General features: G+C 50.0%; 3 protein-coding genes across 3 annotated transcripts; 1 reads left to right on the top strand and 2 right to left on the bottom strand.

Moving 5' to 3' along the window:
- The first annotated feature begins 25,112 nt into the window (after positions 1-25,112).
- Positions 25,113-26,822, top strand: C28H10orf120 (chromosome 28 C10orf120 homolog). Its single transcript, XM_069460183.1, has 3 exons — positions 25,113-25,315; positions 25,484-25,559; positions 26,070-26,822. Exons 1-3 carry the CDS (start codon positions 25,113-25,115, stop codon positions 26,820-26,822), a joined length of 1,032 nt encoding a protein of 343 aa, XP_069316284.1.
- A 5,822-nt stretch (positions 26,823-32,644) lies between these two features.
- On the bottom strand, positions 32,645-36,779 carry SPADH (spermadhesin family member). Its single transcript, XM_069460182.1, has 3 exons — positions 36,752-36,779; positions 34,759-34,894; positions 32,645-32,849 (listed from the first exon to the last, which is right to left on the bottom strand). Exons 1-3 carry the CDS (start codon positions 36,777-36,779, stop codon positions 32,645-32,647), a joined length of 369 nt encoding a protein of 122 aa, XP_069316283.1.
- A 29,962-nt stretch (positions 36,780-66,741) lies between these two features.
- Positions 66,742-126,028, bottom strand: LOC138375959 (deleted in malignant brain tumors 1 protein-like). The gene is made up of 34 exons (XM_069459813.1): positions 125,968-126,028; positions 122,203-122,268; positions 121,815-121,862; positions 114,902-114,931; positions 112,562-112,873; positions 111,295-111,342; positions 109,611-109,640; positions 108,900-108,929; positions 105,822-105,860; positions 104,941-105,264; positions 103,941-103,973; positions 102,583-102,615; positions 100,757-101,080; positions 99,758-99,790; positions 98,363-98,395; positions 96,544-96,867; positions 95,547-95,579; positions 94,199-94,231; positions 92,384-92,707; positions 90,497-90,526; positions 89,850-89,879; positions 86,718-87,041; positions 85,718-85,750; positions 84,378-84,410; positions 82,558-82,881; positions 82,106-82,132; positions 81,136-81,168; positions 78,295-78,312; positions 77,387-77,416; positions 76,961-77,111; positions 75,494-75,702; positions 74,434-74,618; positions 69,863-70,251; positions 66,742-67,329 (listed from the first exon to the last, which is right to left on the bottom strand). The coding sequence occupies exons 1-34, from the start codon at positions 126,026-126,028 to the stop codon at positions 67,011-67,013; spliced, it is 4,293 nt and encodes a 1,430-aa protein (XP_069315914.1). The 3' UTR covers positions 66,742-67,010.
- Between the last annotated feature and the right edge of the window lie 17,238 nt (positions 126,029-143,266).

The raw sequence follows: 143,266 nt of genomic DNA, 5'->3' as shown, positions 1-143,266 counted from the left end.
CTACTACTGAAACCTATTACTGAAATACTGAAAGGGGAAAATATGTTGGTTTCTTGGGGAATGGATAAATCATGATAAAATGTTGTATTCTGAGTCTGATCATGTATATTTTCATTTCTTCCCAGTTTGAAATATGTACACAGTTTATAATTTACAGCATCTATCGTAGCAGTTAACAATGACTGAACATTTTCTATGCCTGAAGCACTCTTCCAAGTGTTTTACAAACATTCAATCAAATCCCCCCAACAATCCTATGAATTATACCCTTTTTACGTGAGAGAAAACAGCAGCATGGACAGATTTAAAAACTTGTCCAAGCTCACAGGGCCGGAAAGCACCCAGTTAGGGCTTGAATGATCCAGACCTTTCTGGTCCTAAAGCCCATATTCCCAAGCTCAAGCCTTATTGGACATGGAGATGAGAAATGAGGCCCCAAAACTTAAAGGATTTGAGAAATTATTGAAATCCTTCTTAACACCCAAATGTGTTTTAATAGATATGTTTGACTATCAGACATAAACATATCTGTACAATTACTTGCAGAGTAAAAAGTTTGAGTATAGTATAAACTTTATACTCAACTGTTATTCTGTGGTTGGTGAGTCATGGTTTTCCTTTACAGTTAATAAGAATAATATTCAGGGTATTTGTTGGTCAAGAGTATTTCCAAATTTTCATTTGTGAATACAAGTAGGAAAACTAAGTTATAAAAGACATTAATGTCTCCCCCTCCCAAAGCCACAAAACAATGATAAAAATAATTGAAATTATGTGGGTATTTTAAATTAGTTCCAAATTAAATCAAAATTTCCTTAAGAGGACTAGAGGTGGAATACACATTAAAACCAAGAATATCAAACTTATAAATCTGCTTTTCATAGTTAGATATAGATTTTTAAATTAGAAAGCTTTCATGAATCAAGTCCAGATAATTTTATGTAATGCCAAGTATTTCAGGCTAAGATATTATTTTACCGTACATTTTACAGCACTGTTCAGCAACAGGAAAGAAATCATGACTGAAATTCAATAGCTCCAGTGCTAAATATCAATACATCAGCCAAAGAACATTTTTTAAAAATCTTACTGGATTATTCCATAGACAACTATTACTTCTTTATCCATTTCTCTCCAGAGTCCCACAAATCAGAGCCATGATTTTAAAGAACAACAAATTGACTAATGCTTTTTTTTTTATAGAAAACAAATCTTACAGAAGATATTTGACCCAACTTCCTTAAAACCGATCATGATTATGCATTTAGTGATCATCACAGCAACGTCTCCTCAGTGCTTGGATTGCATTAAAAAGAGTAAACGCTCTATTTACGTGGATTGAATTTAAGCTGGCATGCTGGTGGACTATGCGCAAATAACCATACGTTCCCTTTCAAGCTTGTAACAAGGCATGAGCAAAATGGACCTGAGGCACGAGCCGCAGTACCTGCTTCAGGGAGAATACCCGCGTGGAGGAACAGCAGCCACAGGAGGAGGGCTTGGCAGCCCATGTTGGGAGGGCTTCCAGCTGCTGGAAAACCCGGATCCCAGCTTTATATACTCTGCACGTTCCTCTGGTGGGGGCAGGTCAGTGCAACATGATGCTCTTCTCAGCCTTGGCTTGGCAGGCGTTCAAAACAAGGGACAACTCATTTGCTTTGGCATTTTGTATTTGCTATGGGAGAAAGGGTGACTCTACCTATTAGAGGCATTCCACGGAGCAGTGGGAGGTTGAAATCAGAGGGAAGAAAAGGCAAACGACTTGCCGGTACCTGGTTAGGCAGTTGGGACCCTCCCGACCTTTCTGTCCCACGGAGAGAGGTCACCAGGAGCCCTAGATCTCCATGAGGCACCATTTCCTTTAGCATGTGGCCATTCCCAGTGGAAGAAGCTGCTGAAACTCTTCTGAGCTTCAGTGCCCACACCCTGTCTCTCCTCCTTTCTTCACGTTTTCCTCTTATTCCCAACCACACAGGTTCGCTCCATTCTCAAATTCCACAGCATTCACTTGACACCTCACTTATTAACTCTAAGTACATTCTGCCTTGATTGTCAAAACTTGTATCTCGGACCAATTTCCTCCATTAGCTTGTAAACTCTGAGGGCAGGACTCCCCTCTATGTTGTTTGTAGTCTCACGTATCATATTGCTAACTTAGCACATGCCTAGCATGATGCCGTCTACTCAAATGTTTGTTGGATTGAACTTTGCAGTACACAGGGATATCTGACGTTCTTCAAATTATTGCTTCCCTAACGTATATTTTCTCTTGACTTAGATCAATGGCTTATAGTAACAAATTATCCCATAATCCCAAAGAATTATTCTCTGTCCTGAGCCTTGTATTCAATAGTCTTCTGATAGAGAGCACACCTTCTGGTCTATGGCCATACCATCCTGACACACCTGATCTCGTCTGATCTCGGAAGCTAAGCAGGGTCTGGTCTGGTTAGTACTTGGATGGGAGGGAGTGCACACCTTCTGGAGCATGTGTCTAACTCCATATCCCTGTGAATCAAACAATGGAATGGACAAGAAGGTCTTGTAGACTCAGTGGGCCCTGGGTATGAGAAGGAGTTGCAAGAACATAGTTTTCCCATCTGAATACTCCAGTCTTACTTATCAAGACCACTTGGCAAGTTGATCCAATGTGTTGATCACCACTTCCATCAGGAGTGCCTTCTGGGCTCCTCCTGTGTGCAGGATACCAAAGATTGGCCAGGTGCACACCTGGTTCTGATGGCAAAAATTAGGTCATGGGTAGAGTAGAAGGAGGGTGAGGGCGGGCCCTTGGGTGTAAAAGGCCTGGGGCTTGTTCCTTCCATTGTGATTTGGGTTAATCCACTTAGTTTCTCTAAGCCTTAGTTTCCTCATCTAAAAAAGTGAGAGAACACTATCTGCCCTGCTTACCATAGAGGGTTACTGGGAGAATACAATTAGGCATATATGGGAGATTTGCACACTATACAAGCAAGAAGATCACTATTTCTCAGTAGATGTCCTCATAAGGGAGATTTTGAGCTTTTCTGACAGTTCTCAAGGCTATTAAGTCATAGAATAAATGCAATCAAATTTAGCCAAGGCAGGAAAACAATAGGCCTAGAGGGAAAGAAGGTGTTACACAGACAAAAATAACTGTAGCTGATATAATATTTCACAGACCAAAAGTGAACCTCTATTTATTTTTCTATAACTCAACCTTTCTTTGGAAATTCCATTCTGTCAGAGCAGACTACAGAATTAAAAGTTAATATAAGTTTCAGCCATTTCAAGTTTATTCTTAGTAAATCCATGTTTTTTTCCTTTTTCTCCTTCTAAGTGCCTGGAAGCTGAAGCAGGTTGTGGCCACTGGGTTGCTGGGTGTTGGCTTCTGTTCACGCTGCCATCCTGCGAGATAGATGCCCAGTCTTGTCTCGTCCTCAGCCATGATTGTCCCTCCCACGCTGGTCCTTGTTGAGGTGTCGGCAGTCCCATCTGGTCCCAGGTTGTAGGGTCCTCGCTGCTTCCTCAACATCCCTGGTCCTATCACAACACTCCACTTTAGGGCCCCCGGCTCCCTTGCTCTCACACATATTCTATCTCCCTCCTCTAACCTCTGCAACATTTCCAGGGGCCACCCCAAGCCCTTTATCTTTGACAAACCACCCAGCCCTCTCTCCTGTCATCTTCACCCCCATGGGCAATGGGGAACTTCAGCCATGGTGCCACCAGCCCAAGCTTCAGACGGTGAGAGGGACTCAAGCTCTTCTCTCAGATCCCACAATCCTCCAAATTATCTGGGCGTTCTGTTGTCCCGTGGGCATCAGAGACCCACCGGCATCAACCTCCTATGTCACTTCTGTCCACCTGACACTCCAGAGGACTTTGAACCAGATGAAACTTCTTCCAAATAGTTCCTATTTCACATCTGTCAAAAAGTCACTCATGTGATGTTTTTACTTTTTGGTGTCATTGCTCCCACAGGTGATGGAAGACAAAGTGAGGTGTGAGAACAACTATAGGCTAATACTGTACAATATTGTCTCCCCATACAATACAATTGAATCTCGCACTTGGAAACCATCTTGCTGGGGAAATGGAGCAAGGCTTTAACGCCAGAGACAGAGGTCTGGTTGTAGCCTATCTTAGCTGTGCCTTGGCAGCTCCCCGAGCCTCTGTTCTCCCACATAGGACTAGTTAGGTGCTTCTTGCAGGGTCGTTGGAAATAATCAAGAATATGTATGAAGAGCATCCAGTAGAAATCCTGGAACATAAATGACAGTGCTGTTCCTAATTGTTACTGCTAAGAGCAAGTGCCCCTCCCTACCCCGTGCAGCTGATATAAAACCACTTGAGATGCTATGTGTGGAAAGGATTTGAGATATTTTTTATTACTGTAAGTGTTGAGAAGTTGATTTTTACAAATAATAAACTGACCTGAGTCTTGGACATTCCAACTATGAATATTAGAATTTTGGATAAATTGGATTAGAACAAAAAGCTTATTAGCGGTGGTACTCTACCACACTGAATATTCACATACCGTGGTGAGTAGTCGATCATTTCATTAGGACCCAGTTCCAACCAGGCTGCTGTGGAAGGCATGCCGCCTTCCCTTCAGAAGCCCTCAAGGCCCTCGGATGGCATCTGCTTGCAGGTGTGGTATTTAGGTGTGCATACTCTATGGCCACTGCTGGTTTGCATGCTGGGTAGGCCTGGTTCCTCAGAAATCAAGGAATCTGGAAAAGCGCAGATTTAGAGAAGTGCAGGAAGGACGCACCTTTCATGGCCATCTGGGAAGTCTCAGTGGTGTCCTGGAAGTGGCTCTAAGAAGGTAGTGGCCTTCATGTGATCAGTGAAGACACGTTGGGATTTATTGCTGGGGTAACGTGGGCCAGGTGGGGAAATCCTACCCCTGCCTCCTTCCCTCCTTCCTTCCCTTTAATAAATGCCCACGGAGCACCTGCTATATGCTAGACCCCATTCTAGGCACTGGGGCTGTATCAGTGAACAAAACACACAATATCCCCTGGCCTTGGGGAGCGCCACTTTCTAATTGGCCAAGACAGAGAACACAAACCAAGTGAAGCACACAGCATGTCACAGGTGGCAAGTGCTTTGGGGAATAATCAAGCAGGAAAGGGAGAGGGAATGTGGGAGAGGAGGGAGCCTCTAGAAGCAGGGTGGTCAGGGGAGGCCTCACAGAGAAGGTAACGTTTAAGTAGAGACATTGGGATGGGGTGAGCGAGCCCCCTCACTGTGAGGGGACAGCGGTCGGCAGAGTCGACCTGCATCACCTTGGCGCCAGCGTTCAAAACGCACTCCTGGGCCAAGTCAGCCAGGGCCTAGGACGCTGTGGCACCAGCTTGGGTTCACAGGCCCATGGGACAAGGAGAAATGAAGTCACAAGAGGCCACCAAACGCCTGAAAGGGCAGGTTCTAGTGTTCTTTGTAATGTTAATGTTGAATGGCAGATTTTAATGCAATGTCAAAAGACTTTCCATTTCTCATTTTAAATATTGTATTAGCTCAGGGAGAACATAAGTTTTAGCTTTACTTAGTAGTGACGACGACCAATACAACATAACGCCAGTCTCATGTTAAAACCTGAGTTCTAGTCTCCCCTTCCTCCACTTATTGCTTGTATGACCTTGGGCAGGTGCCTTCACCTCACCCCGGTGTCCCCTTTGTAGAAGAGGGATAATAGTGTCGCCCCTGCCTGAGGCAGGAGGAGGACCAAATAAATGACCCTTGGCATCCTCTCCAGGGCTAAATTTGGGCCTTACGTTACAACATTGTGTAATGTGTAAAGGAACACAGGTAAAAAAAAAAATCCTAATTAAATTCTATCAAAAGCTGATGATATATTTTATAAATTTTTTTTGTTAGCATGATGAAAACAATACATGTTCACTAAATAAAACTGTGTAAAGTATGTGCAAATTTGCAGAAGAAAATAAAACCAGCATCCCCAAGCTATAGACTGTTAGTATATGTCCTTTACAACTTTTAAAAAAAGGTACATATGTCTTTTTTTGTTGCTGTTATTAATTCTCTCATCACCGATTTTGGGTTCACAAACTATATATGGTGGTATGGTTCTATATACTGCTTTTTTAAAAAAAAATTTCACAAGAAATTTCCAGTTTTAATGTTCTTTGAAAACACGATTATGATTCTGAACAGCTGGATCATATTCAGAGAATGCATAATTTATTCTACTTTTCTGTTGTTGGCTACTGACAGGCATTGTTTCCAGTATTTGGTTAAATTAGATGTATTTTAAAGCGACAGATTGTCTAGGATCAGCAAGTTGTTTCCAAATAGCTCCTGCTGCATTCTTCGGCCTCCATCAGTCCCTGGACAGCCAACTCCCCGTCCATTTTACTTTGGCTTCTCCCTGGAGCCTCTCGATACTTCTCCTCTGTCTGTACTGGGGCCTGGGCTCGAAGGAGCAGGTTGCTTTAAGTACTGACTGGGGACAAGGGAAGGACCCGTGAAGAAGCTGTCCCTGAAAAGTGATAAGATTAACATGGAACTCCTACCTTCCAGTTGTTTACCATGTACAGAAACAATAGATTCTTTCACTGGAATAAAACAAGGTCAGGTTGCATTATGTTGACATTTAAAGAAATTGAGACATCCTGTTATTCATGAGTGTTCAAAAGAAAACATTCGTTTCATTGGTTCCCATTTCAGACCAAAGCCCCATTTATTCCGCTCGATTTGTGCCCAACTTGCAGAACTTCACCGGTCATTCCAGAGGTTAGATCCGGGTTAAAGGCAGAGGTTACCCATGGAATCCTGCAGTGGCTGGTCAGCCTCGTGGTTCCTGGGTCTCAGGTTGTCTGATGAGGCCTGGGTCTGCTGAGGGGTGTGAAGAAAAGTTCTGAGAAAAAGGAATTTGGAGGAAAGAGACTTTATCCTAGTGAATACTTTGCAAATCGGGGAGATGTAGCCTCCATAAATTGTGTGTTCCAGAGAAGAAAGGGAGGCTTTTGTTCGTTTTATAGCAGAAATGCCCACCTAGGTTCCCGCTCAGGCCCATTTATGCAAATAAAGCCTTAAGAGTTGCGTAGTTCTGATTGGTTGACACAGGGGAATTCTGGATGGTTGATACAGCTAGGCCCCGATTGATCAGGGCAGGTGAGCTCTGATTGGTTGGTTCCGTGAGCTCTGAAAGTCTCAAAGTTAGAAAGGTGTGGGCTTGGGGGGAACTCGGCGTACCTGTGTGACCTCTAGTCAGAAAATGGCCACTTGGGTCTGCTTTAAATTTAGGTCCAGTTAGCCACTCGGGATTCTTCTTGAAGGATTGGTTCTTTCAGGTTCATATTCGTTCACAGGGACTAACCTAGAACAGTGGACATTTACTGAGTGCTCCTTGTGTCCCCAGATTGTGCTCAGTGTTTGACATGCACAGCACTGAACCCTCCCAGCACTCTAGGAGGTAGCTATTGTGCATTGCCCATGTGTCACAGGTGTGGGGATTTGTTTGTCTCCCTGATGCCCAGTTCGGTGGGATTCAATTGAGATTTATTTTAAAATATAAATTTGTAGAAGTTCACACAGCTAGCTAGAGGTGCAGACAAGATTTTAATCCAGGGATCCTGAGCTGCAGCCCAGAGTTGGGAAAAAAAAAACCACACCTCTCCCAAAAAGATGGTGGTTGGGGTAACATGTTTGTATTAATGCATGGAGGATGCATCTTTTACCTGACATAACTGGGACAGAATTTATAATGCCATCATTTATATTTTTGTCACTTCCTTCTAAAAAAAGAATCAAAAGCTGTTATAAAAATGCATACAATCTAAAAATATAAAGTCTTTTTAAAAAAACAAACTAAGTGAGAAGGCTGAAGTTAAACAAAAATAAAAGCAGGAAAAATAAACTGAAGCCAAGAGTAAAAATTTGAAGCAGGAAAGTTGATTAGAAGAGTAAAATAAATTTGAAAAGCGCATTTGTTACACAAATAAAGCAAAATAATTGTCATGTAACTCCTTCTAATTTCCCAGTATTTATTTACTGCTCTGAGTGTTCCACATTCATTATTTCATTTTAACTTCCTTAATAGTTCTGTGAGTAAGCAGAAGAGATAGTCCTATGTCCATTTTACAGATGTGGAATCTGAGACAAGGAGAAGTTGGCTCTCATGTCCAAGGTCAGCTACTGAGAGAGATAGGAACTCAGGTCACTGGTTCCCCATGTTCTCTGCCTCTATATCCTCCTTCTAAATAGCCACATGAGACACTGTATCTTTGACGATGAAAAGCAGGTAAGTATTCTTTCTCTCTAAGGTGGATTTATTATAGTTTCTGGTATTAGCTTTAACTTCAGGTCTGTAACACTAGGTTAGAGATTATTGTATATATGGTGGTCATTGTCACATGGCTCCACCAACCCAGTCACTTATCACACCCCTTGCACAAAATTTGGCCTTCCTGGCTCATGAAGTAGATGCTAATCTGTTTCCTAGACCAGCTGTATAAAGGATGGAACTGTATCTTCTAGTTAAAAAAAAAATATATGTTAAAAATTTTAGTATTCTAGTGATTAAAAGATGACCTTGATTTTTAAAGCTTTTGATGTTGTATTAGTTCACTAGGGTTACTTTCACAAAGTACCACAAACTGGGTGGCTTAAGCAATAGAAATTTATCGTCTCCCAGTTCTGCAGGCTGGAAGTCTGAAATTAAGTTGTTGGCAAGGTTGGTTCCTTCTGAGGGCAGTGAGAAAGAATCCACTCCATGACCGTGCCCTAGGTTCTGGTGTTTTTCTGTCATTCTTTAGTGTTTCTTGGTATGTAGAAGCATCACCTCCATCTGCCTTCATCTTTACTTGGTATTCTTCCTGTGTGCGTGTCTGTCTCCAAATTCCCCCCACCACACACACACCTTTTTAAAAACAAGGATACTAGTCATATTGTATTAGGACCCACCCTAATAACCTTATTTTAACTTGATAACCTCCATAAAGACACTATCTCCAACAAGGTGACATTCTGAGGTGCTAGGGGTTAGGACTTATGAATTTTGCAGGAGACTATTCAACCCATGACATATAGCATTAACTGAATGCTCAACCACCATAGGCAAGGCTGAAATCTTTACTTTCTTTGACAAAGTCAGTGTGCGTAATTGCAACCAGAAAATGCTTGATTACAAAGTGAAAGCCATCAAAGGCAAAGCGGAGAGCTCCAAGTCATGCTCTGCTCCCTCATTGCTATGTGCCATCTCTTCATCCCCATGTCCACCATCTCATCCCCACATCCCTCCTCCTGAGGCTTGTTTGACTTCTGCAGGACCCTCAGTGCACTCAACCACTTTGGTAAGGACAGATGACGTCACCATTCTACACTCCCCCTCCATTCTTTTCATCCTCTAGTTGGCTTCCTTGGTCAGATGTTTCCATTTCCTTGTCCTGCACTGGACATGTTGAAAGAACGCCTGATGCCTCAACTGCCCACTGGCAGTGAGTGAGGTTGGGATGCAGTGACAACAAAGACAGCCAAGGCGAGAGAGAGTGACTGCTACTGAGGTGGCTCTGACGATGTGCAGTGGCTGCAGCTGCTGCAGAGGTGACTGCAGCTGACCTGAGCAATGGTGCTGAGGTGATGGTGGTGGGGGTAGAGGCTGCCAGCCCCCATCGTAGGTACCACAGTGGGTGACAGTGGTCCAGGTGACTGCAGATACAAGAACCACAAGCTTTGCCTGTGACTGGGAGGCACCACGGGACAACGGTGAGCCCAGCAGCCACTGTCAGGCTCCATGGATGGTTCTTATTGTTTTGGACACTATAATTCATCAGCTAACACTAATGTTCATCACCAACACTGATATGAATAATAGATGCCCATTTAAGGAATCAATGGATGCTTGAACAATAAGGAGGCAAAGCATTGCCCACCCCAAGCATGAGCTCAGGGGGCCATTCGGAGCTTCCCAGCACTGACCATTAGTGCTCCTCCCAGGACTCTGTTTCAAGGCACACAGCTGAAAGATCATGAAATGTACTCTCCTTGGGGTTAGATCCCACATAAAATGTACTCTTATAGCTCCCTCCGTCTTACCCGCCACGTTCCAGGATCCTTAGGAGATGCTTTGCCAACCAAGACGATAAGATAAGACGGTTTCATGTTTGTGTACCGTAATGCATATGATCTTTTTATACATGCTCAATTAGGTTCAGCCTTCTTGAAAAAACACAACTCCCCACTGTGTGAGCCGGAGAGGGGAGAAGGGTATACAAGGGACAAAGAGAGACTGGCTCTTTGCACCACCCTGTCATGATACAGAGAGAAGCCCGTGTCCTTAATAATGACCCTTAAGCTCCACCTCAATTGATGTAAAAGACCAGAGTCTCACACAGGAATTTGCAAGTCCTGGGAAAGCAAGCAGGGCTGCTTCTAGACAGAGGACACACCATGTTTCCAGGCAGGGAGAGATAATTAGGGGTGGTACGCCCTGCATTTTGTGAAACATATGGGAGGTTCCACCCAAGATGATGATGATACAAAAGATGACGATGGCAGAGTTTCCTGAGAAAATGAAGGTGACTCAGGATTGACACCTGCCAGCAGGGCCGGTATCTAGCCAGCACAGAGGGCTACCGCTATGCCGTTGTAAAAAGACTGCAGATCTTTCTTGCTGGTGGGTAGTGAACTCCTGAGTGTCTCCTGTACCTGCTTGGAGCCCCAGCACTTTCCTTAACTCAGATCTCCCAACATAAAGCGTGAACACAGAATTGGATGGAGTAAGCGCCCTGTGCCGTGCCCGGTACCAGGCCCTGGTATTTCTAATATCACTCTGCCTCTCGCAATAGGTTCCTAGGGCTGTTGATCTGCTTTGTTTGGGAAGCAGATACCTTCCAATAACTTCTACTAATATTGTTTTGAATACACATATATTTAAATGAGTTAAGGCACATACAGCCAGTAGACTGGTAGAATATTTACTACCTGCTTGTAGTAAATATTCAATGAATGTTAGTTATTATTATTATTAAATTTGATGATGTTCCCTATTTCAGACCAAACCTGTTATTTAAGGGTGGTGACAGTGGAACTGCTACACCCTTGTCTCTCAATATTTCCCTGCGTGACTTTCCCCAGCTTCATATTCGATTTCAATCTCCTTATCAGACTTATTCGCATCGTTCAGTCACCACCGCATTTCCTGGGGAATCTGACCTCAGATTACATCGAGATTTGTGGGTTTTTTTGTTTTGTTTTGCTTTTTCTAATTTTAAGTAGTATGACCTTGGGCAAATCATTGAAACTTTCTCCAGTACACTGGCTTCTTTGTCTGCAAAACTCTGTAAACCAGACCTCCTAAGAGAGGATGACTAGGAGGGGCTCCTAGGGACCCCTGCCCTGGCAAGGATGTCCTACTGGGCGGGGCAATCCTGGCTCCAGTGCAGGGTCAGCTGTGACCACGAACTGACCTCCCTTCACACAGGTTACCTGGGTAGTGGCAGCTTCTATGGGTTCTCCTCTCCAGTCTTCTCTGACATCCAACATCTTCTTTTACAAACTTACAAACGGGGCTGCCTGGGGGCACAGACCCCATAAATGCAAAATCACCCTTATAATTCACAGTCCCACTTTTATCTCTTGAGCAGTCCCTTTCCTAGTAGTTCAATTCTAATCTGTTTGTTTTCCCCATCAGTCTTCCCTGCTGTGTCTTGGCCACCTCTCCCTTAGTCTTGTCTTAGCTCCCAGAGGTGGGAAGCAACACAGCTGGGACTTGGACCTAGGACACATCCCTTCACTGGGAGGCCATAGCCGTCTTCCCAAAATGATAAAGCCTGGGCTCTTTCTCTTCCTTCTTCCTCCGTGGTCCCATCTATGTGGGTCACTCTTGGTGTGACCCAGGGCTCTGAGCTGCCGAGTTGGGGGTCTGGGTCACGTGATATCAGCAATAGGGGGTTTCCACCTCTGCTGTGCACAGTGAACAGTGCCTACCATGATTTGTTTTTCTTATTTGTACTTCACATTAATTGCCTTTATATTTCAAAACGACCTTGTATTTTTTAATTTGGTCTGTAAAACAGATAATCTTTCATTCTCACTTTTTTTTTTTTTACTGGAATACAATATCTTAATTAGATAGTAGAGAGAAATAAGTATGGGTCTTAAGAATTAGAAGAATGGTTTATTCTGAAGCGTAGTGTATCAAGTCTTGGCAGAATAGGAAAAAAAATCTATAGCACAAGAGTTTCTGTGGCGATTTTCCTTGATTCAGCCTCTAACTGACTCTATCTTCCTTTTCTCCATTTGAATTTGGTAGACAGGTTCCATATCACTTTGCAATATTGGTGTTTTAAGTTTAATAAAAAATCAAGCATTAAAAAGACTACTTGGAGTGATAGAAACTCTTTCTCATGCATTTACAGAATCAGAGTAACTAGAATTGCAAAATGTACAGCCTTCTTAATCTTTGTCAGTGGCTAAATGTTCATGATTTTGGGTGCAGTGGCTGCACATGAGAACCTGAACAAAAGCTTGTACCTTAAATACTTCAAGTCCAGCTAAAAATTGGCAGAGTCAGGTAAAGTCACTGTTTATTTTTCCATGCACTTAAAAAAATCTTATATTGTTTCGATTTGCCTGAAACCAATGTCCTTAAAACTATAAGTGGGAAAGAATTTACTAAACTTTACAAAATGAAAGCATTTGTATAAATTGCGAAAATTTATAGAACACCACCTATGTATAGTTGTTGGCATAAGAAAAGCATTGTTTTCTGTTTTCTTATCTTTTAAAATAGCTGAATATTTTCCCCCAATAATTGCCACATCAGGTCATAGTACAGATAAGTCTATGTTCTTGGAGACACTTGCAAAAAATAAACCATAACTACAAACTTCCTTATAGAGCGGAATGTCCTGGGAACATTTTTGGTGGCTTTGATATCTACAGTAGATTTCTTTTCTTTTCTTTTCTTTTTTCATGCTTCATCCTCCTACTAGTTGCCTAGGCTTAGATGATCTTAAAGCCATAGTCTGTATTTACAGGTATAGTTATTTTTCAGTTAATTTTCTCTAAATTTTATCACTGCTCCTCCCAAACACACCTCGTTTGTACACAATGAATTACAGCAAGAGGCCACAGACCTAAATGGTTCCTGGGGAGAGGCAAGAAAATCAAGCAGAGGTACATTTAACAAACTCATGGAGACAGCCACCCACAGGGAAATTCTTCACAGGAACTAAGTATATCCAGCCTGAAAGAACCGTGATCCACCCTTAGCACGTCTTGGAATGCGGAAGTGGAAAGAACTGGAGAAAAGACAGACTATGCAGCCACAGAATAAGAAAGATGACAACCCTGACCGTAATCTAATGACAACATTTAATACTGACGTTTGTTGCCAAGTCATAATTATTTAAATGAAGATGGAGAATGGTTTACACTGTTAAAGTGTCAAATTACCCACCTGAAGTCACAGTATTCAATAGTTCATCAGCACTAATTTAGTGACTAGGTGCAAAATAATCAGCCTTGCACAAGAAGGGCACTTGCATCTTTGAGACTTCCACTCTAACCGGAGGAGAAAGAAAATGAATAAGTTTAAGAAAAGACCAGCAAAAGCACTAGAGAGTAGTAAGTGCTATGAAGGAAATATACTAAAGTCAACACATAAAAAAAGATAATACAACATGACCCAATGCAGATTATTGCATTCCAGATTGGCTTGACATTTGAAAGTCAATCAGTATAACTCATCATATTAACACAGTATAGGAGGAAAACAGAAAAACATTTGTCAAAATTCACACCTATCTATCATAAAGGGAGCTTCAACTTAATAAAGGCAAAACACTAAATACATTGCTCCTAAGACTGGGAATAAAACAAGTATTTCTACTCTCACCACATCTAGTCAATATTTTATTGGGGGTTCTTGCCACTACAATAAGGCAAGAAAAAGAAATAAAAAGTATGTAGATTAGAAAGAAAAAATTAAAACTATTTTTAGATGACATGATTATATAATTAGGGGGGCTTATAAAATCTACAAAAAAGCTAATAGAATTAATAAGTAATTTTAGAAAGGTGGCAAGAAATAAGGAAAAGTTCAAAAGTCAAATGTGCATCTATTAATATTTACTACTAATAAATATTGAAAAATAAAAAACCTACCATTTACAATAGCATAAAAGAGCCATAAAATACATAAAGGTAAATTTAACAAAACATATACAAGAACTATACATTGTAAACTATAAAACATTGCTGAGAGAAATTAAAGAAGAATTAAATAAATGAAGAGATAGGCCATGCTCATGGATTGGAAAACAGAATATTATTAAGGTATCAATTCTTTCCAAAAGTGATCTATCCATTCAATGCAACCCTATTAAAACACCCCTGCAGGGTTTTTGTAAAAATCGACGATTTTATTCTAAAATTTATACAGAAAAATAAAGGTTCTATAATAACCAAAGCATTTCTAAAAAAAAAAAAAAAAAAAAAAAAAAGAACAAAGTCAGAGGACTTACAGCATCTAATTTTAAGACTTAACATAAGCTACATAGCTATGACAGTGTAATAAAGACATAAACTAAACCCATAGATCTTAGACTAGAGTCCCCAAATAGATCCATGCATATATGGCCATTTGATTTTTGACAGAGGAAATTCATTGGGAAAAGGACAGTCTATCTTCAAAAACTGGTGCTGAAACAACTGGACATCAAAGTACAAAAACAAAACAAAACAAAAACAAAACCACCTTGATCTTTATTTCCACCGTGTATAAAATTAACTTGAAGTAGATCATGGACCCAAACAGGAGTAACATGGGACGGGGGCCAGGCAGAACCTCTGGCACTACTCAGATACTTTTATCTCTTTTCACTGAGTGTCAAAAGCTGAATTCACATAAGTTGTGTGTCTCATGAGTGTATATATGTGTTTTTTGGCCCATTTCTATTTGTCACTTTTCTCCAGATGCCACATGATTTTTATGCCACCTTGAAAGATGTCATCTGAATCATGTCTACACAAAGGACATCCCATTATCCATCATCTTGGATTTAAAATACCACCATCATCTTGAGCCACAGGGACAAAGACTACAAGTCCTGAAGAAAGAGATGTTCATGATGTTCGCATTGACAGGAGCTCAAGGCTTATTCGACCTTGTCCGACAGCTCAGACCTGCCGTACCCCAGCCTCACCCTAAGCCAAGAACAATTCTCAAATGCCTACTATTGTAGCCAAGAGTCTGTACTTTTCAAATCTGAATGCCAGCACTGTAAACTAACATATTTTTGACATTCAAAATGACATTTTTCAAGGTGACATTGACACATCACCACTCACATAAATTAAATTTTGGAGTGACACAGAATCAGCAAATCCTAAAACAGAGACGGTGCTGAGAGGCAGGGAGCAGCCTTTGAGGTCTCCTTTTGTTTGGTCCCAACCTATTCCAGGCTCCCCTAGACCTACTGAAATTCTGTCTCTTTGGGTTTCTCACACCAGGTGATATCCTGGACACAAAGGAGTGGACTTGTTCCCTCTCCAAGTTGGTCTGGGAACCAGGAAGGCCCTGACCTTGGGGTAGAGCACTGACTCCAGGGACCCCCTACCCCCGCCCCGGAGGGACGGCACAGGGAGAAGCTGAGTGGCCAGAGCTGGTCTCTCCAGCGGGTCCTCTCTGGTGTGGGGTCCACGGCAGGGGAGCTGCTCAAGGGAGGCCACTGAGGAGATGCAAGGCTCAGGGCCTCCAGGAAGAAGGAAACTGCCCTGGAACAATGGCAGAGTTTTCCTTCCTTCCTCCTTATTGGTAAATCTCATTCATGCCTTCATTCCGCCACAGAGGAGAGGGGCACCTGTGAGTGATCGACCCTCCCTGGCATACGCTTCAGCTGCCAAACAGAGATTTCCCCCGACAGAGGTCACCCTACCTGGAAAATTCCTACAGCTGGCTTCTGTTCACCTCATCTACTGCTTCCAGTGCAGGGAAGTGTGTGGAGTCTATTCCATGCCAAAATTTACAGAAAACAGGAAGTGGATAAACTTTTATACTCCTTCCCCAAGTTTTCATGCACCTTATCTCTGAGCACCCAAGTTTTGCTCTATAGGCAGGGTCTCTGAGCCCCTGGCTATCAGGAGTTGCCAGGCTCTCCCTCCCTCCCTTGTACTTGTCACAGCAGGCAGTACCTTGCACGCTGAGCTTCCGTGTGTCTGTCTCACTCCACCCATGAGATCTTCTGCAAGGGAGGGATACTGTCTTGTTCCTCTGTATCTCCAACATCTAGCAGAGTCCAGCTCATGGTACCACTCAGGTAGATGCAGGAATGCACACATGAATGTATGTATGAATGTGTGAATACTAAAGAAATCAAATCCAGAGAAAAACATCCTCCTTTAAAGAGAACTGCATTTAAATAGACTAAAATATCCTACTTTAATCTCCGTATTAGAAGCTGATACACTGGCAGGTTTTGCCAGTAAATACTTGCAAAACATGCAAAACAAATATTTAATGGTTAACGTAGCCCATACGGTGCTTTTGTGAATAAGAAAAAAAAAGTGAAAAGTTTGCCCATATGCCAGTCGAATGCCAGTCTCTTCCCATCACTACCTCCTGATCCTAAATGTGCTGGGTTTTTGCTTCTGTATTTGGTGGTGCCTTGTTGCTCTGGGGACCCTGATCTGCCACCAAACCATATGACCTGAGTGATTCCTCCTAAGCCCTTTCTCTGTAACCATCCACAGGTAGAACAGACCACCTGGTGAGCCATCCATCTGGTGAGCACAGGGGATGGACCTCCCAGCATGGCCCATGCCTTTTCTCCCCCATATAGTCACCCAGATAGGGGACAGAGCTGAACTGGATGGTCACTTGGGCACAATGAGACAAGAGGGGAGCCTGGACCCTGGTAACCGCATCCTTCCCCGTCATGGGAAGAAGAATAACACCACAGCCTCTAATCTTGTCCTGGTGTGGCCTGGGGAGAGTCTTCGCTCCTGTTTTGTGTCCAGAACTGCCCGGCAGGAAGGAGAGCTCCACACACAGGGAGGCTGCCCAGCCCCCTTGTCCCTCCCTTGTCTGGTTGTGGTGGCACCAGCAGAATCACGGCGGGGTTTGCCTGGCGCCATCTTCATGCCAGGCTAATACAGGAAGTTGTTATTTAAAGATAAGGGAAACCACAGTTCACACCCTTCCTCTGTAATCCAAGGGAGTCTCGGAACTGCTAAGTCATTTCTGTGTGGCCTGCGGAAGGGTAAGAGGATCTGCAGCCCGATTCTCCAGGGAAGCCGCTAGGGCCTGTGGGCTCCGGCGCCATCCCAGCTCCGGGCTCAGCCAGGCGCTTCCGGCTTCCCGGGAAGTGGGCAGGTTGCATAAGCACGGACCTGGAGGTGCCTCCCACAGTGACAGAGGACAACGAAACATCCAGCTCCCTTGCAGCCAAAAGCCAAGGAAGAAAGGGTAATTTAAAGCTAGAAAGGTATCATTTTCAAATGAAAAAATTTGAAGCCAACGAGAGAGAGAGAAAGAGAGAGAGAGAGAGAGAGAGACTATTCCCTGGAGATTAACTGTGAAAGGCATGAGGGATCTTTTTGGGGTGATGAAAATGTTCCAAACTGAATTATAAAGACAGTTGCACAACTTGGTAAACTTACTAAAAAAAAAAAAAATCGCTGAATTGCATGCTTACAACAAGTGAATTTTATGGGATGTAAAGTATACCTCAACAAAGCTGTTTTTAAAAAATTAAAATGTTCAGCATGCCGCCTCCTTATTTTAAATAGTCACGCAGGTCTCACTCTCCCACAGAAAAAGGCCCCAACTCTCCCACGTGGCCTAACGGGCTCTTCCAACCTTTGCCGACTCTCTTTCTGGCCCCTCCCCTGCCAAGTCCCCACATCCCTCGCCCCCTGCGAGCTGCTTTCAGTTCCCCAAACACACCAGCCGCTCCAGCTCTGCCCCGTTGCAGCCTCCTCTGTCTGGACGCCCATCCCTCCTGCCACCTGACCCCCCTCAGTGAGTTAGAGCCACTCAGTGAGTTACGGCAGGTGTCATTCCTCCACAGAGAATCGAATCGCACCCAGGTCCACCAAGGTGGGCAGCGGGCGGGATCACCAGCGTGAGACTGCGGGCTCCATGGGCTTCCCCAAGCCCTCTCCCCTGGGGTACACCTTCCCCTTGGGGGGCTTTGCTAACTCCTGCTGATAGAGGGTCCTGGCCTCCTCAGAGGCACTGTCCACCCTGCCCCCTCCCTCCCTCCCTCCCTCAACCCAGATACAACTATGGCCAAGACCAGACTGGAGCAGTCAAGGCTCAGGACGTCACCGCAGTCAGTGAGGAGCTTGGACCACAGATTCAGCTCACGTCTGGCTGTGCCCCTCCCCGCCCCGGGGGCTCCTGGTTCTCTACTTTGCTCCCAGCCTGCTCCTTGAGGAGCATCAGGGCCACCTGCAAGGATGGCTGGACCTTTCGAGATCTGGACACGAGAGAATGAGACCCAGAGAGTGGCAACAGCTCCCTCTCCCGTCAGCGTAAAGCCCTTCTTCCGCATCTCCTTCCCTGCCTGGGGACTGGCCGCACACTCATGCCTTCGCAAAGACCCTTACCTGCTCCCCGCGGAAGTGGCCTCACCTGAGCCATTCAAGCAGGCAGCTGGAGCAGAAGCCAGGCTAGATCTTGAAAGGTTTTTCTTTTTCATTCCCCAGATATTTGCTGAGTACCTTCGATGTGCCAGGGACCATGCTGGGGGCAGGGAAATAAACAAGACAAATGACAGTTCCTGGCCTCTCGGCGCTGCCTGTCTAACGGGAGGGCAAGAGAAACACCAATCATGGGATAACTAGAGATTTCTCAAAGGCAGCGATTCTCCATCGGGCTGTGCCGTAGAACCACCCGGGGAGCCATCCAACGTCCTGACACCCAGGCCACACCCCAGACCCATTGCACCAGAACCTCTGGCTGGGGGCGGCCCAGGCACTGACGTTTTATAACGCTCCCGAGTGCATCCGACACAGCCCACTTTGAGAACCAGGTAGAAGTGCGTGGAGGAAAGAAACAGGCTTGATGAAGAACGACCGAGGCAGTGGCCACGGCACAGAGAGCGGCCAGGGACACCCTCTCCCAGGAGGTGACTTTTGTTCTTTATGGTTTGCTTTTTCTAGCCTTTCAGCCTAAAGTCACATTAGCGTTGCTGGCGGTCAACCGCATTGTCCATCCACATGGACCATTTCAGCTCTCGACTTAGGCCTAAGTTCTCTTATACCAAGGATTGTTACTATGCAGATTTCTTTCTGACTCCATTTTTTAAGTGGAGGTAAAATTTACATACATTTAAACGCACAATACGATGCGTTTTAACAGCTGCATGTGCACATGTAACAGACACCCTGATCAAGATATGAACATTTTCACCACAAGAAGGTTCCCTCGTGGCCCTTCAACCCATCCCAAAGTGTAGGGGCAGGAAACTTCTAACTGTGCTCTGAACAGAGGGACGACCTCCGGTACGAACGTTCAGTATTTCCCCAGATTTCCCCCAAGCGCAGCCCTCGGCACCATAGTTCTATTTCAAAACATGTCTCTTTAAAAGACAGGTTCACCTAGATGGATAATCTGCCCCCAGATGGCAAATAAACACACAGAAAGATGCTCAATAACATTAGTCATTAGGAAAATTCAGGCATCTAGAAACATGTTTTTAGGAGCCTACTGGTTCTTAAAATGTGCATCCATTGGCCTTATGAAGGTTAATGCCCCCGTGTTACGTCCAGACTGGAAACCCCAGCTTTCCTGGACTCCAACAGGGAACGCCCCATGCCCCGTGGTGGACCCCAACAGCGGCACAGGAGACCAGTGGGATCCCCAAGCTGTCCTTTCAGAAGGAGAACGAGGTGTGGGACAACAGCCTCCGTTTAATCCGTCAAGGACGAGCTAGAGAAGCTCCCTTTCCTGAGCTCCGGTGTCCGTTGTGACCCGCTTGCCCTCCTGTGGGACAGACTGCAGACGGGGAGAGTGCCTGGGGACCTGCAGAGGGGCCAGCAGGAATTCTGGTGGGAAAAATGAACACACACAGGCAGGAATATTGTCATCGTGGACTAGATTCTGAAGTTCGATTTCATCACCATTCCAGGACTTTGACTTTTCCAGTTAATAATCTGTTCCCCTAAAAGACAGAGAATCAGAGACGGTGCTTCTGACACTTCATATGGCTGGAACCCCTCCCTGAGGTCTGAATGTGAACTCGCTTCACCTGTTCCTGGGTCCTCCCAAAAGAGGCTCCCCAAAGGGACATGGCTGACCCCATTCCTAGGAAACTATCTGGAACAACCCTGCCCGAACCAGTGTCTCCTTAACCCTTGTGCCCAAAGAGGGAGACTGAGGAAGCAAAGCAAAGCATCAGAGGACCCTTTTGCTGCCAATACGGAGGGAGGCTCAGGCTGGAACCCAGGATGTCAGAGGCAGGCTGGTGTGGAGCAGTGTGGAACCCTGGCCACAGAACCCTGCCAGGCAGACCCCATGGCTATCTATGTGGAGGTTTGTGCATCAACTGATTCCTCGCAGGGAGCAGCCAAGGATGTCACCCAGGCCAGCTTCCTTTCACACTTTACCTGCATGTGATTCACCTGGGGAATTGTTGAAATATAGATTGTGACTCAGTAGTTCTGAGCTGGGACCTGAGAGTCTGCATTTCTTGGGTGGTGCAGGGACATACTTTGAGTGGCACCTCTTACCGAGTGGTCTCACATAGAGTCACAACTTTGGCCTCACCTGGGAACGAGTTAGAAGTGCAGATTCTTAGGTCCTACCCCAGACCTACAAAATCAGACTCTGCATCTCCAGAACATCTCTAGATTTATATGCCCATTAACACTGGAGAAGCGCAGACCTAGAAGACACTTCCTGGAGTGGGGTGTGCCCAGAGCTGATGGTTTTGCAGAGGTGACTATGATTTTAACGTGCACAGATCCTCATATGAGGTCTGGGTGTCATGCAATGTCGGGAAGGTGCACCGTTCCCACAAACCAGGGGGCTGTCTGCATAGAGGCTCTTGGCCTTGGGGAGGAGGAGGGGGAGCTGGCAGGTGGATCTTTGGAGAACCATCATGTAATGGGCTGCAAGATCCACCAGAGGGAGCCAGAGCCCAGGGCTTGGCTGCAGGGACAGGCGTGATGAGCGGGAAGGGAGGCCTCAACTTTTTGTGTATTACTTGTTTGTTTACACACACACTTCTTGATAGCCATGATAAAAATAAGTTGGAAAATATAAAGAATAAGAGATGGAAAAATAAAGTTAGTAAGTGAGGATAGGGAATTAAGAAAGTTCAAAAAGAAAGGTTTTTGAGGTAATATAGGAGAATATCACTATGTATATACACACACATATTTATAAAAAATATGAAATACGGAAGAGTATCATTTCTACTTGGGGCAGGAAATGATTTCTTAAACAAGACATGGAAAGCACTAACCATAATGGGGAGGCTGACAAATTAGAGTGCAGCTAGCAAAAAAGGAGAACTTCCATTCACCCATAGACACCTTTAAGAAAGTAGAAAGATGAGTCACAGAGTAGGAGATGATATTTGCAACATATTTACAAAAACAGGTGAAAGGGCTTGACAAAGAGCCTCTGTCAAGAATACATAGCGAAGCCCTCCATATCAATAAGAAATAAAACCTAGAAAAAATGAACAAAAGACTTGAATAGACATTTCACAAAGGGTAAACTCGATGGCCAATAGAAAAAGTGTTCATAACCAGAAAAATGCAAATTAAAGCCACATGAGATACCGTGACATATTCGCCCATGTTGGCAAGATGAGTACGCACTACTGGAGGGACTGCGAGTTGGTAGAGACACTTTGAAATAGAGGTGAGACTTTTCTAGTAAACTGAAGCTACAAATACTGTATGATCCAGCAGTTCCGCCCCTAGGTGTAGACCCAACAGAAAGTCATGCCCATAACCCCACGGAGACATGGACAAGAATACTCCCAAGTCAGAAACGACTCAAATGTAGGCAACAGAAGAGGCCTTAGTAAGGCATAACATAATCATCCAAACAACAATGAAAACGAGTGCACTAAAGCCAAACATATCAAGAGACTTGTAAAAACATTTTCATTTGTAAAATGGTGGGGGAGCAGACAGAAAAGAATACCTATTGTATGAATCTGTTAAAACAAAGTTTAAAAATGGGTGAAATTATGTATAGACACTAAAAGCCTGATATTAAGAAAACTATAAAAACATTTAAGCTAATTATTAAAAACCTAATAAATATAAGTAGGCTTGATGGTTAATTTTAAATGTCAACTTAGATGGGGTGTGGTGCCCAGGTATTGATCTGATCTATTATTATGGGTGTGAGGGTGTTTTGGGATGGGATTAACATTTAAATTGGTGGACTTTAAGTAAAGCAGATTGCTTTCCATAATGTGGATGGGTCTCATCCAACCAGCTGAAGCCCAGAGTGGCACAAAAGACTGACCCCACCTCTGATCAAAAGAAAATTCCGCTGTCAGATGGCCCTTGGACTTGAACTGCAGCATGCTGTCCTCCTGGCATCCCCAGCCTACTGGGCCAGCCTGCAGATTTTGGACTTGCCAACTTCATAATCACTTGAGCCAGTTCCCTAAAATAAGTGCCTCTCTCTCTCCACCCACACACACACACACACACACACACACACACACCCTATTGTTTTCTTTTCTCTGGAGAACCCTGACTAATGCAATAGATAAAAGTGCTCAAAAATATTAAGAATAGACGAAATATACAGAAGTGATAGAGGCTGCAAGCCAAAGAAATAAACATGAAAATAAAAGATAAGATTGAAAGGAAAGGCAAATAAAGAGAAGAATTTGAAAATGAACCAGGAGATGAGGTTGATGGCTAGGAATAAAAGTAAGGACAAAACCAGGTGAAAGTCAAGAGCAAAACCTAATATAAACATGATTGAAGGGAAAATTCCTTAAAAGAAAACAAAAGCCAAAAGTCTAGGAATGGAAATGGGAGAAGGAAGTGAGCTAAAAGCAGAAGTTTGTGGAACTGAGTGTGGGAAAAATTGATTTTCCCACAGTGTTGAGACACATTGCCGTGGTGACGTCCCTCCCAGGCAGGCCCTGTCTCACCCTCCTCTTCCCTGATGTCTGGAGGAGCCGGCCCCTGACGTGCCTGTGCCTGTCGTGACCGGGCCAGAGCTTCTCCACCCACATGTCTGGAGCTGACCAGCTGCCCTGGAGTAGCCCCGCAAGCCAACAGCCTGAAGTAACCTCGATATCCCTGCTTACGTCCTCCTGGTCTTTTTATCCTCTTGCATGTTTGTATGATTACAGCCTCCAGATCATACTCTACATAAGTTTTATATTCTGCTTTTTTGCATTGTGTTATGTCATATTATTGGAAATTTTTCCAAGGCTTAATTTTTTATGGGTACACAATACTCCATCGTAAATCATTCACTGGTTGTTTCACAAATATTCGTTGAGTGCATACGATGTGCCAGGTGTCGTGTGGCTTGTGCAGGGTCACTGGTAATTGGCAGCTGAGTGGAACAAATGGGAAAGTCAGTGGACGCAGGGCAAGAGGCTCAGAGACCTTCGGCGGATGTCCAGCTCCCAGCTGTGCAGGCGAACGTGCCTCTGTGGACGGAGGAGCGTCTCTGTATGGCAGTTGGCTCCGAGGATCTGAGCGCTGGACCAAGTCTGAGCATCCGCTGTGGATTTCTGGTGAGGCAGACGACAGCTTTAGGACCAGCACTTGTCAGAGACAACATGCTCTCTGCTGCCATGAGCTGCTTACTTTTCTTAAATTTATCTTTTTTGAATACACAATACATACACATGGTTCTAAATTCAAGACAATATAATAATATATACAATGAAAAGGCTCATTTCCACCACTTCCTCATCTGTTAGGTACCTACTGTTTTATTAGGTTTTTTTGTGTGTGTGTGTATATTATCCTAGAGTTTCTTTATGTAAATACAAATATGCATGCTTATTTTTTCCTTCCTAACGCAGAAAGGTAGTCTACAATTTATATACTTTTATAACTGGCTGTTTACATTTAACCGTATTTCTTGGACATACTTCCATATAAACAAAGACCTTCTTTCCTTGATCTTTATTCCTCTGATAGCCCTATACTCCTGTATAGTATTCCATTGTATGGCTAAACATAATTCTCTGACCAATTCCCTACTAATGGACATTTGAGTTTATCGTTAAGGTTGTCACCCCAAACGGGGTTGCATGACTAACCTTCTGCATATTTTAATTTGTACACGTGATTGAGTCAAAGAGTAAGTGCATTTGTAGTTTGTGATATATATTGCCACCGCACCTTCCATGGAGGCTGTGGCAACATCCATTCCCACCAGCACCATTCTTGACCCCATCTTTAACCAGGGACCCAGGATGACTGTTTATTGAGTTAGCAACCTGAGCATCTGCCCCACACTAGGCCACGTGCTAAAGAACTGCTCTGCAAAGAAGAGTAAGATGCTGTTGGCACCTACTTTCAATGGAAGGAGAGACAGGTCTATTGGACGATCGAGGCAGTGTGAGACGCAGTACTACAGCATGATGCAGGAAGTGCTATGAGAACATGGACAAAGGGGTGATTTATTCTGCAACATCTTCAGAGGAAGCAACAATTGAGCTGGGCCCTGGGAGACAAGCAGGTGATCAAGGGGAGAGAGGCATTTGAGACGGGGGAGACTGTGAACAGTAGCCCAGGTGCTTGTTCCGAGAACCGTGGATAGAGTGGCGTTGATCAACTTGAGGGGCTCAGGAAGAGGAGGAATGCAAACCCCTGAGAGAGAGACACTGGCTGCCTGGGGCTTCATCTTGCAAGAACTGAGCAGTCCTGGCGGACTTGTCAGCAGCAGTGACATGGCCAGATTCCCTCCCAGACACACTCTCTGCCCAATCCCTTCCTCTGAGCTCCAGCACCCTGGGAGCATGGCAGTGTGTGTCCATTTCACCCCAGAGAATCATTTGATGCCTTAAACTCAGACCTCACAATAGCCCTAAGTAGGCCAGTTATGATGCAAGGTATGTTTGTGACTGCCCCTTGGGTTCCCATTAAATTGTCTGAGAAACAAACTCTGGGCATTAACACCTCCCCTCCTAGCCTACTGCCGACGTATGATCAGAGAATGGGACAATGGCTATCAGAGGACTGGGAAACAGAAGGCTAGAGACCTAGGGGCTCAGGAAAGAAAGAAGGGAGAGGGGAAGTCAAACAAGAAGAATGAAAAACGAGTCAGAATATTTAACACCAGCTGTTCGTTTCAGCATGAAGACCCCCTGTGTTTCCCAGAGGATCTGCGTTCTGCGTCACCACTGGGGTGAGTGTGACCTGAGCTTCGGTCAGGTCCATTCAAGTCAGAAAGAGGCCAGATGGCGGAGTCTACCTGGGGGCCTGTTCCTGGGGGTCTCAGCCTGGCTAGTGTAGAATCTCCCTTCGTGAGGTTTTGTTTCCAGGGTTCTAATCCTCCTGCCTCTCTGCCTTCCAGGATATGGACCAAATTCTGCAGATCGGACCCACGCATTGCCCTCGGGAAATATTCTCCCTTGGAAAAAGAGATCATAGTAAGTGCCCTGAATTTTACACACAGAGAGGCTCCACTGAGCCAGCCAGTTTAGCTAGGGAGAGCCAAGGTTCAAAGCCACCAGCAACAGAGAAGTCTCCCAGACAATGGACTCAGGTTGGCTGAGTCTGCTAGTGGCTATACATTTGCACAGCAAAACAGCCTTGTTTATAAGTTCCAATTAGGAACATAACTATAAGTGATAGAAAATGATGAAAACTGTCATTCCTTGAGCCCCTGCCTTGCACTTACTTTCATATATATATTGTCTTTTTGAGGCCTCGCAATGACCCTATAACGTCAAAAACATTCTTTTGAATCCATAATAGGTAAGAGGAGACCCAGGATTTGGACCCAGGCTTTGACCCCAAAGGTCCACCCTCTTTCCCACTACACAGGGTGTCAGACATTCTCAGTAATGGAGAAAGAACCAGCCACTAGCTAATTCTTTCCGTGGGTGCTGTCTGCCCCTGCGCCATTGAGATTTTAACAATCCTCCTCCCATTGTCAGCGTCTAGGTGGCATTCATACCATAGCAGCAAGAAGGTTTTTGGCCTGTAAGCAAGAGGAAGAATGGAAAATGCTCAAGAAACTAAAGTTGCTTTCTCCAGACTATAAACAGGCAATAGAATATAAAAAACAACATTCTTCTGCTTGTGCTACTTGTGGGCCCCTAGAAAAAATATGGACAGCAAAGGTGATTGTGCCCCCAGAGGAGTTTAAAATGCCACAACGAGAGAAGATAAACATCCACAAGCACATAGAAAGGATGCAGATTGCTCGAGCCCTGAGAAATGAGCAGCTATTACCCGATGTTGAAAGGTTTAGAGGCGCCTCGTTTCTATCCGGAGTGGGCCTGGGCCCTCTGGCAAAAGACAAGGCCAACCAAGGGGACAACTGTGACCCCAATTACTATAATAAGGTTAATCAAGAAAAGAAAGAGGAGGCAGAAGGCAAAAACAAAGAAAGACAACAAATAAAAATGAACATAGTTTTCAAGTCAGAAGAACCAAAAAAAAAATTAAAATACTGCGCAAATGATTACAAACCATTTCTCTCCACAAAGAAACGGGAGCGGTCTATCACAGGCCTAACAAACCGAAATCTTTTCCGATTAGCTGAATTCCCTGGAGACTTAATGCTAATGAATCAGGATTTTATATCACGGAGAGCCCACCCCAATGATGCAATCAACACCTACAATCTGGAAGAAGAGAGGCTCTGGAAACAGCACATGTACAATGTGGCTCCTTATCGTTATTAAAGTTTTATTCCCCAGGGTAACCAAGTGTCCTGGTCGTTATTACTCCTGCCAGCTATGCCCCAGGCTCCTTCCCACCCCATCTTATTCTGGGACCTTGGCTTTTCCTGCCCGATCTCCAGGGTGTCCTCAAGGTAAGACCTGGCTGCTGAGGCAACCCTTGGCTATCGGCTTCCACCCTCAACACAGCTCAAGCCTTCCTTTTCACGGCCTGTATCAGTTATCTATCTCTGTGAAAGAAATCACCCCAAAATGTAGTGGCTTAAAACAACAATCATTAATTTAACTTAAAATTCTGTGGGTTAGCAATTTAGGCTGGGCTCAGCTGGGTGGCTCTCCTGCTCTCACCTGGGTTCCTCATGTGTCTGCAGCCAACTGCAAATAAGTTAGCTACCTCTCCTTCTGGGGGCTGGCAACCCTCAGCTGGGTCAATGGGGGTGACCAGGCCACATTTTTCCTTCCTCCAGTAAGCTAGCCCAGCCTTGTTCACAGGGCCATTGTGTGGTCCAAGAGAGAGAGTAGAAGTTTGCAAGGCCTCTTAACATAAAGGCTCAGAACTGGTACACCGTCACTCTTGCCACATTCTGTTGGCCAAAGTAAGACGCGAGGCCAGTCCAGATGCAAGGGTGGGTAAATGAACTTCATCTCTTGATGGGAGGCCATATTGCAGAGGGCATGAACACGAGAAGGCAGGTCTAGTTGGAACCATTATTGCAATCAATCTACTACACAGTTCCTGGAGCTGGGCCTGTGGCCCTGATCAGGAAAAAAACAGTATTCAAGGAGGAGGCTGCCAAAGCCTAGAAGTTAGAAGTCTGTTCTATGCTCCCACTTCCTGCCTGAGCACACTGCTTCCGCCTTGGAAGACAGAGCCACCCCATCCCAGCCTTTTCTCTTTGCCACCCTCCTCTTCAATTCAGCCAGGTGATCCACACCCTACCTACCAGGTCAAGGGCGTCCACAGGTCAGACATGGCTGTACCACGCACAATTCCTCTGGGCATGTTAGGAGGAGGTGCTGAAGGTCTTTGAGGAGGGGCAAAGGTCCCGCCTGTGCCCCAAAGTAGCAAATCTAGGAGGCAACAAATAGGGCAGTAAGACCTTACCACAACTTGTGCTCTTGTTTCTTACGGAAGATTAGCCATCAATAAGGAGGATGGCCCAGAGAAGGGCTGGCCCTTCTAGGTATGCTACAAGTTATAAAAATGAATTCTCATGGGAGGGAAGAACTGGAAGCTAGAAGTTGGCTAACCTCTCCCCTGTACACTGCCTCCTCTACACACACACACACACACACACACACACACGTGCACACCCACACAATCCTGCTCATTGTACAGTTCCTACGACTGCTGTCAGCTCCTCACCAACGATCCTCACACCTTCTCTGAGCCACACTTACAATCAGCGATTCTGTCAGAATTTCGGGCCTTGATCCCACTTCATCAAATCAGAAGCACAACACAGCCCACATAGAACCTGGACATTCAGCCAAAGCTCCTTGCCTTTTTCTTTCCTAGTAATCAAGACTGAAGACAGCTGGCCACTGTCCATGACCTCAGTCAACTGTTCCAAATTGTGGGCTTGCCCACAACAGGCAGGCCATGTTATTGATCCTGAGATATTCAATGAAAGACTGAGATGCCCATTAAACATTGGGCTATGAACGTGGGTGGACGGCCAGACCCTGAGCTGAATAGGGAGGTGGGCCCTCCATCTCCCAAGTATCTTTGGGGTCAAACTTGAGTCCCAGGCATGGATATAAGCCACAGCATCTTTGGACATTTAGAAAAAATAAGGATTTTTTCTCCCAAAAGACAGAAATCTTATCCTGAGTCTAAGCCAGCACATTCAGCATTTGAGAAGCACAACACATTCACTTACTGTTCGCATCTGAAGTACACAGGGATCCCTCAGTTAATCGCACTCTGTCCCCAGAGACTCCCACAGAGTTGGGCAGACACCGAACTTGTCCACAGGGACCTGCAGCTGCCTACAGCAGGTCCTGGTTCCTCTCCAGCTCCCTCCTCGGGGTTTTTCAGGATCAGCTCATTCAGAACCCCTGCTCTCCTGCAAGCAGAGCGAAAGTCATTAGCAGTAGGCTCCGCCCTCTCTTGTGGCTCAGAATAACTCCACTGGCCACAGCTGAGAGTTAAGAGAAAAGCACCTGGAGGTTGTATTAGTAGCTGCTATGGCTGAGACAGCGATTCCGGGAAATGTAGTGTTGTTCCAAAATCATCAGTGGATTTTGATTAAAGAATCACTGTAAGCCAAAGAAACGGGCCAACTTTTCAACTGAGGCAGAGTAAAAAATTTGGGGGGAAGGAAAATAATATTTTCAGTGCTGATATAATGTCCTACATATGTACAAAATTGTGAGTATCAAAGCATCATCTGAAAACTCAAGCCAGTTTGAAAAAACTAAAAACTATCCGGACCCTAAAAATTGCTTAGGATAAGCTATACAATGCAGTAGAAAGTTCTCTGAAGAAGAGATGAGTAAATCAGTGCTTTTCTTATAGCTCTGCTCCCAACCATGTGTGTGGCATGGGTAACTCAATTTCCCCATCTGTTAAATGAGTGCATTGAACTAGAGTCATCTAATCTGAAATTTCTAACAATCCCTATTCCCTGAGAACTCTGATTAGCAAAGCAGTCTTGGGGAACAAGTGATAGATTCCATTTTTACCAAAGTCCAGTATCAGGTTATCCAGTAGACAAAGGCAAAAAGAGATGTTAGATCGATAGATGGATTGAAGGAAAAGAATCCGATAGTTGATTTTCAAATACACTTAAAGTAGTCATTACTGAAAAAGTCAGAACTTCTTTGGACTTCCTTACGTGTATAATTTGGCATTGGTTTTATTCTGAGTTGCTTTTGGAAACAGGCCCGTCAGCTTTCCCATTCTTGGAGGTTATGCAGGTTTTAATCTGGTCACCCCAAGGCTCGGAAGAGCCCTGTGGGGTCAGACGGGGCTCATCTAAGATGCTGGTGTCAGAAGTGGGTAACTGAGCTAGGCTTAAACAAGCCGGGGGGTTCTGAGGCAAAACATCTGGCCAGCACCTTGAACATGGCTGGGCTTCTAGCTCCATTTCCTGAAGATCCACTCTGTGCTCCTTCTGTAATCCCCCCTGGACTGGCGGCCTTGCCTTCTTCGGGGATTCCCTGGCAACCTGACCTTGCTCCTCCTGTCTCGACGACTGGCCCCACCCTTCCTCGTGTCGTCTGTCTACATGTACTACCCACTGCCCGAGGAGCCCTTTCTGTAACCAGTACCTAGGCCCAACTTAACTGCTCTATCTCTAGTACCTAACACACTGTACGTACCGCAATAAATGATTATATAATTGTACTGAGGCGAAATTTATATTCCCTAAGAGCTGGCACCAGAATTTATCTTAGGGTGAATTGTCTTTCTTGGAGAAAAAGACTTTATAATTCAGGCTAGAAGGGGCTACTTGAGAAGCCTCCTAACAACAAAGGAATGGTTAGACTCTTTGCAGGAGGAAACGAGAGGAATTCTGTTTTTCTCCTGCAAAGGAGAGGAAGAAGGAGGGGAGGAGAGAGAGAAGATGGCGAGAAGGAATGAGGCTGGGCACTGCGTGGGGGTGGAGGGCTGTGTGGCACCCCCACGTGGCAGGGAAGTGTAGGCTGGTGTTTGTGAGTTGAGGAAAGGGCTGAGTTTGCTACCAGGTAGAGTTCAGAAGAAGACAACACGTGTGGATACAGTGTCTTGGAGAAGGTTGTCTATCAGAGTTGGCAGAAATACTAAGGAAGGTTCTGGACTTCAACCAGGTTAAAATTGGGAAGTTGAGCCTGCCTCATATAGAGCCTAAGAAGACAGTGAACACAAGCTGGATTTTGGGTTACAGACTAAATGAATGAGTGGACTCAGATTGGCTGGCCAATCAGTTGCGTCACTAACCCAGTCATAATTATAATGTAATATAATAATAGCTATTAGCCTGGTTAACTAAAACACTGCAGTTTCATTCTGTTGGAAAATGATGTCTTCCCAGAGGTGCCACAGATATGTTTCAGTAGAAAACAGCTGGGCGGTGGCTGATGCCTGTAATCCTAGTACTCTGGGAGGCCGAGGTGGGAGGATTATTTGAGCTCAGGAGTTCAAGACCAGCCTGAGCAAGAGCAACACCCCATTGCTACTAAAAAAATAGAAAGAAATTAGCTGGACAACTAAAAATATATAGAAAAAATTAGCCAGGCATGGTGGCACATGCCTGTAGTCCCAGCTACTCAGGAGGCTGAGGCAGGAGGATCGCTTGAGCCCAGGAGTTTGAGGCTGCTTTTGAGCTAGGCTGATGTCACGGCACTCTAGCCAAGGTGACAGAGCGAGACTCTGTCTCAAAAAAAAAAAAAAAAAACAGCTCCAGGAGCCCTCAAAGACGTTAATGTGAACAACCTGTAAGTGGCAACTGACAAGGTTAGGTCCTACCTCAAACATCCAAGAACATCTGCAGTCAACTTTGCACTTAAAGCAAAGGGCATTTAACAGCTTCTCCTCTCCATAAATACCGTGGAAGTTTCGTTTTCTACAGAGCAGGACCGTAAGCATTGTTTGTAGGCCGACCGTCACCGCTAGTGAAGCAGAGCCGGTTATGGAGAGTTGACTGTCCATGTGGTCATGGGCATTCATGGCACGGCAAGAGAGACTTCTGTTCCTCACGCTCATCTCACAGACAAACTCCAGCTTGGTGTGTCCAAAGTGCTACCACAGCCTGCTCAAATGTCATGTGGCAGCTGAAAACAGCGTAGATAATAAGTGTGACCATCCCACAAACAGGGGCATTTTGTTTGGAGGGCAGTGGAGGTCCCCCGCTCTGAAGAAGACCTAACACAGTTGGGGTAATTTACATGGAAATAGACCCCTGAGAGGTCCAGCCTCCTGTCTGAGCCCCTCAAATTGTCCACCCAGCCGTCCTGCTCCAAACTGGCCCAGTGCACACATCTCTGCACCAGCCATGCCCAGAGGGACCTCGAGGAAGCATCTTCCTCTCTTTGCCCTTCAGCTCACCCCACTCGGGGGACCCTCTGCCTCTGCTCCCAGCACCTCCTGCTCTGTGCATCCCCTTCCAGCCTCCCCAGCCTCACCCAAGCTGGAAGCCAGCCCTGAGCTCCTCCTCACTGGGAAGCCTATGTGGCCAGCGCTGCTGGGAAGGAGCCCGGACCTCACAGGGTCTGCAGCTGCCCCACCCTCCTGATGGGCGAGTCCTGGGGACAGAGCTGCTTCTGCTGCCGTGGGACATTCTGTGAGCTGGTTCAGTTCTCTATGGAGTGTGAGTCTCCAGGGACAGAGAATGTGCATTCCAGTGTGTGCAGAGAGTTACTAATAGTGCACCAGCTATAATCACATTCCGTGAGTTGTAAGTATCTATTTTATATATAAATATATGTTTGTATATATTTATACATAAAGTTCTGTATATTACATACTACAATGGTATATATTTTACATGACACTAGAAAATGCCAAAGGAATTATAGTAAGGTCAACAAGAGAAAGATGGTAGATTCTAAAAGATATATATTAATACCCCAACATCAAGACGAATAGGAATAATAACAGGAATAATAACAAAAGTAGTTTTCCTCTCTGATCTACTGGCTCAATGATGTGAGTGTACAGAACCCACGTATGTCCTGGAAAGGTCATGGGCTCCCACTCACGCTCCCTCACCCAAAGCTGGTCCAGCAGAACGTTGGCTCCACCGTATGTCAACAGTCACAGGAACAGGCTCTGCCCTCCATGCGGCATGGCCAGGTTTGGACAGGGGAGAGAGATCAGTGGAGACCCCTTCACCACCTGCCTAGTAGCTCTTAGGAGAGTAATACACTTCAAAGAAAGAGGGCGGGTGGCTGGGTATTCTGGAGTATTTGACGGTGATGATGTTGGAAGACGATGCAATGAATGTGCTGTAGGCGTTACACATCCTGCCAAGGGACTTAGACCCCGGAGGGCCATCGAAGACCTCCACATACTCTTTCTCACAGTTTTTAGGAGCACCTTCGAACCTGGGGCAGAGGAAAAGACAGGAATCAGCTTTTGGATTTATTGTCTCTCTGGCCAAAAACATCCCTCCACCAATGACTCAAAACCACATCCCAACAGTTTACTTGTGAGAAGTGCAAGAGTAGATGCAAACAAGGGAAGGAAAGTCTATGAATTCTAGAAAAATACCAGTCCCCCCAGACCCCTTCCCAACTTCCCAGAAACCTTCCCTACCACCTGGACAGCAGGTGGATTACAATTCTCAGGATTTCCAAGTCTTCCAGGAAGCCCAGCCTGTGGCTCTGGGATTCCAACACAGGAATTTTAGTCTCAGCGTCAGGTGGGTTTTAAGCCCCCACAGAAGGAATGCAGATCACACAGAGAGAGGTTCATCCGGCCGCAGCAGGAGGCCCAGACATGAGTGTGAGCGTTCACTGCCGGGTTCCCGCCTCTCTCTCCCTGACAGGCGGGACAGGAGTTGGGGCAGCACAGGCCCCTCCCCCCAACCCAGGCTTGGCCTCCCTGACTCAGGGCCGAGGGGACAGGGGCCTCCGTCTCCACCCTGTGAGAGAGAAACCACACATGGGGTGCTCTCAGTCCTGTGAGGTCTCCCCACTCCCCTCTCCTCCCTGTACTTTAAGAGCTAATCTGCACACTCACCTTTAGTCACCCCCGCATGTCTCACGCTCACAGGAGAGGGGCCAGAACCTCCCTAGGGTATGACAAGACAACCAGGGGATGTCCCACCAGGACACACACACAGCTCCCTTTACTCGTTTTGCTCATGGCCCAGCCTGAGTCCTTCCTTGGTGCCAAGGACAGTCAGATCCCAAATTAATCTTCGAAAAGCACAAAGAGACAATGTGGGCAAATGGCCAGAGCTGCCCATCCCTCTGACCCTAGAAAAATGGTGACCCAGGAAATGCCTGACTCTTCCACCCCAGGTCCTTCCTCCCCCTCCTTCTCTCCTTGTCCCCATCCTGGTCTCCAGGGCCACACACACTTTCTCCTTCAGAATCACTGGGCACAGTTTTAGTTGGCCTAAGCCCTATTTTCGAGGCAGCTGTCTCTCAGGTCCTTCATCCCACAGAACACCTGTATAACTTAGTGGGGTCCGGGATGTCTGGAGGAACAGGGGCCCGAGCCACACAGATTCCGTGGTCTTTCTCATCCTCTCCTGGTCTGCCTGTGGCCTGGTCTGCAATTGGTGGAAATGTGGCTCCCAGGCTCAAATGCACAGACTGTCCTGGCCCAGAGATGCAGGAACTTAGGCTGCATTGGAAGTGCTCTCTGTGGCTTTATCACTTCAGTCATTTTTTTCATTTTTTCCATTTAAGAAATATTCCTTTAAATCCAGAGATAGCTTCTATTTTAGTAGAGAATAACAATGCCTTAGGCAAGAATAATATTACGCTTTAACGCCACGTAGAGCTCTGCAGAGGGTCTTGGATGAGGTACAGGTGAGAGAAAAAGGGAACAATCTTTTCACTGCTGGAGAGAGCCAGGGCGGGGGATTTAAGTGTCATGGAAGAGTCTGTCCTGGGCTCATGCCTGGAACATTCCCAAGAGACCTCAAGCAGAGGGCAGATCAACTGAAGGGATTGATGGATCCTTCCAGGCTGAGGGGGAGAAAAGGCGAGGAGAAAACTCAGTGTGTTATGGCTCAGCCCGGGGGTGCCACGGGAGAGCAGTGGGGAGAAGGCAGCAGAGACGAAGGGGCCAGATGGCGCAGGGTGGGAAGGGTGACACGGAGGGCAGCTTGGTCCAGAGAACAGGGCGCCCCTGGGGGCTGTGAGCAGGGAGCGGGAATGGGAAGTGGGACAGTGGTTTCGATGCCTGGGGTGGAGGGAGGAGGGTGAGCAGGAGGAGGCCAAGATGGGAGCACTTCCAGAAACTACAGCAACACCAGCAAGAATCAACCTCTGCACTCACTTGAAGAAAGGAAATCCCACCATGGCTTTCAAATCGGGGTCCAGCTTGAAAGTCCAGACGCACTCAGTCTCCGGGCCGACGTAGTTGATGATCTTGCCTTTGCTGTCTGTGTAGAGGCCCCCACACTCGCCGGGCTCTAGGAGAGAACGCACGGGGTCCGGGCACTGCAGGGCAGCTCCAGCCCCAGGACCGGCCGTGCTGTTCCTGCGACCCTGCCTCACGGACCCTCCAAGCCTCCCATCCTCGGGGATAAAAACCCAATACGGAAGACAGAGACTGATGGCCCCACAAACACGGTGGCATTTTTGTGTTAGTCCTTTCAGAGCTGATTGCGGGACCCAGGCCCACGTTTCTCACCAGTGGGGAGTAAAAGAAATTACTCTGTCACTAAAACATTCCTTTTCGTCATCCCCATTGCAGGGTGTGTTAACAGAAAGTCAGCACCGCCACCTGCTTTGTGCCTCCCTCAATAACTTCCTAGGCCTGGGAAATGGAAAGTCGGCCGCGCTCCTGCAGCCGGGAAAGCCCAACCCGTCGGCGGGAGGGGGGCCCGGGTCACTGCGAGGCCCGAGGGAGGGGCTCCAGGACCCTGCTCACAGATGCCTCAGGCCCCAAAACTGTGACAGAGGATGACGACAGCACCTCTGTCCCTGGGTCAAACGTGCTCATGTCTGTAAAGTGCTCAGCCTGTACCCAGCACATCCTGCTCACTGGGTAACTCAGCTAATCAGCGAGGGGCCCGCATCATGGGAAGCGCCCCCCCCCCCAGCCTGCATCCTCTGCCGTCATTCCCTCGGCCTTCAGCGCTCTCATCTCTGACACTGAGGACTGAGGACAGATCAGCCCCTCAGTTATGCAGGCTCCCCGGCGTCTGGAGGAGGCTCCCGTCCTCCTGTGACGCAGGCTCTGTGGAGAGGGCTCCGTTGCCTGCCTGGGGAGGCTTTGCAGCGGGGAGGGCAGGGGAGGCTCCCTGGGCTGGGGAGGAGGGGCAGGGGGAGCCCTGGGAGGTTGAGGGGAGGCATTGGGGAAAGCGAAGGCTGAAGCAAAGTGTCAGGTCCAGAAATAACAAGTCTTTGGGGCCAAGAATTGTCCCCAGTACATGCCCTTCCCATTGAGGCCATTTGGACTCCAATCCAAAAGCATGTCATCTGTGTGAGGACAGGGACGGGGTGATAATCGTGTCCGCATTCACCTGTGGCATACGCCGCTGAAGCGGCTGCTGCTGAAAGACATCAAAACAGAAAAACAAAATGAAAACCTGAAGTCGCCAGTGGGTCAAGGTAGGAGAATGGAAAATGACCATCCTGTGAAGAGGAGCTGGACTGCAAGGGACAGAGCTGAGCAGGAAGAGCAGATGGCATCGCTGTCCCCATGCCCAGGAGCAACCCTGGGCCACCCCCACGGAAGGACAGGAGAAGGTCCAGCTCTCAGCATTCAAAGACCAGCTCACTCACTGTTTCCTCCTTCTTTCTCTGATTTCACATATTAAAGTTGAATTTTCCCACTGTGATGCCACCGTCAGAAGAGACAGCTCTGACAGGGTGGCCAACTTTTCCTGGATTACCTGAGACTTTCCCAATTTTAGCACTAAATGCCCCGTATCCCAGGAAGCACGACCTGCTTGGATAAACCAAGCAAGTCACCCCTCAAACTCTGGCCTAAACATTTCTTGTCGTAACTTCTGTAATAATACCAATGATCAATTTGATATTTCATTAAACCAGTGAAATAAAATTTTTCACTGAGTTGAAATGAACCATTTAATGTAAGGAAATTTCACTACTAAATCTGAGTTAACTCCTTGGATCCGAGAGAGACCTGCGCGCCATCACATGGCATCCCATGGTTGACACCGCACTGTGGATTATCATCAGGATAGGACACAGGGAGCAGGAGCACAGGTTCAGATCAGATGACCCTGGTTCCAATCCCAGTTGGCATTAGAGCAGAGCAGCTTTGGACAAGTTATTCACTGCCCCTCAGGCTCACTCACCCATCTGTAAAATGGGCATCCTGGTCATGATCGCCTTGTAGGTGCAGGAGGGGGAGTCCCACAGGCCTGTGGCTCCATGCCCAGCTCAGGGTGGCCTGCCACACACCTGCCTGTCACCCTAACACTCTCACACCTTCCTGTATGTCCTACATTGGATGGTATTTCTTTACTTGGTGAATTAGTAACCACTGGAATGTTCTAGAATCTATTCTAAAAACAAAGTTCAGCCAGGACTCGGAAGCACATCTCAGCTGTCCTCCCTGGGCCTGAGGCTCACTGGTCTCTGTGGCAGAAGGGAGAGTCTCCCCGCACTGGAGCCTCCATGTCGTCTGCTCTGGACGATGTAAATCATGCTTCGCAGAAAGCAGACCTCAAGTGCAAATCCTTCACATGCCTGTCACAGTGAGTGACATCTCTGGGCTGGACTCACATCTGCCATGAGGTCTTCTGCTCTGGATTCTCAGGTCCAGGCCTTGAGGCACAGAGCACGAGCTCCCCCTGACCCAGCACTGAATAAACAGCCTCCAGCCTGTGAGATCAAGGGGCACATCGGTGGGCGCCTCAGGGATATTTAATGACTAACTCCCAGTAAGTTAGGGCCAAAGCAGTTTCCTGTTCACCAAGTCCTCACAGCCCTGTAGGAGGCTTAATCCTTCTATACCTGAAGATCACAGAGGCTGTGTGACTTGGCCAACCTCACACAGCATTTACAAGCATTTAATGCAATTCCCAGGGTGCAGCCCCCTGAGAGAACAGTGGCCCTCCCCTCTTCCAGCACATTCCCAGCCCTGCTGGGAGCCTGCGTCTCTTGCTGCTTGTGCAGTTGCCACAGGTTCCACAGACAATCCACTGGGCAGTGCAGAGCCCCCACCCTGCCGTGGGCTCCCGCAGGAGACCCAGTTACCCTTCAGATGTCCCTCTGATGCATTCCAAGTAAGGACCCTGCCCCAGACCCCGCCGTCGGTCACACCTCTGGGGACGTCTCCAGAGCTCCACCCTGTCTGATTCACTCAGCCACTTCTGGGAGGCCCAGCCTGCCCCCAGCAGCATCTCAGCATACCTTGCTTGAGGCAGGAAGGAGACCCACAGAACACATGCCAAGACAGCGAATCAGGAGCCAAGAGAATGTTTGATAACAGGACGGCATCGCCTTAGACACAGGGACATTCCCGTGTTTGTCCCTTCCTCCCCCAGCACCGAGAGGCAGTGAGACCGTTTGTGTGGAGGAGAGGACCTGGTGGCCCTGGTCTGTGTCTGGCAACAGGCCAACCACAGAAGCTCTGAGGCCAAACAGGAAAGCAGTGAGAGCCCCAGGAGAAAGGGCCCAGCGGCCAGACGTTACCTGTACTGAGCAGCAATGCCCAGGCCAAGGCTCTGGACACGCCCATGCTGGGTAGGGGCCGGCAGCAGCCTCAGCAGTGAGCTCAGCTCTGGAGGCCTGGGGCTATATAGAGACACTCCTGAAATCTGATCGCCTCCCTCCCAGGTGGAGCCAGGGCTGGCCCAGCAGCAGGCTCTGAGGGTGCTGCAGGATCAGGTGGTCTAGAGAGGGAGGCGGAGGTGTGGCTCCATGCCAAGGAACACTGTCTTCTCAGCCACGTTCTGGGTCCCTGTCTCCTGGACTGAGATACGATGCCAGGTGCCCCAGCCCCTTTCCTCGAGATGGTCTTGGAGGAGGAGTCACTGGCTGGCCACAGGTCAAAGTGACCTCCTGTTTGGGCAGCCCTCCTGCCTTGGCTTAACTCATAGCAACTTGACCTCTATTATGTTGCAGAAGCCTCGTAACACCTGGCGAGTAGACGTCTGCACCTGAGCTTGTACCACACTGCCCACAGCAGCAACTAAGGAGTGGAAACAACTCACATGCCCATCAACTGATTAACTCTATAATATTTATAAATATTAGTAAATCCTGATATGGCCATAAAACGAAATTTTATTCAGACAGAAAAAGGAATTTACCTACCAAGGACTATTACCAATTAATACAAGAGGAGACTATGTGTATTCATTTTCTAGATCTCTAACCAACTCTGGATTTGACCAAATCTTTTAGTACGACTTATTGATCACATATGCTAGACACCAGATCATATGTTTAAAAACGTTTGACTCCCCCATCTCCAGCGGGGCTCGTGTCTCTTGTTGCCTCTCATGCAGCTGCAGCTCTTTGGAAAAGCCTGTCCACATCTCGGGCCAACTTTCCATTGCATTGCTCTTCTTCCTAGGGGTCATGGGAGCCGCACTTGTCCTTCCCAATCCAAAACGTTATTTACACAGGGCCCTAACACGCTCACGTCCACAAGAAGCCCTGTCCCAGGGTCTGTCACTGGCCACCGCAGACACCGTTGCTTTAACTTTACCAGGAACAGTTGAAGGGGCTGCAGGGTACTTTGTGACTCATCTCCCCAGCACAGTTGCCCTTCTTGTTAACAGAGAACCCCAATTTCACTTCCACCTAGCAACTCCAATGTTCCCTGAGAGCCCGTGACCCCAGGCCCAGATCCAAGAACCAACCTGACTATACTAAAGAGGTGGTAGGAACGGGGACAAGGAGGCTCACCCTGCAGGTCAGTGACTGGTGCAGACTGGAGTATGTGACCCACTGGGCCAGTGAAGTCATAGGAACGGCCTTACGCAGAGGGAGGTGGGAAACGGCTGCTCCCCCCTTGCTGCCAGGCTGAGGGTGAGGCCGACTCACAGAGCAGGCAGAGTAGGACAGTGGCAGGGAGGTGACTCCAGAGCCACTGGGAAACATCAGCCCTGAAGCCTCTACACTTCCAGACACAGGAACCCATCCCTGTCCTTGTGGTTCAAGTCAGTTCCAGTTGGGCTTTCTGTGCACCCAGGTGAAGACCTCTGAACCCCTGGAGGCCCCAACTATCAGAGAATGAAATCCTTTTCTCAGCACAACACACACACTGAAATGTCTTAAAAGACCGTGTGCGCTGATGTTGCCAACACCTCTCCCATGTGCAGAGTTAGGGGAGAGTCAGTTGTTGTGGGGGCAGCTCCAAAGATGGGACTCATGCTCTAGGCTGAGCACGAATTTCCCAGGAATCTCGCCCTTAGCCCTGGCTGAACCAGGCAGGTCTTGGTGCCGACTCTTCCATCAGTCACCCACCCGGCATCCTCACATAGCCCCCGGCACATCTCCTGCTCCTGGGAAAGAGGCCACAGGCTCTTCATGGTATCCGAAGACAGGAGGGGACAGGAGGGGAACATCCAGACAGACAAACACACAGGGACCTTCTATACTACTGTCGTTACTGGCCAAGCCTCACTCCTCTTGGTGACAAAACCACTCGGACTCAAAAAAATCTCTCAAAAAGGACAAGTGTCAATAGGAAATGTGCCAACCGCCCCAGCCTTCTAACCTCTGGAGAAATGGTGACACTGGAAATGCCTGGTTTAATCATTCCTGTCCTCCCCTGTACCTACTTCTCCCATTGTTCCATCGGACTTTCTTGGTCATGCTACAATTTTCAGGTTAATGGAAGCAAAGTTTGGGTGCGGGTGAAAGTCCTATTTTGGGGGCAGCTGTTTCCCAGGTGTGAAACCCACAGAGCACCTGAGTGACTCAGTTGGTTTCCTGACCTCACAGCAGGTCCATAGTGGACAGGGGCACTATTCACAAAGATTTACCATCTGCCTCGTCTTTCCCTGTGGGCTGTGCATGGCTTTGTCTGGAACTAATGGAAATGTGACTCCCACACTAACATCTGTGACAACTGCCCGGGGAGAGCGGTGCAGTGACTAATTGCTGCATTGACAAGGCCTTCTGGGACCTTATCACATCGCTCTGGAGTTCATTCAGTCAGGAACTGTAACTTCTACCCAAAGTTAGAGCTCCCTCAGGGATAGGCCAAACAAATAAATGAGCAAATGATACCGTATGCTTAAAATCACCTACAGATTTTAGGGGGTGTCTGTTGGGGTAAAAAAGGAGAAAGAAGGTCCATCTACCTAAAGAGTCAAGAAGATGTTCTAGAAGAGTGAGCCCTCGAGCTGAATCAAGAAATACAAATATAGGACCTAAGAAGAGGGCAGGTGGATGAGATGGGGAAGAAAACCGTGTTCCAGGCAGAGAGGATGACATGAGCAAGGACACGGCTCTGCCACACAGGTGGTGTGTCCAGGAGTCACACTGTGTTGTGCTCAGCACACAGGGGAGAAATGAAGAGAAAGAAGGACAGGTCCACAGGTTAGGCCATGAAGGGTTTTGCAAGGTCATGCTGAGAACAGTCAGCTTCACTTAGAGTACAGTGAACCGTTAGATCATTTTCAGCACGGAGTACAAATGGATTCAGATTTTATTTCAGATGACTGTGGTGGTTCGGTGGAAAGTAAACTGAAAAAGTCCAAGGTGGACTCTGCTATGATTTGGGTATATGACCCCTCCAAACCCCATGTTGAAATTTGGTCCGCAGTGTGGGAGGTGGGGACTAGTGGGAGGTGTTTGCATCATGGGGGCAGATCCCCCATGAATGGCCGGTGCCATTCTCCTGGTGGCTCTTGCTCCATTATTTCCTGCAACAGCTGGTCAGTAAAACTAGTCTGGTACCTCCCACCCTTGCCTTGCTTCCTCTCTTGCATGTGATCTCTCCTTCCTAGAAAAGTGTAACTTCAGCAAAGAAAAGTCACACCCTGAACACTAACCCACATTCACCAGGCTCTACAAACAGAAGGAAAGGACATTGAGGCCCTCCAGGGCTGTTCCAGGGCCATGAAGTTCTGTGCCATACATGGGGCTCATATCCTTGTATATCCTCCTAACTTCCTGATCTTCTGGACAAAATGCCACATTGATACTAATGGCTTCAGTGTGTCCTCCTAAAGGCGTGTATTGTAAACTCAATCCCCATTGCACCGTTGTGTCATGTCAGTCCTCCAACTCTATTCTTCTTCAATATTGTGTTGGCTACTCTGTGGCTTTTGCCTCTCCTTATAATCTTTAGAAACTGTTGATATCCACAAAATAACTTACTTTGTAATTCTGATTGCATTGAGTCGACAGATAAAGTTCTGAATAACTGACATCGGGACAATATTGAGTCTTTCTGTTCATGGACGTGGAGTATTTCTTTATTTAGTTAGTTCTTCTTTGATTTCTTTCATCAGAAAGGGGTGAGGGAGATGGGTAGCAGGAAGAGGCACTTAAGCACTGTGCCCAGCAGCACCTCAGGACAGGGGTGAAGGAGAAGGGAGCCCTGCAGAGGCATGGAAGCAGTATGTCTGTGGGCCTCAGGAACAGGGCTGCTGGAGGTGAGGGCCTCTGTGACGGCAGCTGGAAAAGCTAATGTTGTTGGGAAATTGGTACATTATGTGAATAAGTAAATGGACTAAGCAAATGTGTAAATATATTGAGATTCATGAAAACCAAAGGCACTGAAAAACATGGAATGGGGAAAGAAGACAAAGAACTGACACAGCTTTAAATTAAACTTGTGATAGTGATATAAGTATACACATATATGTGTCCATAAGTACAATTGATATAATAGAAATAGTTACACACATGTGTAGGTAAGGTACATATATACACATATATAATTTCTCACTCTGCCAACTGAGAAGGCCTAAAAGCAATGTTGCATAGTAGCAATAAATACAACAGGCAATAGATATTGCCTAAGAAACACCCTGCTCTACATACAGCAACCAAGATTCTTTGGAAAAATGGCTGAATCCAAGAGCTGAGGCAGGGGGTGTATAAGATGAGCCTGAAGGTCATCTTGGACCACAACATAAGAAGTGCACAAGGAATGATAAGAATATGTCAAAAGGACACAGGAGCCACCTTGAAGGAGTCCCCACAGGCCAAATGTGGGACAAACTGAGCACTCGGATGAATGACCACAATGGACTGCAGCCTATTGAATAGAATAGGAATCCATGTGTCCATGTTGATATAAATAAACAAGTTAATCATAGTCAATGAGACAGCAGAGAATGCAGATCTCTTCCCTACAGTAGAGGCCAAGGAAGAAGTGTAAAAGAAACGACAGAATGGAAAATCCCGATTAGGTAACTGTCTTTGGTGTCTGAGATACTCAGACAGGAGTTGTCTGACTCAAGCAGAAGTTGTCCGGAGAAGCTCACGCACATGGGAGGAGATTTAAACTGAAAAGACATTGGCAAAATCCCCAACTGCTACCCAATTACAAAGGGACAGATGGTGCCTTTGCCATGGAGAGAACTGAAGGCACCACCATGAGCAGGGGGTCAAGGCTGAAATCACCACGGCTGGGCTGGGTGGACGTCCTGGGTCCCTGAAAGAGCAGAGCGTCCTTCCTGTGACGTTCCTGCCAAGGATGCCAGACCTGACGCCTCAGGAGGAAATATCAGATGGACACAGACAGCACGGCCTGCACTCCTCACAGCTACCGAGGACAGGGGTTCGGGGACAGACTGAGGATGCCTTCACACTGGCAGACACCGGAGAGACCTGGTAACTAGGTGCAGAGTGTGTTTCTCCCCGGAATCCTGGACTCTCACAGCAAAGAGACATCCTGGGACAGTTTTCACAATCTGCATGGGGTCTGTGGCCTGGACACGAGGGTCTTATCAGAGCTGGTTTCTGGGATTGGTGGTGCAGCAGGAAGGTGTCCTTGTTTGGGGAAATGCCTGCTGGCCCATGCAGGGTGACGGGGCACCTGGTCTGCGGCTTATCCCCAGTGGTTCCCAGGCAGACCCAGGAAGAGGGGAGCTCCTGGAGGTGGGAGCAGGCGATGGAGCAAACGCAGTGAGAGGCCAGCAGAGGACTCTGCCTGGGCGGAGTCTGGGAGAGTTTGTGCCGCTCTTGCAGCCAGTCTGCGAGTCTGCAGTGTGGAAAGTGCGACTGACGTGGTGCCTTCAGGGATACCTTTGGTCATTTCCAACATTCTTACTTAATCTCTGCAGAAAGGTTCTTCAACATTAATCTGGAGCGGACAGATCTCTGCCCTGACCCAGAAGGCGGCCGGTGGATTCCAGGGCCCTGGGTAGAGGGCGCTAGAGTGACTGCTTCGTGGGTGTGGGGTTTTCTTAGGAGTGATGGGAATGTTTTCAATCTGTTATACAGGTGGTGGTCACACAATTGGTGAATGTACGAAATGCTACTGAAATCTTTGCTTTGAAATCGTTGTTTATGCTGTTTGAATTTCATCTCAATGAAAAGAATTACGAAACAAATGAATTCCACGGGAGTTTCAGTTTGTATTGTTGGTTTTGCTGGCTGGCATCAAAGCATTTGATTGATCACCTGGTTTGTAAAGCTGCGTTACTGGCCCATTTGGGAGGGAGGTGCTCAGTCATGTGTCCCTTCGTCCACCTCCCAGCCCACGCCCTCCCCTCCTTCTCAGGAGTTTCCACGGGGCTCTGTCCTGGGGCCACAGCCCAGCACCCACAGGGCCACCCACAGCAACACTGGAGAAAGTGCAGGTCTGCTCAGAGATCATGAGCACCTGGGCTGGTCTGTGTCCTTTGCCCCACACTGCGGTGTCCCTGTAACCAGCAGAAGGGTTTTCTCAGCCTTAGCTGGTAGAGTGGGTCGACGCCTTCCAGGCCCTGATGCTGAGCGCCCAACCCCGATGGGACACGTGTGAACACCAAGTGCCCGCTGACTCGGAGCTGTGCCCACTCACAGCCACAGCATCTCCTAAGCCAACAGTCAGTGGGGAGGTGACTCTGAGGTCGAGCCCTTCATCCCCTGGAGAAAATGACCACGATCTGAGGCTGTCCCTGAGTAGCAGGTTTCCCTCTGGCCGACATCCCTATAACTACTCTCTAACCAAAGTCCCATGACACTAGATAGAGACCATTTGCTCCCCCATTGTTCCTATACGTAGCATCTTCAACATTTGGAACATAGAAGTATTTTGCTTAAAAGTTGCTTAAGATGTTTCTCAGATCTTGAATTCCAGCACCATGGCTGGTACAAGGTAATATGAAGACACTGACCAAAAACCCAAGTCAGCACAAAAATGTAGTTTTTCTCATCTCCCAGTTGTATAGCTTCACCCCTGACTGATGAGCAATCCACCATCCCCAGCCCACCACCCGTCCCAAACCCCTTGCAGTCCAGCTCCATACTCCTCCGAGAGGCGGATTTGAAGTTTCCTCTTGTCCTCTCCCTTGGCTGCCTGATGATGAAACGTTTCCTCTGCTGCAAATCCCAGTGGCTCCGCGTACTGACTCGCCACGCACTGGGCAGTCAGGCCTGGAACTATCACATTCATATCTTTTCCAGGGGCAGGCCTGAGAAATGTCAAACAGGCAGTGCTCCTGCCCCAGGAGAGGCCTCACTCCTCAGCAAATGACAATCTTGTCATCCTAAGACCTAAGGGAGGCATTTCAGGACTCTGCTCGGTGATGCCTCAGGCCCTAAAACTGTGACTGAAGATGAAAATTGCACCTTCCCCGTCCAGGGCTCAAATGTGTTCTGGTTTGTAAAGTGCCCAGTTTCTACCCAGGAACTGGTTAAGCACTAGATACATAAACAAATCAATGTACTTCCTGCATCGTGAGGAAACTGCCATCCCCTCTAGCCCGCATCCTCCACGCTGCCGTCATTCCCTCGGCCTTCAACGCTCTCGTCTCTGCCACTGAGGACGGAGCAGCCCCTCAGCTCTGCAGACTCCCGGCTTTCGGAGGAGGCTCCCAGGCTCCTGTGACACAGGCTCTGTGCAGAGGGGGCTCATTTCCCTCCTGGGGAGGCTTCGCCGTGGGGAGGGCAGGGGAGGGCAGCGGAGGACAGGGGAGGCTGCTTACCCTGGAGAAGAGTTGACAGGACTGGGGGGATGTACATGGAAAGAGACCCCTGAGAGGTCCAGCCTCCTGTCTGAGCCCCTCAAATTGTCCACCCAGCCGTCCTGCTCCAAACTGGCCCAGTGCACACATCTCTGCACCAGCCATGCCCAGAGGGACCTCGAGGAAGCATCTTCCTCTCTTTGCCCTTCAGCTCACCCCACTCGGGGGACCCTCTGCCTCTGCTCCCAGCACTTCCTGCTCAGCACATCCTCTTCCAGCCTCCCCAGGCTCGCCCAGGCTGGAGGCCAGCCCTGAGCTCCTCCTCACTGGGAAGCCTATGTGGCCAGCGCTGCTGGGGAGGAGCCCGGACCTCATAGGGTCTGCAGCTGCCCCGCCCTCCTGATGGGCGAGTCCTGGGGACAGAGCTGCTTCTGCTGCCATGGGACTTTCTGTGAGCTGGTTCTGTTCTCTATGGAGTGTGAGTCTCCAGGGACAGAGAATGTGCATTCCAGTGTGTGCAGAGAGTGACCCACAGGGATGAGACTATAATCACTTTCCATGAGTTCCAAGTTTTTTATTACATATATTTCTTTCTACCTGTACACTTATGTCAAGAACATGTGTACTGTACATTCTGTATATACAAGCTGCATGCAGTATACGTTTTGAATGAATACACTAGGATATGCCAAAAAGATGATAATGAGTTGAACAAAGAGAAAGATGATACATTCTAAGGGGTAGATACACACTCCAACCACAAAATGGCAGGATAGTTAAAGAAACTAGTTTTCCAATCCGATCTACCTGCCTCAAAGATGTGAACATACAGAAATGCTGGTACAGAACCTTGTATGTATGTTTTGGGTGGGGGGTGACAGAGTCCCATTCATAATCCCTCACTGAAAGTTGGTTCAGCAGAACTTTGGCTCAACATTATCTCCAAAGTCACAGGAACAAGCTCTGCCCACCAACGGTCAGGTCGTGGGTTCACATGTTGAAAGGATTCATACCAACGTAATATACTTCAAACCAAGTGGGTGGGACGGAGGGTACCCTGAAGTACCTGATCGTGGCGATGTTGGAAGAAGTTTCAAAAAATTTATCGTGGGCCTCACATAGCTTGCCCAGGGAGGTCGACCCAGGAGGTCCATCCAGTACTTCCACATACTCAACCTCATAACAGTCTCTGCCTGTACGTGAAAGGCTGGGTGAGAGGAAAAGGCATGCATGAGCTTTGAGAATTATGCCCTCTCTAGCATAAAACATTCCCCCAACCAATGATTCAAACTAAATTCCAACAGCTTTGCTTGTGAGAAGCGCAAAAATCCGTCTTTGAAAAGGACAAAGGGACAATGTGGAGAAATGGGCAGAGCTGCCCATCCCTCTGAGCCTGAGGAAATGGTGACACAGGAAATGCCCAACTCCTCCACCCCAGGTCCTTCCTCCACCTGCTTCTCTCCTTGTCCCCATCCTGGTCTCCTGGGCCACACTTCCTTCTCCAAGGCCCTGGGGCACAGGTTGGGTAGATGGTCTGAGCCCACCTTTTAGGCAGCTGTCTCTCAGGAGCCCTTCCTCACACAGAGCACCTGAATAACCTACTGGGGGTCCCAGGCCCAGAAAGGTCTGGAGAGGACAGAGGCTTTTAGCCACACAGATTCCGTCATCTTTTGCATCTACCTCCTGGTCTGTCTTTGGCTTCGCCTGAAACTGGTGGAAATGGGGTTCCCAGGTCACATCAGGGAACACTGCCTTGGCACAGCCAAGCAGGAACTTATGCTGCATTGGAAATGCTTTCAGTGGCTTCATCACTTCATTTATTCATTCATTCCTTCAGGAAAATTCCATGCAGTACAAAGACTCCCCTTCTAGCTGACAGAAAGACACAGGGAAAGATAATATTACCCTTTAAACTCTACCTAGAGCTTTGTTCTGGGCATTGTTTGAGGCACATGGGACAGATAATTGTGTTCCTCTGCAAAGAGTCAGGAAGGGGGGTCCTTGACATGGAAGACTCTGTCCTTGAGCTAATTCCTGAAACACACCCTGAGGACCCCAAGCAGAGGACAGATCATCAGGAAGGCTGAAGGATGCTTCCAGGCAGAGGGGTCGGGGGAGAAAGGCCAGGAGCTGCTGAACTCTGGTGTGTCCAGAAAACTCAGTGTGTTACAGCTCAGCCCGGGGGTGCCACGGGAGAGCAGTGTGGAGAGGGCAGCAGAGAGGAAGGGGCCAGATGGTGCAGGGTGGGAAGGGTGACACGGAGGGCAGCTTCATCCAGAGAACAGGGCATCCCTGGGAGCTGTGAGCAGGGAGCGGGAATGGAGTGGGACAGTGGTTTCGATGCCTAGGGTGGAGGGAGGAGAGTGAGCAGGAGGAGGCCAAGACGGGATCACTCCCAGAAGCTACAGCAACACCAGCAAGAATCAACTTCTGTACTCACTGGAGGTATGGAAATCCTATCCAGATTGTTTCGACAGATTTGAGCTCGATGATCCAGACACACTCAGTTTTTGGCCCAACATAGTTGATGAAGCTGCCTTCCTCATCTGTGATGTTGCCCCCACACTCTCCAGGCTCTACAGGAGAACAAAGGGGGGCCAAGCACTGCAGGCTCATGACTGGACCTCCTAACTTCCCTTCCTCAGGGAGAAAATCCAACATGGATCATCCTAGTCTGATGGCCCCCAAAACAAGGTGGGCTCTTTGGATTTAGTCTGTTCAGAGATTTCAGACTCTGAATTGGGGGCATTAGGGAAAGTGAAGCCTGTAGCAGTGTCAGGTCCAGAAACACCATGTCCTTTGGACCAGCAATTGTCCCCAGTACATGTTCTTCCCATTGAGTCATTTAGAGTTTAACCCAACAGCACATCACCTCTGTGAGGACAGGGCCAGGGTGACAATCCTCTCTGCGTTTACCTTGCATATATGCAGCTGAAACGGTTGTGGCTGAAAGACATCAAAACAGAAAAACAAAATGAAAAGCTGAAGTCCCCAATGGGTCAAGGCAGGAGAATGGAAAATGAGCGCACTCTGAAGATGAGTTTGAGTGCGAGGGAGGGAGCTGAGCAGGAAGAGCAGATGGCATCACTGTCCCCATGCCTGGGAGCCACACTGGGCCACCCTGAGGGAAGGTGGGAGAAGGTCTGATTCTCAGCACTCAAAGACCAGCTCACTCAGCACTTCCTCCTTTCTCTGATTCCACTCAACTAACGTTCAGTTTGCCCACTGTGATGCCACAGTCAGAAAACACATCTCTGACACTGGTGACCAGCTTGTTCTGATTTATTTTAGATTTTTCTGATTTCAGCTCTAATGTCCCATGTCCCAGGAAACCACACCTTACTGGGAAAACCAAAAACGTCAACCAAACTAAATCTGACCCGAACGTTTCTTACTGTAACTTCCGTTATGAAACAAATGATTGATTTGATGGTTTTTTAAACGAATTCAATAAATTTGGAAGTTAGCAGAAATAAACCATTGTAATTTTTGGAAATTTCACTATTTCAGGGACGCAGGTTAAATACTTGATCCAAGAGAGACCTGTAACAACTTAATGTAAGTGACTGAGGTGAAGATCTCAGTTAATAGAGGTTTATTAAGCCAAAGTCTGATTATGTGTCTTTAAAAGGCACAAACCGGAGAAGCATCTGTGACCTGTGCTCACCAAAGAGGGACTCTGGAGCTCAGTATTCCAGGGCAGAGACAGACAGAAAGAGAGAGAAGGAGGAGGGTGGGCACCGAAGCAGATGGTTGCATTCTTGTGAGGCTCTAATTAGTGCTGAGAAAATATATGATTTACATCCAGTAAGGTATATGTTTGAAGAGAAAAACGGACTAAAGGAAGAATCAATTATTCAGATGTTCTTGGGTAGGTGGAACAGTGATTGAACTTGTCCTGTCTCTCTTCTGCACCTGGAGGGATAAACTTATAATTGACATTATTAGTGTGGAAAAAGCAGACTTTAGTTTTAGGAGCTAGATTTAGCTTTCTAAGACTTAGCCCTGAAGTTACAATTTGCATGACCTTGTTCATGGGAGGCCAGCAAAGAATTTCCCTATGAATGATCCGTGGGCCTGTCCTTGCAGATGCCTGAGGCCTTCTACATTTCTGGGGGGAACTGGCTCATGCATAATGTTGGTAGCGGCCGTTCATCTGGAAGTGGGTGTTGCATGACTCAGCCTCCAGCACAGGTTCAGAGCAGATGACCCTGGTTCCAGTCCCACTTGGCTTCAGAACAGCAAGGCTTTGGAGAAGATATTCACTCCCCCTAAGCCTCACTGACCCATCATCAAATGGGCACTGTGGTCGTGACCACCTCATAGGTGCAAGAGGGGACCCCGACAGGCCCCTGGCTCCATGCCCCACTCAGGGTGGCCTGCCACACACCTGCCTGTCACCCTAACACTCTCATACCTTTCCTCTTGTCCGACATTGGATTATAGTTCTTCACTTGCTGAATTAGTAACCATAAGAATGCTCTAGAATCTATTCTGAAAATAAAGCTCAGCCAGGACTCAGAAGCACATCTCAGCCGTCCTCCCTGGGCCTGAGGCTCACTGGTCTCTGTGGCAGAAGGGAGAGTCTCCCCGCACTGGGGTCTCTATGTCGTCTGCTCTGGAAGACGTAAATCATGCTTCGTAGAAAGCAGACCTCAAGGGCAAATCCTTCACATGCCCGTCACAGTGAGTGACATCTCTGGGCTGGACTCACATCTGCCATGAGGTCCTCTCCTCTGGATTCTCACTTCCAGGCCCGGTAAGTTAGCTCCAAAGCAGTTTCCTGTTCACCAAGTCCTCACAGCCCTGTAGGAGGCTCATCCTTCTATAGCTGAAGATCACAGAGGTTGAGTTACTTGGCCAACAAATACAGCAGGTGTTAACTTCTACCTGCAAGCCCTGCGTTCCTCCTTCCTTTGCAGTAAGTTGCTTTTCTGTCTCCTGACTTTAACAGGGAAAAAAAGATGTCAATGATATTAACCTCTCCTGCCAAGTTCTCGGGCTGCCTGTCACTAGTGCCCCTACAGGCCCGCTGCAGCCCCAACTAGGACACAGGGTGCGAGCCCTACTCCAGGTGAATACTCAGACGGGCACATGCAGCTGGATGACAACCTCTAGCCAGAGCAGGCCAAGCAGAGGTGGCACCTGGCGCCCTGCAGGGATCCTGGGGGGGATGAGGCTCGTGGGATGGGGCAGCCCTGATGTGAGTATGCAGGTGACAAAGGACAGTGGTGCAGGAGAAACAGCCACGGCTGGAAAGGCCGGCCGGGGCGGGACAGCACAGAGAGGCCAGGTAGAGCAGGAAGTGAGAGCTGGGGACGGAAAGGGGAGAGGAAGAGGAGACAAAAAGACAAGTGGGGAGAACGAGGGAAACACAGAGCTGGAGAGAAGGAGAGAGAGACAGAGGCTCTCCCTGAGACACGGGCGCTTCTCCCTACCGGCGTTCTCAAAACCAGCTAGCCAGTCCACAGGCATTTAATGCAATTCCCAGGGTGCAGACCCCTGAGAGGACAGTGGCCCTCCCCTCTTCCAGCACATTCCCAGCCCTGCTGGGAGCCTGCGTCTCTTGCTGCTTGTGCAGTTGCCGCAAGTTCCACAGACAATCCACTGGGCAGCGCAGAGCCCCCGCCCTGCCGTGGGCTCCCGCAGGAGACCCAGTTACCCTTCGGATGCCCCTCTGATGCATTCCAAGTAAGGACCCTGCCCCAGACCCCGCCGTCGGTCACACCTCTGGGGACGTCTCCAGAGCTCCACCCTGTCTGATTCACTCAGCCACTTCTGGGAGGCCCAGCCTGCCCCCAGCTGCATCTCAGCATATGTTGCTTGAGGCAGGAAGGAGACCCACAGAACACATGCCAAGACAGCGAATCAGGAGCCAAGAGAATGTTTGATAACAGGACGGCATCGCCTTAGACACAGGGACATTCCCGTGTTTGTCCCTTCCTCCCCCAGCACCGAGAGGCAGTGAGACCGTTTGTGTGGAGGAGAGGACCTGGTGGCCCTGGTCTGTGTCTGGCAACAGGCCAACCACAGAAGCTCTGAGGCCAAACAGGAAAGCAGTGAGAGCCCCAGGAGAAAGGGCCCAGCGGCCAGACGTTACCTGTACTGAGCAGCAATGCCCAGGCCAAGGCTCTGGACACGCCCATGCTGGGTAGGGGCCGGCAGCAGCCTCAGCAGTGAGCTCAGCTCTGGAGGCCTGGGGCTATATAGAGACACTCCTGAAATCTGATCGCCTCCCTCCCAGGTGGAGCCAGGGCTGGCCCAGCAGCAGGCTCTGAGGGTGCTGCAGGATCAGGTGGTCTAGAGAGGGAGGCGGAGGTGTGGCTCCATGCCAAGGAACACTGTCTTCTCAGCCACGTTCTGGGTCCCTGTCTCCTGGACTGAGATACGATGCCAGGTGCCCCCGCCCCTTTCCTCGCGATGGTCCTGGAGGAGGAGTCACTGGCTGGCCACAGGTCAAGGTGACCTCCTGTTTGGGCAGCCCTCCTGCCTTGGCTTAACTCATAGCAACTTGACCTCTATTATGTTGCAGAAGCCTCGTAACACCTGGCGAGTAGACGTCTGCACCTGAGCTTGTACCACACTGCCCACAGCAGCAACTAAGGAGTGGAAACAACTCACATGCCCATCAACTGATTAACTCTATAATATTTATAAATATTAATAAATCCTGATATGGCCATACAACGGAATTTTATTCAGACAGAGAAAGGAATTTACCTACCAAGGACTATTACCAATTAATACAAGAGGAGACTATGTGTATTCATTTTCTAGATCTCTAACCAACTCTGGATTTGACCAAATCTTTTAGTACGACTTATTGATCACATATGCTAGACACCAGACCATATGTTTAAAAATGTTTGACTCGGGGCTCGTGTCTTTGATGCCTCTCATGCAGCTGCAGCTCTTTGGAAAAGCCCGTCCACATCTCGGGCCAACTTTCCATTGCATTGCTCTTCTTCCTAGGGGTCATGGGAGCCGCACTTGTCCTTCCCAATCCAAAACGTTATTTACACAGGGCCCTAACGCGCTCACGTCCACAAGAAGCCCTGTCCCAGGGTCTGTCACTGGCCACCGCAGACACCGTTGCTTTAACTTTACCAGGAACAGTTGAAGGGGCTGCAGGGTACTTTGTGACTCATCTCCCCAGCACAGTTGCCCTTCTTGTTAACAGAGAACCCCAATTTCGCTTCCACCTAGCAACTCCAATGTTCCCTGAGAGCCGGTGACCCCAGGCCCAGATCCAAGAACCAACCTGACTATACTAAAGAGGTGGTAGGAACGGGGACAAGGAGGCTCACCCTGCAGGTCAGTGACTGGTGCAGACTGGAGTATGTGACCCACTGGGCCAGTGAAGTCATAGGAACGGCCTTACGCAGAGGGAGGTGGGAAACGGCTGCTCCCCCCTTGCTGCCAGGCTGAGGGTGAGGCCGACTCACAGAGCAGGCAGAGTAGGACAGTGGCAGGGAGGTGACTCCAGAGCCACTGGGAAACATCAGCCCTGAAGCCTCTACACTTCCAGACACAGGAACCCATCCCTGTCCTTGTGGTTCAAGTCAGTTCCAGTTGGGCTTTCTGTGCACCCAGGTGAAGACCTCTGAACCCCTGGAGGCCCCAACTATCAGAGAATGAAATCCTTTTCTCAGCACAACACACACACTGAAATGTCTTAAAAGACCGTGTGCGCTGATGTTGCCAACACCTCTCCCATGTGCAGAGTTAGGGGAGAGTCAGTTGTTGTGGGGGCAGCTCCAAAGATGGGACTCACGCTCTAGGCTGAGCACGAATTTCCCAGGAATCTCGCCCTTAGCCCTGGCTGAACCAGGCAGGTCTTGGTGCCGACTCTTCCATCAGTCACCCACCCGGCATCCTCACATAGCCCCTGGCACATCTCCTGCTCCTGGGAAAGAGGCCACAGGCTCTTCATGGTATCTGAAGACAGGAGGGACAGGAGGGGAACATCCAGACAGACAAACACACAGGGACCTTCTATACTACTGTCGTTACTGGCCAAGCCTCACTCTTCTTGGTGACAAAACCACTCGGACTCAAAAAAATCTCTCAAAAAGGACAAGTGTCAATAGGAAATGTGCCAACTGTCCCAGCCTTCTAACCTCTGGAGAAATGGTGACACTGGAAATGCCTGGTTTAATCATTCCTGTCCTCCCCTGTACCTACTTCTCTCACTGTTCCATCGGACTTTCTTGGTCCTGCTACAATTTTCAGGTTAATGGAAGCAAAGTTTGGGTGCGGGTGAAAGTCCTATTTTGGGGGCAGCTGTTTCCCAGGTGTGAAACCCACAGAGCACCTGAGTGACTCAGTTGGTTTCCTGACCTCACAGCAGGTCCATAGTGGACAGGGGCCCTATTCACAAAGATTTACCGTCTGTCTCGTCTTTCCCTGTGGGCTGTGCATGGCTTTGTCTGGAACTAATGGAAATGTGACTCCCACACTAACATCTGTGACAACGGCCCGGGGAGAGCGGTGCAGTGACTAATTGCTGCATTGACAAGGCCTTCTGGGACCTTATCACATCGCTCTGGAGTTCATTCAGTCAGGGACTGTAACTTCTACCCAAAGTTAGAGCTCCCTCAGGGATAGGCCAAACAAATAAATGAGCAAATGATACCGTATGCTTAAAATCACCTACAAATTTTAGGGGGTGTCTGTTGGGGTAAAAAAGGAGAGAGAGGGTCCATCTACCTAAAGAGTCAAGAAGATGTTCTAGAAGAGTGAGCCCTCGAGCTGAATGAAGAAATACAAATACAGGACCTAAGAAGAGGGCAGGTGGATGAGATGGGGAAGAAAACCGTGTTCCAGGCAGAGGGGATGACATGAGCAAGGACACGGCTCTGCCACACAGGTGGTGTTTCCAGGAGTCGCACTGTGCTGTGCTCAGCACACAGGGAAGAAATGGAGAGAAAGAAGGACAGGTCCACAGACTGGGCCATGAAGGGTTTTGCAAGGTCATGCTGAGAACAGTCAGCTTCACTTAGAACACAGGGAACAGTTAGATCGATCGTTTTCAGCACGGAGTATAAATCGATTCAGATTTTGTTTCAGATGCCTGTGGTGGGTCGGTGGAAAGTAAACTGAAAAAGTCCAAGGTGGACTCTGCTATGATTTGGGTATATGACCCCTCCAAACCCCATGTTGAAATCTGGTCCGCAGTGTGGGAGGTGGGGACTAGTGGGAGGTGTTTGCATCATGGGGGCAGATCCCCCATGAATGGCCGGTGCCATTCTCCTGGTGGCTCTTGCTCCATTATTTCCTGCAACAGCTGGTCACTAAAACTAGTCTGGTACCCCCCACCCTTGCCTTGCTTCCTCTCTTGCATGTGATCTCTCCTTCCTAAAAAAGTCCTTCCTAGAAAAGTGTAACTTCAGCAAAGAAAAGTCACACCCTCAGCACTAACCCACATTCACCAGAGACCCCCACATTCACCAGGCTCTGCAAACACAAGAAAAGGACACGGAGCCCCTCCAGGGCTGTTCCAGGGCCATGAAGGTCTGTGCCATACATGGGGCTCATATCCTTGTACATCCTCCTAACTTCCTGATCTTCTGGACTAAATGCCACATCGATGCCATGGCTTCAGTGTGTCCTCCTAAAGGCATGTATTGTAAACTCATTCCCCGGTGCAACAGTGCTGGGAATGGGAGCCTAAGGAGAGGAGATTAGGCCCTGAACAGATTAATTCCACTGTGCCAGGATTTTGGGCCTTATAAAATGATGGTTTGCCCCCTTTTGTCTCTCTCTCAGCTTATCCTTTCACCTTGCAACATTCTGTAAGGAGGCCCTCATCAGATGCTGGCCCCTCAGTTTTGTTCTTTCAGCCTCCAGAGGCTCAACACAATAAATTAGTCTTGAGGAAAGAGTAGTCTGAGCTATGTTAGATATGCACAATTTGTCAGACCCAGAGAGATAAGAGTATGGGACTGCAATCTTGCCGGCTACCCCCAGACCCAGGGGCAATGGTTTAAAGGCATTTTGTTGGCCGGGCGCGGTGGCTCACGCCTGTAATCCTAGCACTCTGGGAGGCCGAGGTGGGCGGATCGTTTGAGCTCAGGAGTTCGAGACCAGCCTGAGCAAGAGCGAGACCCCATCTCTACTAAAAATAGAAAGAAATTATATGGACAGCTAAAAGTATATATAGAAAAAATTAGCCGGGCATGGTGGTACATGCCTGTAGTCCCAGCTACTCGGGAGGCTGAGGCAGGAGGATCGCTTGAGCCCAGGAGTTTGAGGTTGCTGTGAGCTAGGCTGACGCCACGGCACTCACTCTAGCCTGGGCAACAGAGTGAGACTCTGTCTCAAACAAAAAAAAAAAAAAAAGGCATTTTGTTCCTTACTGGCTGCCTCACTGATTATCTTCATGTTCCTGGAATTTGCGATGCAAGGAACAATGTAGATCTAATCAGTAGCTTATGCTGTTAAATGCATTAACGAAAATTCTTGTTAAACAATGCAGGAGCTTCCTGTTCTTTTCCTTTAAAAACCTACTTGTAACTGTTGCTAATTGCAGCATATATTGCGAACAAGTTTAATCTTTCCGCCTGGGTTACAGTGCTGAAACTGGGCCCAAATAAACTCTCTATGTATGTTAAGTTTGCTTCATGTTTTTGCTTCTGTTCCACACTGTTGATTATAAATTGCCCAACTGTTTTTTATAGCAGTGCAAAACAGATTAAGACAACAGATAACCCAAGTCTGATGGTCCCATAAGCAATGTGAGCAGTTTTGTTTTGCTCTTTTCAGAGCTTTAAGGGACCCAGACACATAGGCAGCATAATTTGTTTTTGACCAGTGAGGAATAGAAAACTTTAACACCCATCACCATAACATTCTTCAGCATCACCCATGTGGGAAGAATGGTGAGCACAAAGCCAACACCTTCTCACTCATGTGTCCCTGCAGGTCTTTTCCCAGTGCTGGGGAAAAAATAGCAAATAGATATCCTGCCACAAGAGAGGCCACACACAAATGAGAATCCATCTTATTTTGAAGAAGATCTCAAGGTACTTTATGATCACTCTCAGTGATACCTAAGGCCCCAGAATAGTGAAATGAAGATTTTCAAAGTAAAAAAACAAAACAAAACAAAAACAAATCCTGACTTAGCTAAAGAGAGTCTTTATTAAAATGCTGGGGCAGGTGGAGGGACAGGTCTACCTGTGTGGGAACGTCCAGATGGATGACATGAGTGTGTGTATCTGCATTTCTTATACAGGTATCATACCAGGACCCACATGGCTCAGTCCAAATCAGTGCCATGGTTAAAAAACAGAGTGCAAGCCCCTATGGAAAACACGCTGGCAGTTTCCCAAATAGTTATCTTATCTGATGGCCAGGCCTTTCTTTTGGGTATATAACCAAGAGAATTGAGAATATATGTCCACACATAAACTTCTACTTGAATGTTCATAGCAGCATTAGTTATAGTAGCTAATGAGTAGAAACAACTCAAATGTTCATCTACTGGTAAGTAGGTAAATAACTGATTTAGGAACAATCCCCAAAACATGCTATCTTAGTCTGTTTTGTGTTGCTATCATATTAATAGAATACCTGAGGCTGAGTAATTTATACAAAACAGAGGTTTATTTGGCTCATGATTCTGATGTCTGGAAAGCCCAAGGGCATGGCACCAGCCTCTGCCCAGCTTCTCATGAGGGCCTCCTGCCGGCTCAAAACATGCCAGAGAAAGGAACAGTGAATAAGATGGTTCTGAAGAGGGACCCAAGATGAGAAGTGACCTCCTTTTATAACTACTCATGCTCATGGTAACTAGCCCAGTTCAGGGACAGCAGGACCCACTCACTCTCTTGAGACTGCGTTAATCCCTTCATGAGGGCAATCTCTCTTGACTCAAACACTCCTTGAAAGTACCAACTTCTAACACTGCCACACTGACAATTAAATTTCAACACGGTCTTTTGGTGGAGATAAAGCACATCCAAACCATAGCACATGAGTATCTACTTTCCTTAACTCTAACCACGTCTGGATTTTACCAAATTTTTAATATCTTTTGATATTCTTGATCAAATAAGCTAGAAAATGTACCTAATTTTCAAAAGTATGCAATTCTCTCATTATCAGAGGGGCTGGCATCTTTTCAATGCTTTTAATGAAACTGCAGCTCTTTTGGAAACAACTCCATAAATTCAGGCCAAAATCTACTGCATTGTTCTTTGGCTTAAGCATCATAGAAGCCACCTTTGTCTTTTGCAAACCATAACTTTTTTATACAGGGTGATAATGGGTTCACGGTGCAAGGAACTGTCCAACTTTATTAGAACAGGGTGAAACTGCTAGGCTGAGAGCTATTGAGTCACTCAGAGCATCCTTGCTGAGGAATGGAGAAAGAAGCAAAGTCGGGAAATTTTCTCCCTACCTAGTATTCAATGCTAACTCTGTTTTAGTGGACTTAGAGTCTTACTAATGGAAACTACAATACTTCCTCCTAATTCTCCTACCTCCTCTTACTTCAGATACCCTGTACAATTACCCCTTACTCACCCTACTCCTGCCTCCAGGCTGGGGATAGGACAGAGCACTCCACAATTGGATATAAATGCCCATATGGAGCCATTTTGAGCCCAGGGAGAGAATGGTGTCCTTCCTCTTGGATCCCAGCCCGAGGGCCCTGCCATCTGCTCCAGCAAGTCAGGACAGCTGTGCTCTCCCCAACTGAGTCAGAGCTTTTGAGGATTTGCCTCCCTCAGATCTTTTCCCTTCAGGGCATGTGCAGATGTCCCCTCTGCTACTTCCAGAAGGCTTCAGTAATTCTCTCTACCTTGTTCAATGTCCCTTCAGACTGACTGCTGTCTATAGCATCAGAACTGTCATCTCCTCTCCACTCTCCCAGAATCTGTCATCAGCAGCCTCCCCAGCACCCTTGCTTTTATTTCATAAGAAGGAGTTTAAGGGTCTGCTGGGCATTTGGTAAGTTACCTTGCCAGCATGGTTTCCCTCCTTGTTAACAGAGAACCCCAATTTTATCAAGGTATGTATTACCACGCAGCATGCCCAATGTTCCCTGGGAAAAACTGACCCTAGGCCAAGCACCAAGAACTGGCCTGAGAGGAGTAAGGATGTGGTATGAATGGGGACATGTCTCCCGCCATTCAGTGACTGGTGCAGACTTGAGTACGAAAAAGAAAAGAAATGTTTTCTCTGAGGAGTGTGAGTCCCTTCAAATCATCAGGCTCAGAAACACATTTAAGATATGTCAACAGTCAAGTCTCACTCCCTTCTTGAGCTAAACAATTACATCTTGAAGCCACTGCCTTGGGACCTTTAGACTGATGCCAAGTAGCCATAAAATGTCTTAACCTGGACATTATAACTCATACTCTATAGTTCAACAATGTATAACCACTCACTAATCCATATGATTTCTGTAAACCAGTGAGCATTCCTGAGAAATAGCTTTTGTAATCACCCCCTCTCCTGATTCAACATTTCTCCTTTAAAATCTTCAGCCTATCCATTCTTGGCCCAAGTAAATGAACGAGGCAAAAATCTCAATCAATGGAGGTTTATTAAGCCAAGATTTCAAGGATGTGCCTGGGCAAAACACAAACTGCAGACAAGCTGTGGCTGTTTGTTTGAAGGAGAAATTGGAACATTCGGCATTTAGGGTATATAGAGAGAAAGAAAAAGGTAGGAGGGAGGCAATGAGGCAAAGAATTGCAAAAGCCATATATGACAAATCCACAGTCAACATGATACTGAATGGAAAAAAGTTGAAAGCATTTCTCCTAAGAACTGGAGCAAGACAAGGGTGCCCACTGTCATCACTTCTATGGAACATAGTACTAGAAGTCCTAGCCAGAGCAATGAGGCAAAAGAAAGAAATAAAGCATATCCAAATTGGGAAAGAAAAGATCAAACTATCACTGTTGCTGATAATATGATCTTCTATCTAGAAAACTCTAAAGTCTCCACCAAAAGACCTCTAGAATTGATAAATAAATTCAATAAAGTCTCACGTTACAAAATTAATGTGACAAATCAGTAGCATTTCTATTATATATACTCATAACAATCAAGCTGAGAGTCAAATCAAGGACTCAATACCAGTTACAATAGTTACAAAGAAAATAAAATACCTAGAAATATGCTTACCCAAGGAGGTAAAAGGTCTGTATAAGGAAAACTATAACACACTGATGAACGAAATCATAGATGGTGCAAACAAATGGAAAAATATCCCATGTTCATGGATTTGTGGAATCAACATTGTTGAAATGTCCATATTGCCCAAATTGACTTTCAGATTCAATGCAATCCCCATCAAAATACCAACATCATATTTCATAGATCTATAAAAAATAATGCTACACATCAATTTGAAGGAAAAAAAAAATACTCAAATAGCCACAGCAATCTTAAGCAAAAAGAACAAACCTGGAGGCATCATATTACCTGACTTCAAATTATAATATAAGGCTATAGTAACCAAAATAGTATGATACTGGCATAAAAGTAGAGACATAGACCAATGTAACAGAATAAAGAAACCAAAAATAAAACCATCTACTTACAACCAATTGATCTTCAACAAAGCAAACAATAATGTACACTGGGGAGAAGAAGCCCTATTCAATAAATGGTGCTGAGAAAATTGGATAGCCACACACAGAATGAAATTGGACCCCTCTCTCTCACCATATAAAAAATTAATTTAAAATGGATAAAAGACTTAAAGGTAAGTCATGAAACCATAATAATTCTAAAAGAACACATAGAAAAACTTGTGTAGTCATAAGCCTAGGCAAAGAATTTATGACTAAGTCTCCAAAGGCAAAAACAGCAATAACAAAATTAAATAATTGGGACTTAATTGAATTAAAAAGCTTCTGCACAGCAAAGGAAATAACCAGCAGAGTAAATAGACAACCAAACAAGGGTGAAGGAGAAGGGAGCCCTGCAGAGGCATGGAAGCAGTATGTCTGTGGGCCTCAGGAACAGGGCTGCTGGAGGTGAGGGCCTCTGTGACGGCAGCTGGAAAAGCTAATGTTGTTGGGAAATTGGTACATTATGTGAATAAGTAAATGGATTAAGCAAATGTGTAAATATATTGAGATTCATGAAACCCAAAGGCACTGAAAAATATGGAATGGGGAAAGAAGACAAAGAACTGACATAGCTTTAAATTAAACTTGTGATAGTGATATAAGTATACACACATATATGTGTCCATAAGTACCATTGATATAATAGAAATAGTTACACACATGTGTAGGTAACTAAGGTACATATATACACATATATATTTTCTCACTCTGCCAACTGAGAAGGCCTAAAAACAATGTTGCGTAGTAGCAATAAATACAACAGGCAATAGATATTGCTTAAGAAACACCCTGTTCTACTTACAGCAACCAAGATTCTTTGGAAAAATGGCTGAATCCAAGAGCTGAGGCAGGGGGTGTATAAGATGAGCCTGAAGGTCGTCTTGGACCACAACATAAGAAGTGCACAAGGAATGATAAGAATATGTCAAAAGGACACAGGAGCCACCTTGAAGGAGTCCCCACAGGCCAAATGTGGGACAAATTGAACACTCGGATGAATGACCACAATGGACTGCAGCCTATTGAATAGAATAGGAATCCATGTGTCCATGTTGATATAAATAAACAAGTTAATCATAGTCAATAAGACAGCAGAGAATGCAGATCTCTTCCCTGCAGTAGAGGCCAAGGAAAAAGTGTAAAAGAAACGACAGAATGGAAAATCCCGATTAGGTAACTGTCTTTGGTGTCTGAGATACTCAGACAGGAGTTGTCTGACTCAAGCAGAAGTTGTCCGGAGAAGCTCACGCACATGGGAGGAGATTTAAACTGAAAAGACATTGGCAAAATCCCCAACTGCTACCCAATTACAAAGGGACAGATGGTGCCTTTGCCATGGAGAGAACTGAAGCAGGCGATGGAGCAAACGCAGTGAGAGGCCAGCAGAGGACTCTGCCTGGGCGGAGTCTGGGAGAGTTTGTGCCGCTCTTGCAGCCAGTCTGCGAGTCTGCAGTGTGGAAAGTGCGACTGACGTGGTGCCTTCAGGGATACCTTTGGTCATTTCCAACATTCTTACTTAATCTCTGCAGGAAGGTTCTTCAACATTAATCTGGAGCAGACAGATCTCTGCCCTGACCCAGAAGGCGGCTGGTGGATTCCAGGGCCCTGGGTAGAGGGCGCTAGAGTGACTGCTTCGTGGGTGTGGGGTTTTCTTAGGAGTGATGGGAATGTTTTCAATCTGTTATACAGGTGGTGGTCACACAATTGGTGAATGTACGAAATGCTACTGAAATCTTCGCTTTGAAATGGTTGTTTATGCTGTTTGAATTTCATCTCAATGAAAAGAATTACGAAACAAATGAATTCCACGGGAGTTTCAGTTTGTATTGTTGGTTTTGCTGGCTGGCATCGTAGCATTTGATTCATCACCTGTTTTGTAAAGTTGCGTTACTGGCCCATTTGAGGGAGGTGCTCAGTCATGAGTCTCCCTGTGTCCCTTCGTCCACCTCCCAGCCCACGCCCTCCCCTCCTTCTCAGGAGCTTCCACGGGGCTCTGTCCTGGGGCCACAGCCCAGCACCCACAGGGCCACCCACAGCAACACGGGAGAAAGTGCAGGTCTGCTCAGAGATCACGAGCACCTGGGCTGGTCTGTGTCCTTTGCCCCGCTCAGCGGTGTCCCTGTAACCAGCAGAAGGGTTTTCTCAGCCTTAGCTGGTAGGGTGGGTCGACGCCCTCCAGGCCCTGATGCTGAGCGCCCAACCCCGATGGGACACGTGTGAACGCCAAGTGCCCACTGACTCGGAGCTGCGCCCACTCACAGCCACAGCATCTCCTAAGCCAACAGTCAGGGGGGAGGTGACTCGGAGGTCGAGCCCTTCGTCCCCTGGATAAAATGACCATGAGCTGAGGCTGTCCCTGAGTAGCGCCCACCTGAAGCCACTCTGGTGCCATCAATGCTATGGGGGATTGAGGCCCTGCTCTGAGCAGAACCTGGGTACGGACATTGCAGGGGACTGGAGCCCAGGACGGGACTGGAGCCCAGGGCAGGGCTGGAGGGGACAGATCTTGGAGGGCTGCAGGGCAGCCACCTTCAGCCTGGGGTGGGGATGAGACAGAAAGAGAGCTGTCAGCCACTCTGTTGTCAGAGGCCAGAATCAGATCCTGACTCTTTAAAGTAAGGAAAGGGGCCGGGTGCGGTGGCTCATTCCTGTAATCCTAGCACTCTGGGAGGCTGAGGCTGGTGGATTGTTTGAGCTCAGGAGTTCGAGACCAGCCTGAGCAAGAGCGAGACCCCATCTCTACTAAAAATAGAAAAAAATTATCTGGCCAACTAAAATATAAAAAATTAGCTGGGCATGGTGGCGCATGCCTGTAATCCTAGCTACTAGGGAGGCTGAGGCAGTAGGATTGCTTAATCTTAGGAGTTTGAGGTTGCTGTGAGCTAGGCTGACGCCATAGCACTCACTCTAGCCCGGGCAACACAGCAAGACTCTGTCTCAAAAAAAAAAAAAAAAAAATTTAATAAAATAAAGTAAGGAAAGGGCTGTGGCAGACTTTTACAAGAGTCCTGTTTTAGAGCTAAACACCCTGGAACCCTCTCCTATAAAGGACAGCTACAGGCCCTCAAAGAAACAGAGTTAACAGGGTCCTCATGAACACAAGGGCCCAAGGTTGTGCCACAGCGCCCCCTGGTGTCAGCAAGTGGATGGCAGGAGGGTGGTGGGAGAGATGCTGGTCACCTTGCAAGGGGCTTGTAGGCTCTGTCCCCACAGGAAACAGGAGACAACTCAGAACATGTGACAGGGCCTTGCAGTTCTGGCCCCTGAGACACAGCATCTGCGTGTCAGTTACTCTGTTGCGGGTGGAGCGTGGGGCAGGATCACCGTGCTTTTAGCAGGCCCTGGCTATTTGGGGAGCTGGAGGCGCCCCCACCAGGTAACGTGAGCAATGCCACGGAGCCAGCTGGGCAAGGGTGTGGAGACAGCACAGTGTGAACCCCTCCTTTTTCACCTGGTCCCACATGCCACAGATGAGCTGCAGGCAGGGTATAAGGTGCAGTGCTGTGTGCAAACTCAGCACGAGACCGGGGCTCCTGGGTGCAGAGAGCCTTTGGGCTGTGGAAGAGGGAGGCGGAAGACCAGGCACCAGAACTCAGGGAAGCCGACTGTAACCCCAGCTCCGCCACTCACTGCCCCAAATCCCGTGTGTGTTGTGTTACCGCACCTCTCCGACCTGGGTCTTCATCCCTGCCAGGTGAGAATGGTGACACATGGCCACATTGCTGTCAGGAGGATTAGATTCACATGTCAGAGGTGCTCCCCTGGTAGGAGATGCTTAATTAGCATTTCCTCCATGGCAAATCCTCATGAACAGTGGACGTTGGGGCAATGTGAATTAGCAGAAATGAGGTACTTTAGGCAAGTGATACTGTGAGATGGCCTTTTGGGACATGAATCCAATAGCAAATGAAAAGTGGACCCTTTGGGTCCACTGAGGACAAGCCTGCTGGGCCCTGCGCCTCAGAGTCACCCCCCCTTACAGCGGGGACCCATAGCCTCCACTGCTCCTTCTCATGCACGGGGCACAAGCATGAGGCGGTTGTTTCTGACATCAGACCCAGTACCAGCTGCTGCCTGCATTTCATTGCTTTGTCATTGCTTTCAGGGCAGAGTTGCCACCACGGGGTGACCCTCAAGGCTTTCCTTGACCACCCAACTGGGAGGGTAAGAGTGGGCATGGGGGGTGATGGTGAGTAGACTGAAAACCGGCAAGGGACCGTCCCTGGGGCCCTAGCTCCTCTGACCCCTGGTAAGGCTCAAGGGCCCACCCTGCACCCCAGGGAGGCTGAGGGCATTGCCCTGCAGCTGGTGGCTGCAGCTCTCGGTCAGCCCTAGGCGAGTCTCTGTTGCGATTCTCCGACCCTCATCCTGGGGTCTGCCCTGCAGCTGCTGCCAGCTCAAGTCACACATCTGGAGTTAGGCTCGTCTTAGCTCTTCCCTCTTGGAGTAGGGGTCCTTAGCCTGGTTCCACGGGGCAAACCTTGGCATTGCCAGGACTGTACACAAAAGCTCCCATTCCTGCAGACCCTGGCCTAGGGGCCCCGGGTCTGGCTTCTCTCCTAATTTCTGACAAATTCGTTGCCTCCTTTGAACTCACCTCATCCCTTTGTTGTTTGTGAGCTCCTGGGATCACCTGTCACTCCCCTTCTCCCTGGAAAGTTCATGCAAGCAGGACTGCTGTCCTTGGGGCCCTGAGGGTTTACCGCCCTCCCTAGGGCCTGCCCAGCCCACAGTTCCGGAGATGATGTCAGAAACCGAAACGGGCAGATTCCTGCATGCCTGGAGGCAATCACCTTTGATTTCAAATCAGAAGCACTACCAATTACGATGCAGTTAGCATTCTTGTCTTTCTCCAGCCTCCATCCTGCCTACCCATGCGGAGGACACTGGGGAGACACGCGCAGTGCCCTGCGTCGCTCTTTCTGCCATCGTCCCACCTGTCTGCTCAACTCTAAGGGATCTAGAACTCGGATGAGCCGCTGGAAACACTGGCCCAACTGACACTTGCTTTGAAAAAGGTTCTTGATTCAGCTTGCCCTGTCATAAGGAAAGGCTGAGATTTATGCTACAGGCCTGAGAAGATGGTTTATACACGGTCAGAAAAATTCCACCTAGAGGGAGCTCTGCTGCTGCTAGCGTTTGGCTCACAGTTGTGTGCAGGGTTTTACCTCTCAGTGCCTGTTCACCTTTTGCCCCAGCACTGAGCCTGCGGACCTGGGAGAAACCTGGCCCCCACCTTTCTTCACTCCCGCCTCAACCCCCAACCCACCATACACCTGTGCCAAGGTAAACAGAGCTCGAGACCTGCTGGGTGCCAAGCTCTTCCCCTTCATTTCTTCCATCCTTTCAGGTGCCTGGGCACACGGGACCAATGGCTGAGCATCTTCTCCTGGCTTCATGTGCTAGAGCTCAGAGGCCAGCCACTGGTGGCGTGTGTCCTCCTCCCCAGCGTGAAGCTGCCACGGCCAGGACCCCAGCCAGGAAGAGCCCAGCAGCGACAGCAGAGCTGTGATAACTCGCCCCGGAGCTTGCCAGCTCCTCCACCTCAGCCACCGACAGGTCTGGGAAGGAGAGGAGACTGCGGCAATAGAGTTGGGACCAGGACGGAGCCCAGCGGAGGAGAAGGGAGACCAGGAAAGGCTGTGGTCCCCAGGATGGAGCAAAAGCAATCAGAATGTTTGGTAGGAAGAGAAAGGAAACAGCAGGGGGAAGTGCCAAATGGGAAACTGAGGCCAGACCCCAACAGCAGCTGAGTGCCAGATTAGAAAGATTTCACATTATCTCATCAGTCAAGGCGAGTCAGGGAAGGTTTCTTGAGCAGGAACTCAGAGCTGGCTTTGGGAGACCACATCAGGCCTGGGGCTGCAGGTGGATGGAGGGCAGAGAGTTGGGCCTTCAGACCTATTGAGAAATGGTTACAAGAGTCCCAGGTAAGAGGTCCCAGAACCTGAGCTGCCACAGCAGCTGCAGGGACTAGAAGGGAGGAGAAAGGTGAGCACTGTCCCTGCGGGCCCTTCATCCACCCTGCTGTCCTTTGCCCCTCGTTCCGCCGTGAGATATAGCACGAGCCTTGCTCTGAATTGTATCCCCTCCCACTGGAGTGTGAGCTCCTCAACGGCGGGGATTTTGATCTATATCTGCTCATTTATTTGCTTTCTGGCACATAGTAGGCCTTCAATAAATATGTGTTGAATGAATGAAGACTCGAGCAAAGAGTGTCAAGACAGCGGGACATGGAGACTGCCCGAACAGGGCACAGGAGGAGAGAGAGCTGTCAAAGGTGCCCCATGGGCGTGCCCTGACAGGGGAGGGCTTGTGACAACTACAGTGGCCCCAGCCTGTCCCCGACAGCATGGCCACCATGTCTGGTGACCTGACCCCAGCCTGGGCCAGAAATCCCGGGAACCTCTGCGAACATATCCTCATGTGCACCCACCGCAAAGCAGCACGGCGGAAGTTACGCTTCCTGTTCCAGGTGAGCAAAATGAAAATGGCCCGTGCTGGGCTGAACCCTGCCAGCAGCCGGGACAAATTGCAACACGTCTAGCGTTACAGTTTGTGGTTATCGTCATGAGGGATAACATTATCATTCATGTTGTTAACGTGGGTGACAACAACAACAATAACAGAAACTCCCATTCACCAAGCACCCAGTGACTTGTACCAGGCAGAGCGGAAGCAGTTTAATCGACATTACTTTATGTAACCCTCTCAACAGAGCTAAGAGGCGAGTATTAACATTTTCATTTCACAGATGAGGAGTTGAGAACCCAGAGGATAAAGGTGCCAGGTCCATCACTGCCCAGGGAGAACTCTGGTAACCACGCCCTATACCAGGAGCCTTGGGGGAAGGCATAGTACAGTGTGCCTGGCACACAGTAGGTGCTCAATTTCAGTTAGAACATGGCACCAGCAGAGACATCCCAAGTCCCCGAAAGTCACGGGTCTGCGCCCTGGCGGGCAGTGGGGTCTGAGGACGACCCCCTGCCGAGGCTCTTCTCTGCCTGGGGGGTCTGCAGCTGGACGGGTCCCAGGACGACGTTCACCTTCCCCTGGTAGGAGCTCAGATCCCTCTTGGACCTCACCACGCAGCCTCTGTAGCAGCGGGAAGAGTAGTCGTACGCCCTGCACACCACCATCTTACACTGCAGGTACACAGAGGGGAAGCGGTTCAGGAAGTGGAAGGCGTTGAATTTGAAGCGGGTGATGCGAGGAGACGGCTGAGCGTAGGAGTGGTAGGTTTCATCCTTCACGCACCTGGAAGGAGAGAAGAGCAACCCGTTAGCTCTCATCAACACCCCGTCTTCTTCCTGACCCAGTGGCGCCAGACGTGGAACTCCACGGCCTGTCCTCGCTGCCCAGGCCTCCCCCACCCCAGCTTCTTTGTGTCCATGTGGAACCAATGCTCACTGCCGGGCGTGCAGAAAAATCCTGGCCGCTCTGGTATATCACCGGCCTCTTTAAGCAGCAAATCTCCCAGGGTTTTCAGGCTGACAGGCAGGCCCCACATGGCACAGTGGGTTGGGGCACAACCCATGAGGGCCACGTGCTCAGTGGCCCAGGGAAGCCAGGTGGGCTGGGGAGTAGCTCGAGTCTGGATCCCAGGAGCAGGGCCCAGAGCCAGGGCAGAATAGAAAATGACCTCTCTTCTCTTCCCTGGTCTCAGGGCCAGGCAAGGTGACATGAGGCTGCACTCTGGGTACCTCGGTGGCCCTGCCCTTCCCAACCCCCCTCTCTCAGGACCTCTCTCTCCTGACTCACCCTAGCCTGCCCTGAGCCCCATGCGGCTATACCTCCTACGCTGGCCTGAGCACCCTCCAGGACCCCCCACTCCAATACCAGCCACCTCCTCGTTCCCTCGGCACCCAGTCTCAGCTGGCGTTAGAGGGAAAGTAACCTAAGAATATGCTTAAAGGAACGTTACTGAGATAGGGAGGAGGACGCACCTCCCCGAGATCCTGCAGGAAGGAAGCAGCTCAAGCTGTCCCCTTTAGTGGGCATTTAGGATTTTGAGGGACGTGGAAAGAGGAGGGCAAGGAAAGCCGGCCCCTGGGTTTAGGAGTGGGTGGGCGGGTCTGCAGGGCAGCCTGACTCTGCCTGGGGCCTGGCCCTGGCCTGCCCCCACTCCTCCTTCTGCCTCCGGGAGCTTCCTTCCTCCACTTCCAACTCAGATTCTCTCCAATACTAAGATTTCCTTCTTTTTTTTTTTTTCAAGCAGCTCCCTTAGCAGTGAAGGTGGAAGAGGAAACACCACCCAGAGACCAGGGGTGAGACGTTCATAAAAAAGGTGGAGGTAACTCAGGAGCTGCCTGGGCAACAATTGCATTTCCCATAAAGCCCTGCCAGGCAGGGCTTTGCATGGGCCGGGGCACACAGTCTGGACTGCACCTACCTCAGAATCACCTGGGGATATTTTTAAAAATATAAGATACCAGAGCCCCAGCAGGTGAAATAAAGAGATTGTGTGGGTGGGGCCCACGCAGGGTGCGTTTGAAGGCCCAGGTTATTCCAATGGGCATCCAGGTGGGTGATCTGCTGACGGCCAGGTGTGGCCAGTGAGTCTCCTGCACCATCAGGGCACACCTATCCCCCCTCCCCGCCCGCAACATTATCACGTATACACGGCAGATTTTGACCAGAAAGAATCCTTTGGCAGGGAAGAACCGAATCACTCAATCTTTTGTGTCAATTTCAATCATTTCACACAAATTCGAGTAGCACCTTGTGACGATTTGTAGAAAGGGAATCTGGTTAAGCTTTCCTGCCCATCTCGGCTGCCAAGGGGGCTGCTGGGGATTGAACTAACTGCATAGACTGTGCACAAGGTGAGCCTCAACACCTATTTACCGAACTGACACACATTCAAACTGTGCCTAGAAAGAAGTTTTTATGTATCTCAGGGAGGTGTGAAATTTAACTCCCCGCCCAGTTCTCTTGGGAGGCAGTGGCTGCCGAGGCCACCAGAGTTGCACACTGCACACCCCGGTGTCTTAGGGCATCTTCATGAGTGCAGAAGGGTGAAGCCCACCTCAGCAGAGTGCGGCCACCCAGGGAAGCTGGACTATGGGAGAGTGGCCTGGCCTGGGCACCATCTGACCCCGGCCTGGGAACCCCTGGCCTGACCTCTGCACCTTTTGAGCTTGACCGGAAGCATGGACTCTTAGAACTTTCACTCCCGGGCCGATGGAAGGCATGAGGACTTCCTGCCACCCTCGGGCCATGTTCCCTGTGGACCACCTGCTGCACCTGCACACCATCCACTCCTTCTCCCCCAATCCTCCCAGCAAACTTATGCCATGGGACCAACATCCCCAGTTGGTGGGGGAGGATCTGGCCCAGAGAGGTGCCTTTTCTGGCCCAGAGCCACACAGCTGGCATGTGACAGAGCTGGTGTTTCAACCTTGGTCTGCTCCAAAATCACTGCTGTTCCCACTACACGCAGGGCTTTTTAAGCCTAAGGCTGGAGTTCGCTCACCTGAGGTCTAATCCCAGTTTATGGCTAACCTGCTGGGTGACCCCTGGTGAGTTGGTCCATTCTCCCCACAGACTAACTAAAGGTGACACGTGATCACCCTGCCCTTCTCGTCAGGGCTGTGGTCTAGGACGCAGTGTGAAAGCACCTCAAAAGGGAAGACCCACAGGACGTTAGTAGCTGTAGAAAGGGATCTGGTTACGCTTGGCCTCCTAGGACCTGGGGTGAACCAAGATCTGCCTTGCTCAGCCTTCCGAGCTACTCCTGTTTGAGCTGTCAGGTAAAGGTCTCAGTCCATCCCGTGCAGACAGTCCTTACCCGCTCCGGATCAGATCGTAAGTCAGAGACGTGAAATCACTGGAGTACGGGGATGCCACACAGGTGTCCACAAACAAGGCCAGCGAGGCATCCGAGTGGCGGATTTCAGCCTGGAGGTACAGATTCTGGTCCAGGTCCACATAGTATGGGCTGCTGGTCACGCGGTGTGAGAATGAGGGGGATGTATAAAAGGAAATGTTCACGTCGAAACTGCTGTACTGGACTTCCTCGACCTCGATGGTGTCATTAGCGATGTACATCGTGTTGACCCAGGTGTTCTGCAGCATCTTGCAGCTGACGTGAATATGGAGGTCCTTCTTCCTTTTGATGACGCCACTTGAGACAGCTGCTTTGAGGAAGTTGAAATAGTTGATGGTGTCATTTTCTACCTGGGAGGGGCAGGCAGGAGAGCAGAGTCAGGCAATGTCACCTGCCAAGCAAGTCCCACTGCTGATTTGGGTTGGAATGAGAGGCAAGTGACTCAACCAGACCCCCAAACCCTCCCAGAACCACATGGAGATGGCACATGCCCCCCCTCCCCATGGCTGCTATTCCCTGGGCTGGACGTCCAGCTCACCTAGCACAACTTGGCTCCTTCACACCTTCCCGTGTCCTCTACCACTGGGAGGGCCACAGTGTGGGCCAGTTGTTGGGGCTGCGGGGAGCTCCTCCTCGTGGCAGGCAGGTGTGTCTGGGTGACCCACATCCTGCCTTGTAACCAGCTGTGTTTGGACCGCGTGACTCAGGCCCTTCTTGCTTGTTCTATTTCATTCTCGCTGTTGCTGAGGGTACAGGGGGTGGCTCACATACTTCTGGGAAGGGGGGCTTGGTGGGATCAGTCTTAATTGTTCTCTGTTTTGATTGACTGACTGTTAGCTATTTCCGCTTGGTGTCTGAAGCTGTGGGAGCTGGAAGCCACAGAGAGCTGGTGTTGACCTCTGGGACAGGGACTTCCCCAGAGGCTCACATGGACAATTGGGTGGGCCATGGCAACACTGGAACAGTTCCTGTCTCATGCTGCTTTTTCACCTCTCTGTACCAAGGGACCATTTCCTACTGTGCCTTTAACTAAGCAGCAAAGTCACAAGAATGATGGTCTCTCATGCCTCTGGTGTGTGCTGCATGTCTTGAGGGAGACCTTTCCAGGGATGAGAGTCTTACCCCTGCGGGCCTGTGAGCATCTAAAGGAAAGAATGAAACATCTCTTTCTCCAGGGCTTGGCACAGTGTCACAACAGCATGAGTAGCACCTCTAAGTATCTGTGCAATAAATGAAAGCCATGGGGGCCAGTGGCCCAGCACAAGTGTAGTGAGGAGGGGAGGACGGGCCAGGAGCAGTCTGTCCCACCAGCCAAGAGGACGCAAGTGAACAAGGCCCCCTGATGCTCCACAGTCGTGATCCTCCAGCCCCCAGGTGCGGTGAGCACACCCCAGCCATCTCCAGGCTGGAGATCGCAGGGAATTCTTCCCGTCCCAGCCCAGTATGGTGAGAATCCCAGCACACCATGGTGCTTTTGCAAGAATGGGAATGGAAATAACACCACACTGACCTAAACAGAAGTCCTTTGCCATTTTAGCCATGTTCACTGTCAAAGGCAAAACTCCATTCCTGCCTGGTTGGGACGTTAGACAGGGTCCCTTCTGAAGTCAGCACTTACACAACTCAAACATAATTATTCTCCAGAACGGAGTGCGTTGGAGAGTCTGCTACGTCCTGTCCGCATTTGCAGAGCTCTGCTCTGGAAACATGCCTTCCAGACCAAACTTATGAAAAGAGAAAAGCTTAACAAGAAGCGTAAAGTGGTTTCTGCTGCCTCTCGGACCGTTCCCTCTCTCCGTTCTCTCGGTTCCCTTTTCCCAGACTGACGAGGAGCCCGGGCCGGTCCTTTTGGTCGGCAAGGGACTTTGCCAGCTCTGGTGAGAACCACAGAAACGGGCTTTATGTTCTCCACTTGCTCTTAGCACATTATATTTTCTGCCTTCAAATTTTCTATTAATTTTTTTCTTGCTTTATATTTCAGCACCAACAGTTGTCATAATAAACTATGGGATTTTTGTCACATTCTTACTCTTTCAAAGACAAGCTCGAGTGCTTTCCATTTCACTCTGTACACGAACATGAACATTTTCATAGAATTCACACTTGCCTGTGGTTTTTATGGTTTAGCTACATTCTGAATCCACTCCAAACAATGAATGTGGAGTGCAGATTTATTTCTTGGTCAGAAGAAGCAGTTCTAATTTTAGATTAAAATTCATAATTAGACATCTGATCAGTTTGGAAGGAAGTCAGCTTGGTATGCAATGGAATGTCCTGCAGATAAGTCCACTGATATTTCCATAGAGATTTGGACTCTTCCTGCCCTGGGATCCTTCTCATGGTGGGAGGATGTCATCTAACTCAGCCATACCAGCCAATATTTGTCACATACCCACTAAACGGGGCAGCCTGGTGGAGGTGTGGAAAGCTCCAGCTGTATGGGTCGCACAGCTCTGCCTTTGTGTCCTGGCCTTGCGCTCATGACCTTGGGGTTGTGGGCAAGTGGCGTACCTTCTGTAAGCCTCCATTGCTTCAAGATTCAGTGGGAATAAAGGTCTCCCGAGGATTTTAAAAGTCATGGACAACCCTTGGTTCAGTGCCTGGCATACATACTAGCTGTTAGTAATACTATGATAAAGTCTCAGGCACTCGGTGGGCGGGCGTGTGGCTATTTACATAGATGAGGGGGATGAGAATGTGACTGACCGCGACCAGCCATGTTAGAAGAAACAGGTTTGGGGCACTGTTTGGCCCTTCGAATGGGGGTGAAGGACCATACGTGGGGTTGCTCCGATGTCAGAGGCACCAGGCTGCGTGTTTGGAACAAGGAGCAATCATCACCTTCGGTGGACTGACCAAACTCACGACCAACCAGAACCCAACAGGATGAATTTACAGAGGGAAATAGGAAAGCCCGATTGAATAGAATGCTTGCGTGGTGTGAGCGATACGTGCCTGTCCCTGCGAGTCAGTCTACCTGCCCCACTAAATTCGCTAAGTTCCTCTCTGAAGGAGGCCTGGTGTATTAGGGTCTGGCTAAAGGGGCCAGGTGACCACGTGGCACCCGCAGGCGATCAGACACAGGCATTGTGGCCCACGGGCCCACCCGGGTGTCTAAATGAGTATCCCCCTCCTCTCTCAGTGTTTCCCACGTGCCGAAGAGCAGGATGACTTTGCCAGATGGTGAACATCATGCTCTCGGGGCCTGGCCCAGTGCCCAGCACACGGCAAGTGCTCAGGGTGTCTTTGGTGAATGAATTCAACCCGACGCGCTGACGCCATCTGAACGTGCATATGCTGCACGCGTCGTGTACACTTGAGCTTTTCGTGATGTGTATTTACTACAGTCCTAAGCCGAATAAGAGCACTGGCTCCTTTTTGTCCTTGACTGGCAAAATCTTGAAATAATCATTTAGGGGTCAGATGAAAATCCAGAACTTGGAATGGCTGATTTAAAATAAATTTACATAAAATGAAATGCACCCATGATAAACGTGCCATCTGATGAGGCTTGACACTGGGATTGCCATCACAGTGAGAAGCAGGACAGCTCCATGCCCAGGCAGCTCCCCTGTCCCTCCGCATCTATCGTTTCCAGCCTAATCGTCACACACTCACTCTCCGTTTCTAAATGGCAATGGCAATGGAATCGTAGAGTACGCACTTGTCTGGGCCTGGCTTCTTTCGCTCAACATAACGTTTTTGAGATTCTCAGATTCTACCACTTCCTGGCTGAGTGGCCCTGGGCAAACTGCTTGACCGCTGTCGGCTCAGTCTCCCCCATTTTCATAGTGGGGGGTGACAGTAAGAGAATACTTGAAGAGAACTTGGGAAATATAACACAGACTAATCATAGCGTCTGCCACTTGGAGGGTGACCAACTGTCCCAGTTTGCCTGGGAGTGAATGAGGGGTTTCCTGGGATGTGGGACTTGCGATGCTAAAATCTGCAAAGTGCCAGACAAACCAAGATGGTTGGTCACCCCAGATGGTGGCAGCTCAACAAATGGTAGCTGCAGAGGCCAATTTACTGTGAGGCAACAGGCTTAAGCTTTAGGGTCCCCCCACAAGCCCAGTGCACAGGCCCCCTCTAAGGCCTAACAATGTGTTTACACCAAACGCGTTTTTGCCAAATTTATAAAAGTGAGATATATTTGCATTCTTTAGCTTAATGAGGCCCCTGGCCCTCTCACCCACCCCAACCCAAACGATATAAGCTTTAGGCCCTACAAAACCTAGAGCTGCTCCTGGGGGCTGCTGTTACTGCTGATGGGAGTGGCGGCCTGCCAGGCACCCTCTCTGCCGGACACGGCTGGAGAAACTGCCTGCCAAGCTTCCTTCCTCCTCCGTCCTCCCACTGGGGAGTGGCTGCAGTGATATTCCGGCACCGAGACTTGTACCTTCCTTTACTCCAATTATGTTCTGGTTACACCATCATCTTAACTTCTGGATCCCCGGGTTTCAAGAAGCACAGCACATACCACCTAAGAAATCTTGCTCTATTGGAAACAGAGTGGGAAGGCCCAGGCTTACCTGCTTGATGGTGCCGCAGCCCAAGTAGGGAATTGTGAATACCACCTTGCTCTGCAAGATCTGGGGCCGACACTGCTGGTTCCCGTTCCAGTTGGAAATGACAAGGTCCCTGGCAGAATAGCCCAAGGATTGGAGGTAGTCCCTGCTCACGCTGGCTTCCATGTGATTTGGCAGACAAAGCAGGTCTGACGGACAAGGGCAGATAACGCACTCAGTCAGTGCTCCAAACCCCACCGGCCCTACTAGGCGCTCTTCCCACTTACAGGTGCACGGATGGAGATGGCTCACAAAGACGGGAGGTATGCAAAGAAGAGACCTTGCCACATCCCCCAAACCCGCCCCCTCCTCAGGAAAGCCCAGGAAGTGCGCGCGGACTCAGAATTTCTCTGACAGAGACTTGGAGGCAGGATTTTAAGTTAGGGGGATGTTTTGCCAAGTCATCATTTAGCCATAAAGTAAAGTAACTCTACAGTTACATTCTGGAGATGTCATGAAATAAGGCCTTTTAGCCATGGAGCAAGTCAATGCTTTGAATCCTGATTGTGTACAAGACCTTGGACTTCACCTTGCACAGCCCTTAGCCAATCTATATATCAGTCCATATAATAACCCAGTTGTGGCCATACAGCCTCTGGGAGAAGTGGCCAAGTGACCAGCTCAGTCTATCTTCAGACAGAAGCCAAGTGTGTTAGGTCTCAGGGCATGGCCACAGTGTCCTGCACTGTGGAAGGTCACAAGGCTTCAGGCCAGGTGGTCCCTGCCTTTGGCACTGACTTCTCACTATCTGCTGAGCGCGTCATCCTGCACTTTCTACTTAGGCTCTGCTGACCACAGTAAGGCCAACACACTGCCCACCAGCCAGTTCTGGCCCTTGACCTTGCTTCTGGGCAGCCAGAGACCCCATGCCCATGGCCCCTGGCCTCTTTCAGCACGAACTCTAGCCTTGGTGGCCTGACAAGGCTACTGTCATTTCTTATTTCACAACCACGGGACAGCTGAGCAGCAGCAGGCTCTCAGGATGTCCCCGCTCCTAACCGAGCATTCCCGTGAGGGGACTTACTGGTGCTGTCATTGGAGGGGCTGGAGTAGTACTCGGCCTGGAACCCTCTCCGTGTGATGCTGCCATCGCTGACGAAGCGAATGGACATGAAATTCGACGACGAAGTGAAGGAGCCACTGGACCCGTCGCAAAGGCGAGCAATGAGAGGAGAGCTGTAGTAAGGGCCGTCGAACACCTGGATGTAATCATAGTTGCAGCCGCCTTCCAGCCTGCAGAGAGAGGACACACAGTCTGGGCTCCCTGTCGTACCCGGAACTTGATGCAGGGCAATCGGATCTCAGCGAGGGGGTCACGCCTCTGTGTCAGAAACTCTGACAAAGTTCGCCCTTGAAAATAACAGATTTCCTTAAAGCAGGGTGGTTCATCTCCCATGGCCTCTGCACCTGGGTCTTAGTCCTGCCTTTTGGGGTCACACATATGAAATCTGCAGCCCTGCTCCTGACAGCCCTGCACATCATAAAACGAAGGGCTCACATCCTGATTTAGACCATTTTTCTTCTATCAAAAACTCCCCAGTTCCCCCACAGAATATAAAATGTCATGGAGGGTGACGGTCATCGTTATCAAGGTACTAGTTAAAGAACCGATCATGGTCAACCTTTCCCCTAGTATTTCATGAGCTTTAAGTGCAGTCATTGTATTGCAATGACAAAGAGATTAAAATAATGTATCTCTCTCAAAATCCCAAGTGAAGTATTAAGGCAAAGACTGCCAAGGCCAATGCGAACGGAAATCAGGAGGGAAAACTATTAAGACTTTGTTCAGTGACAGCCGTCAGAGACTCACGGCACCCCCTGGTCTAGGACACTACAGAACACTGGGGCCTCATCACGGTCAGTTTGGCCGTCCCCGCTCCTTGGATAACTCGTGTATTAATGGGCTTTGGTGATGTCGCCTCCACTTAAAACAATGTTTTCCACTTGTGATTGGCTGTAGATAACCTCGCCTCCACAGCAGCGATTTCTCCACCTCTGCCTAACTCACGGGGACTCACGGGGACTCCCGTGGAGAAAGGAGGGAGTGGGGAGAAATGGGGACCACAAAACGGGTGCCGTGGTTACCAGCATCCTGTGCGTGATTATTACTGTCATCACTTCTAACAACCATCTCTTCCACTGGACAACATTTTCCAGGTATGTTCATGGTGTCTCTCTCTCTTGTGACCTGCTCAGTAACGAATGTGGTGAGGAAAGCAGGTATTTTTTTCCTCTCATTTGACTAAGGCTCAGGAACGTTGAGTGACTTCCTGTGGCCACACAGCATATTAGTGACATCCCTGGGACTTTAAACCAGAGCTCTGGTCCACTCTACCCTCCAAGGGCTGCCTATGTGCTAGGTCAAAAACTGAACCCATAATAAAAAGTGTCGCCTGGCAGACTTCTGTCCTGATGCTCTAAGTACCATTTGCTCCCTCTTACAATGTCTGTGAGGTCCCCAATGCATTCTGCTTGGCACCCACACACTTACTGGACATTGCTGAAGATGACAGTCACACGGTAGTTGTATTTGACCTCGATGTCCCACGTACATTGGGCGTTGTTCGGATAGTTCCCAGGATAGAATGGGCTGGAGAACCTCCCTGACGGTTGGGACAGGAAGCCTCCGCAGGAATAATTTGCTGTTGTGACAAAATGGAAATGCTGATGACCCCCAGAGCACACTGCACAGTCACCTGGGTTGGAGGAGGGGGAGAGTTTTTCCACAATGCCCAAGACAGAAACCCAAGCAGGGGTGGCCTAGATCTGGACCGTCCTCTGGGGGTCAGTGGGGAGGCCACGCTCAGGGAGGCCATCTCCTCATCGTCCTGTCATCCCTCCACAGTGCCACTGCGGGAGAGGAAAGGGCATTCCCAGGCATCTCTGCCACAGACTCCTCGGGGAGCTCAGAACTTACTGTTTGGGTGGGTGGTGTCAACAGCAGCTGCTGACAAAGAGAAAAGGTCACAGTCAGTTTTCCGGCATCCTTGACCCAAGCGTCCCGCCCTTGCGGTGTCTGTGCAGACAACCCTGGGGCTACAGGGAGGCAGGGAGGGGCTGAGCCGGGTGGGGTGGGGGCAAGACTGAGGGAGGCCGAGGGAGGGTGGGAGCTGGGAGGTTTGCTCCTGGCCCAGACCATGCTGGGGAAAGAGGGGAGGTGATCTGGGGGCTGCAGAGAGGTAGAAAGCCCAGCTTCAGGAGCGGGCACGGCACATGCACAGGGACCCAGATGGGAGAGGTTTGGGAACCTCTGCGTGGATGGGTCATGGAGGGGAGAGAGAGCTCCAAGCAGACCAAGGGAGTGACCATGGGGAGCCCCAGGGGTGTCCTGAGGGGGGACCTGCATTCAGGAGGCCCTGAGGAGGCACTTGAAGGGTGCTGAGGCCAGGCTGACCTAACCGGCCCTGGCTGCACGGCGGAGAGGAAGCCTGAAGCCGCGGCTGCTGCTGCGGGAAGCCAGGGGCCATGAGGAGGCAGAGGCACAGGGGAGGACAGACCTGCAGGCCAGGAGGGTGCTGGGAACACTGGGAGCCGGCCACGAGGAGCGGCAGCCCATGCACGCCCCGCTCGGTGGGGAAGGGTCCACGCAGGCAAGGGTCTGGTGTCGCAGAAGACAAGCTGGAGACCCAAACCTCAGGTGGGCCAGGCCACTAAAGGACAGAGAGAGGCCCAGCCCCACAGGGGTGGGGACTCCAGCTGCAGGGATGCGCCGGTGGGGAAGGCACGGCAGGGAACTCCTTAGAGTGGGCAACATGCCCTGCGCAGTCTGGGTGACAGCAGAGAGGCCTGGACACCCGGGAAGTGGAGGGAATCACGGGTACTCACCGGATGTTAGGGAGTTTCCTAAAAAGAGATAGAAGAAAAGCAGAGATTACCCAAGTGGGGCCAGGAGGAGTGGCCAGAACGAGGGAGAGACACGCCCCAGTGACCCGTAGTCTGAGCCCCGCTGGAGAGTGCACCCGCGGCCCATTGAGTGATGCCTGTCGAGAGCCTAAGCGGGTTTCCCTGCTGCTCCCTCGGCCCCATCGTTATCTGGGGTCACAGCAGCACAGCCACGGCCACGATGACCGTCCCCTTCCACTTGCCCAGAATTGTTCTAAAATCATCCCACCTGTCACCAGCAGCAAACACCATCATGAGCAGCCCCATTGAACCGAGGAAACTGAAGCTTAGAACAGTTAAATCACTGCTAAAGGTCATAAAGCCATGTGCCCAGCAGAAAGGCCCTGGGTGCAGAAACTGGACAGAGATAAAGTGGTCCCCTGCATTGGTGTTCTGGAGTGGGCAGGCCAAGGGGACAAGGTGACAAGTTTCTGCCCGCCTCAGCTCTAAAACTGAGCCACAGACCCCATTTGCCACTGGCCTTAAGCCAGCACATCATCGTGTCATCTTCAAGGTTTCAATGCCAGCCCTGACTGTGGGCTCAGCTGTCCGTGTTGTCACTGAGTGAGCCCAGTGCCCAGCAACTCGACAGCCGGGCCAGGCCCCCACACGCCGGGGAGAAGGAGACAGCCCTCAGCCTGGATCCCCAGTGACCGCTGGGCTATAGCTGTGCCCCTGGGCAGGTGCCCCCATGACAGGTTCCCAGCTGCCCTCCGGGAGCAGCCCTAGGACCTGGTTCTTTGACTCCACCTGCAGCAGTGGTATCTCTTCGTGGTTTTGATTTGCATCTCCCTCATGGCTACTGATGTTGACCGTATTTTCATGTGCTTCTTGGTCATTTGTGTATCTATTCAGAGCTTTTGCCCATTTTTCAATTGGGTTATTTAACTTTATGTTATTGACTAAAAAGAGTTACTTATACATTCTACATACATTTTCCTTATCAGATATATGATTTACAAACATTTTCTCCCATTTTGTGGGAAAACAGTGTTTTTGGCCTCTAAAAGGTGCCTACCTAGCAGTTCTATTTCTATACTGGGAAATAATTATGGATAAAGTCTAAGTTTTAGAGACAAGGATACGAATTGCAGATTTCTTAGAATAGAAACAGTCATAACATAAAATAAAATATGTTATTGTATATAGTTAAGATTATAAAATATAATTAGGAACAATCTTCTTTCTCTAGAATTAGTAACTGTTTAACCAAATTATGGTACATCTGTACAATGGAAAATTGTGCACTCAACCTTACTGTATAGAAGTAATTTCAATGCCATTAAAAGCTGATTTTAAGGTCATGGAAAAAAGTATTTGTTATATATACTTAAGTGAAAATGGATGTTATAAAATGGAGTATAAAGCATGCTATACTGTGTGTGTGTGTGTGTGTGTGTGTGTGTGTAACATATACCAAAATGCCAGTAGTAATTATGTACTTATTCATTCATTTGTATATCTACTCGCTCACTTATTCTGTTAACAAACATTTCTTGAATGGCAGATGTAACACTAGGTAATAAGCATGCCTTATGAAAAAGGCAGACATGGCCTCTGCCTACAGGAAACACATAGTGTGGCAGGAAAAATAAGCATGATTTTTTGCAAATACACTTCCAATTGTGTAATTCCTCAGCTTAAAACTTTTAAGCAGCTCCTGCTTCCCTTAGGATAAAGTCGAGCGTCTTAACCCCCCATGTTTCTACTGGCCCTCACCCAACTCCCCTGCAGGCACTCTTGCTCCACCCCTCCCTCCTTCAAAGAGCCAAGCTACCTCCCACCTCAAGACCTTCAAAACATCCCTTCTGGCTGGAAGACACTTCAGCACATGAACCTGTTGCTTTTGTAAGTCCCAGCTTAAGTAACAGTTCCATAAAGAACTTCCTCTAGTCACAACTGTAATTCTGTAGTTAACTGTGCATTAAATATTTAATGCTGTGAGCTCTGAGGTGGGAGATGAGTTGTCTTTTTCATCATTCTGTAATTTTACAACCATTCTTGATGGTAGTTTGACCATACACACAGCAAGATCTTAAAATACTTAACATAGTAAGAGTTAATATTTATCATGTGCATTCTATATGCCAGGCACTGTTTACATTGGTCCCCTAAATCTATTTCCACCTTAAAGACAAAAATTGGTGAGATATGCAAAGATTTAGCTATAAAAATATTCTACATCACAGAATCATTTATACTAATGAAAAAATACAAACAACTTAAATGTCCAGCAACCGGAATCAGTTAAATAATCCATGGCTAGCTGTACAACAGAATACAATTCAGGTATTTAAAATAATGGTGAGAAAATAGTAAATGACACAGAAAAGTAGCCGTGTCATTTTTTAAGAGCAATGGAAATCTATTGAAACATACCCATATCATGAAATAAAAATTACATGGAAAAGCATGATTACTTGTGAAATTATCCATTCATCTCCCTTTTTCCTCTCAAAGCTCTGGAGATACTCCAAAAAATAAAGGCCTTTAAGTATATTCTTTTAGGAATGCTTAGCTCATTGATTCACATGAAGAGGAAATAGAACTCTTTAGTTCAAACAAAACGCATCTTCCCAGCAGGAGAAATGTGAAGGGTGTGAGTGTGCAGGCTGGGTGTAGGGTAGAGGGGGAAGGCCCAGGGGTAGGTTGTGTGCAGACTGAGGAAGGGGGGGGTGGTCCACTTTATGGATAGCCAAGCTTGGGGATAAGAAATCCCCGTGGGGGATTTCTTCCCCGGGATAAGAAATGTCCCGTGGTGCAGGTGGAAAACGTGATACTTACCCACAGTGGTTGCAGTTGTTGGGTGCCACCAATCTAGGAAGAAAGTGAAGCTGTTTTAGGACTTTACAAATAATTTTCCAATTCCATAGTCGCATGTTTGATGGACAAAGTTAAATTCTTTTTCGTAGTGCAGGACTGCTCAGAGCCTCGGCCATTTCATTTTGCACTGTTAATGGTCACTAAAGGCTGGAGTGTGTAGTGCTTCCCAACATATTTGGCCCAAGAAATTTCCATTTTCATTGTAGCACAAAGAACACTTTGCAGATTGCTCCCTCAATGTGGAGGAATACTTCTTACTGGTTTTTTTTATTTGTTTGTTTGTTTGTTTTGTTTGTTTTTAAGACAAGTTTTCTCTGTTGCCCAGGCTAGAGTGCAATGGCACAACCGTAGCTACGGCAGCCTCGAACTTCTGGGCTCAAGTGATCCTCCCCACTTCAGCCTGCTGAGTAGCTAGGACTACAGGAGTGTGCCACCATGCCCACCTAATTTTTAAAAATTTCTTTTGTAGAGATGGGGTCTTGCTATGTTGCCCTGGCTGGTCTTGAACTCCTGGCCTCAAGCAATTCTCCTGCCTAGGCCTCCCAAACTGCTGGGATTACAGGCATGAACCATCACACCTGGCCAAAATTCTTTATTAGACAAACACGTGTAGAAGTATTACTTGGCCATCTTTCTAAAATGAAGGTCACAACACTCCATACGCTGATTTAGACAATTATTTTCATCAGAAATGATGGGAGGACCAAGGCCTCCTCCCCCAGCAGCATCTCTGAACAAGCACTGTCAGCAGGTGATGGCCACAGGAACTCTCCAAGGCTGAGCTAGACATGATGGGGCCATGAACTCAGCTTGTCACCTTAACAAATTCCAGAGTCTTCAGAGAGAAATCCCTCCTCAGGAGGGACCTGCCCTACTCCTCCCACTTCTGGAAACCAGAGGAATATTGCCGACTAGGGCAAAACGGACTCACCTGGAGTAGTAGGCTTCACTAGGGCGGCTGCAAGAAAAAGAAGTAAACGTAAGTGGGTGTCAGCACTTGGGATGGTGACTGAGAGAGATGCCGAGTGTTTGTTCCCGCCTTGTCACCGAGAACCTCCACGAGCTGTCCAGCAGAGTCGAGTAGTATATATAACCTCAAGGGTTAGTCTCAAAAAAATGCACTGGGGGAATTATTCTTACAGCCCTAAAGTAGATAGACCCATGTTTGCAGTAGGGCCCTGCATAAGCAAAAAGCTAAGGCCCACCCATAGAAAGTCAAAGACAACAAACACATTTGGGGGGTGCTGTTTCCCTGTGAAGGTCTCAGGAGAACTGCCCATCTTGCAAAGCAGCTCTGGGAGAGAGGAGTCCTATGAATACAGGAGCCTTTTAAAGCAGAAAACCACACAGGAAAATAGAAGCCCAATAATTTTCGATGCGCACCTGAGCAAATGACACCAGCGTCCTCATGATGGCCACAGTTATGGGAGAGCCAGCCTCTGTGGGGGCAGCTCCACAGGTAGGACTCGTGCCCTGAGCAGTTCACGTCATCCAGGACAATGGGCCCTGAGCCCTGGCCAAACCGGGCACTCCCTGGGGCCGACGTGGCCCAGCCACAGCCCAGCTGCCTGCAGACCACGTTGGCGTCATTAGTGTTCCAGCCGTCGTCACACACGGTGCCCCAGGAGCCTCGGTACAGGACCTCCACCCGGCCCTGACACCGGTCACCTCCATTCACCAGCCTCAGGGCCAAGCCGGCATCAGATCCTAGAGGGAGACATCAAAACTCATTCTCACCAGTGTCCTTGAATGCTGCAGCTGCCGGGCACACAGTTCGGTGTCACCTATGCTAAGGGAAAGAAGCCAGACACAAGGCAACGGTCCCATTTCATAGGAAATGTCCAGAACAGGGAAATCCAGATAGACAGAAAGCAGATTAGTGGCTGCCGGGAACTGGGGACAGCACAATGGGGTGTGACGGTTAATGGGTGTGGTTTTCACTTTGGGATGACTTAAAAACTGGGACCACATGGTGCTGATGGCTGCACAACACTCGGAATATAATTAATCCCACCGAGAGGTGCACATTAACACTGTTAAAAGGATAGATCTCATGGTAGGCATACATTTCACCACAATAAAAATGGGAAATATTTTTAGTGAGGACTCCACTAAATACACAAACACAGACACACATACACAGACAGTCAAACACATGCAAATGATTTGTAATTTCAGATCAGTAAGAACTAAGACTCTCTTTGAGGAGTAAAAAAAAAATCGACCCTAGACAAGATAATCGTATCAGCCCGTGTAGTTCCCTCCCAGGGTATCTGTTCTCAGACACAGAAAATTCTCTCCCTGTCCCTGCCGGTGTCCCTGGCTGGCAGACACGAGCTCATCCCCAGACCTGGACCACGGGGCACAGGGATGGCTGAGGGGCGTTTCTTCCCGCGGGGTGTAGAGGACCTCCACTCGGCCCTGACACCAGTTACCTCCAACCACGAGCCTCAGGGACACACCAGAATCAGTTCTTACAGGGGGACACAAGAACCCTTCATCAATCCCTGTCCTGAGGACAACGAACTAAGATATGTCGCACACTCAGGTTTCTTGCTCACGGCCCAAGTCACCAGGGCAGCCAGGCACCTCTCAATGCGGCCAGAGGTGAATTCATCACACTGAAAGGAACGGTGACACCCTACTCTGCCCAGGCCCAAGGTGCTCGAGCTATGTAGAAGCACAGTGACGCAGGGGAGGGCACAGGTAGGGGCACCCCACTCCCAGCTCCCCACTGTCACCACACACAGCATGCAGCTCCATAGCTACAGGAGGCAGGCAGGGGCCTTGCCGTGTTCAGGAGCTTGGTGGCACCTGCACGGGCCTCTCTAGCTCTGGCAATGTGGCAGGGCTGGCAGGACCTGGGCCAGACACGTGCAGGCGCCCCGACTCTCACCCACTCCTCCCAGGCCTGCTGTCCATGCCCTGAGGCCAGCGCCAAGCTGCCAGGAGGCTTAGTGAGCCCCCAGGGCTTGCCCTGAGCACCTGGAAGAGGACAGCATGGCAGCCAGGCCACAAGCTCCCCGCCCCCTCCAAAACCAGACCCAGGAATCGGCCGTCAGAGACTCTGCGTCCTCCATGACCCCCCACGGGACTTGGCTGAGCACGGGGCCCAGCTTGGGTCTCATCCTCCCACTTTCAAATAGAAAGTTCATGCAGAGGGAGAGCGCGAACCCCGGGTATCAACAAGCAGGATTGTTTACCTGTTGATGCTTCAGTCGTAGCGGCCGAAGTGTCTGTAAAGAGCAACAACACGAAAGGGTAGAATCAGACTCAGGGGAGGAAAGAGCAGGGATGAACGGATGTCTGGACCAGGCAGGTGTGGACGTAGCAGATACCGGGTGGACATCACTATTGTCACACCCAGAAAGAGGGAGCACTAGCTCGTCCTTAGGAGTCGGAGCTGTGAGCTGTTTCCATGGACTTCCTGGATCCCTTTCTGGTCCTTGTCACCTGTCCTGCTTTCCTAAGGCTGATCTCTAGACATCCCCTAGGATTGCCGCCATCCAGGCAAGACCACCTGCCCGCAGGGCCATCTCCTCCAAGGGACTGATAACCACTCTGGCTCTGAACCTCTGCCACCCATGAACTCTGTTTCTAAGCACCTTAAGTAAATCTAACATTGCCACTAAAAAAATGACAATGGAAAAGGCCCTTCCTCTTCCCTCACTGAACTCACCGGTGGCTTGCCATTTCACACTTTCCCAGTCATCATGCTTATTTCTACGCCCAATTAAACACCACATATTTGGAAATCATTTTCTCTAGTGGCTTCTTCTTGTAGGTTGTCACAGGGAGGGTGAAAACAATGTCCCTTCTGGCTCCTGCCACATGCACCCCCGAGTCTGCCCACGTCTCCTGCTCCACAAGCTCATCCGTGGGCAGAAGCCGTGCTGGACACCCGGCTCTCTCCACCTGGGATGTCCCCATGCCAGTTAGAAAGCCTTTGCCCCCTCCTTCCACTCACCCATGGACTGGCGGGCCCCTCAAACAATGTGGCCCACGCTCTTGACACTTGGCCATGAAACGTCAGGGACCCAGGGGTCCATCAGGTAACCGGTGACCAGAAACACCGCAGACATTTGCTGCTTCTGGGCCTCCCCCAGGCTCTGCCTCAGCCCCTCCTGCAGGCAGATGGGGCCCTGCACGAGCTGGGCCGTTTCGTGGAGTGAGGGCCGGAGGCATCAGCCTGCACTGACATTGCCTTCAACGCAAGGTCAGAGGACACGGACATTACTTCTCAATAGGTCATATCAGCCCTAGAGGAGAAAGGGCCGAAGCTCCTTAAACATCTGGCCACTTTTCTGAACCAGAAGACGTATCCACTGCGCCAGCATCGCGCTATGTGCTGCACATGGGGATGGACGATGGGAAGGCAGACGCCCTCTGGACCCTAACATCTGTGACTGTCACCTATGCAGGGGGGGAACATGGCATGCTCCACAGGGTCTGCACCGATGAGAAGTGGGTTCTGCATACTGGCAGGCAGGGGTGAGTGTGAACAAAGAGAAGGAGCGTCCCAAGGAAGGACACTGGGGCTCACCTGGCCTGGCCGTGGACTGGGTCTGGGATGGGCCTGTGGTGGAAAGAGAAGGAGGGTCACACACAGCACTCTGGGACTCAACAAGCACCGGAGGCGGAAGAGCCTCGGATTCACACACTGGGCTTGTGCTCGTCTCATGTCAACGGACACGGGCGTGCCCGAGCCCACCGTGCACCCCTAGACCTTCACAGAGCTGCTTCCTACACTCCGACTCGTTGCCTGCACCCCTGGGTTTGAGCCTCCCCCTTCAGAAATATAGAGGCCACTGCTAAGCCTGCGACAGGCCACAAAGCCTCTGCATCAACACCAGGGAGCAGCACAGCCACCCTGAGCAATGACTGCACGAAGACCCCGACTTTGCACCCTCCGTGGCCGTGATCCTGACGTTGGATGGGGAAACCAGAACATCCTCCATGGGGTCACACTCCGGAACCCACTGTCTACCTCCCCGGTGAGCACAAGGTCTGTTACCAACCTGCCCTCCCGCCACCCTCACCCCCCTTCCCTACCGCCCTTCCCGCCTGTCCTGAGTGAGCTATTGGCACTGGAGTCCCTTCCTCTTCCGCAGCTGTTGTGAGCGCTCAGAGTAATACAGTCTTCAAGGACAGAGGACGCAGTACCAGCCTGATGTCAAAGCTGCTGTCCCAGACATGGAGCCTCAGGTACTATTGGGGGTGAGAGGTGGGTGGATGTTCCCGTAGCAAAATGAAAGGCTCATGGTTTCTGCCCTCAGTAAGCTGGACCCTGGGTCTGAAGGCCGGTGCCCAGGTACCTCCAAGCCAATGCTGGACAATGCTTGCAACTGGGGCACCTGTACACACCAGGCTGTTTCCCTGACTAGAGACCTAGACATTACGCCTCTGGGCCAGCTGTTCCCAGGTCATCTCCAGTAGTTCCAGGTAACCTTGGCAGGTCTGGGGTAGGAACTTGAGGTGAGAAACCTGTTTTCTCCGAATAGAGTCTGTCCCACGAACAGGCCCCAGTGATCTTCGATGCGCACCTGAGCAGATGACACCAGCGTCCTCATGATGGCCACAGTTATGGGAGAGCCAGCCTCTGTGGGGGCAGCTCCACAGGTAGGACTCGTGCCCTGAGCAGTTCACGTCATCCAGGACAATGGGCCCTGAGCCCTGGCCAAACCGGGCACTCCCTGGGGCCGACGTGGCCCAGCCACAGCCCAGCTGCCGGCAGACCACGTTGGCGTCATTAGTGTTCCAGCCGTCGTCACACACGGTGCCCCAGGAGCCTCGGTACAGGACCTCCACCCGGCCCTGACACCGGTCACCTCCATTCACCAGCCTCAGGGCCAAGCCGGCATCAGATCCTAGAGGGAGACATGAAAACTCACTCTCACCAGTGTCCCTGAGGGCACATGTCCTGAGGTCAGAGTTGGGTTCGGATTCCTCCCAGCAGGCCAAGGCCCCTGGGTCTCGGGTTAATGGTCTCCCAGCAGCGTGGGCGGTGCCTGACTGACCAAGGCCAGGGCGTCATTGTGTCATCTGCGAGGGTTCCTTTCCAGCCCTGGCTGTGGGTTCAGCTGTGCATGTTCTGTCACTGAGCGAGCCCAGTGCCCAGCAACTCGACAGCTGAGCCAGGCCCCCACACACAGGGGAGAAGGAGACAGCCCTCAGCCTGGATCCCCAGTGATCGCTGGGCTACAGCTGTGCCCCTGGGTAGATGCCCCCACGACAGGTTCCCAGCTGCTCTCCGGGAGCAGCCCTAGGACCTGGTTCTTTGACTCCACCTGCGGCGGCAACTCACCCTGGGTCCAGGGATTGCCCCACCAGACCTGAGGGTTGATCATATGTCACTTGTAAAACCAAATCTTCCCCTGAATCTGAAACAAAGCCTGGACCCACTGACCACCATGAGCCGCAGGGACACTGTGCAGACGGATCTGTTACTGACACTTTGCTATACTTAGAGGTGACCGTGGCCTCAGACTGTAAGGAAAGAAGAAAATACCACATTCAGGCCTCCACGCAGGAAGGTCATATGCCAGATGCACCACCGCACCAGGCACCGCAACCCTCGGTGCTCACGTGGACCCTGCCCCTGTAAGCCTGTGGGCTGGCCTAGGTCACTGACCGAGGTCTGCTTCCTGTGGCCTTCAGGACTAGCATCTGTAAAGTGAGGCCCCTGTTCTCCCAAGAACATGTGCAAATGGCCACAAGCACATGACAAGACGCTCAACATCATTAGCTATTGGGGAAATGCAACGGAACATCACAGGGACACGCCACCTCACGCCCCCTAGGGTGGCCACATGGAGAGACACATAGTGCCCGAGCTGCTGAGGACAAGGACACACCAGAGCCCTCAGGCAGCGCAGGGGGAAGGTGAAGGGTGCAGCTGCCGGGCACACAGTTCGATGTCACTTACGCTAAGGGAAAGGAGCCAGGCACAAAGACAATGGTCCCATTTCATAGGAAATGTCCAGAACAGAGAAATCCAGATAGACAGAAAGCAGATCAGTGGCTGCTGGGGACTGGGGACAGCAGAACGGGATGTGACAGTTAATGGGTGTGATTGTTCAGCTTGGGATGACTTAAAAACTGCAACTAGACGGGGGTGATGGCTGCACAACACTGGGATTATAATTAATCCCACCAAGAAGTACACATTAATATTGTTAATAGGATAAATTTTATGTTAGGCATACATTTTACCACAATGAAAAAGGGAAATACTATTAATGAGCACTCCACTAAATACACACCACACACACACACACACACACACACACACACACAGAGTCAAATACCTGCAAATGATTGGTAATTTCAGATCAATAAGAACTAAGAATCTCTTTGAGGAGTAAAAAAAATCGGCCCCTAGACAAGCTAATCATATCAGCCCATGTAGTTTCCTCCTGGGGCATCTGTTCTCAGACACAGAAAATTCTCCCCCTTCCTCCGGCGGCATCCCTGGCCGGCAGATAGGAGCTCATCCCCAGCCCTGGACCACGAGGCACAGGGATGGCTGAGGGGTGTTTAGCTACGACCTCGGGTATTTCTTCCAGGGGGCGGGGGGTGTGGTTTTCCTGATGTTGAGTCTAGTCTAAGAGCCAGGAAAGCCCAACACTTGCATCGCTCTCCCAGAAGCCTGGGGAAAGCTCAGAGACTGCGTTCGTTCCCCTGTCCCGACTCACTCAGTCCACGATGCTGGTCTCACGCCAGGGCCACAGCGAGGAAGAGCTGTGACTCCTGCCGTCCCTGAGGAAGATGGGAACAGGCTTCATGGACATATTGAGGCCCCTGAGTCCCTGCACAGACTCTCCACTCACAGCTCAGACCCTGAGCCCGGGCCGCAGAGGGCATCGCCAGAGTACAGAATCTACAGGGGCCGACACCCAGGGAGAGGGACAGTTCCCTCTGGTGGGAAGCGGGGTAAGGACAGCCAGGAAACAGCAGGGAGCATGGGAGGAAAGCAAAGCTCTCACTGGAGGATACTGTCTCCGTGTCAAATCTCCTGCCCTGTGTTTTCCTGTAACGGAAACCATCCTTCCCTTTAGCAAAGCAGCATCCCACATGGTTCAAGCCGGGCCTGGTGCCCCCACTCTCCCCCTCTCCCCAGGGCATATACAGGTGGCATATAACTAGCTGGGCCCTCAGAGCACACAGGCTTTGCATGGGAGAAAGCCCTTGTTGCCAGGAAGTCAGAACTATCCCCCAGAGGTCTTGGCACAGACTGACTCTTACTCCTTCAGGGATATAGACTTGGGGCTGACAACTGCTGCCCTTCTCCCCGTGTGCAAAAAGCAAGCTGACAGGGAAGCCCACGCAGATCACAGGGCAGGGATAAGAGAAGCTCAGGGGAGTAGACTCACAGCTGCTGGGTACAGCTGTACCGGAAGCTCCACATCCATCACTAAACGTTCTAGATACACGAGCCAAGAATTCCCTTCTAGGCTAGGAGAGTTTGACTTGGGTTCCTGTCCCTTGCAAATGACAGCATCCTGACTAATTGATTCTCCTTACAGCACAATTCACAACTGGGGGGAAAGGGAACGCTCCTCGCTCGGGGAGGTCATAACCAGCCAGAGGCTTCACACAAGACCCAGGAAAGTCCCATAGGCCTGCAGACTGCAGTGCTGCCTGCTGATGCTTTGGCGGGATGCAAAGATACTTACCATGGGAAGGAGATGTTGTTTGCCACCAATCTGCAGAGAAAGATACAGTGGGATTAGGAAGGAAGAGGTATGGAACCCTGGGTCTAGTGACCGGCCATTGGGAGCAGGGACCAGGGACACAGAGAAGCTCTGGGGCTGTGGGAGACAGGGGACCCTTCCAAGGAGCCCTCAGTGAGCAAGGCCATGGCCTTCAATGTCCACAACAAGGCAAGCAGGTGGCACATTCCCCAAAGGGCATTGACACTTCTCTCTTGACAAATGGTTTGCTGGTAGAAGCATCACTCAGTCTTTCCCTGGGCTTCAGGACAAGAAAAGTCTCTGTTCTGCCCCGGCACATGATCCCGGGGACAGAGGATGCTTTGCAGCACCTGTGACGCAGGACAGAACTTCCTTCTCCCAACACAACTGCTGAGTGAGCACCGCAAGGCAGCCTGCGTCAGCAGCCAGAAGGCTGTCATCCCACCAACGCACAAAGGAGCATCTACATGCTCTGAGCTCAGCTGCACCTACCACACACCCTAAAAGATCAGAGAATGTTCTGGGCAGCAGGAAAAGTGCACAGAGCCCTCATTCAGCTGCTCACCTGGGGCTGGGGAGAGGAGCAGAGAAGCAGGAAACACCAACAGTTGGGGAACAGCAGGACTCACCTGGCCTGGCCGTGGACTGTGGCAGGACAGCTGTGAGAAAGAGGAGGGCAGATCAGACACACTATGCAGAAGGCGGCAAGACTAGGACAAAGGCGGGGGACACAGAGCCAGAAAAACACGCAGCCCCCGCCTGTTCCCTGCCAGGTAGGGTGGGGCCTTGTCATCCAACCCCATGCAAACATGTCCCCTGGGAGTGGCCCAGGCAGCTCCTGCCCACTATTTCTAAATCAAGGTGATCAAATCCATGTGGATGTGTAGAGCAGCCTGACCCCAAACCAACCCTCTGCCTGCAGGCTGTAGCGGTTGACAGAGTCAGGAAGGCTCAGGAGGCCAGCGCCAGGCCAAAATTCTAGGAGTGGTCCTCCAGGCCCCGCCCCAGGCTGTACCAGCGCTCTGCCCGGCAGGCCGCGAGGGGCTGCCCTTCCCACAGCAGATTGGGTGCCGGGGCAACGCAGTGCAGCTCTCGGAGGGAGCCTCAGTCACGGACTCAGGCCTTGCTGCCCCAGGCAGGACGGACACACACGCCTGTCTGCATTCCCAGCCCAGTTGCCTCCACTCCGACATCTTACTCAAACCTCAGCTGAGAACCCCACATAGGGCGGGACCCTTCACCCCAGGGCTCCTGCCACGGAGACAATCAACCCCTCCCCGACTCCCTCCTAGAGGTGCCTCCATCCCACCCGCACCAGCCCCACCCAGAAAGGAGCCAGGGACTCATCACTCTCCCCTCTGCTCCTGCTGCCACCGCTGAGGCAGTGGGTAAAGGTGCCATGGTTATCTCAGTTTAGCTCAGGGTCCTGACTGACCAGGGCAGCACCATGCAGCTTGACAAAATTCATACTGATTCCTAGCAGACGGCTAAGGAGACCTCAGGAAATCAGAAATATGGAACAAGATTGACTGAGGAGACTAGAAGGCATTACGGACTCCCCCTGAGCAAACTGCACACAAAGGGAAAAGGATCCAAACTCTTCAAAGCCATCATGAGCAAAACACCAGTGTCCTCACTGGCGCAGCACTGCTGGGAACATGTCGGTGCCCCTGCCCACCCTGCATCCCTCGGTCTGCAGGGTGCTGCTCCATAGGTCTCCACCATTGCCTGCACCCCTGGGCCTGAGACTTCCCCCACAGAGATACAAAGGCCACTGCTTTGTCCGGGACAGCCCACAAGGAGCCTCTGCATCAACTCCAGGGAGCAGCAACAGCAGCCCTGAGCAATGACTGCACGAAGACCCCCAATATGCACCCCCCAGGCCCGTGATCCTGAGGTTCAACAAGGATTCTAGAAGATCCTCTGTGAGGTCTCATGCCAACACCCACTGCCTATGTCCCAGGTGAGCACACGGCTTGCTAAGGGCCTGCCATCCTCCACCCTCAACCCCCTTTCCTACCGCACCACCCTTCCTGGTTGTCCTGAGTGAGCTATTGGCTCTAGAGTCCTTTCCTCTGCCTCAGCAGCTGGGGACACTCAGAGTAATACAGTCTTCATGGACAGAGGACGCTTTACCAACCAGATCCCAAAGGGGCTGTCTGAGACATGGAGCCTCAGGTACTATTGGGCTTGGGAGGTGGGTGGATGTTCCTGTAGCAAAATGAAAGGCTCATGGTTTCTGCCCTCAGTAAGCTGGACCCAGGGTATAAAGGCCAGTGCCCAGGTACCTCCAAGCCAATGCCAGGCACTGCTTGCAACTGGGGGACCTAAACAGACCAGACTGCTTCCTTGACTAGAGACCTAGACATTACACCTCTGGGCCAGCTGTCCCCAGAGCATCTCTAGCAGTTCCAGGTAACCTTGCTAGGTCTGGGGGTAGGAACTTCAGGTAAGAAACTAGTTTTCTCCGAATAGAGTCTGCCCACCAACGGGCCCCAGTGATCTTGGATGCCCACCTGAGCAGATGACACCAGCGTCCTCATGATGGCCACAGTTATGGGAGAGCCAGCCTCTGTGGGGGCAGCTCCACAGGTAGGACTCGTGCCCTGAGCAGCTCACGTCATCCAGGACAATGGGCCCTGAGCCCTGGCCAAACCGGGCACTCCCTGGGGCTGACGTGGCCCAGCCACAGCCCAGCTGCCGGCAGACCACGTTGGCGTCATTAGTGTTCCAGCCGTCGTCACACACGGTGCCCCAGGAGCCTCGGTACAGGACCTCCACCCGGCCCTGACACCGGTCACCTCCATTCACCAGCCTCAGGGCCAAGCCGGCATCAGATCCTAGAGGGAGACATCAAAACTCATTCTCACCAGGGTCCCTCAATGCTGCAGCTGCTGGGCACACAGTTCAGTGTCACTTACGCTAAGGGAAAGAAGCCAGACACAAGGCAACGGTCCCATTTCATAGGAAATGTCCAGAACAGGGAAATCCAGATAGACAAAAAGCAGATTAGTGGCTGCTGGGAACTGGGGACAGCAGAATGGGGTGTGACGGTTAATGGGTGTGGTTTTCACTTTGGGATGACTTAAAAACTGGGACCAATGGTGCTGATGGCTGCACAACACTCGGAATGTAATTAATCCCACCGAGAGGTGCACATTAACACTGTTAAAAGGATAGATCTCGTGTTAGGCATACATTTCACCACAATAAAAAAAGTCCTCCTATGAGGACTCCACTACATAGACACACACACACACACACACACACACAGTCAAATACATGCAAATGATTTGTAATTTCACATCAATAAGCACTAAAAATCTCTTTTGAGGAGTAAAAAAAAATCGACCATAGACAAGATAATCATATCAGTCCATGTAGTTCCCTCCTGGGGCATCTGTTCTCAGACATAGAAAATTCTCTCCCTGGCCCCGGCGGCGTCCCTGGCTGGCAGACACGAGCTCATCCCCAGCCCTGGACCACGAGGCACAGGGATGGCTGAGGGGCGTTTCTTCCCGCAGGGTGTAGAGGACCTCCACGCGGCCCTGACACCAGTCACCTCCAACCACGAGCCTCAGGGACACACTAGAATCAGTTCTTATAGGGGGACACAAGAACCCTTCATCAATCCCTGTCCTGAGGACAAGGAACTAAGATATGTCGCACACTCAGGTGTCTTGCTCACGGCCCAAGTCACCAGGGCAGCCAGGCATCTCTCAATACAGACAAGGGGTGAATTCATCACACTGAGAGAAACAGTGACACCCTACTCTGCCCAGGCCGAAGGTGCTCGAGCTATGTAGAAGCACAGTGACCCAGGGGAGGGCACAGGTAGGGGTGCCCCACTCCCAGCTCCCCACTGTCACCACACACAGCATGTAGCTCCATAGCTACAGGAGGCAGGCAGGGGCCTTGCCGTGTTCAGGAGCTTGGTGGCACCTGCACGGGCCTCTCTGGGTTCTGGCAATGTGGCAAGACTGGCAGGACCTGGGCCAGACACGTGCAGATGCCTGACACTCACCCACTCCTCCCGGGCCTGCTGTCCATGCCCTGAGGCCAGCGCCAAGCTCCCAGGAGGCTAAGTGAGCCCCCAGGGCTTGCCCTGAGCACCTGGAAGAAGACAGCACGGCAGGCAGGACACAAGCTCCCCGCCCCCTCCAAAACCAGACCCAGGAATCGGCCGTCAGAGACTCTGCGTCCTCCATGACCCCCCACGGGACTTGGCTGAGCACGGGGCCCAGCTTGGGCCTCATCCTCCCACTTTCAAACAGAAAGTTCATGCAGAGGGAGAGCGGGAGCCCCGGGTATCAACAAGCAGGATTGTTTACCTGTTGATGCTTCAGTCGTAGCGGCCGAAGTGTCTGTAAAGAGCAACAACACGAAAGGGTAGAATCAGACTCAGGGGAGGAAAGAGCAGGGATGAACGGATGTCTGGACCAGGCAGGTGTGTACGTAGCAGATACCGGGTGGACATCACTATTGTCACACCCAGGAAGAGGGAGCACTAGCTCGTCCTTAAGGGTTGGAGCTGTGAGCTGTTTCCATGGACTTCCTGGATCCCTTTCTGGTCCTTGTCGCCTGTCCTGCTTTCCTAAGGCTGATCTCTAGACATCCCCTAGGATTGCCGCCATCCAGGCAAGACCACCTGCCCGCAGGGCCATCTCCTCCAAGGGACTGATAACCACTCTGGCTCTGAACCCCTGCCACCCATGAACTCTGTTTCTAAGCATCTTAAGAAAGTCTAATGTTGCTACTAAAAAAAAGACAATGAAAAAAAAAGGAAAAGGCCCTTCTTCTTCCCTCACTGAACTCACCGGTGGCTTGCCATTTCACACTTTCCCAGTCATCATGCTTATTTCTACGCCCAATTAAACACCACATATTTGGAAATCATTTTCTCTAGTGGCTTCTTATGGTAGGTTGTCACAGGGAGGGTGAAAACAATGCCCCTTCTGGCTCCTGCCACATGCTCGCCCGGGTCTGCCCACGTCTCCTGCTCCACAAGCTCATCTGTGCGCAGAGGCCGTGCTGGACACCCGGCTCTCTCCACCTGGGATGTCCCCATGCCAGTTAGAAAGCCTTTGCCCCCTCCTTCCACTCACCCATGGCCTGGCGGGCCCCTCTGACAACGTGGCCCACGCTCTGACACTTGGCCAGGAAACGTCAGGGACCCAGGGGTTCATCAGGTAACCAGTGACCAGAAGCACCGCAGACATTTGCTGCTTCTCGGCCTCCACCAGGCTCTGCCTCAGCCCCTCCTGCAGGCAGATGGGGCCCTGTACGTGCCGGGGGCATTTCGCAGAGTGAGGGCCGGAGGCATCAGCCTGCACTGACATGGCCTTCAACGCAAGGTCAGAGGACACGGACATTAATTCTCAATAGGTCATATCAGTCCAAGGGAGAAAGGGCCAAAGCTCCTTAAACATGTGGCCACTTTTCTGAACCAGAAGACATATCCACTGGGCCAGCGTCTCGCTATGTGCTGCACACAGAGTTGGATGATGGGAAGGCAGATGCCCTCTGGACCCTAACATCCGTGACTGTCACAGATGCAATGGGGGACATAGCATGCTCCACAGGGTCTGCATGGACGAGAGGCGGGTTCTGCAGACTGGCAGGCAGGGGTGAGTGTGAGCAAAGAGAAGGGGCATCCCAAGGAAGGACACTGGGGCTCACCTGGCCTGGCCGTGGACTGGGTCTGGGACGGGCCTGTGGTGGAAAGAGAAGGAGGGTCACACACAGCAATCGGTGACACAATGAGCACCGGAGGCAGAAGAGCCTCGGATTCACACGCTGAGCATGTGATTATCTCGTGTGAACGGACACGGGCGTGCCCGAGCCCACCGTGCACCCCTAGACCTTCACACAGCTGCTCCCTACACTCTGACCCGTTGCCTGCACCACTGGGCTTGAGCCTCCCCCTTCAGAAATACAGAGGCCACTGCTAAGCCCGCGACAGGCCACAAAGCCTCTGCATCAACACCAGGGAGCAGCACAGCCACCCTGAGCAATGACTGCACGAAGACCCCGACTTTGCACCCTCCGTGGCCATGATCCTGATGTTGGATGGGGAAACCGGAACATCCTCCATGGGGTCACACTCTGGAACCCACTGTCTACCTCCCCGGTGAGCACAAGGTCCGTTACCAACCTGCCTCCCGCCACCCTCACCCCCCTTCCTACCGCCGGTCCCGCCTGTCCTCAGTGAGCTATTGGCTCTGGAGTCCCTTCCTCTGCCTCAGCTCCTGTGAGTCCTCAGAGTAATACAGTCTTCAAGGATAGGGGACGCAGTACCAGCCCGATCTCAAACCTGCTGTCCCTGAGATGGAGCCTCAGGTACTATTGGGGGTGGGAGGTGGGTGGATGATCCCGTAGCAAAATGAAAGTCTCATGGTTTTGCCCTCAGTAAGCTGGACCCTGGGTCTGAAGGCCGGTGCCCAGGTACCTCCAAGCCAATGCCGGGCACTGCTTGCAACTGGGGGACCTGTACACACCAGGCTGCTTCCTTGACTAGACACCTGGACATTACACCTCTGGGCCAGCTATCCCCAGGTCATCTCTAGCAGTTCCAGGTAACCTTGGCAGGTCTGGGGGTAGGAACTTCAGGTAAGAAACTAGTTTTTTCCGAATAGAGTCTGCCCACCAACGGGCCCCAGTGATCTTGGATGCCCACCTGAGCAGATGACACCAGCGTCCTCATGATGGCCACAGTTATGGGAGAGCCAGCCTCTGTGGGGGCAGCTCCACAGGTAGGACTCGTGCCCTGAGCAGCTCACGTCATCCAGGACAATGGGCCCTGAGCCCTGGCCAAACCGGGCACTCCCTGGGGCTGACGTGGCCCAGCCACAGCCCAGCTGCCTGCAGACCACGTTGGCGTCATTAGTGTTCCAGCCGTCGTCACACACGGTGCCCCAGGAGCCTCGGTACAGGACCTCCACCCGGCCCTGACACCGGTCACCTCCATTCACCAGCCTCAGGGCCAAGCCGGCATCAGATCCTAGAGGGAGACATGAAAACTCACTCTCACCAGTGTCCCTGAATGCTGCAGCTGCTGGGCACACAGTTCGGTGTCACCTATGTTAAGGGAAAGAAGCCAGACACAAGGCAACGGTCCCATTTCATAGGAAATGTCCAGAACAGGGAAATCCAGATAGACAGAAAGCAGATTAGTGGCTGCTGGGAACTGGGGACAGCACAATGGGGTGTGACGGTTAATGGGTGTGGTTTTCACTTTGGGATGACTTAAAAACTGGGACCACATGGTGCTGATGGCTGCACAACACTGGGAATGTAATTAATCCCACCGAGAGGTGCACATTGAAATTGTTAAAAGGATAGATCTCATGGTAGACATACATTTCACCACAATAAAAATGGGAAATATTTTTAGTGAGGACTCCACTAAATACACAAACACAGACACACATACACAGACAGTAAAATACACGCGAATGATTTGTAATTTCAGATCAGTAAGAACTAAGAATCTCTTTGAGGAGTAAAAAAAAAATCGACCCTAGACAAGATAATCGTATCAGCCCATGTAGTTCCCTCCCGGGGTATCTGTTCTCAAACATAGAAAATTCTCTCCCTGCCCCCGGCGGTGTCCTTGGCTGGCAGACACGAGCTCATCCCCAGACCTGGACCACGGGGTACAGGGATGGCTGAGGGGCGTTTCTTCCCGCAGGGTGTAGAGGACCTCCACCCGGCCCTGACACCAGTCACCTCCAACCACAAGCCTCAGGGACACACCAGAATCAGTTCTTACAGGGGGACACAAGAACCCTACATCAATCCCTGTCCTGAGGACAAGGAACTAAGACATGTCGCAAACTCAGGTGTCTTGTTAATGGCCCAAGTTACCAGGGCAGCCAGGCACCTCTCAATGCGGCCAGAGGTGAATTCATCACACTGAAAGAAACGGTGACACCCTACTCTGCCCAGGCCAAAGGTGCTCGAGCTATGTAGAAGCACAGTGACGCAGGGGAGGGGACAGGTAGGGGCGCCCCACTCACAGCTCCCCACTGTCACCACACACAGCATGCAGCTCCATAGCTACAGGAGGCAGGCAGGGGCCTTGCCGTGTTCAGGAGCTTGGTGGCACCTGCAAGGGCCTCTCTGGCTCTGGCAATGTGGCAGGGCTGGCAGGACCTGGGCCAGACACGTGCAGGCGCCCTGACTCTCAACCACTCCTCCCAGGCCTGCTGTCCATGCCCTGAGGCCAGCGCCAAGCTGCCAGGAGGCTTAGTGAGCCCCCAGGGCTTGCCCTGAGCACCTGGAAGAGGACAGCAGGGCAGCCAGGCCACAAGCTCCCCGCCCCCTCCAAAACCAGACCCAGGAATCGGTCGTCAGAGACTCTGCGTCCTCCATGACCCCCACGGGACTTGGCTGAGCACGGGGCCCAGCTTGGGCCTCATCCTCCCACTTTCAAACAGAAAGTTCATGCAGAGGGAGAGCGCGAACCCCGGGTATCAACAAGCAGGATTGTTTACCTGTTGATGCTTCAGTTGTAGCGGCCGAAGTGTCTGTAAAGAGCAACAACACGAAAGGGTAGAATCAGACTCAGGGGAGGAAAGAGCAGGGATGAACGGATGTCTGGACCAGGCAGGTGTGGACGTAGCAGATACCGGGTGGACATCACTATTGTCACACCCAGAAAGAGGGAGCACTAGCTCGTCCTTAAGAGTCGGAGCTGTGAGCTGTTTCCATGGACTTCCTGGATCCCTTTCTGGTCCTTGTCACCTGTCCTGCTTTCCTAAGGCTGATCTCTAGACATCCCCTAGGATTGCCGCCATCCAGGCAAGACCACCTGCCCGCAGGGCCATCTCCTACAAGGGGCTGATAACCACTCTGGCTCTGAACCTCTGCCACCCATGAACTCTGTTTATAAGCACCTTAAGAAAGTCTAATGTTGCTACTAAAAAAAAGACAATGAAAAAAAAAAAGGAAAAGGCCCTTCCTCTTCCCTTCACAGGTGGCTTGCCATTTCACACTTTCCCAGTCATCATGCTTATTTCTACGCCCAATTAAACACCACATATTGAGGTGTTTTTCTAGTGGGTTTCTCTAGTGGCTTCTTTTCTCTAGTGGCTTCTTCTCTAGTGGCTTCTTCTTGTAGGTTGTCACAGGGAGGGTGAAAACAATGCCCCTTCTGGCTCCTGCCACATGCATCCCCGAGTCTGCCACGTCTCCTGCTCCACAAGCTCATCCGTGCACAGAGGCCGTGCTGGACACCCAGCTCTCTCCACCTGGGATGTCCCCATTCCAGTTAGAAAGCCTTTGCCGCCTCCTTCCACTCACCCATGGCCTGGTGGGCCCCTCTGACAACGTGGCCCACGCTCTGACACTTGGCCAAGAAACATCAGGGACTCAGGGAGTCACCCAGGGGTCCATCAGGTAACCGGTGACAAGAAGCACCACAGACATTTGCTGCTTCTGGGCCTCCCCCAGGCTCTGCCTCAGCCCCTCCTGCAGGTAGATGGGGCCCTGCACGAGCTGGGGCGTTTCGTGGAGTGAGGGCCGGATGCATCAGCCTGCACTGACATGGCCTTCAACGCAAGGTCAGAGGGCACGGACATTACTTCTCAATAGGTCATATCAGCCCTAGAGGAGAAAGGGCCAAAGCTCCTTAAACATGTGGCCACTTTTCTGAACCAGAAGACGTATCTACTGGGCCAGCATCATGCTATGTGCTGCACACGGAGGTGGATGATGGGAAGGCAGACGCCCTCTGGACCCTAACGTCGGTGACTGTCACCGATGCAGGGCGGGAACATGGCATGCCCCACAGGGTCTGCATGGACGAGAAGTGGGTTCTGCAGACTGGCAGGCAGGGGTGAGTGTGAACAAAGAGAAGGAGCGTCCCAAGGAAGGACGCTGGGGCTCACCTGGCCTGGCCGTGGACTGGGTCTGGGACGGGCCTGTGGTGGAAAGAGAAGGAGGGTCACACACAGCACTCTGGGACTCAACAAGCACTGGAGGCGGAAGAGCCTCGGATTCACTCACTGGGCTTGTGCTCGTCTCGTGTGGACGGACACGGGCGTGCCCGAGCCTACCGTGCACCCCTAGACCTTCACGGAGCTGCTCCCTACACTCCGACCCATTGCCTGCACCCCTGGGCTTGAGCCTCCCCCTTCAGAAATACACAGGCCACTGCTAAGCCCGCGACAGGCCACAAAGCCTCTGCATCAACACCAGGGAGCAGCACAGCCACCCTGAGCAATGACTGCACAAAGGCCCCGACTTTGCACCCTCCGTGGCCGTGATCCTGACGTTGGATGGGGAAACCGGAACATCCTCCATGGGGTCACACTCCGGAACCCACTGTCTACCTCCCCGGTGAGCACAAGGTCTGTTACCAACCTGCCCTCCGCCACCCTCACCCCCCTTCCCTACCGCCCTTCCCGCCTGTCCTCAGTGAGCTATTGGCACTGGAGTCCCTTCCTCTGCCTCAGCTCCTGTGAGCACTCACAGTAATACAGTCTTCAAGGACAGGGGACGCAGTACCAGCCCGATCCCAAGCTGCTGTCCCAGACATGGAGCCTCAGGTATTATTGGGGGTGGGAGGTGGGTGGATGTTCCCATAGCAAAATGAAAGGCTCATGGTTTCTGCCCTCAGTAAGCTGGACCCTGGGTCTGAAGGCCGGTGCCCAGGTACCTCCAAGCCAATGCCGGGCACTGCTTGCAGCTGGGGGACCTGTACAGACCAGGCTGTTTCCTTGACTACGGACCTGGACATTACATCTCTAGGCCAGCTGTCCCCAGGTCATCTCCAGCAGTTCCCGGTAACCTTTGCAGGTCTGGGGGTGGGACCCTGAGGTGAGAAACTTGTTTTCTCTGAAAACAGTCTGTCCCACAACTGGGCCCCAACGCTCTTCGATGCGCACCTGAGCAGATGACACCAGCGTCCTCATGATGGCCACAGTTATGGGAGAGCCAACCTCTGTGGGGGCAGCTCCACAGGTAGGACTCGTGCCCTGAGCAGCTCACGTCATCCAGGACAATGGGCCCTGAGCCCTGGCCAAACCGGGCACTCCCTGGGGCTGACGTGGCCCAGCCACAGCCCAGCTGCCGGCAGACCACGTTGGCGTCATTAGTGTTCCAGCCGTCGTCACACACTGTGCCCCAGGAGCCTCGGTACAGGACCTCCACCCGGCCCTGACACCGGTCACCTCCATTCACCAGCCTCAGGGCCAAGCCGGCATCAGATCCTAGAGGGAGACATCAAAACTCATTCTCACCAGGGTCCCTGAATGCTGCAGCTGCTGGGCACACAGTTCGCTGTCACTTATGCTAAAGAAAAGAAGCCAGACACAAGGCAAGGGTCCCATTTCGTAGGAAATGTCCAGAACAGGGAAATCCAGATAGACAGAAAACAGATTAGTGGCTGCCGGGAACTGGGGACAGCACAATGGGGTGTGATGGTTAATGAGTGTGGTTTTCACTTTGGGATGACTTAAAAACTGGGACCACATGGTGCTGATGGCTGCACAACACTGGGAATGTAATTAATCCCACCGAGAAGTGCACATTAACATTGTTAGAAGGATAGATCTCGTGTTAGGCATACATTTCACCACAATAAAAAAGGGAAATTTTATTAGTGAGGACCCTACTAAATACACGCACACACACACACACACACACACACCCCACACACGACAGAGTCAAATACATGCGAATGATTTGTAATTTCAGATCAACAAGAACTAAAAATCTCTTTTGAGGAGTAAAGAAAATTGACCTTAGACACGATAATCATATAAGCCCATGTAGTTCCCTCCTGGGACATCTGTTCTCAGACACAGAAAATTCTCTCCCTGCCCCCGGCGGTGTCCCTGGCTGGCAGACACGAGCTCATCCCTAGCCCTGGACAGGGATGGCTGAGGGGCGATACTTCCCGCAGGGTGTAGAGGACCTCCACGTGGCCCTGACACCAGTCACCTCCATTCACGAGCTAAAGGGACACACTAGAATCAGTTCTTACAGGGGGACACAAGAACCCTTCATCAATCCCTGTCTGAGGACAAGGAACTAAGACATGTCGCACACTCAGGTGTCTTGCTAATGGCCCAAGTCACCAGGGCAGCCAGGCACCTCTCAATGCGGCCAGAGGTGAATTCATCACACTGAAAGAAACAGTGACACCCTACTCTGCCCAGGCCCAAGGATGCTCGAGCTATGTAGAAGCACAGTGACGCAGGGGAGGGGACAGGTAGGGGCGCCCCACTCCCAGCTCCCCACTGTCACCACACACAGCATGCAGCTCCATAGCTACAGGACGCAGGCAGGGGCCTTCCTTTGTTCCGGAACTTGGTGGCACCTGCATGGGCCTCTCTGGGTTCTGGCAATGTGGCAGGGCTGGCAGGACCTGGGCCAGACACGTGCAGACACCCCGACTCTCACCCACTCCTCCCATGCCTGCTGTCCATGCCCTGAGGCCAGCGCCAAGCTTCCAGGAGGCTTAGTGAGCCCCCAGGGCTTGCCCTGAGTACCTGGAAGAGGACAGCATGGCAGCCAGGCCACAAGCTCCCCGCCCCCTCCAAAACCAGACCCAGGAATCGGTCGTCAGAGACTCTGCTTCCTCCATGACCCCCCACGGGACTTGGCTGAGCACGGGGCCCAGCTTGGGCCTCATCCTCCCACTTTCAAACAGAAAGTTCATGCAGAGGGAGAGCGTGAGCCCCGGGTATCAACAAGCAGGATTGTTTACCTGTTGATGCTTCAGTCATAGCGGCCGAAGTGTCTGTAAGGGCAACAACACGAAAGGGTAGAATCAGACTCAGGGGAGGAAAGAGCAGGGATGAACGGATGTCTGGACCAGGCAGGTGTGGACGTAGCAGATACCGGGTGGACATCACTGTTGTCACACCCAGAAGCAGGGAGCACTAGCTCGTCCTTAGGAGTCGGAGCTGTGAGCTGTTTCCATGGACTTCCTGGATCCCTTTCTGGTCCTTGTCACCTGTCCTGCTTTCCTAAGGCTGCTCTCTAGACATCCCCTAGGATTGCCGCCATCCAGGCAAGACCACCTGCCCGCAGGGCCATCTCCTCCAAGGGACTGATAACCACTCTGGCTCTGAACCCCTGCCACCCATGAACTCTGTTTCTAAGCATCTTAAGAAAGTCTAATGTTGCTACTAAAAAAAAGACAATGAAAAAAAAAGGAAAAGGCCCTTCCTCTTCCCTCACTGAACTCACCGGTGGCTTGCCATTTCACACTTTCCCAGTCATCATGCTTATTTCTACGCGCAATTAAACACCACATATTGAGAAATCATTTTCTCTAGTGGCTTCTTCTTGTAGGTTGTCACAGGGAGGGTGAAAACAATGCCCCTTCTGACTCCTGCCACATGCACCCCCGGTTCTGCCCACGTCTCCTGTTCCACAAGCTCATCCGTGGGCAGAGGCCGTGCTGGACGCACAGCTCTCTCCACCTGGGATGTCCCCATGCCAGTTAGAAAGCCTTTGCCCCCTCCTTCCACTCACCCATCAACTGGCGGGCCCCTCTGACAACGTGGCCCACGCTCTGACACTTCGCCAGGAAACATCAGGGACCCAGGGAGTCACCCAGGGGTCCATCAAGTGACCGGTGACCAGAAGCACCGCAGACATTTCTGCTTCTCAGCCTCCCCCAGACTCTGCCTCAGCCCCTGTTGCAGGCAGATGGGGCCCTGCATGTGCCGGGGGCGTTTTGCCGAGTGAGGGCCGGAGGCATCAGCCTGCACTGACATTGCCTTCAATGCAAGGGCAGAGGGCACGGACATTACTTCTCATAGGTCATATCAGTCCTAGAGGAGAAAGGGCCAAAGCTCCTTAAACATCTGACCACTTTTCTGAACCAGAAGACGTATCCACTGTGCCAGCATCGCACTATGTGCTGCACACGGAGGTGGGCGATGGGAAGGTAGACGCCCTCTGGACCCTAACATCTGTGACTGCCACGGATGCAGTGGGGGACATAGCATGCTCCATAGGGTCTGCATGGACGAGAGGTAGGTTCTGCAGACTGGCAGGCAGGAGTGAGTGTGAGCAAAGAGAAGGAGCGTCCCAAGGAAGGACACTGGGGCTCACCTGGCCTGGCTGTGGACTGGGTCTGGGATGGGCCTGTGGTGGAAAGAGAAGGAGGGTCACACACAGCACTCTGTGACTCAACAAGCACCGGAGGCGGAAGAGCCTCGGATTCACACACTGGGCTTGTGTTCATCTCATGTGGATGGACACGTGCTTGCCCGAGCCCACCGTGCACCCCTAGACCTTCACACAGCTGCTCCCTACACTCTGACCCGGTGCCTCCACCTCTGGGCTTGAGCCTCCCCCTTCAGAAATACAGAGGCCACTGCTAAGCCCGGGACAGGCCACAAAGCCTCTGCATCAACACCAGGGAGCAGCACAGCCACCCTGAGCAATGACTGCACGAAGACCCCGACTTTGCACCCTCCATGGCCGTGATCCTGACGTTGGATGGGGAAACTGGAACATCCTCCATGGGGTCACACTCTGGAACCCACTGTCTACCTCCCCGGTGAGCACAAGGTCTGTTACCAACCTGCCTCCCGCCACCCTCACCCCCCTTCCCTACCGCCCTTCCTGCCTATCCTCAGTGAGCTATTGGCTCTGGAGTCCCTTCCTCTGCCTCAGCTCCTGTGAGTCCTCAGAGTAATACTGTCTTCAAGGACAGGGGACGCAGTACCAGCCTGATGTCAAAGCTGCTGTCCCAGACACGGAGCCTCAGGTACTATTGGGGGTGAGTGGTGGGTGGATGTTCCCGTAGCAAAATGAAAGGCTCATGGTTTCCGCCCTCAGTAAGCTGGACCCTGGGTCTGAAGGCCGGTGCCCAGGTACCTCCAAGCCAATGCCAGGCACTGCTTGCAGCTGGGGCACCTGTACACACCAGGCTGCTTCCTTGACTAGAGACTTGGACATTACACCTCTGGGCCAGCTGTCCCCAGGTCATCTCTAGCAGTTCCAGGTAACCTTGGCAGGTCTGAGGGTAAGAACTTGAGGTGAGAATCCTGTTTTCTCTGAAAACAGTCTGTCCCACCAATGGGCCCCAGTGATCTTCGATGCGCACCTGAGCAGATGACACCAGCGTCCTCATGATGGCCACAGTTATGGGAGAGCCAGCCTCTGTGGGGGCAGCTCCACAGGTAGGACTCGTGCCCTGAGCAGCTCACGTCATCCAGGACAATGGGCCCTGAGCCCCGGCCAAACCGGGCACTCCCTGGTGCCGACGTGGCCCAGCCACAGCCCAGCTGCCGGCAGACCACGTTGGCGTCATTAGTGTTCCAGCCGTCGTCACACACGGTGCCCCAGGAGCCTCGGTATAGGACCTCCACCCGGCCCTGACACCGGTCACCTCCATTCACCAGCCTCAGCGCCAAGTGATAATCCGATGCTAGAAGAGATACAATTATTTGTCATTTTTTTCTGAGTCCACAGTGAAGGTCGTGTGTAGCCATGACCCGTTCCTAGTAGTCAAGCTTCCTCGTGCAGGTTAATGTCCACACTGCGCAATAGAAGGTGAGCTTCCCCGCTTCTTTCACTGTGGCCCTGGCCTGTAGGGGCACAGCCCTGACGCCTGAGTTTGCCTCCTTCATCCGGATGTCCTCACCAGCTCCAGGTTGAGACGGAGCCATTGACACCAGGATGGGCTCTGCTGTGCTCTGGACAAGGACGGCTCCAGATCCAAATACACTCTCCTGTCACCTTGCAACCTATCCCTGAGAGTGCAAATGGCAAGTCAGTCTGGAGCCCCCGGACCCCACGGGCTTGGGATGAGCACTGAGAGCAGGACCTTCTGAAACAGGACACCGGTCCCACTATGTGCCTCGGGACCTCTCTGGAAGGTCGTTTTATACTAACCCTTCTATCTCCCAAGTTTCTCCTCACTCAATGGTATCCCTTGGGCGCATGGAGTTTTGTGACTGACAGAGATAGTGTTGGGGAAAGTACCTGTCGCCTCCGTGGATGTTCCCTCGGCAACAGTTGGATCTGTGGGAGGCAGAAAAGAGAGCTTGTGTTCGGAGCCTCGCGGGGGAAGGTGCTCCCGGGCCTGGGCTGGCTGCACGGCTGCTCATTTTGGTCTGAACTGTGGCCCTTGGCAGGTGCTGGACAGCTCTTCTCATCAGCGAGCTCAGTGAAGACAGTGAGTGGCGAGACCCTTTCACAGATGTCACTGCCGTCTTAGAGGCTGTGACACTTTCTGTATTAGCCCATCTGGGCCTTCTTTTGTAGCTCTGCCATGGCCTGGAGCCCAGGCAGCCCTCTTAGGGCTCTGTGTTGTTGGCAATCTGTGAGTGGTCAGCAAACTGCGGTCCCCAAAGGTACAACTAGGCGACCTCAGTCTTTGTCATCACATAGCTTGGTTTTCATGACTTCTCTGGCATGTCTGCTTTTTCTGAAGAGGCCTCACCCAAGCCACTGGGAGGTCCCCCCTGATGAGAGCAGGTGGGAGAATCCCTGTAGCTGCCCCCCTTCTCCCTTAGCGAAGTTAGCACCTGGATCTCTGGGGGCAGAACCCCACGTGCAGGCATGTTTTGGTTTCGACCCCATAGTGCTTTAAAACTTGAACCTGAATGCCCAAGTAGGCACGCTGGGCTCCTCTTTTCTCTGCACTGACTTCTCTTCTCTGATCCCTAAAATCCTTTCAGCGGAGACCCTGCCGTCTGAGGGACCGATGACAATAGTTGTCAGTAGTTGTATCGACTCCTGCAGCCAGCCGCGTTCACCATGCCTGTCCACTGCCTTGTCCCTCACCACCACCTGGGCACCCATTTTTACAGGCTACAGATTAAAGATCAGGAGCCCAGCCTTACAGCAGTCAGGAAAATGTCTGAGGTCTTAAAGCCCTCAAATCTATACTTCAAACGCAGAACTAAAACTTGAGCTTGGGCATCCTGACTACGAGTCTTAGGGCCATTATAAATCATGGGCACCATACAGGACCTTGTTCTCCAATGGAAATATGACCCATTTATGAGAACACTATTCCAAAAGTCTCTTCTGAAGATTAAAAACATAATATTCTGTTTCATAATGGGCAGAACCATGATCACGTGGAGCACCCGTGGGGGCAAAATCATGAATGCCTGTGTGTGCAGCCACTCCGACGGTAGCTGTGAAAGGGTTCGAGGGGAAGAGCCCTGAGCGGTCTGACATGGCTGCAGAGGACACAGTGTGGCCTGTGTGTGTTTGCCAGAGCAGAGATCCTGTCCCACCTTGCCCAACCAGGATGCTACTCGTCCCAACAAAAAGGAGTTAACACCAGCCCCTTCTGCCTAGCAGGACAAAGAAGGGACCGTGAGAATGCGGCAGGAGTGTTAGAGGGAAGCCCAGCCGAACATACACGAGTGCAGGTGCACACGCACGCACACGCACGCCAGCAGAGCGGGAGGTGGAAATGAATGCCCTGGTATAAGACAGACCAGGAGGAATGGGATGATAAGCCTTCTGGGAGAAGGAAAATCCCCTGGGTCCTTTGGCAACGGCACTCACGGGCTCTTACCCGGAAGGGTCTGAAAGTTCACTCAGAACTTCTTTCACAGGCCAGTGCACGAAACCATTTAACCACAAAGGAAAGCTCCTGCTTCTCATGCCAGGCGCAGGGTCTGCTAGGCTCAGTGTGCTCCCTGGCTGTCTGCACTAACGCCACCCTACAGACCTCCAGGCTTTGCCACAGCTGCTCACCTGGGCTATGCTGATGCTAACCCGCCATTGGCACCCAAAGTGTTTAAAACCAAATACAGTAGTCCCTTCTCGTCCACAGTTGTGTTTCCCACAGTTTCAGTTACCTACAGTCTGAAAATATTAAATGGAAAATTCCAGAAATAAACAATTTATAAGTTTTAAATTGCACACTGTTCTGAGTGCCATGATGAAATCTCACACCATCCCGCTCTGTCTGGCTTGGGACGTGAGTCATCCTTTTGTCCACCAATATCCACACTGCAGACGCGACCCGCCTGCTAGTCACTTAGTAGCCATCTGGGTTATCAGATTGACTGTCATGGTATCACAGTGCTTGGGTTCAAGTCACCCTTATTTTACTTAATAATGGCCCCAAGGCACAAGAGTAGTGATGCTGGCATATTGTCATAATTATTCTATTTTATTATTAGTTATTGTCATTAATCTCTTACTGTGCCTAATTTATAAATTAAATTTTATCATAGGTATGTGTGTATAGGAGGAAAAACATAGTATATAGAGGACTCGGTACTATCTTTGGCTTCAGGCATCCACTGGGGGTCTTGGAACATAGACCCTGCAGATAAAAGGGGATACTGTAAACTCTGGCGAGGCTTTTGCCATGGTCTGAGCTCCTCATTCCTCAGGAATGTGCCCCTGGTGAGGGTGCAGTGGTCACCAGAATCACTTTTAGTTCCAAAAAATGTGATTCTCATTTCAAAGCCCAAACTGAACAAGATGAGACAGTTAGCAAGTCCCACAGGCTCCAGCTATTTCCTAAGGAATCTTCTTCCAAGAAAGGCAATGCCCTTTGGGGAGGGAAGAGGGAACACAGTTCTGGTTCTTGGGGGAGGGAGGGCTCAAATATTCTCCGTCCTTCCCTCCCTTGTCCTCACCCTCTCCCCACTTCACACGCTGTCCACAAAGGGAGCAACCCTTCAGTCTCGCTGTAAAGATCTGATTCCATAAAACCCAGAAAGAGAGCAAATAACAAATAGCCAATTTGAAGACAAAAATATGCCTGCCAAATTTGTAAGAAAAATGGTGTTAAGAGTATAAACTTAAAGGATTTCAATGTGAATTTTAAAACACCAAGGCAAGATGGACACAGATATGAGAGGCTTCATGGAAAGGTGCGTGGCCATAAAGCCCTCCCCCAGCACACGAGGAATGCAAATGCTAGCTGGATTTCGAATATACACAAAGGGGGCGTTCCCTGCTTCCCCCCGATCCCTGCATCCCAGACTGTGGATTCGGGAGGGGCTGAGCACAGAGCCTGCAGCTGCACACCTGGATGCAGAGATAGCCAGGCCCAAGGGTCAGCACAAACGAAATGGAGCTTACCAAAGAGCACGGTTGTCGGGTACTGCCAACCTGCAGGGGAGACAAAGCAATGTTAGAAAGGAGCTGGCAGGGGCTTGGCATCAGCGGTGGGCCTGGTGACCTGTGCCAGCTGAGATTCCAAGGGTCCCTCTCTAAGAGATGGCTGAAGGCCGTGGAGACAGAGCTGTCCACAGAAGGAGCTCTCACTCCTGCCACCACTGGGGAAGAGATGGCATCATTTTATGAGCATCTTGGAATAAGCAGAGTCACCATTCAGAAAATGTCCATACTGTCCCCTGCCAGTCCCTGGGGGGGCCAGATCCACAAAGACCAGTCTTGGGCCTCCCACTTCAACCCTCTGTAGAACAGCATCACTTGGCCAGCCCCTTCTCTCCCCAAGTGCATGAAGATTTCTCTTCTCCCTTCATTCAGGATCTTTGAACTTTGCATCTTGAATGAGAATTACCCAGGAACAGAACTACCTTTTTCTCCCAGCAGCTCTGAGTGTCTTGGTGAGACACATCTATGGGCCAGGTGACCTAAGGCTGTCATGTACATTGAACTAATCTGTGTGTCGGCAACTGAGCTGGCATGTTTAACACATTCCAGGGTCACCAGGGGAAAATGTTACTAAGAAAAAGCTTATCTGACTTTCCTTGGTTCTGCAAACCTACAGGAAAAGGTATAATTTGGCCAGAAGGGATAGGTCAGTTAAAATGCTACCAGACTTACCTAGGCCAGGTGTGAACTGGGTCTGAGCAGCTGGGGGAAAGAGAAAGTAATATTAGACATGGGCATATCACAGAGTGGCTCTCACAAATGGATTCAAAGGGCGAACAAGCTCAGGAGGGAAGAGGGAACATGCCAGGTGCAACAATGACCTCCCTAGGGCCAGACTGTGAAGGGGGCACCTCCTGAAGCCCTAGGGCAGAGTTAAGTGGCCCAGAGTTTCCTTTCGGGGATTAAGCCTGAGTGTGGACCCCGGTCGCTGAGCCCCCCAACACCCATCTGCAGGCACCGTCTGTCTGTCTTAGGGCAGAGTAGCAGCTGCCGCAACCCCAGGTCAGAGGCACACAAATGAAGTTCTGAGAGCAGGACCAGGGGCCCTAATCAGAGTCCATACTGGAGAGGGAGGCCCAGGAGTCTGGGAGGCCCATCTGAGCAGGTGACTCCAGCATCGTCGTGGTGTCCACAGTTATGGGAGAGCCAGCCTCTGTGGGGGCAGCTCCACAGGTAGGACTCGTGCCCTGAGCACTGCACATCGTCCAAGACAATCAGCCCTGAGCCCTGGCCGAACTGGGCATTGCCTGGTGCTGACGTGGCCCAGCCACAGTCCAGATGCCTGCAGACCATGTTGGCATCACTGGTGTCACAGCTGTCGTCACACACAGTGCCCTAGGAGCCTTGGTACAGGATCTCCACCCGGCCCTGACAGCGGTCACCTCATCCACCAAACTCACGGCCAAACTAGAATCAGATCCTAGAAGAAGGCACAGCATTTCTCCTGTATGTTCCCACTTGGGGACAAGGTCTCAAGGCCTGTAGGGCATTCAGAGCCTTCCCAGTGGGCAAAGATCTCTGAGAGCATCTCCAGCTGAGCCAGGCTTTAATACATCTTGAATTAGAGTGTTTCATGGGCATAAGGACAGTGACTGCTCTGCCCAAACCCAAGCCTCCAGAGGCTTAGGTGGTAGGAACTGCTCTGCCCAGTTTGCATCCTGGAAGGGTCTTAGAAATCATCCACATGATCCTTCTAGGAAGACCACGGGAGAGGCCTGATTCCCGCAGGCAGGAGACTCAGGATGCCTCCCGCCATGGGAAACGGGAAGTGACTCCCCTTCCAAAGCCCAGGCTACCAGAACCTCAGGCTATATTGACTGTGCCTCCGAGGCCTCTCGCTGGAGGTGCCCCAGGGGGGCGTGCAGGACCTCTGACACCCACAGGCTGCAGGATCATGATTCCTCCATGTTGAGAAGGAACCAGGCTGGCCTGATACAGGCCCAGGGAAAGTGCGTGGGCAAGGATGCTGTCCCAGCAGTGGGGCTACCTATGCTGGTTAGCACCGACCTCTCCCAGCCCTGCAGCCAGAGATCCAGCACCCCAGGTTGGCTGGGGGTCAGTGTGGGTTGATGAGGACCACAGGGTAGGCACTGAGCATGGGCAATAGGACCCCTAGGGACAGGACACCAGGCTCCACCATGGAGCTCCTCAGAGATGCTTCTTCGAGTTAGTTCCTCTGCAGTCTCAGAGATGCCTGTTCAAGCCTGAGGCCTTATTCAGAAGGCCCCCCTTCCCCCATCAGCCAAGCTCCCCCAACTCCTGCACCCTCTGCACATCTTTTGGATCAGAGAGGAACCCATGGGTACAGTGCAGTAATAAGCCCACCGGGACCCCTTGTAACAGACACCTGACGTACCTGGTGCTGTAGTTGCCAGCAGGGACTCCTCTGTGGCAGACAAAGAAGCTGCAGGGTGGAGAGGAGAGAGGAAGAGCTCACTCAGGGTTGGCCCTCGTGTGGGGAGGGTTGGCCCCCTGCTTCCCTCAGTCTGAAGCCATGGCTGGGAGCACAGACCCTGTGCCACCAAGTGCCAGTCTCTGACACTGTGCCGCCCTTCTGCAGGGCTGGGTTGCCATGTACACATCCTTTGTTCCTGTCATCCTCCTCCTGCCTCCTCTGCTGCCACTCTCTCCAACCAAAAGGTCACCCAGTTCATTAACAGCCCCATCCTTGTCACAAAATTAGACTTCAGATGACATCTAGCTGTTTCTATAGCTCAAACACACCCCCAAGTGACAAATATTTCCATCGCTGGGATATTTCTGAGAAGGTGGCCCCAACCAAGAGGAACGGTGGTTCCCAAAGATGCAACCCAGAATGCCAAAATAAACCCACTCACAGAGTGGCTCCTTGGAGGACACACTCCCAGTCTCAGGAGGTGGCTGGACTATCATGGTCACATCTTGGGCTTGGTGGCATGTGCACAGTCCAATCTACATACCAAATGCCTGAGGTTGCCCTAAATTGGACAGTTTATCTAGAAACTCCTCTTTGGGGGACACACAAGGGGCCAGCGTCCTTGGAGGTTTCTTCGTGGATTAAAGGAGCCCTCGGTGTCTGTGCACACCCAGCGCAATGTGGACAAGAGGCAAAGGCAGCACTGGGATTTGCTGGGTGAGGCCAGGGAGAATTTCTCTTTTCCACAGAGGGGTAAGTATCTTTTGCTTATCACTTAATCCCCAATAAAGAGAACATATTAGTTATTTCTCAATTTGATCTGATATGCATTTAAGTATTAAAGACCAGCAGTTTCCCCATCTTCCTCTGCCTTTAAAGGAGGAGAAACTGCCACCTAGGAAGGTATTTATTTGGTCACCCAGGCCAGGGATGGCCGTGCTGCTGTTTGTGGGAACCAGCCCACAGAGCGGGGCCAGCAGCAGGACGGGCTGAGACCGAAACCCACCTTAGGACGCCAGGCAGGCCCCTCAACCTCTCTGCGCCTTGCATTGTCTGTGAAAAGGGACAGGAATGCCTGTCCTCTAACATCAAATACGGCATGGCTTCCAGCAGAGCAGGTAAGCTGCGAAGTGCTAGCACACACGAACACATGCCTGTGCCGTGCTGTTGACTCTGAGTCTGTATCTGTTGCACTGGTGACAGCACAAGGTGACGGTAGACACACTACCTGCGCACACAACACTGGCATCATCGCCGTGGCTACATTCGTGGTGGTACCATTCACTGTGGGGACACCTTGACAGGTAGAGCTCCAATCCAATGCAGTCCGCATCACCAAAGAGAATTTTTCCCGAGCCCTGACCAAAGTGGGCCCCGCCCAGGGCTGCCACGGAACGGCCACAGCCGAGCTGCCGACAGACTACATCTGCGTCCCAGGTGTCCCAGTTGGCGTCACACACGGTGCCCCAGGAGCCTTCGTACAGGAGCTCCACTCGGCCCTCACACGGGTCACTTCCGTTCACCAGCCTCAGCGGCAAACCTGCATTGACACAGCAGGGCGCCCTGGGTCTTGGGGCTCCCTGCCCCCTCGGCCTGCCTCCCCCCTGCCACCCACCCTGCCCCATCTCCCCACCGACGCTTCTCCCTGAAGGACCTTAACTATCACTGCTCTCCCAAGCACCGTCTTTGCCCTCTTCCCCCTCTATCTTTTCCCCCAGAGAACCCTGTGTAGTCTGAGAACTTTCCAGAGAGCATCCCCAAATCCACGTCCGCAGTCCTGACCCAGCTCTGACAAGCCCTGAGCCCTAGACCAGCAATTCTAGGGCCTTCTGACCTCCGAGCCCCCCCACCCCAGACTCAGCACAGCCTCTCTCCTCCACTGGAATCCATGGTGTCACCGTGCTCCTCGTCACCTGCACTGGAAGCGTGGCATCATGTCTGATTCCTCCTTCTTCTCACCTCTTGTATCCAACTTGTCTCCCAGGCCATTTCACTAGGTTAGACCCTCAGCATCCTCTTGAACCTGGCCTACTCCCAGTTGATCTCTGTCCCCGCCCCTCCTTCCTCCAATCCACCCACGTTCATTGATTCAACAGCATTTATGAAGTGCTTACTCCGTGCTAAGGATTCATCTGTCTCTAGTCGTTCCCCAAGTTTGCTCTTTACAAAATGCAGATACACTGCACTCACTTCCCTGCTCAGAACACTTCAGTGTACTCTCCACTCCCCTCGGGATCAAGTCCAAGATGGTATTTTTCCAGGAGTGGCCTCAACCTACCCTTCCACCTCCTCTCCCGGGAGGAAGACCACACTGGGAGCCAATAGGCACCACGTTCCTGCCTGGCATGATGCCGCTAGGTCACCCGCAGGGGAAAAGCTGCCCTGATTACACAAGGAAAATAGGCAGCAGACCCTGAGGGATCCAACATCCTAACGGCAGGATTGACTCCTGGATGTGGCTTTTCAATGCCTAGTTTGAGTTTATGGGAAATTTGTGGTCAGGGAGTGACAGGCTGGAATGAGATGCAAGGGAAGGGGCAGGTTGCTGTTTTTCCTGGGGGGGTGCGGGGTGGTTCAGGGAAAGAGGGAGGAATGGACCATTTGCAGGGCGTGCCTGATGTGCACTCTGGGCCTCCTCGGGCCTTCCTGCTGCCCCTCCTGGTCAGCTCTGTGAATGGTCCCTCCAGAAGAGCTCAGCCTCCCTGCCTCAGCCTGCCCCTTGCTGGGTGTCAGTCAGAGAGCTGCCCCTCAAGTCCCCCAGGCCATTTCTGGATGAAATGAGAGCCGGGCACATAGAAGGGGAGGGATTGACCTCAATAGTGCCAGTGCCCCCAAACGGATGACCCTGACATCTCAAACTTGGGCACAAAGGTCTGCATACTCTCTCTCACTGCAGAAAGTAGGGAGAGACGATACATTTAGTAAGAGTCATAGACATCAGGAAAAGGCACCTGTCCAATCTCTATCCTGCCACTTACCAGTCATATGACATTAGACATAGAAGTATTGACATATTACCTAACTGTGCCTTGGTTTGGCCATCTGCAAAATGGGTGTAATCATAATATTTACCTCAAAGTATTTCTGGGATAATTGCATTAAAATAGCACTTACTATGTACATTAGTTGAGCTCTTATAATGTGCCAGGCAATATTTTCAATGTTTTTATATATTAACTTATCTAGTACATGAAGATAATTTTGTGCAGGGTACATAACAAGTGTTTGGTGGATGTTAGTTACCTTCAAGATAACTGTCATTATTAATGAGAAGAGGCACTGATTTTTTGTCCAACTATCTCTCTTCATACCAAGCTAAAGCTAATCTCAACAAATGAATGACTGAGAGACAAAAAGAAGGAGATTGACAAATGAGATTGGCCAAGTGTGTGCCTGGGACATGCCCAGGGTGTTGGCACCCACGTGTCTTCTCTCTCCTGCATCCCTGCATTCTGCTCTGCGGCCAGGGCTGCACTCAGCCTCAAACAGCCAACAGCAGCAGAGCAGAACTGGCCAGCCCAGCCACTAAGCAAAACCCCTGGAAGAAAGTAAAGACAAAAGGTCTTACCATAGATTGTTGTATGTTGGTCTAATTCACCTGGAAGGAAACCAAATTCATCTTAGAAAAGAGGTCCCACTGTTTAGAACTGATGTACCAGTCACAGAAACTGGCTTCCTCTTCCCGTCACAATCACACCAGGGGGCGCTGTGGTTCAATCTTGGGTTTGTGCACCGCAGCATTCTTGCTAAAATGAGTTTGCTCACAGCAAATTAAAATAGGTGAGTTGGATTATGAGGTGCTCGATAATCTTAGATATAATAAAGCACATCTCTTTACTAGGCCCCCTAACACTACAGTTTATAGTCACAGGAAGGATATACTATGTGCTCGGGAAGAAGGGCTCGACCAGAGAGACAGTTGAAACTGGCTGTCAGGACTCGGGGTGGGCGGTTGAATCCACCCTGCAGTCTAAAATCTGAGAATAGTCAGCATTGACAACAGCCACTTGGAGGCCCCCTCAATAAGAACATATTTTGGTGTCCTGTTTCTTCTGACCCATACATACCCTGAGCAATGTTTATTCTGTCTTGAAGCAACCCAACATCCAGAGAACCCTGGCTCCTCATGCTCAGTGAGGCCAGACAAGGTCCACTGGACTCAATTTTAGCTTTTGAGTTTCTTTATGGGCTGCTCTAACTATATTTTTGAGGATTGATATTTCATAACTTATATATTTTTAGAGGTCTTCCAAAGAACCGAGAGAATATTTATTCCTTTGAAAGACAGAAGAAAACTCATTCTGTTTTGTAATCACCGTATAGATTCATTTGGATCCTTTTCTAGATCCAAGATACATTACGGCTCTTAGTAATTTTATTTTTCCCATATCTTAAAACATTTTACTATTTCATTACTCAAGGAATTATTTCATCATTACTCCTCAATTGTTAAATAATAATAAGATGGAAGAATGATAGAATTTCTTAGAAGGAAGAAGAAATACTAAAATAAATCATAATCTTCCAGTGCCCAAAACATTGTATTGTCCTTCAAGAAGGTATTATAAAAAAGACTGGAGACACACTGTCTTTGTTGCCTGTCTTAAGCTTTCATTGAGCACAGTGAAGAATTCAGAATTTTTCATTTTCTACTTATGATGACAAAGGGAAGAAAATTGACAAAGGAAAATGTTTTACAATAATTAGACGAAACAGAAGAGAAATGCTAAGAGACTGGGAGCAGCACTCTGGATACCAATAATACAACTGAAATCTCACACTACGAGTCTTCAGATGATGATATCCTAGAGGTATTTCTCAAATTCAAGAATCAAGGAGTCAGTAATATAATTCTAAAAACGAAAATAGAATATGGTGCTCTCACCCACTTCAGCGGGAAGGATTTCATCACATGATGTTTTGCAGCAAGAACTTAGACCATCTCCTTTTACTAGAAAGATATGTGACGGTCCCCTTTCATCTTTTATGATGTTTATATACCAAAATCTATTGGATAAAAAGGGGTCTGCTATGTTTTAATATTCTTGTTAAATTTTCTAATATAGTTGCTTTCATGATCCACGGCCCCCTGCTTTTTTTTTTCTTATTTCCTAGCATAAGGAGGGTTGAGGCATTTGATAAACTTCTTGGATTCTTTTTAAATGCAGGTCCGGCCAAGCACAGCAGTCACAGTTCAGAGATTTGCATGTCTCCAACAGAAAAAACAGGCCAATGCAAGGACTTGCTGTGCATGTCAGAGAAGTACTTGGCCTTCCTCAAAGGCTTCAATGTGAGGTCCACAGTGGACTCCTCCACCTGCCCTGCTGCAAGTTATTGATGGCTTAGGCAGAGGGCCACTGAAGTCATGTCCCTGAAAATGACGAAGCAATTCGCAAGAGAAACAGGAAGCCAGAGAATTCCACCAACAGAGACAGCAGGCTGGGGAACACCTGCACCAGCACATTCGCACCTCATTTCTGACATACCATTCCTGCTCCCACACTCAAGAACGTGCTGATGGACATGCGTGAGAGAGCCTGCCATTCAAAACACAGCCCGGATGACACCATGCAATTCCCCTTGCCAGGCCTCAGGTGTCTTGCTTAGTCACATGGCAGTCAAAGCCAGGATCTGCACCCAGTCAGAAACTCTGAGCTCTAGAGGCTTAACAACCCCATCCATAGCACTGAACAGAACACTGAAGTTGTTTCTGGTTGTGCTACATCCACATATATTGAATAGGCCCTTTTGCACAGATTATGGAGACCAACTTGTATTCTTCCAACAATCAACCACATAGCTGGAGATGACTCCAGCTGCCATTTTGGGAATGGTGGCAAATTACCTGAAGAGAGAAGCTGCCACCTGTTTGTTTGCCAGGAAATAGAGGCAGGGTGGTCTCTACCACTGGGGATCAGTGTCCAAGGTAGTTAAGCTGTCAGAATAGCTCAGCCAGGAAAAGCCACAAAGAGATCTCTCAAGGCCTAGGCGCTTTCCAAGGGATCTGATACCTTTCCATCTGGACTCAGCCCTGCCAAAAACCTTATGAAGGTGAAAAATGCATCTGCTATGTATTGATGGCTTTTATGGGGGAAAAAAAAACTGAAAAAGGGTTTGAGCATAAAAACAAACAAGGTCTCATCAAGCCAGCCCATACCTACCAGGTAGGCTGCACCGGGAGTGCTGGAAGGGAAGCCTAAGGGGAGACCTCGGGAAGGGAGCTTGGGCGAACATTCATTGAAGACTTACTATGTCTTCATAGTTCCTTGCAGACGATGCTATGTCTTACTATTTATATGCATTATCTCATTTAATCCTACCTGCCCCCTGTCATCTGCACTTGCAGATAAGAACACGAAGATACAGACGTTATAAAAGTGGGCAAAGACACTCTGGCTCTAACTTCCCTGCCCATGGTTTTGACCGTCATCCTGTCCTGCCTCTTGTCACAGCCACAGCCTGCTACCCACCCACTCCTCCCAGTTCTTTCTGACATGAGGAAGGTGGTCTGTGCCATCCTACTTTCCATGACCCGCCAAAGGTGAGTCTTCAACGTGATGTCATCGAGCAGCCTTGCCAAAGACCACTCCATGTGGCTTTCCTGTTGATTTCCTGGCACGGTTCAAGATAAGACCATTTTTATCCTCGTGGTTCTCACCTTCAAGGCGGCGGGAAGTGCTCCCCTGTCTTCCATCCCCAGCACATGGTTATTTCGCCCTCTCACATGCCGCCTCTTCTGCCCCTGGTCTGCATCTTTCTCAGTGGGGCTTAAGGATGAGAGCCTCATCTGAGCCCCACCATGGACTCCCAGTGCCGCCCCGGGAATGGCCAGTCCAAGGGTGGTGTGGGGGCAGAGGATGCCACAAGGTGGACATTTGCCGGCATGTTGCTTGCTGAGTGTGCCCATTCAGGACTTGACCGAGAATAAGCTCCCCAGAGATTTCCTCAGCAATCACGTCTGCAGACCTGCCTCGACTGTCTCCCTCCAGATTTAGGACTTAGAAGGCGAATAAGAACCGAATCTGCCCACAGAGCTGTGCACACACCTGCCTTTCACCCGATGCCTCCAAAAGGCAAACACTGTGCTACCGCCAAAGGCAGCTGACACTTCCAAATCTTAATCGATCAGAAGTTTTTTTTCCTACAGCTTCAGAAAACGTCAAGGACACAGATAAGGAACTGGGACCTAGGAAGAGCCTCCCTCAAGGCACCACTTTGACCAGATCCCACCTTAGGGCAGCTGAGCAGGGGGGAGGACAGTGGCTACCTCGACCTAAGTCTGTGCTTGTTCCTTTCAGGTTCCTGACAGCAGTGCTGGGAGCGATAGGCAAATGCTCCTCTTGCCACTCTGCCTGGCTGCTCCTGCAGCTGCCCCAGACCTGCGCCTACCTCAGGGTCATGCCCCCGATGGCTCGCTCACGTCTCTCTTACCATGCCTCTTGCTCCAGCACTTCTCACACTTGTCATTGTGCCTGGGTGATCAGTTGGTAGGTTTATCTCTCCATTAGGCGGTAAATCCCCACAGGCAGAGGACACGGTCCCCTGTAGGACTGGTTTTTGCCTAATGAGGTAGCAATGATGGATGTTGAGGCCATTTTGAGAATTCGATGTTGAAAGTCCAATGTTAGCAATCTGCCTATGAAAAAGTCTTTCATACCAACAAGTCAAACTTATAGGTAGCTAGGAAGCATTTGGGGAAATGTTAAAATTCACTTGACATAAACAAAAATAGGCAGCACTTAAAAAATATATATCTCCTGTCACTTTCTTGTAAATTCTTAGCAAAGTAAAGTTTCCATAATTACATTGCAAACACCAACGTTTATTCAGCACAAGGCCATGTGTTCTGTGGTCTGCAAACCACCCTTATGTGTGTTTCTCTGAAACTGCAGATTTCTAAGCCTCACCTCGGGCTCTCCAAATCAGGGCACCTCAAGGGAGGGATGTGAAATACTCTAGTTGATTCTGACATGCTCTAAAGTTCGAGGCAGACACAAAATAAAAAGAACACAAAATTTAAAAATGTAACTATATAACCACGTGGCCCATTTATGCTACAGTTGAAAGAAATTCCTATTGTCTTTGTATTTCTAGAAGGGACACAAATCGTATTTTTATGCAGTCCTTATACCATTCATTAAAGTTCAGTGAGGCAGTTTGTTCTTAAGATATAAATAACTGTATAAGGTTAAAAAATAAATTATAAGTGAATACAGGATATTCTTTTCAAAGTACTTACTATGTACTGCGATAAAATTGGGTTCAGAGACTATAAAGGAATAAAAGAAACACCAGACATGTGTGTGTTTCACCCACAGGAATCCTGACCGAGAAACCCGCCTTTGAGGCAATACTGTGAAGCAGAGATGTAGCAACTGTGCATAAATCCCCATCAACAGATCTGTAATATTTTTGAAATTTAATTCAAATTGGTAAAGATTTCTTGAGTCTTTTGTGTGTACAAGGCGAAAATTCTAAACTAGTCCCTGGAAACGTGGTGTTTAAAAATTGGCTCTCAATATCTTAATAATAAGTTCAATGTACTATTCTGTAATAACTTGTGCATTTGTTTCTGCATATTTTCTGCTGCAGATATTTCATTGTTTTAGTAAAACAGAAATGAACCTTTCATCACTGTAGAAAAGCTAATTAGGCTTGTACAAAAATGTGGGACCTGTTGCTTTTTTTACTCCTCTGAGAAAATTTACCTTATCTAGCATGTATGTACGAGCCTGAGGAGTTGAAGTTGAGGGCTTTGAATTAATTTACTGGTTCTCAACTAACCGAATGAAATTGCTAAAAGCTAAAACAGATTAGCAATTGCTTGGTCATTTAGTCCACAAAAGTCAAGTGAGATGTTGACAGAAACCGTGGAAGATGAAAATGCCTTTCCTTTCCCTTAAATTACAGAGATGATTATTTACTGAGACTTACTACCCTTCACAGGGTCATTAGGAGAAGTAAATGAAAGAATGTAAATGAAATTCGCATCCTGCTAACCTGTGCGTAGCATGCAACAAATGTTAGGTGCCACAGTAATAAAAATGATTGCGATGACTGATTATACCATTTCTGCCACTCCTTGTCTTACGCATGTCACCCACATTGTCTCATTTGATCATTAAGGCAAACCACAATGGCAGGGATTTTTGCCCTTGACTAGCAGAGAAGAAAACTGAAGCACTTAGAGGTATAGTAACTTGCCCAAGGTACTGCTATTATTTCCATTTTCCTGATGGAGAAACACAGGTTTAGAGAGGAGCACGGATGGTTACCATCATGACCCTGCTACACAATTGGCATTATCTCTTTGAGGCCCACCTGAGCAGATGACGCCAGCAGCTTCCTCACTAATACAATTATGGGAGAGCCAGCCTCTGTGGGGACAGCTCCACAGGTAGGACTCACGCCCTGAGCAGCGCATGTCGTCCAGGACAATCAGCCCTGAGCCCTGGCCAAACCAGGCACCTCCTGGGGCCAACGTGGCCCAGCCACAGCCCAGCTGCCTGCAGATCACGTTGCCATCCTTGGTGTCCCAGAAGTCATCCCACACGGCGCCCCAGGAGCCTTGGTACCGGACCTCCACCCCGCCCTGACGGGTTACTTCCATTCACTAGCCTCAGGAGCAAATCTAGACAGAGACACAGAGGTTTCACTGCTCTGCCCCTTCTAAAGGACAAGGTCTTGGGCTTATGTGAGATCCAGAGCCCCATACAAGCGAGCAAGGACCCTGAAAAGACTTGACAATCTGAAACACAGATTCCTCAGCATGTGTTAGTGTTTGAACTTTATAAGCTCAACTTTCCTGACTCTTCAGTAGAATTTGCCAATGTTGTGTCTTGAGGGACCTTCATGGCAATGTCACCTTCAGGTCCCACTCTGCCTGTGGCCTGACCTCTAAAGTCAGTTCCTGCTCACGGGAGCTCCTCTCCTTCCCAACGAAAGTACCTGGTGTGAGCCCAGCACAGCGACGGGAATTCCTCCAGACAGGCTCCATCCAGAAGGCAGAGCAACACTCCAGTGTCAACAGGAGAGCTGGACTAGCTTCTAAAGTTCCTGTAGCCCTGCGCGTCACACTTCCACACTCGTGACATCTCTTCTCCTCCCTCACTCATACCCAAAGGTGCCAATTTTGAAAGCTTAATTGTGGCAATGATTTTGAGCATTTCCTAACATGGAAACCTCGATCACACTCAGGAGCTTTACATGTGTTGTCTTAGCATCCTTAGCACGACCCTACGGAGAAGCGGAGGCTTAGGAAGGTTCCCAAGGTTCAACTGGCTAGTGAGTGACAGGGGCGGGGTTTATACTCAGGCAGTTGCTCTTAGCCACTTCACTCTTCTGCCTCCTGGTGTATATATATTGTTTTAGCATTTGAACTATTTGACCCAACTTATGGTCTGTACTTTTGTACAAATAGGCACTTACATACCCACGCAGGACTATAATAAAATGAGGAAATATTGAATTGAAGCAGTTACCATTTGAAGTATTAACTGAGGTAGAGTCTCCAAGAGTTGCTGCCAATTCTAGAAAAGAAGAGAGAAAATAAGGGATTCTATCCAAGGGTCCTCAGTTGGATGCTGCTGTTCCCATGTGCCCCTGCTGCCCTGGTGACTGGGTGCCACCCGCACTGGCCACCCGGTGGGCAGGAGGTGTGGATGGGCAGAGCGGGCTTGGAGGCTCAGGGCCCGTTGGCCGGCAGGAGGCAGGGGCAGAAGGCCGGCGCCCAGGTAGACCGACAGAGGAGGTCCTTCCTGTCCGACACGGAAAAGCCAGCAGGATTCTCAGCAGCTGTACTTCCTGATTCTGTGACGGTGGCCTTGGGCACCACAACCACCCAGCCACAGAGTTTAGATATAAAGTTACCAGTTGTCTCATGAGTGTTCCTTAAAGTAGCTTCTGCGGTGCCTCCCATTGTCACCGTGGCTGAAACTACAAAGAAACAAGGCCAAATGAGAGGTCCTCTGAAAAAAAGGGTTAGATCTGATACCCTTGTTAATTCGAGCAGGGGAGTGGGCTATATCACACTTCACATGGGAGGTTCGCAGGGCTTGTCACTCGCTAATGAATTCACTCAGTGAATATGGAATAATCTCTGACCACTGAAGCATCAAAAGTCAGGGAGAGAGGAGGGAATTTATCCTCAAATATAAGGCTCACAGGCTACGTGGGTGGACACAGTTGGTAAGAAGCTAGTTACCTGTTTATCTGATTTCTGCTAGAAATTTCTAGATTACAGTCAATAGAAGAAATCACAAAGGAAAACAGCAATAAATTTAATCACATAAAAATATACATATGCAGAAGAAATCAAAAGTCAAATTAAAAGGTGAAAAAATATTTGTCATCAAAGTATAAATATCCAAAATATAGAGAGAGTTTATATAAGTCAGTAAAGAAAACACTAACTTTCAAAAAAAGTAGAGCTAAGGACATAAAAGACAACTCAAAGAAAAGGAATACAAATGGCTTAAAAATGTTCATCCTCACTGTAAGTGAAGAAATGAAAATTTAACGACTGTCAGTCATTTTTAATCCAGCAACTCAGCCAAGATTTTTGAACAATAATTTCAGAGCTCGTGAAGTGTAAAAGTTGCTACTCTTGTTTTTGACTGGTAGGAGTAAAAATTGGTGCATTTCTGGAAAACAAGTTGTTAGGATAATTTAAAGGCCTTAAAAATGATCAACCCTTTAACTCAGTAATTCTACTTCTAACAATCTAGTAAAAAGAAATAACTATTTCTATAACATAGACAAAGATTCGTGGGCAAAGGTATTCATCACAGCATTATTCGTTCTAGAAAGGAACCTGACACAGCCTCAATGTTCCAAACTTGGGAACGGCATATTAAAATGTGCAGAGTGTAATGGTACATTTTTCTGTATAAATACAGAAAAACTGTATACGAAATAACACTTACATACACACACACAAACTTGAGAGGAACACACCACATTTTAGCAACAGCAATCTCAGGTAACACGATTATGGGTGTTTCTCGATTTTTTCTACATTCTCCTCTACTTCCTACGTTTTCTACACTAGCTATGCATGAAAAGTTGTGGTTTGAAGCTGAAGGTGGGAGACAGGTGGTAGGTTAGGTGGGAAGCAGATTCTTTTAGGTTGGGAGGGAATTTGGGTTGTAGACTAATGGAATAGAGCAAGGTTGAAGGATATATTGAAGATAAAGGAAGAAAATGAGGCTCAACGATGAGAGGAAACAGGGGAGGAAGAAGAGGAGGAAGAGGAAGATGAGGCAACTCGGAAGGATGAGGAGAGGAGGAACCAACATTTTAGCAAATGCCATTCGCCAGGCACTGAGCAAAGTGCTTTATGTGTCGTATCTCCTTTTATCGTCACCAAATCCTTTGTGGGTGGATTATCACCCAAATCTGTCTTATATGTTCATGCTATGTTTGTCACAACTAGCAAGCCTGCACTGGTACATTCCTGCGAACTCAACTCCAGGCTTTATCTGGACGTCACCAGATTTTCCTTTTCTGCTCCTGGATCCATTCCAAGATACCACATTGTATTTAGGAAGGTACATTTGGGTAAAACATTAGGAAAATGTCTAGAATAGTGACACTGAATGTCTCTGAGCCTCCTTCTCTGTGCCAGACACTGCGTGGTAACCTTAATCCTACGCAACCCCGTGAGGTTAGAACATACCTCCCTTTACAAAGGAGTAAACTGAGTCTTGTGGAGGCCCCGCAGCTGGTAGGTGCAGTGGGAACCACAGCCCTTCCTGCCCAGCACCAACGTGGGCCTGTGACTTTTTCTCAGGAGCTTGTGCGAGGACCAGAGTTGACGAGCTTGCCTGCTGCCTCGTTCTCCCGGCACAACGCTCCGCTGCGCGCTCCAGCACTGAGCTAAATACGATTCATCTCCTCGGCTAAGGGGTCCAAACTGCTACCTGAATGCTAGTGAACCTCGACCCTGGTTTAAATTCTAGCCCAGCCACTCACCCGCTGCTGTCCTTGGACAGCCACATAACCTTTCTGAGCCTCAGTTTCCCCATTTGAAATGTGGCGATTACTGTGGCTAACTTTTGGGTTGTTAGCAGATTTAAACAGGAGAATATAGGTACACTCTGTAGAGGTGAATTCCCACCTCTGAACTGCAAATGCAGGCATGCGTGCGCGTGCGTGTCTGTGCATGTGCGTGCACATAGCATCACGCTAAAACTACAAATTCTCTCAACCCAAGAGCACCGCTGCCATTTGTCCCTTTGTAGATAAAGACAGGGCAATTCGCTCCCTGTCTCTCAGGGGCTGAAATGAGTCCCATGTCACAGTTCAGAGCTGGTTGGGAGGGTTAACTTTGTAGCGATGAAGGCTGTAGCTGAGGACGCTGCCTCCCATCTTCAAAGACTTTTGATGGAGGCAGGACTCCCAGCCCCCAGACCACCCAGAGCCGTCTCCTCCCCAAGTCCTCTGACAAAAGGGGAAGGGGGAGTGTTCTCGGTCAGCCAGCGCCAGCCTCTCCACACCACGCACGCCCGTCACCTGCTGTGGGCCTGCTCCCTGTCACTGGGCCGGGAGGGCTTGGTTTTGGGGTGCTGCTTTCATGAAAGCTATCTCTCAAATAAACCTCAGAGTCCCCCCACTGAGCCTGCGGGGAGAGTGAGAGTTCTGGAAGTTATCTGAAAATTAGGTGACTTTTACCCTGTTTCCTGAAATCCATGAATTTAGCAAAAGGTGACACCAAAGAAAACAAATGTGACAGGGGCGGAGATGAAAGAGAAGGAAGAAATGCAGGAAGGAAGTGAAAGAAAGAAGGAGGGGAGGGAAGGATGGGAAAAAGAAGAGAAAAACGGGGGAGACGGAAAGAGGAAAGGAGATAATAGGTGTCAGACAGAGAGACAGAGACAGAGGCAGAGAGACAGAGAAAGAGACATGGAGAAAGAGAAAGAGAAACAAAGAAAAAGAGAGTCAGAGGCAGAACATACAGGCGAATCACCTTGTCCACTTAGTATCTCTGGAAAGTGACACCGAGACATAACAGTCACAGCGATTTGAAGGCTCTTTCATGTTTGCCATTTGACACTCTAAGAACGCACAGCTGCGCTTGAGTGACTGAGCCTCCGGTCATTTGTCTAAAGCAGTGACAGACACACACTTAGAATCTGAACAATCTTGTCTGTGTTGTCACTCAACTAATGTTTGCTGAGCAAAATTAGGTTATCAAGGCACACACAGCTGCAGAAAGAAGTCTCCTAATGAGTATTTACAGAGGAAATATTTTCTGCCCATTTTCAAAGTATGAAAATTATGTGTTTAACCAATTACGGCAAAGTTTAGGGGCCTTTTAATAATACACATACACCTTTCCTGAACTTCAGGGATTTTTCTAAGACCAACCAACCATTTCCTTAGTTGAATGACTTACTGAAAACGCTAGCAGGATTACTAGCTTATTCTAACTGCAACCGTTTGTATTTCTCAGCCAGAAGCAAAACAGAAAAAGAGCCATTCCTTCTAAATACATGCAAACAATCGCAATTATCAGCAGAGAACTGCCCCTCCCTTGATGCAAAACTTCCCTTGGAATGGGAAGTAGAAGATACAATTCGCCCTGACTGGGCTTGCAGGAGTGAAATTAATGAATATAAAAATTAGACATAATACCTGTAGGTAGAACTGGACCCAGTAAAAGACACATTTCAAGGATGAGCGTGGAGATCCCCATTTTGCTGGGTTCCTCTCAATTGAATAAAAATTCCTTGACATTTATAGGCCTTAGCTAAAAAGAGGTGTGTCCTCTAGGGTGATATGTTTCTCCTGCTGCCATAAATCAATATAAAGGAACTTTACTAACAGTCAGTGGCTAATCTGTGGGAACAACTTTGCTGTGTTTGATTAATTGCCATGTGAACAATCTGGCTATTACCCCACTGCAAAATCACTGACATTAGTAATACCATTTCCAACTTCCTTCTAGGTGAACCTCGAAGATTTCTAAGAGTTTGCTGAATATGGACTTGATTTTAATCTTAGAGACTTTGAATTAACCTGTGGGAAGTCTGCTCCAAAGTTTGGGGCAGAGCAGGATGTGGGCTGCTAGGCAAATACAGGACAGGTGCCAAGGGGGAAAGCATCTCTTTGGGGTGGTTTGTCCTGGCAGGACATCCTCTCATTGGCCCTTGTGCACATAACCTCACCATGGAGTCATGAGGGTGACATTAGTGCAGATATAACCAGAGAGTAGAAGGCATGGCAGACGATTCACGGAGCCCATGGACTGCACCAGCTTTGGCCACCGTCTTCAGGGTCTCACACTAATTTCTTAACACAGGAGCTGAGAAATATGTGACCTCAACTGAACCACCTCCAACCATTTCACACGGCTTCGATTTCTTGCCCTTGGCATTCACACTGAATGACGCTTGGAGTTTGGCAAACCCACAATACCTGCCCCCAACCTCCGCCTACGTGCACACAACCCCTCTCCTTGGGTTTGTTATGGAAATATCACTTCACTCTTTCAGATCCTCAGTTTTCATCACCAGACTCTGACAATCCCCCCACACTCCACCAAGAAGTGAGTGCATTTATTTTCATCAAGATGTTCTTGGTGTTTGGTAACTCTTGGTTAGAAGCAGACAGCTTTGCAGGACTTGCCTCCATTATCCTGGCCTGGGTGTCCTACCTTTCAGCTGAGGCACTAAAGCTGTCGGTGACACCGCGGCTTCCTTGCCGTGCGCTGTTAATTGGTAGCCTCTGTGCTCCCTTCTGGAAGGATACCATGAACCCATGCCCTTTGTCGGCCACCAATCAGCATTTGGGCCTGGAAGCCCGCATTTGGCTTCATCTAGGTGAAAGTTACATTCAAGCTTTGTTTTCTTTTTTAATCCTACAACCCTTCCTGCTACTCCCAAGTTCCTCTTCTCCCCTTGAGGAGAACAGACACAGAATAGGCTCACTGTATTTCATTCTCCTGCTGTCAGTCTGACACTTGATACGCACCAGGTGACAAGAGAACAGGGCCACACATCTACCAGCGAATGCCCAAGACTGGCCTTCTCTGATAAGGGCATTATGGCCGTTGGGTTCCTGGAGAGCTGGGCTGAAAATGATTATGAAGCCGGGTCTGGGGTCACCAAAGTAGAGTGAGGCGACGGATGAGCAGCGGCTGTCATGAGCACAGCACGAAATATCTGTGGGTGAGAAGGGTCAAGCGTCCTTCCCACACAGCATACTGCCCGGTCTTGGAGACAGGCCTGTGCGGTGACAATCACAGCAGGGGGAGGTCAGTATTAATGCGAGTTGCTATGAGAACAGAGAAAGCATCTAAATGCGACGGCAGAGGCAGTTTCTCAGAGAAGGTGGCACCTAAACAGAGTCTTAAAATGTAAGCAGGGATCAGCCCCACACCCAGGAGTGAGAAGCCTCAACTAGGAACAGGGCGAGACTGTGTAGGGACGGGGACAGAGCGCCGTCCCTTCAGGAGACCACAGAGTCTCTCTTGGCAGTACCTCAGCTCGCCAGGAACGTCCTGCTTGGGAACTCGGCGCGAGTTGGGCAACCGCACACCTTCCCAGTTTGTGTTGTTGGGTGACCCCATCCTTTCCCCGCGGTGGCGAGCAGTACCGATCCAAAGACAAGGGCTGTGAGCTCTTTGTTCAGGACACCAGGACGAAAGGAGGGGGAAAGCCTAGCTGTCATTTCAAAGCCAGCCCAGTTGGTGTCCTAGGTGGGAAGTGGGTGATGTCCGTGGAACAGGAGGGGTGTGGGGTCCTGGGCATGTGGGTAGAACACAACGGGGCCACAGGCCACCCGCCACCACTGTACGGGTCCTCAGCCTTCCCCGTCTTGTCCCAAGGCCCTTTTGTGGGTCACAAGACCCTGTCCAGAGAGGTCTTCTCTCGCTCGTGTGGCCAGCAGGGCTCAGCACGTCCCGGTGGAAGGCCGCAGCCAGATGTTCCGTTTGCTAACCACAACTCCGCCGGGAAGAGCAGGAAGAAAGAGAAAGTCACCAAAGCTCCGAGGCTTGACCCCAGGCCTGGCTAGTAAAGCCCCTTCCCCAGGAGTATACGAGGAGGAGCTCGCTAGGGAGGTGACACTCCCCAGCCAGCTCTAGAGGGGACAAGCAAGCTCTTGCATCCCAGCATGGTCCTCACAGGAGAGGCCCCTCCGGGGGACACATGTGGCTTTTTCTCTCTGTTTTTTTTTAAGTGGCAGAACCCTTTCCTAAGTAGAAATTCACGGGGAAGCCCCAAAATATAAAACAGGTCAGCAGAACAACTCTGACTGTGGCAGGGGCGTCCCCTGCCAGCTGCCCTCCCCACGGCAGGGTTCAGGGTTCCCTCCTGAAGGCCAAGCCCTCAGGGGCTGCCGGGCACACTTCTGTCCTGAGGCTGAGCTGGGGTCCCAGGTTGACTCCCCAGAATAGCCGAATGCCTCCTTCTAAAGATTGTCGCCACCCACAGACAGGTGCCCTGGGAGGCTGGAGGGAGGAGCGAGCCTAGAGGCAGTCCCGGGCCCCCACCGCCCAGGGGACTCTGACTTCTGAGCCCAGGAGCCCCGGGACCAGACAGCCCAGGGGCAGCACAGAGCCGAGTGGCGAGATGGAGGGCAGGGAGCCCTCGGGTGGGGCAGGTCGGGGCTGCGGCACCTTCCTGCAGCCACCCTTGGCTTCCGGTCACTGGATCCCGGAAGTCTGGGTGACCAGGCTCCCCTCCAGGTGTCAGTTTGACCCCAAACTCTAATTTTACCCTCCCCAGTAGCACCATAATTGTCAGCCATTGTTACCACTGTAACAATCCTCTGACCTTGTGTGTCTGGCACCTACAGTGTCACTCATTTTTGCCCTCAGAGAGCCAGTCTTCCCACCCAGGTAAAAAGGGACCCCCGCCCCACCCCACGCCATCCCCACCATGCTCTGAAGACCAAACCGAGTCCCAGCGCCTGTTGCTGCTCCTCTGTCATGGCAGCGCTCTACGCAGGGGCGTGGTCCTTAAGGCAGCTGTCGGGAGCAGCCTGCCCCGTTGCAGCGGCTCCCACATGCAGCCTCAGGCCAGGCACTGAGGTCTGCAGAGGGGAAGTGCCACAGAGAGCTGGGACAGCATGCAGTCCAGCCACAGAATCCTCCAGCAACCATAGAGAACCTCTGGTGACTCTGGACAAACAGAATTCCAGTTGCATGTTAGAAAGTTCCCATCTCTTTCAGCGTAAGGCTGAAAGCCGTCCCCTGGTTGATAAGGCCCTGCAAACCAGATCTCACAGCCCCTCTCTCCCCTGCCCACTCTAACCACAGTCCAGCCTCAGGGCCTTTGCACGGCTGCTCCCTCTGCCTGGAATATTTTCCCCAGATGGCTACAGGCTGGCTCCCTCCCCTCCTGCAGATGTTTCTAACTTAGCATCTCCTCCGGGCAGCCTTGCTGACCACCCCACCCTACCCCCAGCACTCCTAGCTCCTTTCTGGCCACCTCTTTCCACGGCACTTCTACCACCTGGCCTCCTTCTATTTTATGACTTTATTCTTTTGCCTGTCTGCTCCCACTAAAATGCAAGCTCCACGAGGTGGGAATTTTGTCTTTTTTGTTTCTTGTTATAATCCCCAGAACTTAGAACAATATTTGGCACATAGGAGATGCTCCAGAAATCTCTGCAGACTGACTTGACTGGATGAACATGAGCAGAGCTGGAAAAGGAGAACCAGGGCTCTCACACAGATGGTTCCAGCGAGTTCTACACTGAGTGCCAGCCACAGGAAGGATTATGCTGGCGGCGTTCCTCTGCTCATTCAGCCAATGCGCGCTGGTGCCTTCCACGTGCCAGACGCTGCTCTAGGTGGTGGGGCTGCAGCCTAGACCCAGGCAGACACGATCCCTGCCCTCTTGGAGCTTACACACTGGGGCAACACAGACAACAGACAGAAAATAAATAAGTAGGGAGAAGTGTTTCCGACTGCGACAGGAATTATAAAGGAAAAAAACAAGGTGATAGAGTAGAGCATATCTGTGGTGGGGAGAACTGCTTGGATAGGGCAGTCAACACATCACATTAACTCAATAACTGCCTCAGGGGTGAGGAATATGAGGCTCAGAGAGGTTAAGTAACTTACTCAAAGTCACACAGCTAGAACGTGGCAGAGCAAGAGCTTGATTCAAAGTCCAACTCCAAAGCCTGGTATTTTTCCACTAAACCCCAAATCCTTTCCTTTCCTCCCAAAAGACTGTTTCCATTCAAACAGTGAGCCTGAGTCGCCTCCACTAAAGGACATCTTGCTGTTCAGAAACATTCAAAGGAATGGGGAGGGAAGGAACACTGGCTCTAAGGGCATCGGAACGAGTGCAGATGTTTTTGACGCAGGCCCTACAAAAGATGCTAAGTCGCCTATTCCCAGGAAAGCGAAGGGAGAGTATTTGTAACAGCCACAGCAGATCTGGTCTAGCACAACTGAACCATGTCCTCTTGCAACCAAGCGTCAGCTTGTGGCAAAGGGGGAAAGCAAAAGAAGATTGAAGCTGTGATTCCCCATCCCTCTCTGTACCCGCATTTTTCTTTCTCTCCCCCATTCTCAGATCCCAGGAGCCATTTCTCCTTCATCAACCGTCACCACTCTCCCCAAGTTATTGTACAACTCTTTCCCGTTCGGCACTTGAGGCCGGCGAAGCCCTCTGCACCTCTCCACGGGGTTGTCGTGACCAAGCAGCTAAACTCTGAGAGTGAAGGTCCAAGGACAGAGTGAGGGAAGCACAGGCCACCGAGTGTAAGCCTTGCAATTCAACTCCCTCCTGGGCGATCAGTTTCCAGGAAACCCAGACACACTAATTACATTCACCAGACACTAAGTGGCAAACCAGGAGGCCAATTCACTGATTAACAATAGGCGTATACTTTGGCTCCAGAATCAGCCTGCTTGAGAGACCAAATTGTATACCAATAGTTTGCTTGGGGAGCAAAGAATGAGAACAAGGAAGTTGGGTGGTGTCCAAAAGAAACACTTACCGAGATAATAGAGCCTGTCGTTGTCCTTCCTTGGGAGGTTTCTGCACAAACCACTGTTCTGGGCGCCTCTCAATGCTTGTTGTCATGCCTGCCCTCCCGGATCCCAGCCGTGGAGCCCCTGGGACAGAAGACGCAAGCAGACTCCTAAACAGGCCACCTCCAAGCCACAGCACCGATGAGCTCGGGCCACAGCCAATTTGGTTGGTTTCATAATTATTCATGTTCAATTCAATTGCTTCAGAAGGGTGACATTTGCTGGTCTTTTTGCTAAATTAAGAGACAGGGGGTCAGTTCCTTTAAGAGAAATCTTGTGGTCCAAAGGGGGCTGATGATTGGTCAATGTCTAACTGAGGGTGTCCCCAGCTGTGGGACATTCCCCATCCCATTCCACACCCTTACCCAAGACTGGGAAATGACAGGAAGGGAGGGATGAAGAGGAAGCCAAAGATACCCTCAGCACATGCCAATCTAGAAAGACCAAAATGACGGGCCAGGCCAGATGGGACCAAATGGACCCCAAATCAGACCTGCCCTCGCGTCTAACAAACAAGTGCACGGTGCCTGGATGGTGGGGGCGGTGGGGTGGGTTTCACCAGGCACATGTGAAAACAACTGTAGGGTTACAATGATCTGGAATTGACTGGAAGACCAGGGGAAGAAGGCTACCACCAAACGCAGATGGCCCTAAGGGTGTCGTAATTGGTGCATGTGGCCCTGAGCAAGGGAAACACCTCCCTCTGGATGGACCAGATCACCCCTGGGGTACCAGTGTGGCTGCGGACAGTCACTCCGTGTACCAGACCATGAGTTCTCAAAGGGTGGGCCCCAGGCCACCAGCAGCAGGTGCACCTGAGAACTTGTTAGACCTAGAAACTCGGAGGTGTGGACCCCAGCAATCCATGTTTAACAGGCCTTGCAGGTGGCTCTGAGGCCTGCTCACCACGGAGAACGTCTGCACTAAGCAAACCTGGAAGTAACACTACATGCCGGGCTGCTGCCCATGGGGCACGGCCCCTGCACCCAGGGACGAAGCAGAGCCACAGGGAAGGCGGAGATCTCAGAGATGACAGGAGCTGTAGTCAGAGACATCAGCTGGGACCAGCTGGATGCAGAGTAGACACAAAGCAGACCAAGGAGCCTAGAATGACCCCAGCTCTGGTTTGAGTCATTGCCACCAACTGAAGGTTGCCACGGCCTGGGCCAGGGAGCCAGGAAGAAGGGTGAGCACTAGGGACAAGTGTCCCCCAGCTCTGCCGCAGCCCTCTCCCCCTCCCCCACCTCCGGACGGACTCCATCTACTCCCACAGACCCCAATTCTCTCCACCTGGTCCCCGCCTCCCCGTCAATCCCCTAACTACCTGCTGGTCATCTGAAAACACCAAACAGTGAGTGAAAACATAACCCACACATTCGGAGATTTAGCCCCAGAGGGGATGGATGGGGCCCTGACCACAGGTACATGGAAGGCCCAGCAAGCAGCCCCACGGCAGCTGGGACTGGGCCACAAATATGAGGGGCCCACGCCCACCCGACTGCCGTGTCTTCCACGGCCACGCTCAGCTCCCCTCCCCCGGGTTAGGAGAAAGCAGTGCTGGCTGGTTCCAGGCTGAGCGTCTGGGACGTGGGTGAAACAGAGGGGCATGGGTGTGACAGGGGACACCAGGGAGATGAGGTGTGTATCTGTCGCCAGCTGTGGGGTCGAATCAGGGCAGGAGAGGCCTGGGGCCCTGGGCCGAGAGTGGGGCCTGGCACACAAGGCTGTGGTCCTGGAAGTTGCTAGGGTCATGGTGTGGCCTTGGGGCTAAGGGGCCAAAGTGGAGAAAAGGTCACTGGGCACAGGAGGTCGGAGAACTGAGAGGCTTTTCCAGGCTCCACACTTCAGGCGTGATTTAAAACCTGCAAATTGTCAGGTTGATTTTGTTTGAAAGCAACACAAGGCTGTCATCTTCTACTAAGTAACAGAAGATATTCTTAAAGCCCATGTTCGTCACCACCATCTCATACACTCATGGACATTTAAACAAAAGAGGTGGGAATGTTGTAAGTTCAGAGGTGAGGACAGTCTTTGTCGAGAAGGGTTCTTATTCTCTTGTTTTGCCACACACCAGTCCGTCTGCATCCTACTGGTGCTGTCTGCAAACCCGCACCTGGGGGCGGGTGATGGAGACGTCCCCAGCCAGAAGGGCCAGGGGCATGGCCAGCGAGGGCTGCTCTCTCCACCGCACAAGCCGGGGACAAAGCGTTGCAGCCTCTTCTCTTTAGACTGTCCTAGCCCTGCAACCCGACTGTCCTCTTCCAGTTTTTTAGCCACACAGCAGCTAGAGCGAGCTTTGAAAGCACCAAACAGATCCTGATGTTGTGCTGCTTAACTGAACCCTCCCGCGGCAACCCCGTGTGCTGCACGTGGAGACTGGGCTCTGGGCAAAGCCTCCAGTGGGGACCACGGTCCCAGTCCCGCTTCTCACCCCAGGTCAGTGATTGCCGGAGCCCCTCCCCTTCCACGAGTAAGGGAGTTGGGTTGGAATGAGATTATGTGGCCACCTCCCAAGGCCATCACCTGTACACCTCTGGCCCCTGTCACTGTCCTCCTGCCCTCTGACCTCCAGCCAGGCTGGCCTGCCTTCCCCTCAGGCTAGAATTCTCTGCCCACCTCCCTTTCTCTCCTTCAGCCCAGACCCTGGGCCCTTTGAGCCTGTGAAACCACATTGCGGAGAGAGGAGGGAGACAATGTGACAATGGGAGGCAGGGGACACTGGTGACAAACAGTGCTGCAGCCTCCACCTGTCACGGTGCCCCGGGATTGGAGGAGAGGCATGAGGGATCCCAGTCTGAGCAGGAACCCAGCAGGGTCCCCATCAGGCCTCCGCCCAAGCCCCTCCCTCCAGTCGTGGACGTGCCGACTCCACTAGCTCTTCACTCCCACTCTGGGGACAGTGGCCATGGCTCTCCACTGCAAGCAAAGCGGGCCGAGCTCAGCGGCCCAGAGGACACCCATTACCCAAAAAAGAAAGCCTTATAAAAACAAGGGGCAATAATCTGTTGCCCACATTGGCTAAAAAGCCCACCACAGACCCAAAGTGAGCTCAGTGGCAGGTGTGGCCGTGGCAGGTGTGACCCAGAAGCCACGGCCACGGCCCCTCGATAGAAAGCTGGTTCACATACAGTTTAAGGCAATGGCTCAAATCCACTGATCTGCTCATCAGCAACTCCTAAGTCAGCCTTTGTCCTGGGCTTGGCAGGTCGTGTTGAAAACCACAAATACTCTACCTCCAAGGAAATGGGAACAAAGGAAGAGTTTTAAATGCGTATATGACAATGACAAGCATGTAACACTCAGCCAAACCAAAGAAAGCAGAAGTGCCACTGGTGCCACCAAAGCTAAAGGGCAGCTCAGCCACAATGGGGTCCTTATGCATGGCCAGTGAGGAGGGAAACCACAGATGGCCTCCATACAGCTGTCACTGACACTTGGACTAGTTCCTTGAGTGGGAAACATTGCATTTGTATTTCCTTCTTCCTGGTTACAACACCAGGCCAAAAGAGCCCACGCCTGTGTGTGTGCGCGTGTGCGTGGTGCGTGGCACGCATGTGCATGAATGTGCACGTGTGTACATGCATGCATGGGTGCTTGCACACGGGCAGCAGCCCACAGCAGATGTGTAACACGTGCCCGTCGAGGTGGATGTAATGGGACAAACACGTTTTTTCATCACCTTCAAGGCTGCCGCTGGTGGGTTTGAGGGCACCACAGACACCAGGGGGTTCAGCCCAGCAGGGAGCTTGGTGGGGGTCAGTCCCGTGGGAAGAGCCACCCTTCCCCAAAGTTGGGATGGAGCAGCCTCGCCCTCCACAGCCTCTGGAATCACCCCCAAGACAGTGGCAGCCTGGGCTCTGCAGAGGAGCTCTGGAAGGGGAGGCATGCCCCAAGAGCGGAAAGCGCCGGGGCTTTGGTAGGCCTTTAACCCTTTCTTGACCAAGCAGAAGAGACTCATTCAGAGCCCCTCCCCTCTCTGAAAGCCAGATTCCTGCCCCTGCCTTCCTCCACCGAGCCTTTCCTCCCAAGGGCCCCAGCACACACGCAGAGCTTGCCTGCTCACCCTCACCCTCCCTCTAGCTCACACGCCATCCAGGGCTGGTCCCTAATCATCTGTGCACCCATCTTGCGTCCTCCTTGGAAATTCAGGGGCCACAGCTTTAACTCCCCTAGCACTGCACACCCAGCAAGATCTCAAACGGCACCTGAGGAGGCATTGCAAAGACTGTTATACTAAGCACCGTACACTTTACAACCAAGTGTCATATGCTCTGTCCAGGTAAGACTCAGGTAGTAGCAGTACAACCACTCTATCCCCATTTTACAGATGAAGACACTGAGGCTCAGGGAGGGGAAGTGATTATCCCCAGGGTCTTGGTTAATAAGTGAGGAGTGTGGGGCGGGGCCGGGACAGGCACCCATGAATGACTCAGATCCTCTCTTCTCCCTGACGACGCACCCTGCTCTTCTAGGCAGAGATTCCTTGATTGAACGTGGTATTCTGATCATTGTTTGCACCCTGCCTTGCTCCAAAACAATTAGATGCAATTTTCAAAACCACATACAATGCGACAGCACAGAAAGAAGTGGTTTGGCAGACATGTAAATAGAAAAATAATAGTAGACTAGGAAAACAAAGCCAGGGTAACATTAGAACATAAAATTGAGGAATACCAAAGAGCCCTCCACTAGAGGGACTTAGCCATTAGAGATCAACTAGAATTGTGCCTCCAAGCTTCCTAGGAGCCAAAGCAAAGAAGGAAATCAGATTAGTGTTCATAGGATTCTAAGATGCTGTTCTTAGAGCTCTTACTTCCTCTGTTCTTAATGTATGAAAAGAATGTTTCCCACATGGGCTCACGGAGGGCTTACCTGGGAGAAGGGCTGTGGCTTTCAAGCCATGTTGTCACATCCCTGAGGTGATGGGAATGACGAAGAGGGGGTCGAGAGGCTTGGCTCTGCTCCTGCGCCTTCCTCCTCCCCACCAACCTCCGCTCCAACACAGCAGCTCCTCTTTTCTGAGGAGCACCTAGAAGGCCACCACAGCCTGTGCACCCCAGACCCCAGCAGCTGCTCACTCCAATGCAGACGCTTCATTAAAAATCTTTTCTGTTCATTTTCTAGCACCCAAGACCCCCAGGAGCCTTCTTTTTTCCTGTGCCAGCCAAGCTCTCAACCGGACGCAAGAAGCCCACATGTGGATGCCGTCTCTCTTTTCCTCCTCCTCTGAGCAGCCCCAGTGATGCTCTTGAGCCATACCCGGGCCGACAAAGCCCTGCTCCAAGGGTAGCTTTTCTCCTGGCATTGCTAATCTCTCAAGAATTCTCCCGTAGAGCCTTTTTCTCCTCTCTCCTCAGATGCAAGAAGGAGAGGAAAACAGGAAACACTCAACAGGAGGGACAGTCTGTCCCCCCATACACTACCCTGCACGTTCTCGAGCAGAGTGCCATGAACCATATAGAAGACTTGTTTGATTAATAACCACGGTGAGAGAGGAAGAAGGAAGAAAGGGCACATTAAAAATGTCTCAATGGTGAGACGATTCCCAGTTTCAGAGACATAAAAAAATAGGACCAAAAAAGTATGTTAGAATCTACAAAATACATTTATTTAAAAGCGCTGTCTTCTGGTATTTCTTACCAGTTCAAGAAAAGAATTCAGAGGCCCCCTAGTCCATGGCCCTTATTTTCCGAGGAGGAAATTGAGCCCCGAAAGGTTGCATACCTTCCCCCGCCTAGGTAACGGCCTCCCCGGCCCACCCGCTGCCCCCTTACAGGTCGGTAATCGCTCATCCCCTGGGACTGCTGCTAGGGCCTGTGCTCCCCTGCGCAGCTGCTGCTAGATAAGCTGAGATAAGGCAGGCAGAGGAAAGAGTCGGGTTTTTCTGCTGTTGGCTTCCCGGTAGGACTAGAACCAGCTTACCTTCCTCTGCCAGTGGCCCAAAGGTGAGGAGGCCCTTCCCTGGGGATGCGGAGACTGAACCTACTTCAAGCCTTGCGGAAGCTGTTTCAATGGAACATAGCAATTTACACAGGCCAGCCTCCCACTGAAAGTCTGCTGTGTTTTTCTTTTTTTGTAATTCTGAAAGATTTCATTCTATTGTTGTAAGAACACAAAATATTGTTATTTTAAACCAGTACCATTTCAATCAAAACGATATAGACATGTCTGAGGAAAGGAGCCTAGACCTTTTACTGCACGTGAACTGGAAGTGCTTACCTGGGGGCGTCTGTAACATAAACCTTCACCCGCTCCCTCTGCCAGTCCCTGCAGTGACAGTGCTCGTGTCTGTGCGTGAGCGTTTCTGTGTGTCTGTGTGTGTCGCCATGCCAACAGTTTGGTTGTCTCTTAGATGCGTGTGGGTAGGTACGTGGGGCTGGGTGTCCACAGCTACCATCATTGCTTTTTTTCCAGGAAGAATTTCCAAATCTTTGCTTCATTTGACTCATCAGAAATGAGGAGCTTGGTTTATATCTCATGTCTTCTCTTTCTCAGCTGCAGCTGGTCATGGCACAGTCAGTAAAGAAGAAAACTCTACAGAAGTCCTGAGATCTGTAGATGGAACAATCACTTCCGACGTCCCATTCCAGCCTCTGGAGGAAGTAGAACACCGTGCTTTCCAGCAGGAAGCCACTCAAGATGGCCAATAAGGAGCTCTCGGTGGATGTGTAGGTCACTCTAATTGCCTAAAGCAGCAGTGGCAAACATGCTATAGAAATCCCACTCCTTGGCACATCTGATCAGGTCATCAGGGGCAGCCTTCTGGTTGGAATCTTGAAGCTGCCACCACCCCAGGTACGCTTAACAAAGCAAACAAAACCTGCAGAGTTTTCCATGGGTATGTATTTTAGTATTGAAGAGAATATGTCTGTAGGCCAGGGCTTTGTATAAAACAGCATTCATCGAGGTGACAACAGGATCATACTCGATATATTCGTCCACAGGTTTCTGGCAGGAGCTGCAGATGGTTATCCTCGGCCACCATGGTCATAGTCTGGTACAACTCTTTGGCCTGGCTGCATTCGCTGCACCTGCCCTGGCCGGAGGCCAACGCAGCAGTAGGATTTGCTGCCACCCCACCTGCGCTCCCCCTCCCGGGCCACGTGTTTGGTTTCTCTGTATTTGCTGAATGCTGGGGCAGACTGACGAGATTGCTCAGTAGTGATTCTGCATTCAGGGGCCACGGAGCCGTGCTGGGTGGTCCATGAGAATCGCCCGGTGTCCTGGTTTAAACTGTGAATGCCTGGGCCTCGCACCCCGCACATCCCACACGCTAAGTCTGATAAAGGGACTAGAGATTTTCTTGCTTATGCTTCCAGGTGATTTTTTAAAATTGTGGTGAAAGATACACAATTGCCAAAGGATTGTGATGAACAGCCAGGTGTGGGCACTGAGACTCTAGGTGCGCCCACTTGGCCACGAACCCGGAAGGAAACTGGAATGGACGCAGCATCAGACTCATTTGGGAACAGCAGCAAGAAGTGTGGGCTACAAGGAAATGACCTCACGTAGCTCACAGAAGACTGTATGTGGGAAATGGGGAGCTCTGGCAGGTTTTTGACGAGGAGAGTGGTGAGAGGTCAATTTTTTTTTTTTTTTTGAGACAGAGTCTCACTTTGTTGCCCAGGCTAGAGTGAGTGCCGTGGCGTCAGCCTAGCTCACAGCAACCTCAAACTCCTGGGCTCAAGCGATCCTCCTGCCTCAGCCTCCCGAGTAGCTGGGACTACAGGCATGTGCCACCATGCCCGGCTAATTTTTTCTATATATATATATTTTTTTAGTTGTCCATATAATTTCTTTCTATTTTTGGTAGAGACGGGGTCTCGCTCTTGCTCAGGCTGGTCTCGAACTCCTGACCTTGAGCGATCCACCCGCCTCGGCCTCCCAGAGTGCTAGGATTACAGGCGTGAGCCACCGCGCCCGGCCGAGAGGTCAATTTTATAAAGACAAAAGACAGAGCAAGAAATGACAGTGGGTCGGTGCTGGAACGCAGGCAGATGCACACGTATGTCGTGAGTGCAGCCAGACCCAGCACGCTGTGCCAGGGGCTGGAAAGCTACTAGGAAGAAGAAAACAATCTTCGCCCAAAGGAACTTACAGTTCAGCTGAGAGAAAAGTCACTGGTGCACCAGAAAATAACCAGTGAAAACCGCTCAACCATTTCAAGACCCGTGAATCAGAACTGGCACGAGAGACATGTCCTATAGACCTCAAAAGATATTTGACTTTAAGAAATAAGAGTTAAATGAAATCAGAGACCTCTCTCAGCTTGCATTTAGGGAACAGATAAGAGTTAGACTGATAACAGTGAAAGATTTATGAGATGATACCTCGTAGTATCTAACATTTATAAAAACAAATCTTCATCTATCTTATGTATTGTTTTTAGAAATAGAAAATCACTGATTGTTTTGAATGATTACTTGTACAAATATGTTTTATTTAAAAGGTAAAAGTAAAATCACCAACAGAACACAGGTTGTTCGTGCTGCCTCTGGAGGGTGGCACGTGCCCGGTGGCTCTGCGGGAGCCAGCCCTGCGTGGATTCGGGATCAGACAGGCCTTCACAGAGCACTCAGGGCTCCCGCTGGGCCTCTGGGGGCGCCGCCAAGGTGTCCTTCCCATTTCTGGGAGACACGTCCCCAGATCTTGCAAGTGTGTGACCACAACCCACTGTAGAAAATTCTAACGAGTTGGCAGAACAGCAGCCAGTGTGAGTTACAGTGAGGTATAATCTGGGCCGTGGTTACCTGAGTGCTTGGATTTAAAATTGTCTCTCCAACAAATTGCTACAGCAAGTGATCAAAATTTAATTTCCAGCTCACTTTAAATCCTATAATGGAAGAAAAAGTCTAATTTTTTAAAAAAAAGGGCAAAATGTTTCATTTTATTAAAAAGGACAAAATATATCTATATCAAGATTTACTTTCACTTGACATTTGCTCTAAAAGACCCCTTCCACGTAAATGTTTTTAAGAAGGATGATACATTTGCATTTTTATCACAAGGAATGGAAATAAATATTCAGATGGAAGAAATTCCATGTTAATTTTTCTTAACCAGTCAAAGCTGCCCTAAGCCTCCCATTCCCCAGTGTCGACGAGGAGGCCAACATCCCTCATTCCTCGGGGTCCTCCTGCCTCTGCATCCACCGTTCCGTGGGGGACGTGCTGATGGGAAAAAGCTGGGAAGCAATGCAAGGCCACCACGGGGACCGGCATCCCACTCAGCCTCCGCCCTGTGCAAGGGGCCCCCACAGGTGACTGTGTTCTGGAAGAAGGCTGAGCCAACTGTCTGCCTATCAGTAAGTATCCACCGCAGCCCCCACCACAGCCCGGAAACCCCGGGACAAGGGGCAGATTATCTCAGCGCTCTTTGTGGGGCAGTCACTGTGACAGAGGTTGCTGAGGGGTCAGGGGCAGCTTCCTGCTCGTGCTGCCAATCGGCTCTGTCACTTCGCGGTGTCAGTGCCCAGGGCTTGTTATTCCACGCTGCCAGGCCTTCATCCTTCCAACCTTCTTCCTGGTCAATCTCCCTCTTGTCTTTCTGCCATGCGCTTCTGCAGCCAAAGCAGCAGGTGTCCTCACCTCCCCTCTGCCTGGCTTCCTTCCAGGGCCTTCTCGCTTAGCCCCTCACCAGCTTACGCCATGCCTGGGCTGCCTTGGCACGGAATTCAGACTTGGGTATCTTGTGCCTGGCACGGCTGCCGGGCCTGAGACCTCTCCTGCTCCGTCTCCGCCCTAATCACTTTCCTGTTGGCACACCTGGAGCAGGCATCCCTCCCCAGGTGCCTCTTTCATGGCCTTTGTGTGCCGCTCCCGCTCTGTTTCTCTTAGCGTCTGGGTCGTGTCCAGAATCTTGCAGCCATCTGTCACCATGTGCTTGTGAAATAACACTTAAAGCTTCAGCATGGTGCATTTTGATGCCCTCTCTTAGAGCATCTGGCCAGAGCTTGCTGGCCACAACCGTCTTCATCATCGAGCATGTCTATGTAACACCTCGGGATCTCTTGACAAGAAGGGACTCGCTAAGAAGCCAGACAAATGTTTTGAAGACGGATGATACATTTGTATCTTCATCACATGCAATGGGGATAAATATTCACCTCACCCACCCCTCGGTCTCCCAGTTAAAGTATCTCTTTGAACCACCCCCAGATGGTAAAACCAACTTGTTTTCCAGACATTCACAAAACAAAGTTCCACGATGCTTAGTCACTCTTTTTCATGGGAAACAACGCACAAAAGTCATGAGAATGAAAGCTGTTAACCACTGCCCGAATGAGGAAGGGAAAACACCGTCTCCCTCCGCAGGGGCAACGCTCCCCGCCGTCCCCGGAGGCCTGCGGACCCAGCGCTGGGCTGGACAGCTCGGATCCGCACTTCCTCGTCGGACCTGGCCTCTCCCCTGCTAGGCTCGTGCACAACACACTCAGACAACCAGAAGAGATTCAGGTGGAAGCCAAATATGGAATTAAGCCTGTCATTCAGAGTTTTTTAAAAATTCACTTTGAACTTCATATTCCGGCAGCAGCGTCGCTCAGGTTCACTCACGTGTTCTACGAGTTTGCCTCCTGCCATGTGACACGCTTCGTGCTCCCTTTCCTTGTCCTGAATGGACCACGTTCATGGACTTCAAAGAATAACTACCTCCAGCTTCATCTTGCCATCCCAAAGTTTCTTCCTTTGTCTGTCTTTAGATGGTGGCATGCCTGTGTGCCTGAGCTACGTTTTAATTTCCTGACCATGCCCAGTCCCGATATTGCTTAAAAAGCAATGGTTACAACTCTGAAAGTCCTTCTCCAGGTCCCCACAGAAAAGTGGAAGTCACTTGTGCTCTTCCCCAGCTAAGTGCAGTGTAGTGTATTCCATGTGATCACCCAGGTCGTTCTGCTCACACAGCCTCCTGAGAGTCTTCTGCGCTTTCTCCTGGCCCCTTTCCTAAAGAGCCTAGTGGCATTCAGTCATTTGCCTTTTGGGGGCTTTTGCTGTTTTCTTCATTCCCTTCCACTGTGGATGGGAGGAAGAGTGCTCACGGTGTTCGTGCCATATATCACAGTGCCTGTGACTAGAGAGGATAAGCCCTCTGTTTTCTGTTCCTATTCAAAAAAATCAGGGAAGTACTCTGACTGGTCCAGTTTAGGTCACATGCTTATCCCTGAGCCAATCATCTAAGGCCAGCTGTGGCATCTCCAAGAACATGGCGACGTCCACTCTAAATGGATAAAGCATTTTTCAATTAAGCAATAGGAAAGCTATTCTCAAAAGAACTGAAGACAAAATACTCAAAATGACAGACACTCACAATAAAGTATTTGTAAGTCTGTGTGTAGGTGTAATTAGCTATGATAGCATCACTGCCTGAGGACATGTTTATATACAATAAAAACATTGAAAAGAAGTTATCAGGCCAGGCAATGGTTCATGCCTGCAATCCTAGTACTCTGGGAGGCCAAGGTGGGAGGATTGCTTGAGGTCAGGAGTTGGAGACCAGCCTGAGCCAGAGCGAGACTCCATCTCTACTAAAAATAGAAAACATTAGCTGGGCGAGGTGGCACACACCTGTAGTCCCAGCTACTAGGGCAGGACTCCTTGAGGATTCCTTGAGCCCAGGAGTTTGAGGTTGCTGTGAGCTAGGCTGACGCCATGGCACTCTAGCCCGGGCAACAGAGCAAAACTGTCTCAGAAAAAAAAAGAAGCTATCAAAAATGTCAATAGCTATTACACTAAGAGGATAGAGTACAGATATTGGATAACTTTAGATTTCTCTAGAAAAAGTTAGAGTTAAGTACTATGTTGAGAAATTTAAGGGCAAGAATTAAAATAAGTGCACAATTTATAGTTTCCACATCAGCGAAGGAGAAAAGGGGAACATTAATAAAATTCATCAATAAAGGCAGGAAGGAAAAGAATACAAACAACAAAGATAGTAAGCAGAAAA

The sequence above is a fragment of the Eulemur rufifrons genome, chromosome 28, assembly GCF_041146395.1.
Source record: "Eulemur rufifrons isolate Redbay chromosome 28, OSU_ERuf_1, whole genome shotgun sequence".
Taxonomy (NCBI): Eukaryota; Metazoa; Chordata; class Mammalia; order Primates; family Lemuridae; genus Eulemur; species Eulemur rufifrons.
Note: the sequence above shows the minus strand (reverse complement) of the source record. Positions and strands in the feature narration are given on the sequence as shown.

Coding starts and splice junctions, on each gene's coding strand:
- LOC138375959 (XM_069459813.1), bottom strand. CDS start 126,028: ATGGGGATCTCCACGCTCATCCTTGAAATGTGTCTTTTACTGGGTCCA. Junction 70,252..74,433: donor GCTGCGGCACCATCAAGCAG/GTAAGCCTGGGC, acceptor TGCCCCTCCCAG/GTAGAAAATGACACCATCAA. Junction 67,330..69,862: donor TACGATCTGATCCGGAGCGG/GTAAGGACTGTC, acceptor CTCTCCTTCCAG/GTGCGTGAAGGATGAAACCT.
- SPADH (XM_069460182.1), bottom strand. CDS start 36,779: ATGACCAGGATGCCCATTTTACAGATGG. Junction 34,895..36,751: donor GATGCCCATTTTACAGATGG/GTGAGTGAGCCT, acceptor GTTCTCTCCTAG/AGCCCGGCGAGTGTGGGGGC. Junction 32,850..34,758: donor GTGGGATTTCCTTTCTTCAA/GTGAGTGCAGAG, acceptor CCTCTGCCCCAG/GTTCGAAGGTGCTCCTAAAA.
- C28H10orf120 (XM_069460183.1), top strand. CDS start 25,113: ATGATCAGAGAATGGGACAATGGCTATCAGAGGACTGGGAAACAGAAG. Junction 25,316..25,483: donor CGTTCTGCGTCACCACTGGG/GTGAGTGTGACC, acceptor TCTGCCTTCCAG/GATATGGACCAAATTCTGCA. Junction 25,560..26,069: donor CCTTGGAAAAAGAGATCATA/GTAAGTGCCCTG, acceptor TCCCATTGTCAG/CGTCTAGGTGGCATTCATAC.